The following is a 109,240-nucleotide window of genomic DNA, read 5'->3' as shown; positions in this document are numbered from 1 at the left end:
TCTCCTTTCGTGTAATAGGCCCCAGGAGGCCACTGCTTGGCTTAAGGACTTTGCATTAGCTAAATAAGTATCATGGTGACTGGTCAGTATCATGGTAAGTCTCATGTCAGTATCATGGACACTATCATGTAAGTATCATGGTCAGTATCATGGCCAGCATGACCACAGATTGAAGTCTAATCTGTACAAAAGTAGATTTCTTATGTTGTTTTAATTAAATAATTACAATCAATGAAACGTTTGTATTTACTCCCCTGTAAAATTCCAGGGGAGAAAATGGCACTTAAAATTGCAATTCCAAGCCCTCGTTATGCCCACATGAAGATGATGCTGGGCTCTCTGATTATTTTCTGAAACACTCAAATGTCCTCCAAAATACTCAATTAGTTCAGTACAAAACTGTGAAAAACCAGGATCATCATGGTTTAGAGACAGCGAGTTCAGACCTAACTTTTCCACAGTAAGGTCATTGTATTTGACCCCTTAGTACAGCCTGAATTATATTCAGCTCAGCTCACCAGCCTCTGCTAGGCAGATTTACAGACAGAAAGACTTATGTATACTTAAGACAGTATACAAACAGCCTCATTATCTCTGCCAGGCTGGGAAGGCCAGAGGTGGAGATGATGTTGTCACCCCTAGCCATTTGTGTGTGTGTGTGTGTGTGTGTGTGTGTGTGTGTGTGTGTGTGTGTGTGCGTGCGTGCGTGTACACAAAATATTGTGCACTCTGCCAGTAAGCCAAGGAATTAAAGCCAAATCGTCTCTGTCCGAAAACAGCATGCTGTGTAGTATGCAGTATGTTAGTATCATAGTATGTGGTTTCCGACACAACCCTGGTCTTCTTGCACAATATACAAAATGGCTCCTTGAATGGTTGTTACACCACCTTGTCCTTGACAATTCAGTTAGTTGATGCGACTGACATTATCCCCCAAATTAATTATTCAGAGCTTTTGTGGTCCATTTCTTTCAATGACTATTACATTGTTCTAATGTAATCATGCCCAACTAGTTCATAGTGTTTTTAATCAAGTTGAATTGTTTGGTTACACACTCACTGGTAAGCAGGTTTCTGAACTGGTCCACAGCCCTCCTCTGAGACACAGATGAGTAGGCAAAAATGGTACTGAGCATTAGTGAGGACCAATTATATGAAGATAGGTTGAAAGGGGACCGTTTTGAAAAAGGTGCCCCCCCACAGCTCCTGTCAGGGGTCCTGCAGTGACATGGCAGTGTCCAGTATCAAACCCAGCACATAGCGATTCACATGTGAGCACTCTAACCAACTGAGCTACCCAGCGACACAGCATGCTACTTATGGTTCAGACCGTACTGGATTTGGTAATGGATTTAGTGAGAAAGAAGGAATATAACCAAGCAAATGTAACTATCGTTTCAGGGAAACTTCTAAAGAGTTGTACTTTTGGTTAAAGGTTGGGGTAGGTGATAAACTGCTCACAAAATGTAAGGAAACTTGAATTTAGGCCATTATATCTTCCCTTTAATAATACCAATCAGTAAGGCGTTTTATATCATTTTAATGGTTGATTCTTCACCTTTACAACGAGGTACAGCTTCTAAACATCGGGAATTCATGGAATGAGCAACACAGGAAAATGTGTGGGTAGCGCCGAACAAAAATGTGCCAAAATGGCCTGTTAGACTTTTCTGGTGGAATTCACTCTCGTTTTGTCACTGTTCATTTGGTATTCACCTTTGTTGCTTGGAGCATTTAAGATTGCACTCTCCCACAGTACTAAGGACAAAATAAGGATAAGAAAAAGAAACATGTTGGCCATACACTTCACTCATTTTACACTCAGTTTCAGGGTCCTCAGTGTGGCAAGAGTGAATAACCGGTCTTCCTGGGGTGTTGTCTTTGGGGCGCCCACTTTTGGGTCGGTCTTTGACTTCACCAGTCTCACGGAACTTAGTCCTAAGTTTGGATATGGTACCAGGACTGACACCAAATGATGCTGCCACTCTGAATGCTGGAACACCAGCCTCAAGTTGCCCTATTGCACGGGCCCGATCCTGAAGGGACAAACGTGGCATCTTTCCACCAGTTTTGCTTTTTGGAGAATCCACAAACCCAACAACCTGCAGAAATCATGCTCGGGTGCTAATTTTAATTAGGCACACACCTGTGACTGGCACACACCTGAAGCCCATTGAATGTCATGAATGTCACGATATTGAATGTCAGCAGAAAAGTCTAACAGGCCATTTTGGCACGGCGCTACCCACACGTTTGCCTGTGTTGCTCATTCCATGAATGCCCGATGCTTACAAGCTGTACCTCGTTGTAAAGGTGACTAATCACCGATAAAAATGATATATAACATTTTACTAATTGGTATTAGTAAAGGGGAGATATAGTGGCCCAAATTCAAGTTTCCTTACATTTTGTGTATTTGTTGTTAAAATAAGTGTTAAAGGGATATTTCAGTTTCAAAAAAACGTTTGGTCATTTTATCGTCTACTCAGGCCTTTGTGAATCCCCCATACAGTTTTTAAGTTGCTCGATTCAGTATTTAGAAATTTGATATTCATTTTATCAGACACGCCACCTTCCTATACAAATCCATTGTAACTTCAAACTCCATTTTAACCATGTTAAATTCATCGAAAACACCCGTCCTTGGTTCTGGTGACTCACCCTGCCCTACTAATGCGTGAGGGGGCCGTGTTTTTCCGATTTTTTTTTTCATTTATTGTATTTTATTTTTTTATTGTATTTTATTTTTTTCATTTTCCAAAAGAAATATTAAAAATAAATGAAAAAAGTAATTGAAAAAACACGGCCCCCTCGCGTATTAGGGGGGCGGTATGAGTCACCAGAACCAAGGACGGGTGTTTTTGATGAATCTAACATGGTTAAAATGGAGTTTGAAGTTACAATGGGTTTGTATAGGAAGGGGGCGTTGATAAAATGAATATCAAATATCTAAATACTGAATCGAGCAACTTAAAAACTGTCTGGGGGGCTCACAAAGGCCTGAGTAGACAATAAAATGATCAAAAGTTTTTTTGAAAGTGAAATATCCCTTTAAATAGCTCTAGTACACATTGCTATAGCGTGTTTGTTCAGTAACAGGTTCAGCTCTTTGGTAAACTGAAAATGCCTTTTCACGTCGGGATACCAATTTCTTCCAATCAGGAGAGAGACCTCAGGATACAGATTTAACAAGTGAAATTAGCAGTTTAATTTAAACCCTGTACTTGGTTGACCGGAGTTCCTCAGGGCTCTATACTCGTGACTTTTCCGTTTTCGCTCTACTTTAAAGTATCTTCACCGAAAACCGATCTACAGTATAAGGTTGCAACGCGTTGCAAGCTTGTAGATCTGCTATTTTCTGCGAAAGTTTCACGCAGAATATGTACGTTGGGGTTAAGTGGTCAAACATGTCAGTGTTCATTTAACATTTAAGAGTGTAGCAATGTAACTAACCAAGGGTCCATTTGGCTACATTTATTCACTCAAGAGTCACAAAAGAAACACTTTTTTTGGCCATTGAATTAGACCAGACATGAGAAACAGTTCAACTTTTGTGAATTAAGTTTTCTGAAAACAACCACACAAAAGACACTGAGCTCCATTTGTAACAGCCCTCCGCTTTATTGAAATACATCGGAGTCAGGTTAATATAATGAGTTGTCCACATAAGCGTGGCAGCCAGTTCCATACATTATTTTTTGTTGACCTTACACCTTAAATATTTTTTTTGTGCAAAAAAGAATCTACATCCCCTGTAGTGGGTTATCCTCAGTGAAACGCCCAAACCGTTCAAAAATGAGCCAGTCCAAGTAAAACAACAAACCGAAAAACAAAAAATGATTACATCTATAACATGCAAAACTGTACAAATTATTACAAAGCAATCCTAAAAAAAAAAGGAAAAAAAAAAAGTGTAATATGATATGAAAGAGCAAAATAATATTGACGTAGTTTAGATAAGACCTCACTGAAATGCAAAGGCGTTTGATTTTTGTCGTTAATTTTTTTCTTTCCTTTTTTTCCCTACATTTTCTTTTAAATGGTTAACCATTGTGGCACCAGCCTGCAACTGGGGTCAAACCACCTCTCACCTTCACCCTGGTACTAGTTCATATTGGATTTCATAAAACACCCGTCTTTTATGCTGTCTCAAACCCTGGTCAACATCTACAACACTACAGCTAAATGTATGCTCTCTGCTTTCCTCCATCCCCTCTTCCCTCCCCTCTCCTCTCCAAAGCCTCATCACGCTCATTTTAAATCATCATTACGATGAATAAGTTCATTGGTTTTAGACATTTCCTGAGTTTGTTTCCTCTCTCGTAAAGGTGGGATTTCATTTTCCATTACAGTATAAAATACTTAGCCAAGCTAAATAACATGGCCAAGGTATTTCTCCTCATCCTCGCTTAATACACTCTACAGATGGAAGTCCAGCCAGCAGGTGTGGAAAAATGAGTTACAAGCTTAAAAAAATAAAACCATTCATAAAGAGGTGATTGTGTTAGGAATAAAACCAGCTTTGCAACTCTGAATGGAATATATCAATATATATATCTCAATATATATCAATATAAAACTATATATAAACACTTGGAATGGGGCATCTAGGGCAACGTAGGTTGCCATTCAGCAGGGGAATAACACTGCAGTGCAGCTTTTGGAAAGTTGTCATTATTTGGCATTTGGAATGAAACCCAAATTCCTTTCAAATCTGTTTCCCTTTCAAATGTCAGAAAACCTCTAACTAGAATGTACTGTCTTAAGCAGGGAACAAAAGGGCGGTTGGTACATTTTTCAATCTCCAACACAGACAGAAAGAGAAGGTCCCTTTGTTTCAGCAGCACTAATCAACAACATACATCAAAATGATCTGCCAAAATACAAATACTCTCGTAGTGGTCATGTCAATTACCAAGTGCAGCAGTGATTTTGACACATCTAATGTGGAGAAGGAGAGAGCAGGCTGCTGCTCTTTCTCGCAACAACTGGAAACTCAAATGTGACATGTTCAGAATTCACTTGCTCCTACAAATCTCAAAGCACTTTAAGAGCCCTAAGACCCCCGGTGTGGTACCTCAATGACGCCATTTTTTTCTTGACATGTTTGCCGACAGTGCTGACTGCCAAAAATAACGGATTCTCAAATTTAAAAACAATCCTTGGCAGTCGACACTGTCGACAGGCACGTCTTACAACTATAAAACAGCCTTTACTTGAAGTGCATCATCAGGCAGAGGCATATCATATAGTTACATTCCCACTAATTGACTATTATCACCTCAGAAAATTGCAGACATTGCCACATGTATTAGAGATCATGATAAATATGAAATCTTAAAGCCACAACGTACTATAGTGTAGTATACCATAATAACATCTTATACCGTAATGCCTTATGAGCCATACTTCAACACATCTGCTACCGATGCGTGTGTGAACCTGTGATGATACTGAAAAGATTAATGGCTTTTGACTGAGGCACCTTGAGGAACTGCCATATCAATGTTAATGCAGACTTTTCACTGCTGTTTAAGATACTCAAAACAGAAAGCCCACGATGTACAGATGCAATGATTAGCATTGAGGTTACTGGACAGTATTTCACACAGTGCTGCCTGCATCAGCACGAGGGAGAGAGAGAAAGAGAGAGGTCTATGACCATTACAGAAACCAAAGTGCTGATCTTTTTGTAGCTTCACCGTTTTCAGTTTTGTACATTTAGTGTCATGTAATTTGTTTTTATGTCCTAGTGCTGACTGAAGACCGGAGTGAATAACTCTTAAACTGTAGTGTCTTTTTTCATGTCACTCGTCCAAGACATTCTTTAAAATATGCTAAGGCCGTCAGAAAGAAATAAAGTATGAAGACCAATCAAGTTCTTTTTTATATTTTTGGTTATAAAACAAGTTTTCCCTCCAAAGTCTCGTCTACGTCGGAGGGACTGACCTAGGGGTTTCTGAGATCCGGAGAACCACAAGGGAATTCAGGACACACACACACTTGAGGGTTGATGGCGATATACAAAACTCCAACAGGACCCCCATCCTCGCCACCTGGAAGTCAGGGCCACGGACAGGAAGAGGGAGAGGGGAGGGGGCAAGGCATTCACCGCATAAACCACTACTTGTGAACATATGTGTGTGTGTGTGTGTATAACACGCGTCCGCGTGTGCTGAATATGTCAGCACGTACTGTACATGTGTAATTGGATCTGCGTGAAAACACTATTGCTTTGGATAAAAGCACGTTCACTCTACGGCATTGGGCAGTAGTGTTCACCCATATATGAGTTTTTTCACTCAAACACAAACCAAAGTGGGGGAGAAGGGGGGGAATGATAACACTCGACAATGCGTGTCATACATACAATAATAATAATAATAATAAAAAAAGACAAATCTAAAAGCAATCTGTAAAAAGGAAAACAGGAAAGTGGTTTAAAATGGCTTTTGTGTGAATACAACCCAAAAAAAAAAGATATCACTCTCATAACAAAAAGAAAAAATTTTAAAGGAACGAGGATTTGTTTTTCGTCTCTCATGTATTTTCTCTATAGTATTTTCCTTACCATATATTACTCTCTACTCTGAACTTATGTACATTATTGTGATGGAACTGGGGTGTCGTAGATAGGTTGGTCTGGTTGTACAGTGGTGATTTTTGTTCTTTTTTTCGTTTTATTTTTTGCAAAAATGAAAAGGTCTACGCTACATGGAGGAATGGTCCCAGAATGTTGGACGATGATGTCACTCACGCTGGCCCAATGAGGAGAGAGTAGCATAAAAGGAGCCGTGATGATATCATATTGAATGTTCCCTCAGCTTCTATGCGCATCTAAGTCGAAGATTCTCGAGCGACCAGAAGCCGGCAGGGTCAGCTAAAGTTATAAACAACCCTGCCCCTCGTGTTTGCTTATTATCGCTGCCTATAGCTTTTTGCTGATGGTAAACAAATTATAATGTCACTGCACTTATATCACTTTCATGAACAAAGAAAAAGGAAAATTAACATAATTGCTTTTCTTGTCTCCATTATTTTTTTCTTTTTTTTGTCACATATTCAATTTCCGCAGCTTCGACCGCCTCCGACTAACATCCAAAAAAGAAAGCGGCACACGGAAGTAAAGGAGTTGTGGGATAAAAATCCACTCTTTCACGCAGGGCCACAAAGCGCCTCCCCTTTCCTTGTCTGAGATTGATAAATAAATTAAAACATCGTCCCCTAAAACCCAAAGGGTCCTATGTACAAATACAAATCATTTTCGTTTAGTAATAATCCTCTTCTTTTTCGTTTTGTAGCATCTTGAGGTTTGGAGGGTCTCTTGAGTGTGTCGAATCATGGGAAATCATGGGGGGCTGCGATCAAAGTACTGTCAACAAAGCTCAGCGTTTTGCTTAACGTGGCTATTAACAAAATTGAGCCCATCGAGGTGGGCAGCCGTTCGTACTGTAATAATCATTCGTATACTATACGCCCCTTCCTAATAAACACTTTGAACGCGCGCACACACACACACACACTATGTAAATGGACACGCCCTCTCTCAAGCATACAAACACACCGCTCGCAAACACACGCTGCCACACAAACCATCTGTTGAACACAAGACAGCCTGCACCCCAAGATTTGCCTGTAATTCTCAGAGATGACTGTGCCTTTTCCCTATGTTGGTGTGGACCCGTCTGGGAGCTGAGGTGGGCCAAATAGGACAAAAAGTTGGTTGGGCAAAAAAAAGGTCAAACTGAGACAAAACAGCATTTCTGAAAGGGACCAGTGGACAGTATGGGTGCAGTTCTCTGGGCAGTGGGGGGGGGTTGGTTTTCTTTTTAGATACGATAGGCTGAACCCTAGGGGAACAGGGTTGGGGTTGGGGGAGGGGCTCAGGAGGGCAGAGTGGATGGGGATTGGAGTCCTGTGCTGTCAGTCTGTTAGTGAAGTGTGTGGCGGGGGCTCATGTGTCCCAGGTCATGCGGTCTGTGCTCTCCAGTGAGAGGGACTTGGTCTTGTGGGGGGAGGCCGGGCTAGGGGGGCTGCTGAAGGTGGAGCTGTTGGAGGCCGTGGAGTGGCGCGGAGAGTCCGAGTCCTGGAGGAGAGGAGAGAGGAGTAGAGGGAGAGGAGAGGGAGGGAGAATAAAAAAAGATAATTAGGTCAGTTAATATGCAATACTGATCCATAAGGTTCATTACTAAGTCTAGGAAACTAGAGTAGAATGTATTTGGCAAGGGCTATCACATGTAATCCAATAACACACAACAAGTACAATACACGTAAGCATGGTTACTTTCGAGATTAAATTATCTTGTTTGCACTAACAAACAACTCTCAGTTGGGCTCCCCTGGTCATTGCAAATCTCAAAGAGCTCTGTGCTATGCGCTGTGTGTGTGTGTGTGTGTGTGTGTGTGTGTGTGTGTGTGTGTGTGTGTGTGTGTGTGTGTGTGTGTGTGTGTGTGTGTGTGTGTGTGTGTGTGTGTGTGTGTGTTCCTCCTTTCAACCAGAGTCAACAATTGCTGCCATTCCGCATCATAGTGTTTGACTGGCAGCTTGTGTATTGCACTGACTGGCAGCTTGTGTATTGCACTGTGCCCCAACAGTTCTAGCACATTCTACATCATCAGTCCATTGAGCAGCTCGATTGACCAGAACTGATTTGAAGAAGGAAAAACAAACACATAGGCAGGGGTAGTAAAAATGAGATGGGGTGGGTTGGGGTGAGAGGTAAGGTTAATACGACAGCAAAACCAGGCTTAACCTCTCGTCTCACCCCTCCTTGTTCTATTTTCAAGACATCAGCTTCTGGCTAAACTGGCACAAAGCATTACTGGACAATCATGGGACTGCTATGTAAGCTATGCCAATTATGTAAAGTATGCCAATGTTGTATGCCTACATATGCCTATTTTTCCAGTTCAGTGATATTTATGTATGTATGCGTCTCTTTACAGTTCAGTGATGCTTCCTTCCGCTAGATCAGGGTTTGCGTAATTATCGCATCTTCATAGACTACATTACCCCAATTACATTTGGCTTCAGGGTCCAAATGGAATGAGAGGTACTCTTGTGTCTCGGGTACATTCATATAGCCAAATCAAATTAATTAGCCAATTTAATTTCTTTTTATAATTGTGACTTTGATGTTGGGTTCAAAATCCTCAACTCTGATTTGATTTTGTTATTTTAAGAGGTGGATTGTTGTTGTGACACATTCCTGGGGACACAATGATATAAATACCATTCTTTCGAGTAAACGCTTTAAAAAGAAGATTGACATTTTGAATTATATAGTTGGTTATTCTTTCACTTTTCAGGCACTTTTGACATTATGGGGGAAAAGGCTAACCTAAAATGGTTATTTAGTAATGTAATTCTACATTTTAAAGTGGAATTTTAATGGTCTCTCAAGCCAGACAACTATTCCACAATCTTTGAATGCTATATGAAGTCTGTAACTACTCTGTAACTTCTGAAAGCCAAGAAAAGAAAAGCGTTTGTAATTTCTGTTCTCGAAATATTAAAAACATATCTTAAAAATATATTTTTAAAATGTCCATTTCTGCTAAGTTACATTATGTGTCCACTAATTTTATTGACAGGACGAAATTACACGACTGCAAAGACAAAATGGAAGTGGGGTGGGAGGCGGACATCCACTGTAGCTTCTTAACATTTTCAGCGGGTCCGTTACAGACTGTATGACAAAAGCATTTGAAAATTGTGTGAGTCTGTCTCGACTCGAGAGACTAGTAGAATTTTAACTAACTGTTCCATTTCTAGTGGGATATGTCTTTACCACACCGTGACAAGTGCCTGTTGGTGATCATTCCACAATTTACCAAGAAGTACAATACAAAATGTCACAACGTCCCTTTAAAGATCAATCGAGAGATCTGGGTGACTGGACATGCATTTGAAGCAGGGTTAAAGGACAAGTCCGGACAAAAATAACATACAGTAGCCTTTTTTCCCTACTTATATTGATCCCAAGTGACTGACATGGGGTCTATTTTCAGAATTGCCCCTGTCGTCCAGTTTCCCCAGCAGCCCTCATAGAGTAGAGCCCATAAGCATATCGCTACTTATGCTATTTGTTGCGGTCAAAAGCGTTTTTTCTTTTTCATGAATCTGTTATTAGTTGTCATTACACACACATCCATGCCTTGGTTGTCCAACACGAGCCGCTGTAGTCTGCTAAACAGACCAAGGGTGTATATAGTGCGTAGCAAAAAATCCTAAAGGGGCGTCAACATGTGTCACTTGGTAGCGACCCCAGTAGCGAAGCCAGTCATTTGGGATCAATATAAGTAAGAAAAAAGGCTATAAGTTATTTTAATACGGACTAGTCCTTTAAATCTCAGTTCAATTGGGAGCAGAAACCATCTAAACCCAGACCATTGCATGCATGTTTCTTATGGACAAATGGCAGCACCTGTCTCTATTGACTCCTAATGTCATCTTATGGTCTCATTTCAATGGCTACAGTAAAACTAGTCTACGCAATGCACATGTGATGTAAGCTGGCTGATCTTACAACTTGAGGGCAAAACTACAGTAGCGGCTCACCTATCACAACACAGACAATAAAGTGCATACAAACTGAGCCGGAACAGGAAACGGGTATGCCACCTTCTGGAAACCCGGGACTACAGTTGCAGTATCCTAGCCTATTAGTTCCAATAGCAATTTTGATGGAATGTTTGCTTCTCAACTCGGAGTAGCACCTTGATTGAATATGTCCCCGCATTGATGACTGTGCGTAGATTGACCTAAGATAAACTGAATACCACCCACCTATATTGCCTTAAAAAGTCAACTGTAACATGCTGACTAAGTCTTTTCCCTCAGCATTGTCCAATCGAACACTGCAAAAATCCCCAGTGTTAATTGGAAAAGTGTAAAAATGGAACAAAATGTGTGGATCCATTTGGTTCCATTTGTACACTGTCAAGAGTTAAATTAAATGGGGTGTAAGTGATGTTTCTCAATCAATTCAATCAATGGAGAGAGGGGGAGACCCCTATAACTGAAGAACCACTCTATACTATACTGTAGCACAGATTGTTAACAGAATATAGAGCTTTCACTTTCTTTTTCTTTTCTTTTAATGAATAAATATATTTAGCTTTTTACAAAAACATATCACTTACATCCCCTTTAACATTGACGATTTGACTGTCTACCAATCCTTGAACATTCAACTGCATAAGGGAAATGCACAAGGATTCTCCCCAAACCATGTAACAGTGCCACAGCGCCATCTAGCGTACGCTTTCCAATGGATCCCATCTATAATGCAGGAGATATTATTTGGTGACATTTCATGGATAACAGCACAATCAACGTCACTTCACGCCAGGGAGAATCCTGTGTAGTTATTCTGCAGAACCAACTATTTCATTACCAATAGATCCATAGCCTTATGTCCTAGATGTGCTCAGAATTGTACAGTATTTTGTTTTCATGGTTCAGAAACATGAACAGGCCACCAGGGGGCAGTATGGAAGCAGACATGCTGGGTGACTTGGGCGGGCGGGGCAGTGGTACAAAGTACAAGTAGGTAGAATGGCTGAGTGGCAGCGTGGCACCATTCCAACAGCGGCAACACAAACCCAAGCCAATGAGGCGAGACGGGCTGGGTGACATAGACAGGCCATGTCTGGGCCACAGAGATGGAGCAGATCAATGGTCCAGGCTCCCATGAAGGATAGGCTGGTGACAAGTAGCCATTAGATGCTGCTCACAATGGCATAATTTGAAATGATGCAGGAAGTGAGGCGTGGGGGAGGGGTGGGGCGTGGCGCCGGTGTCAAAATTCGCAAACCGTGACCGTGTGGGTGCGTTTATCTGCGTGTGTGTGTGTGTTTTAAACATACATCATGCTGCTCTAGGAGTGTCTGCATGTGAATAATGTGTGCCATTGATATGCTGCATCTGTAACGCCTACTGTATGTGCGCGCATGTTCAAAGCGCACAGTCAGTGCTCCCACCACAGGCTGGTGAGGTGATTCAGTGCGGTTTGCGAGGTTGTTTTGACATTACCTTCATCTTACTAAGCAGGGTCCTTAATGCCCTTTTCAGATCGGGGGTCTTCTCCGATGGTGAAACCGCCTGCCACTGCAGAGGAGAAGTCAAGACTCAACGCCCAGCCCAGAGACAACATGCCGGGGTGGGAGAGGGCATGGCAGGGCGAGGTGGAGGAGGGCAGAGAGCTGGGTCGAGGGTGGAGGGGGGAGGGGGGGACGATAAATGGGGCAAAATGGGGCGCAATGGAGAAACCAGGGGCCAGGCATGGCGGGGCTAAGGGGATGCTGGGGGGAGCCACAAAAATGGAAGGCAATTCCAGAAGCCAGTTGAGGATGCGTGGGTGGACAGGGGTAGACGTTGCCTATAACCACCAACTCTACCCTTAAAGTCTACCTTTGATCCCAGGTGTTTTCCTTCTGCTATTAACTCATTCAGTGCCACATGACGTCTAAGACGTCATGGCCCTGAGCGCCCTGAGCGCCACATGACGTCTAAGACGTCATGAAAAAATAAATAAATAAATAAATAAAATCATTTATTTTTTTCCTTATTATTATTATTTTTTTTAATGTTCAGAACCCAAGATATGATGATTTGAAGATTTGCTGCTCCATTCACTTCTTGTGTAACTTTTTACTGAAAAAGGCTGTATCTCGGCTCCTGAGCACTTTTTTTTTACAATGAATTTTGGCTGTGGCACTCAGAACCAAACTTCCATAAATAAGAATGGCACTGAAAGAGTTAAATATACTCCACAACCTTAGATTATATACTGGAAACTTTTATAGGTGGCAATGTAGCTAGGTAGCAATATTACAAAGTTATAGAAATTTAACTAAGACACGGGGCAAACAAAGAACTACAAATATTATAAATTGTCCCGTATAAAGCGTAATTGATGAAGTCAATCTGGGCAGTGTTACTGTCACCACTGCCCAGTGGTAAGGTTTAACCTTTACATTGTATTCCTTCGCACAGAAAAACATTAAAAAGTAGGACGATTACATTGTCCAGTGCATGAAAAACCTTCTGTGATTAAAGGCAATTAGCTACCCATCTAAACTCCTTGGCTCTGCTTTCCAAAGGCTCGGAAACCAGAGCCACTAGTAGGGATGAAGGCAAAGACCTTAGCTGGCCGAGCTATGTAGCGCTGCTATTGAGAAGTGACATCACAGGGAGACTAACCAATCAGTGAGAGGGGTTGGGATGAGGTGAGAGGCCTGCACGCAGAGGTTAGGATGTACAGTATGTGGCAGATGGGACACAAGGCAACAATCTGATACGTCTGTCAATTTATCTGACAGGCTAATGCGCAAATTCTACATTGGTATGGCTAGGAAACCTGTTACTAAGCAGCAAAAGCATTTTAGGACATCAGCGACCTATCTAAAGTGCTTGTGGGGAAGATGAGGAACATTTAACAGAAATTCTTGCAGCTTAATGCAGCCGGACAGACCATCAACTCTGTATTCAAATCAAATAAAAGGCATCTACAAATCAAATAGAAAAGACAGCCATCAGATGCTATTAGCACTTCTACTGCAGTACAGTATTGTATAAAGTATCGTAAAGATCAATGGAACACATTGTGACATTATCACTTTCAGCGTTGCGTTAGAGTTTGGTTCACACTGCTACCCCATGCTATTGTGTGCACCCTATTTGTAGGTAGAATAACACTATTCAGCGCTACGGTACACACTTACTGCTGGAGTCAGCTATTCATAATGTGTAAATGCAATTTCGGTACAGGACAGTGATTCAGAAATAATCACTCACCTCTCTGTCGAACTGGGAGAGGGGGGCGGCGTCACAATCCATGCCCCCTCCGGAGGACAACGAGCTCTCAGAGGGAGAGGTCATTGTCTGGCGCTTGGACCCGTAGCTTCCCCCCGACAGCTCCCTACGCAACGCACTGCCGTTCTGGGAAGACGAACCTGGAGACACAGAGAGAGACCGAGACAGAGAGAGAGAGAGAGAAGATGGATGGGAACAGGAAGAAAGGGAAAACGGAAGGAGATATGGAGAGTGAGAATGGCAAAGTGTGTCTTTGAACGTGAGACTGTACTTTGTTCTTTGAGAACACATTCCTTGAGCTAATTTAACTGGCCTCTAACTCTCTCTAACTGGTTATCCAATGAGAAATGGGTTAAAGAAATCCTCTAAAATGAGGACCCCACGTATTTTCTTCGAGACACCACATGATTAAATTGAACGTATGGCACTGAAGCGACTTTAACTGAACTCTACTGAGAAAGGCTTTGTGGTTATAAAATACTTACGTATGCCCAGTCCACTACTGGCGCTCATGGACCGACCCGGTTCAGCCCGGTTCTTGGTGATGGAGGGGATGCTGACTGAACCGCTGAAGCCTGCACGGTTCTCCTGAAGACGTACGTTCTGGATTAGACACATACAGAGAAGGGCACACGTACACACAGTGCAGTGCAGGGAAGAGGAGTGAGGAGAGTGAAGAGTGAGAAATAGTGAGGGGAGAAAATCACGAGGATTCATCACCACACTCCAAGTGAAATATAAAGTAAGTGGGTACGTGCAGTGTAAACAGAAAAATAGGTATCATTAAGAATCATCAAAAAAGAAAACAATGCAATATTGGACTTTGAGAAAGATCTGTGAATGGATGGAGAAAAATAAATCGTACACAAGTCACATGTTTTGAGATTGGGTTAAATTAAAAAGATCGGGGTGGAAACTGAAGTAGCCATCTTGCTCAGTGGATTCCATTGTCTGCATGCACCAACTCACAGGACAAGCAGACAAACCTTTACATACACACACACTACAACTACATAGTTCTGGCGTGCATTTGTACATTTAAGCCCAGCTGTATAACATGGTCAGTTCTACGGGAATCGTTTATTGTCCATGTGTATATGTGTGCTTTGCACCACTCTCGCACAATGTACAGGGAGGGGGTTAAGTATGCTGTGCGTTCTTTAGTGTGTCTATTTGCATGCAAGTGTCTGTCTGAGTGAGTGAGTGAGTGAGTGAGTGAGTGAGTGAGTGAGTGAGTGAGTGAGTGAGTGAGTGAGTGAGTGAGTGTGTGTGTGTGTGTGTGTGTGTGTGTGTGTTTGTGTCTTCCAGGGAGTAGATTGTGTTGGTGAGTGTGTGTGGTGGTTGGCGTGAGCAATTCTCCTACCATAGGGAGGTCTTTGAGGATCTGGATGCCGTCACCTGGTCCCATGTGGGCCACGTGGTTAAAGTTGGTGGGGTTGGAAATCAGCTTGTTCCTCATTTCTGGGTCACGCAGCATCTCTCTGAAATTAGAGCACACATAGAATAACCAGTTCAGCCCTATTTCATACTTTGCGGTACGATGGTGTCGCGTGGCGATAATAGCCAATCTACAAGTTCATAACGTGTTGCATCGCAAACACGTTATAAGCTTGTAGATCAACTATTTTTGCAATTTAAGCACAACTACAATGACATGCCAGGTTGAAAGTGGAAAAGCAATCATGCAAAGACCTACATAGATGCTCATAGAATGTGTACAGCCACAATACACACACACAAACACTGGGCCGGGTGCACCAGTGCATAGCAGAGAGGGGGAGACTGAAGGAACGAATGAAGGAACATGATACAGGGCGGCAGCGGCTCAGGAGGTAGAGCGGCTGTCTTGGAATCTGAAGGTTCCAGACTCGCTCCTCCTGGCTACGTGCTAGAGCAAGACACTGAACCCCCAGCTTCTACCGATGAGCATGGTTGGTGCTTTGCATGGTTTCCTCCGCCATCGGTGTGTGAATGGGTGAATGTGAAATACTTTGTGAAGCACTTTGGAGAAAAGCGCTAATATAAAAATGCAGTCCATTTACGTGCCTGCAGATGGTGGTGGATTTTAACAACACAAATCTTGTATGGGGGTTCCTGGCACTTGACATGAAAAGTTTGAGAACCACTGCTGCAGTAGACTAGTTTGCCCACCTCCTCTGCTGGAGTCTCTCTTCCTCTGGAACCCTGAAGGAGAAGCGTCTCTTGTTGTTCATGCTGCGCACCATCTGCTTCCTGCTGTTGTCTGACGTCTCCGGGACAACCAACTCGTCGCCCTCTGGAAAGTTAGCATAGTCGTGACAGAAGTGTGCATATTTACACAACCTGATGTGAAATTGGTACATTCAACATGATGTTGATCTGTGATGCGGATTCTCTTAAATAAGTAGCGAATTACATTTTCCTGGAGTGATTTCTCTCAGGTCAGACACCCTGAGGAAGGCCAAATTGTACGGCCGAAACATTGCTGTATGTACCGACACATTTTGCTACAGTAACATCTTTTTTGGGGAGCCAAGCCGTTGAAAGGATTTTCATTTTTAAACTGTTACCTATCCTGTCCTGCACAACCACATTCTTCCCTGAACCAGTTATCTCATGTAATTACAGGTATGTAAATTCTTCAAAGTTAAAGTCACTGAAAACTATGCACCTTGTAGTTGCGAGTCTGGAGAGACTTTGAGAGAGAAATTTGTATGTGTATTAATCGTAGCATTTCTCCTTCTTAGAGAACGTGGGTGCAAGTTCTTACCAGCCATCTTGTTTCTAAAATAGATGAGTCGGACTGTCTCCAGCCCTAGCAGGTTCAGAGAGCCATCGATGTTCAGAGGCCGCACCTACCGGGGAGAGATGTCAAAAGTTAGCACAAAAAAATAATACATAGTTAATCTTAGGTCATGCACTGCATTTGCATTTGAGGAATTAACACTCTAAATCTGCATCTTATCCCTTTGTCTCAGTTTTTTTTTACTAGCAGAGTTAACTAGGTCATGAGCAGCTTATTGTGGCAGAGCAGTTAACTGAAAATCTGAGAGACAATTTGTATTCCTTTATGTCCACCAGGGGGAGCCAAAGATAGCCTGACAAAGTTTCAGTCTCAAACAGGCTTCAAAATACTGGATTTAATTGTCTTGATTATGATAAGGGATGAAAAAACTATTCAGCTACTGCACATTTTGCACCTCATCGCAACATGATCAGATTCTTTAACCTGAGTCCTATCGTTCAAGTTGTGAGGAGATGTGACATATGATAACAGCCAGCCTGCATAAAATCACTGCTTTTATGAAGGTGAAGAGATTTGGTGTAGAGAGAAAAAAGGTGGGAGGCTAGAATAGACCCCTGGCGGACTTCGATCAACTCATTATATACGGTTTAAGTGGTTAAACTCCTGTTTAGAATCTAAACTCAAAGCATACGATACCACATAATGAACTGCTTAGCCTTAGTATTGAACTATTCCTGTATTTGTGACAAAGCTTGGATGAGCCTGTTGCGAGACGGACCTTCTTCAGAGGAATGGTTTGGATCCACTCCATTGTGTTGACGTCAAACACATCCACCGCATTCTCACTGTACACTGACAGGTAGGGGGCGTTGTAGCCTGGAAAGAGAACAGTGCATGTCAGCAGATTGTCAGCTACAATGTGCTTTTGGTTTGTCTTTTTGCATATTCCAGTTTCTTTAAATATTACACACAGTTACACAACCAAAAACATCACTGACGTTTTGACCAAATGACCTTTCAAGTGACGTAAGTGCTACATTTCATGCGAATAATACGTTTTTTTTAAAAACCTTATAAAGTCAATGCAAGCTTCCACACCAGTTTCGCGGAGCGAAAAAAGCGTCTTTTAATTATTCGGAACGAGTCCGAATTTTGCGTATATTCGCCGGTGTGTAACCGCCTTAACACCAAAGACTTCAGATGACCAAGCTCCTCACACAGTCAAATCCTCATTATTAACCCATTTAGACCTGTTGTAAGTAACCTATATGTCTTTCTACATTTCAATCCGGAAAGCATCCGTGTCATTTCAGGTTTCCATTTGCTACAGAGGCTGAGAAATAATTTCTTTAGTGAACATGTAATGTTTCTGTAATGTTTTTCAGAAAACCTCAGGCCTCAGGTCTAAATGAGCATCCATTTGTAACTCAAGAGTGCACAAAATATAACCAACTTGTACACTCTGAGTTAAATTATTAACATTGAGGCTAGATCTGAGGCCGATTCTAAAAACGGCTTCTATGAAAAACTTTTTATTTAAAAAATATATATATATATCGTCTCTGTCAGATGGAAACCTCATATGTCCAAAAGTATCAAAAGTAGCAGATCTACAAGCTCAAAACTGCTACTTTTGTGTGACACTATAGTATGATCAAGTTCGGCGTTCATTTGCGAAAAAAAAAACACAAACATATATTGGAATATGGAGATAAGGGGTTTCTGCCTGACAACAGCAATACATAGCAACAACTAAAACGACACAGGCGCTCCCAGCTTGAAAGCTAGAACAACGTATAGGTGCAACAGGTCTAAATGGGTTAAGTAGCTTAGCCTTATAGCATAGAACAGGGGGTGAGAGAGGTTTGAACTCACAGGCAGCGATGGGCATGGCCGGCCACATGAGCTCCTGCTGCCGCGACCGACGGCCCTGGGAGTCCACGTAGACCCCGATGGCGCCGAAACACAGCAGCAGCTCCTTACTGGAGATCTCCACCGCACAGAGGGCGTCCAGGCCCTGCTGGGAGATGAAGGCCAGGGTGTGGTCCTCGTGATGGAGCAGGTGGACCGGGGACACGTCACCATGGACACTATGGAGTTTATCACAGCACAACACGAGTTAGAAATTGAAAACGTATTGTCAAAAGTCAATCGCTGCGAAATTCAGCGCCGCATAAGGAAGGTAGGATTCAAATACGTTCCAAGAAATAGTTGTATTCTTTAGACATTAGTTAAGACTAGTCTATAAAAGTCTAGTCTATCTATGGAAAGGAAAAATCTACCTGTAACGGGTGAAGCCAGCCTGGTAGCCCACGTAGAGACGCTCGCTGAGAAGACCCATCCACTGGACTTGCCCCGGGGCCTGGAGCTCTCGCAGCCGGCGGTGACGTTGCTTGCTCTTGTTCACCTGGAGCAGCAAGGGGCAAGGTGAGGGAATTTTAGAAAATGAGGATTAAATGTGTGAGACAGTTACACAAAGCTGGACATTGTAAATATACTAGCATGGCGACCATCAAGTTTAACCACCAACTAGCGTTCCTATTCTGGGTATGTCGTGATGGGAGAACATTCAGCAAAAATAGCAGATCTACAAGCTCACATTGTGAGCTTGTTGGTCGGCCATTTCCAACCAACCAACCTCACCTCATAGCATATAATCTGCCTCTTCATGGCCACACAGAGGCAGGTGAGCGAGCTGTTGCGGACCGGCCCGGACACAATGGACGTGCAGCCCTTGGTCTCCGCCAGCTTGAAGGAGTCCGTCTCACGGCCGTCCAGCGCCTGCGTGGGGAAGAGGCGCACGTGGCGGTTCCTGCCGGAGATGACCGCCAACAGCTGCTCCTGGAGGATCAGGTCTATCTGGTGCACCTTCTTATTGTCCCCCACCCGGATGATCTCTGTGGGTCAAAGAATGTAAAAAAGTGGTTAAAACCACTCAAACATATGAAAGAAAACATAGATGTAGGAAGCGAGGAAGAGTAGACGAAGTCGCCAAGCAGGTCTTACCATCTTTGGTGACATGGATGACATAGAGGCCTTCTTCGTTGCCCAGGGCGACACGCTCATGATCTGAAAGTAGAAGAGACGTTGAGGCGGCTCTGGTTCAGTGCCAGTCAGGAGACAGAAAAGGACATTCTGTACAGTAAAGTCCATCTAAATTAACAGGGTTTGGTATTTTAATAACATGATAGAAGGTGAACTGCTATATAACTACCCTGAAGGTGATTCTCTCTACACAATGTAATTACTCACTTTAACCGGGAATCATGAATTAAGAAATAATGACAAATGCAATAGGCTCAAGATTTAGCTGCCTTCTAAATGGATGCCCTATTCGGATAAAATAACGGGGAACAATGGATTTATGAGCTACTGACTGCCACGGGATACAGGGGAAGTACGTGAGGTACGAACAATAACCTACTTTGTTCTACTTTCTGTAGCTCAAGTGTAATAGAACCAAATTTCAACTTGGGAAAGCAATAACGTCTTTTCTTACTTATAGCAAAATAATATCACACCTCTCTTTGCATCTATTAATTTAAACTGGTAAATGTGTATGTGCACAGTAAAATCCACAGTGCTAAATGTTTACCATTTGTAAATCTGAGTGTACAAATTAATTAGCTTACATTTATAAGTTTGTACACTGTAATAAAAATCAAAGCTGCAATCTGCAATTCATAAGATTTATGTCCGAACCCTGGGTTTGAACCGGGGTCTCCAACTCAAACATCTAAAAATGTTGCCAAGTTAAGACGAATAGGGACAATAGGGTTCATGCGGTCAACGTACTCCACCACACAAGTTGGTTACAATAACGTCTTATTCACAAAGAAATGGTTGTCGGGTGGAAATGTCCAAAACGGTTACTTTTCAGGATTCAAATTCAAAAACATCAAAAGTAGCAGATCGGCAAGCTCAAGACGCGGCAGATCTGCTACTTGCTTTTGTGTGACACTGTACTATGATGGAGGGCATTAATTTACGAAAAAACACAAAATGGAGAGGTTTTTGTGTTTAACACATTGAGTGCCAAAAACGGTCCGGACCGTTTTTGAGAAGAAATATTAAGTTTTTTTTTTTTTTTTTTTTTATCCTTCACAGCACCAGGAGATATCATTTTTCGAAGATTTAGACACCAATCCACTTCCTGGTTAACTTATGACTTCAAAAGCCTGTATCTCGGCTCCTGTGTACATTTTTTTTTTATTATGTATTTTTGACTATTTTCAAAACTATGCAACTATGGAACGGATTACCTAATGTTTTTTCCCCCCCGATTGTACGAGACCCCTGTGTGTGTAATGAGGGGATCACCGTGATCACTGAAAATATTTTGTGACTACTTGAAAAAGGTTCAAAAATTGTAAAAAAATCCAGGCACTGTGAGTACCCTGTTTTAAAAAAACCCTGGCACTCAATGTGTTAACACTGAGGATTGTACTGTGCATGTCGTCTCTGTCTGGTGGAAACCTCATATGTCCAAAACTAGGATTCAAATAAAAAAATAACAAAAGTAGCAGCTTCACGCCGCGTTTCGAGCTCGTAGATCTGCTACTTTTTAGCGACGCTGAAGTATGATCAAGTAGGGCGTTAATTTTACGAAAAAAAAACACAAAAGGTTTCTGCCCCGACAGCAACAATGTTCTTGTTGCCCACCTATGATAGCAGCGGACTGTGTGGTTTTGATGAGGGGCAGTGTGTGGTCGTAGGCCTCCTTGGGGACGTAGACAAAGCGCTCCTTCAGTTTGTTCTTCTTCAGGATGCGGTGGAGCTCGTTGAGCAGCCCCACCCACTTGTTCCTCTCCTGGTCGCTGTCGGCCAGGATGAGGATGGAGGGTTTGTGGCTGCTGGAGGCGGACAGCTGAGACGCCGTCACCTGGGAAGAAAGGGGGGTAAAGGCGCATGTGAGACATGTGCTAAAAGTTGCATTGTAGTGTTCATTTAAAATCATCCTGTGGGCTACTGGTGGGCCGCGAGGGTATTGCAAGTGGGCCCCCAAATATTGCCAAACGCTACGATTTAAAAAATAATGTCAAAAAAATGACATGGTATATAAAAACATTAACACTGAGGATACACTGTGTAGATTTCACATCAACAAAATAAAAATCTCCCCCGATATATCTACAAAAAAATAATTTAAAAAAATGACATGGTATTTTTTCTTTAATACTGATAAATAGCAACTTAAATTATCCAAGCCGGAACTCGATTGATCATTAAAATCAACAGGCTCTGAAAATGCACGTGGTCCACCCATCTGACCAGACTATTGCAGCCGAAAGGCCGCCAACATTTTCAAGATTGGGCCCTGATCCAGAAAAGGTTGAGAACAACCGATTTAAAAGAGCAATAGGCAACATTCAGCCACGAGATGTCGCACTTCTACAACATCTCTGTTCTATAAGGTTCACTATTTGCCCGTCATGTCTGTAAGGCAGTAATAATGTGATTGCAAAGTGATGGATCTCTTACAAGAATGTACTGTATTTAGGGGAAGAAATACTATATAATATTATCCAACGAAAACACATGGATAATGGCGGCCGTCAGCTTACGGAGGTAAACAGTTAATCATTATTATTATTATTGTTTATATTATTATTTCACAATCATGATTATTTTAGGGGAAAGCAATATTTTGATTCCACACCTTTTTAAAGCCTCTGCGGGTGCATTCTTTTCCTTTTATTATAAGTTTACTGAGGATTTTACTGTGTGTAGAGAGAGCGAGGACATGAAACACCTCACAGGCTATGAACCAAATTTAAACTCAAGACATCTCAATTAGGTCTGTTCTTTCTTATGTGGTACACGTACCAACTGGCTGACCCACCACAATGCCCTCATAATGTTATTATTAGCTGCTCTTAATACTGCAGAAAGTGTGTCTCTGCAGTCTGCACCAATGCAACTTTAGACAAATCTTATTGAGAGATCGAGCTTACTCTGAATATACAGGGGACGTCCTTGCGATTAGCGTGGATAACATCAGACGCCAGAACTGAGCTGACTGAGAACTCCTCGTCCCTGGAGGATAGAACGGGACAGAGAGTTAGGTATGAACGACCTCGTCACGTATCAGGAACAATGTATGTTTTTTGGAGGAGGACATGACACATCAATCTGTTGGACCATGTGGCTTTTGCCTTTTCTATCTATGTGACTATGGCATTTCTAGTCCATAAGTGACAGTGGATTTGAACTGTAGTCCTCTTTACCTCATGTCTATTACTTGGCTGACCACTACGCTGGGTTGTGTGGCCTTGCCTTCTCCCAGTTCATAGAGGAACAGCTTGAAGTCACACACCACGGCCATCGCTCTCTGCCACCCTTTCTTCACCCCCGTTGGCTTCGGCACCTAGGATAGATACCAGAACATGTATCAAATAAGACAATTAGTCCCAATGCCTTTTAAAATATCAAAAACATGTGGGTTCTATGAGCCAAGGAAGCAATATTCGGTTTCTTGGATACTGCTTGGATTAAAGCTCTACAGACAACCAGTGTCCGTCTATATATCTCGTACCCTGACATGGCCCTCGTACGCAGTACCAATGCCTCTCTGAGGGTCAATACCCAGTGGCCCCTTTGTCTGGTCCTGGGGAACTGGACACACTGCTGGAGCCTTGTCCGCACACGTTACATGGCAGGAGAAGTTGCACACTGTAGAGGAAAGAAAGCAGTTCTATGAAACACTCACCTCTACTTACAATTTGTGAACATTTACTCTGTCGTTTGTTGACTAGGCTTCATGCCATTTAAGTCGCTCTGCGTGTCTGCTAAATGCCAATTTTTGTATGCAATTTAAAATGGTTTGATATACTGTATTTATGAATGCCATTAACACCAGAAAAATAACCCCTTTACAGTAAAAAGTTAAAACACATTAATCTGTAGGCCAGTATTTGCATTCTATCGTATCTCAGTAATGTTTGTACGATACAGAGATCCAGTTGTAGTTGTAGTTTGTGGTCTTTTAGGACATGCACATTGTCTTCTCACAAAAAAACTCAATACCTGTCTATTTCCGAACCCAACATTTCACTGCTTGGACCTGTATGAGTGAGTGTCAACTAAGCCCCTCTTGATTCCATTTCTTCTTTCACTACCTATTCCTCCTCCCGTTCTTTTCCTCACCTTCACAGGTGCAGCCCTGGCGAATGAGTCCCACCATCAGGGACGTGCACTGGTTACACTTAGTGGGAGTGTTGAATGACTTCACCACAAACTGGTGGGCTTTGGGCTGCAGTGGCAGAGGACAAGACATAAATACAGTGAAAAAAGTAATGTGAGGAGAACTTGCTAACATTCATGCCAAAATCTCCAACCCGAACTGTCACACATGAAACTGATTTAGGCATGGCAGACTGACAGACAGATGTCATACCTTAGGCGAGGAGCGTCCGATGCTGCCATAACCCCCTGAGCGCATGGTCGGCGTCTGGACTGTGCTACGAGGAGGGTGGTCTATCAGCTGCATGACAGAACCGCACAAAAACATTTGGTATTGAGTAACGCACGTCCATGACACACTGGCAAAGACTGAGTGCTTTCAACAATGTATTAGTTACAGATAACAATGGTTAAATTATAGGACACCCAGGGCAAAGCTTTCCCAAGAACAACAAGTTATGACAAGAGATTCTGCAAGAAAGGTCAGACAAGGGTTGAGGGGACAACATGCTGAATGTCCTCTTTCTACCTATTGTACTGTTAATCATACATTTATGCTTTGTTTAAAGTGTGGAGTCGACAATTGTCTGTTGAAAATACAACATTTTTGTCAAGTGATGTCGCACACTTTTTGCTGAAGACTAAATGAGGCGTTAGGCTGTCACTCAGCACTTGTCTGTTACTAGGTTTGCTGTACATCTGCAGTTACTTTGTGCTCCTCTGGATAAGATTTTTTAAATGCTTAGTTGTGTTTTAGTGGGGGGTCTTAGAAGTCTTACTGTTTGTTGGAACAGGCATTCTGATGGTTACATTCAGGATGGCAGATTAACCACTTAAGCCCTGTTTAAAAACTAGCCCAACTACAAGCTCATAATTTGTTGTGAGCTTGTAGAACTGTGCTTAACATCAGTGCCCAGCAAAATTCAGATAAGTCAAGCTATTATGCACAAGTTAACCAGTCACTTTATCTGGTGAAATTGACTAATTCCAATTTACCAGGTAGGATAGTGACAACTGTGTTAAGTTAACTTTGGGCTTTCATCATCATCTACAGATAAGTAAGTCAAGTTTCATGCCCTGGCTGAGGGCCTGGTCTGACCTCTATGGGTTCCATGTCGCTAGCCATGGAGGGCGAGCGCGAGCGAGACTTGAGGTGGGACTTAGAGTCCTCGTCCCGGGATGGAGTGTTGGAAGGTGTGAAGTTATCCACAGAGTCCACCTGAGGAGAGACAGGGAAGGGAGGAATGAGTGAGAGAAGGAGGGGGGAGGAAGAGAATGAGGGGAGAGGTATGATGGAGAGAGGAAGAAAGAGGAAATAAAAGGAGAAAGGATCAAAGGAAGAGATGAAGAGGAAGTTGGTGACAAGGAGTAGGCAAAGAGGACGAGGGTGAGAAGGGGAGATGATGAAGAAAGGATGGGGAGTGAGGAGAACGAAAGGGAAGAGCAGGAGAGGAGGGAGTGTTAGTTTCAAAAGGTTTGTATTGGACAGCTAAGAATAACACACCATGGGCCTCCATGAACCAGATCCATGCTTAAGGGAAGAAGCAGGCACCACAACACACAGAACAGGAGCTACATAGTTTATGGTATAAATAAAACAGAGGTTCCCAACTCTGGCCCTCAGGGAACGGCATTCAACTGTCCTTCTAATCAGGGACTAGTTAGATATGGTAAGATGGAAAACCAGTAGTACTAGTAGGCATCCCACGGACCGGAGTTAGGAACCACTGTTTTAGAATAATTTTAGAATATCTCAACCCACTTGAACCTAATACAGGAGAAGGGACCCCAACTTAAATGAATAGCACATATTACAAGCACAATAGGACACATCAAAGCCAAGTGGTCATGCTACACAGTAAGAGCCTGAGTGTTTGAAAGTTTTACACTTTCAGAGTTAAAATGAACACAAATCAAAAGCATATGTATAAGCCAAACACAAAGCCACTTTGGATAAAAACAAAATACACAGACATAAATGCAAGCATACACATTGGAGGGGAGGACAGGGTGGCACATTATTCCAGTTCTCCATGCAACAGCAAAGAGGCCTTAACAACACTCAATATCCAATAACCAGGAAAACCTTTTACCAAAGCACCCACCATGCAACCAACATCCTACACACACACTCCAGACATCCATGCACAAGGACAACAAAGCACAGCTAAAGGACATTCTAGGGGTCAGACAACAGCCATCACAGAGCGCAGATGGGGTGCTTGCTTACACGTCTGCCTTTGCTAGTCGGCCCAACGGATGGCGAGCGCTGCGGTGGCACGGGACAAAGAGGCAGAGGTTGGCAGAGACAAAGACACGAGTGAATGTCACGAAAGCAAACTGGACAAAGACAAATAAATTACGCACATAGAGGGGAAAAGATGAAAACCTTATGGGTCGTTATGAAAGCCTTGGTAAATGAAGACGAGGGCTGGACATTGGGTTGAGATAATGTGGACACAAAATGTGATTGTGTGTGCATGGCAGGGTGAGTGTGTCACAGGGGAAATTAACCACGTAACCACCTTTTTTACACTTTAATATTTTTGAAAAACTTGAATAATTCTGCCTATAGTGACGTGCCCAAAATGGGGATGCCAGGTTGAAAGTGGTTAATGAAAGTATGAATGTTTGAATAATTTACAGTGTGCATACTGTGTTTGTGCACGTGTGTGTATTTGAAGCCAACCCCTAGCACTAGAAAGCCAAGGCAGCCATTCAAATAGCCTACTAGCCTAAAAGAATGCAGACTGGCTAGCACCCACATATTAGAGGGCAACATCTGCTCACTCACGTGCACCAACACTCACTTGTTCGCACAGACACACTACATACAAACACACACACACTTGCACTGACATACACACCCGCCTCTGTATATTCACAAGCGCACTCACAAACAATCACTCTCTTTCCCTCTTGGCTCGTTATAGAATTCCTACTGCATACACATACAGCTACTATCTCACAGTCACAGACACACACACACAAATAAGCCTCGTCCTGGACAAAAAGAAACTTACAGCGTCTTCCCAAAACTCAATTAAAGAGGATGAGGATGACGAATAAGAGTCCTGACATACCAAAGAAGGGAAGCAAGAAAATAAAAACAAACATATTGGAAAGATGTGAACAAAAACAACTTAAGAAGCCACATAAGATAAAGAATTGCAGTTTTGAAAAGGATGGAAGAACTCAAGAAACAACAACATCAATCAAATTGACAGAAAGTTAGCAGAATTAAGTCATGGCAGCCATGATTTAATTGTTTTAATGAATGGAGGACCTGTATGCCACAATCCTGTTTTAATTGATGATTTTATCTTAAGCTTTATTATTTATTGCCTTGGATGTGGTTGCTGATGAGAGCGGCTGTGGTTCTTAATTTCCCTTCGGGGATTAATTAAAGTATTTCTATTCAAATCTATTAATAATAATCATAATAATCATTTAGTCCCCTATAGTTGACATTGGGGTATTTGTCACTATGCCTGAGGAGCAGTTAGGGGTTAAGGTCTTGCTCATGAACACTTCGACATGTAGACTGGGTGGTCTGGGGGGGGCAACCGGCAACCTTCCAATTCCCAGACGGCCTCTCTACCCACTCAGCTACTGCTGCCCTCTTGACCATCATCCTTTGAAAGCATATAACTGATTTGTTTGAAGCTGGATTTGATGGATGGCTGCTGACATTAAACAAGATTAATATGAAACCCGTGCCGAAAACCGTGTGAGGTCGAAGTGTTATGGGGTCACGGAGGGGCGACTTACGTCAAACTGGTCAAGGGCTGAGGTCGGGGCGTTGAGGAAAGCCAGGAAGGAATTCTGGGAATCCTGGTGCTTGACACCTACAGAGACATAAAGCGCAAACAGGCACAGAACAAAATTATAGGTGGATGGACGTGAATTGAGAAATAATTACCAAAGCCTTTTGTTCAGAAAATACATCACAGGACTGAGGCTAATGGGTAGAAAAAGATCACAATTTACATAAACATTGAAGGTTTGGGCCTGGAATGAAGATTATATTTGCCAAATCTTGGGCTCAGTGCAAAACAAAGTTTCTTAAAGTCCCAGTTACAATAAAAGCTCGATTCCAACAGCCGACTTCAGAAGTCCAAATGAGGTTTCATTCCATAAAAATTGTGCTTACAATCACAGCAGCCACAGAAAAGTGATACTCCACAGTGAGATGACTAAAACATTGAAAAATGTCTTTGAAGCTTTTTTTATCTAGTGTTTGTGGTTTTCTTATGCTATTTCAGACCACTGCGACCACTGCACGTGAAATTGATTTCTCAGTCAAGTGTGACTGTTTCTTTTTTGGGCGGTGAAACCGCCCCTATAAGTGAGATTTGGAAAAATGTACATTTTCCTGCGCTGTGATCTGGGCCCAGGAAATTTGTACAATTATCCTGCGCTGTGATTGGCCAATCACAATCTATTCAGGACTGTGATTGGCCAGTGTCACATGACACATGTGCATAGCCCTATATAAGCAACCATAACTTAAAAAAAACCAAATTATTGTTTTTTTTAAGTTATGGTTTTGTCCATCATAAAGTGTGTTTTACAAAAGATAAATGTATTTATCTTTTGTACATGATTGATCGACTCCATTCAGTATTGTGATTAGCTAGCAAGACACATGCTGACACTAAGTGGCTCTTTCAGATCAAAGCATATATATTGGTTGACTCCATTCAGTATTGTGGTTAGCTAGGAAGACACCGCCCACTTCACACAGGGTGTGATTTTTTTTTTACAAACCATGATACAACCATAGTCTGCAGTGGGGATGATCATAAAAGGCACAGTTTGTCCTGCATTACATCTACATCAGAGGCAGTAAATCATTATTTTAGACCGTTAAGAACTCTTAACAGGCTCTCAAACAACTAGTTGCTATATTCCTTGTGTCTTCTAATTACTTCTTCTTCTAATACACTTTATTGATCATTATTTATTGAATGAATACTGATCAAAAAAGTATTTCACCTAAATACAGAACACAAGTTGCTGTCATAGCTCTTGCAAACATGGCAAAACTGCTGCAGCAGAAGGTCACAATCGCAGTAAAATCCTGAGTGTTAAATCAGGGTTTCGGGTGGTTGTGTTCTCACCTCTACGTAGTCGCAGCTCCTCTGTCTCTTTCTTCAACCTGTCAATCTCCTGGAGGAGATCCTGGTTCTTAGTCTCAACTTCCTGCAGTTTACTGGGACACACACAAACACATACATTCAATGAAAATAATATTATCTAAGAAGTATATGAAGAAGACTTATCGTTTTTTGCCCAGTTGCCAATGCCCAAATTATTAAAAGAACACAATGGCATCCATAATTACAAGTTTATCAAAGCTTTTGTTCTCAAGAAAAACACCACAAGAGCATCACACAGATTTGTTTACGGCATGGCTCTGCAAGATGCTAGCCATCTTTGAGAGGGTCTGAGTGTGTTTCTGTCTGTGTGGCCGGAGCTAATCTCATCTTTCATTTTATAACGGAAGTCAATGGGGCTCTGATCGGGCAGAAACCAAATTACATTACTTTACTCTGCAATTAAAGTAACCGTATGGGTAGAACTCTGTGAAGACGACATGCAGCGTTCATAAAGTAAAGTAACTGTATATGTACCACTCTGTGGAGATGCTGTTGGCCTTCACTTTGTTGAGTTCATCCGTGATGCTCTGCTTGGCTCTGATCTCAGCGTCCAGGGCCGACTGCAGCTCCAGACGGGCAGACATGTCCAGCTTGGCGAAGCGACGCATCTTCCATGGCATGTCCTGGTGGTTGAGAGAGAAACAGAAAAGTAGATGTTACTGAATTAAATCAACAGTGATGTGAGGGTGGAAAGATAATACTCAGTGTCAGAGTGTACAAACGCATGGGTCCATTTGGTCCCATTTGTACTCTTTGGAGTTAAATACTCTAAGTATTTCACTGTGTAAAGAATCAGAGAAAATCAGGAGCATAATAGGCTCTCATGATTGCATAGAAAGAAATGAAACCCAGAGATGCATGTCTAACTCTGCATTTAGTCCAACTTCGATGCACAAACAAACACTCTGCTCTTCTACAGTATGTGTTGCAGGTTTCTCAGCAAATGCCTCGAATGCTAATAATGTGTGTGTGTGTGTGTGTGCGCGCGCGCGCGCGCGCGCGCGCGTGCGTGCGTGCGTGCGTGCGTGTGTGTGTGTGTAAATAGTACAAGAGAGTGTGTGCATGTCTCACCGATGTGGCCCGTGCTCCCAGACTGGTGTTTCTCAGTCCTTCCAGCTCCTCTGTCATTTTGGTGGCCAGAGCCTGCAGGTAACCTCTAGCATCCTTCTCATCACTCACCCTGCAACACACACCGATACGTTTGCATTAATGTAATTGTGAGGGCATTGCACTCACCTATACACACTTTTCTTTTTTTTCATGGTTAGATTTAGATACGGGGCACCCCGGTGCAGCCGATGGATTGAAATTTCTTGTACTGTACTTTATGTCAAGTATAACTGGGAGACCCGAAACTAACCTTAAATGAAACAGAATCTTAATCCTAAATATGAACAGACTCCTTTGTATGGTGTAAGACAACAGGACATTCTTCATATCTGTCCTCAGTTGGGGACACATGACAAAGAGCACACACACAGCCTCTACACACAGTGACGTAAACAATTGTCTCTAAAACTAATTGACATCACTACACATCCTGTGTGGACATTTCGATCCAAACAGACACCTCATCGCTACAACATCGCAAGTTGACGCGCGCGCGCGCGCACGCACGCACGCACACACACACACACACACACACACACACACACACACACACACACACACACACACACACACACAGAGCGTGTGAAGTTGTGAAGTTAATCTGGGCCCAACACTAATCCTAAACAATGAGGCAGAATTAACAGTGTGTGCGATGAAATCATAAACACAGTAAAATAACAGTAAGACAGTAAGGCCTCCAGTGCTACAAAACAACCACACACTCGATAGCAGTGCACCTGTGCACACAAAAATATCCTTTACAACATAATACAAAATTTCATGCAAATTAACTACAAATGTAACCACTTATAGAGACTCTAGCAAACCAGCCTGATTTCATTTCCTGGTTTAATCCTCTTCAGTAACACCCTATGTCCACCAGGGAGCATCGTGCACCACTGAATTGTCCTGAAACAGTAGATTCCGTAGTGTTTATGAATGCATGTTTGGAATGCATGTGTGTATCTGTCTGTGCATAATCTATGAGAGCATATCAGTGTGTGTCAATTTAACCGGCTGTGGGTATCATTGCATTTGCATCTAAGTGCATCTGTGTGGGTGTGTATTGTGTGTCTGTGTGTCTGGTATGCACGCTATGCGAAGACTGTAGTCTCGTCCGAAGAAGGAAAGCTGAACAGCTGGTGAGGTGTCAGATGTAATAGGAAGAGATCTTGGAGAAGTGTGTGTGTGAGTGGGTGTGGGTGTGTGAGAGTGTGTGTGTGTGTGTGTGTGTGTGTGTGTGTGTGTGTGTGTGTGTGTGTGTGTGTGTGTGTGTGTGTGTGTGTGTGTGTGTGTGTTGGGGGGGGCAAGAAGTTCTCTGATCTACAGAGGTATGTGAAAATTGCTGCCGTTTTACTCCATAATGGAATCCAATACATCGCTAGACCGCGTGTGCATGCATGCATGCAGTGTAATGTAGCACGTGTGTGCTTTGAGAGTTTGAGTTTGAGAAAGTGTGTCTGTCGGTCATAGGATACATGACATAAGTATGTGTGTAAGTATTCATTGGAATGTACCCTTTATTTTCCAGTGCATCATATGCGCACAGAGAATTTATTATCTATGTATGTACTCTGTGTGTGTGTGTGTGTGTGTGTGTGTGTGTGTGTGTGTGTGTGTGTGTGTGTGTGTGTGTGTGTGTGTGTGTGTGTGTGTGTGTGTGTGTGTGTGTCTCTCACCATTGAATGATCTCAGTGATCTGAGCCTCCCAGTGCGCCACGCTCTCCTTCTTGTCAGCTAGCTCCCTCATCTCGTCCTCCAGCTGTCGGTTACTGCTGCTCAACTTCTCAAACATGCTGGTCAGCTGAGAAAACAACAAAGACATAGATTCAAACACATAGAGACACACAAAAAGTCTTGTATCAGTTGGGAGTTTGAGGTAATGTTGAAGATATAACAGTGCTTTTTTTAATCGTTTTCTACTTGTCACATAGCCAACTGAACCTGAGCCTATATGCCATGATACAGACATGGTATGAAAAGAAATCCTGCAGACTCTGACGAAAATAACAGAATAATAAATAATACCAAATAATAAATAACTACAATTCATTATGGTAAAAAGACAATCTGAATTACTTCAGGTGAGCTTGATTTATCCCTGCAGACATTTTAACGGCCTTGCTGGTGGAAACCGGGCTTTAGAAGATTAAATAAATCACGGCGCTTCTCTCCCCCCGCCCCCTTTTTTCTTCCCTAAATATCCAGCTATTGTTTTGGTCATTTTTCCACTCACTCACGTTACTTAATGGATCCCATTTCAGATTTATCTCTACACCTGCTGTTCTGGGGGCTATGTGGCGTGCAGTGAAATTTGTGACATCATGGGGTCAAATCTGACTTATGAACTTTGTCATCAGTGCATGAGTCTTAACCTCTCTCTAATCCTTCCTTTCACTTCACGCTACACCATCTAATAAAGCCCAGATACCCAGAAATGTCCTTGCGTAGGCGCGGTGCAGCAGTTGAAGGCCCTGTGATGTGGAACCCCACATCTCGTCTCTGGCAAGCCTAGGTTCAAATCCCATCGAGAGCCTTTTACTTTCGGTATTGTGGCTACTCTTTAAATCTTTAACAGTGTATCAAATGGGAAAGTCAAGCTCAAGGGGGTTGGCCTACACATTCTCCCTCTCATAAACTGACACGAGACATGTAATTACATTTGAATCTAGTTTCAATATTGCTTTGTTTCTCCTGCAGCCTCATAAGTGGGAACATCACATGCCAAGATGAGATAAGCCACGGCTAACGTATTCCAGTAGTATTCTGCCTATGATTGGTTTATGGGTTTATGATAGACAGACGTAATGCATCCCGGGTATTTTGGATTTTAAAAACATCAGTGTTGGGTATGCAATAGCGGAATAATAACTCTTCAATAACAATCATGTGCCATCATTCCACTGGAACTCCTACCCACATGTGTTCTACATTTGACCAGGACATTGCCTTTTCAACTTTCATACACAGACCATAAAAATAACAAACACCCTGGCTTTTTATTCCACATGTCAGAATGCCTCCTCTCCTTTCCCGAGACATTATTTGACTTGGGAGCTTCTTGCTTCCAACTTCCAAGTACCCATTCCCAACTTTCCAAAGTCAATAGAGTGCAATCCAGAGGGCCATTCCATGGGAGTGCGTGGGAGGCTATGGAGTGTTTTTTACCAGAGGATATTGAACAGTGATTACTTTGGCTTCACCAGGAGAGAGGGAGGGGGGCAGAGGAAGGAATGTGCTGAAATAATTACCTGGGGTTACTTAGGGTATCGCAGTCTTTTGTGAGCAATGGCTCGTTTATACTTTGTTGCACAAAGTGTCGCTCTATCATGTCATAAATGCAAATTTGACTCGCCGACGAAGGCTTATGGCCGAAACTTATCGAAGTTTGCTTTTAAATGTCTACTATCACAATTCCATTAAAATAATGGCCTTTTAATCTTTCTTAACCACAAACTCTGGCATCCCTATTTTAGGCAAATGTACTAAATTACTTTAAAATTCATAGAAGACTTCCGTACTTATAGAACGGCTATTTTAGCTATTTGTCATACAACAAAGTATATGGGGCTTCAGTGGTTAGTGACTTGGAGTTTTTTGTTATTCTGATGTCTATTTGTATCCTTATCCAAATATCTCAAACGTACACCTTTTTTAGTCCAAGAAGTGCTCCTCCCCAGACTTTGTTTTTGTCCATAGGGTTGTGCGATGAAGAACAAATTAGTTTGAGCATGTGTAACAGCCATCTCACTCACCTTATCCAGTTCACTGGATAGCTTCTTATTTTCTTCAGTCAGAAGTACTCTCTCCCTCTCGTACTTCTGCTTGTACTCCGTCTCAAACTCTTCACGCTCGCTTTGGCTGGAAGGAAGAGAACACACACACACACACACACGTTTGTATTACTATACTTTTTATGACATTTTATGACAAGCCGTTTTAACCCTAACGGCAAAAATAGAAGATCTACAAACGTACAACGCAATCGGTTGTCATGGACTTGCGATAACATTCTACATTCATTCTTTAAGCCTCAACCCTACCCTTAACCTTAGCATTCCAAGCTGAATGCATCCCCCAGCCTGACGAATAGCAAAAGATAGCAGATCCACAAACTCGTCCCGATCTGTTATGAACTAGATCTGCAATTTTCGCTCAAAGTTCACCTATTATGACCAGAATAGGGTTGCTAGGGTTCATGTGGTAAAGGAAGGGAAAACATCATCCATCATCCAAGCTTTCGGGGGGCCCTGAGCTTGACCATATTTCAAAGCCGAACTAAGGTGTTTGGGACAACAACCACATTATTCAGCCCAAACATATTAAAGCAGTCAGAACGTGATACCCTGCCTGTTGTGTGGATAATAAAAATGAATTAAGATGACCAGCAAGGGGTGATCCTGTCAACGCTATCAGGCAGGGAAGCTAGGCTTGAGGGCACAATAACAAGAGCTCTGAGGGCTTTCTGCCTCAAAAACAACTATATTAGAAGTTGATCAGGCCCGTGTCCGTGAGAAGTTCCCAGGGGTTCCACACCACAACAAAACTAAAGAAGACTTTACTTTTATTTCTGACCGTTTCATTTCCTAGTCACACAGTGGGATGTACCTACGGTATAGTGTTTGTGTTGAGAGAGCGGCGGCTGTTTTTTTAATCATTTGTTTTACTCTAGTCTCCCGTGTTTTCATTGCCGTACTGACAGTATAATGTACCATTCTGGAACACAGTATTATTCACTGAATGGAGGAATTAGTATTAGATGGAGATGTGCACTCTGCAGACAAGATTTTTATGTTGTGGACAAAGGCCAAGCCACCTAGAACAGGGTTTTCTGTATGTGTTTTTATGTCTGTCCCCTTTAAAGTAGACTAATCACAGCTCATGGCGCAATGTGCATGACATCACCAAATAGAACCACCTTCAGTCGTGAAGTGAAAGTGAAACTCCTCAAGAGTGTTAAAGAAGGGGGGGGGGGGCATTTAAAAAAAAATAAGCAAGAATTTTGGAAATAGTGTGGAAGTTGAAAGTGGGAAAGCATTTAGAAGATAAGATAGTACCACTAGCAGAACTACAAATTGAATTATGGTTAATGTAACTCTCTATTCCATTATGGACCATGATGAACTATTCAATAGGGGATTACCATCTGCTGTATTACTGCTTTCTACACAGGGGGTTGAGCTATTTTTAAAGTGGTCATAATTACCTCACACATTCATCGCTGCAAAGGAAAATTAAGAAAACGACAGACATTATCACGGTGGTTGGGATGCCTTGTGACATTTTGTTTCCTTTAAATGGTATATAAATACGATTAAAATGTTGCTAGGGGTGGGGGAGTCTGTGTGACGCAGGAGTAAAGTTCTGGGGTTCCAATCCTCTAGTGCTATCTGGCTTGGTCGGGTGTTCTAGAAAAGGAATTAAATAAAAATGACTAAAATAAATACATCCTGTACCTCTCGCGGCGTGTCTTTTCCAGCTTGTCTTTGAGCATCAGGATCTCTTTCTGCAGGGCGAGGTGTTGGCCCTCCGCATCACGCAGCTCTTTGCGTAGGCCCTTCAGCTCGGTAGCGTGCTGTGCCTCCCGGCGGTCCAGCTCCTCCTTGTACAGCAGAGCCTTCTTCTCCAGGTCCCCCCGCAGACGGCCCACCTCCTGGTCTGCAGTGGACGGGGTGGCAGAGCCCATGGGCTTCGACTGGGGGATGGAGGGGGGGTGCAAGGGAGAGGGTTTAGAGAGGGGAGGCAGTGAGAGATGGGTGGGAAAGAGTGGATTAGGAAGGAAGGTATTGCAACTTGTGTGCGTGCGTGTGCGCGAGTGTGTGTGTGTGTGTGCGTGTGTGTGTTTGTTTTACCTTGAATCCTTCCAGCTCCTCTTCTAGTTGTCGGCTGTACTGCTCATTGCGCTCCCTCAGTTTCCTCTCTTTCTGTGCCTCCAATGATTGTTCCTCTGCCTGGGCCTCCATCTGACGGCGTGCACACGATTAGAGAAAGATCCTCTATATATGCTTCTTTTCAATCACACGCTCAACAACGTTTCATTTCCCATAATAGGCAATTGAGACGATACCAATACAGATTCACCAATTGAAATACAGCACAAATCTATATTCTGCATGGATGTCTCGTATAAATATTAATGGAATTTCATGAATATTCACGGAATTTCATGAATATTCACAGGCAGACAATATTAACAAGGGCTCCACCAGACACAAACCACCACATACCGCAACACAGACACAGATAGGGAGTGTGCTACAGTAGCAACTACGGGAGACTACTCTACCTCCTTCTTGGCCCTCTCGGCCTTTCGCACCTCCAGGCGGAGAGCCTCCACCTTCTGAGTCTGACTCTCCATCTCCTCCTCCTTATCGCGCAGCTGGCGACCCAGGCGCTGCTTGGCCGACCTGGACGACAACACATTCAGATTAACACTTTGATTTATCCAATAGTCAAATGCATTGCTGCTCTTGCCAAAAACACAGTTGGGAGGTGTAAGTAAAAACAAAACTGAGTGAAAAAAAGAAACTGTAATGACGTCCCTAAAAAATACGATATAGAAATATAAATGGCATGAATGAAATAAACCCCAGGGCTTTCTGAAGAAGACAAATGGCAGTGAAGTAAAAAAAAATGTATTTGTCAAATTATTTATGCATGTATTGCATCAATTGCAATCAATCAATTAACCAACCAAACAACCAATTGTTCATCACACTGTCAGACATATCAATCAGTTAATCACCTATCAATAAGCCAAACAATGCAAAAAAAAGGGCTACAAAAAAGGGCTAAAAGCCCTGCAACGTCATTCAGAATTGAGTGTTCCGAGTCGGCAGGACAGTGAGACGGAGGTACATGGCTGGTGTTTGTCAGTGTCATTAGAGACGACGGTACATGGCTGGTGTTTGTCAGCGTCACTACAGACGGAGGTACCTGAGGTCTGTGTTTCTCTCGTTGAGCTCAGAGAACTCCTGCATGGCCAGTTTCCTCTGGCTGTGAGCCTCCTTCAGTTCCTTGGACTGAGACTTCAGCTTCTCACTGGCGTCCAAAATATCCTGGTGAAGACATTGCATTCCACCGTTAAGACGAGGACTCGGAGTGTGCGGTAGTGCAACTAACTGTATCTGTATTTGTTAACCACTATCAATCCGGCATGTCCTAATATGGGCATGTCATTATAGGCGAAAATGTTCACACATTTTCACAAATAGCCGAGCATGTAGATTGGCTATTTTCACTATTCATCATGCAGCCAAGTATAAATTAGGGCTTTGTATTTGGATAGAAATCAGTGTAGGCTAATCAGTCCAATGGCACTGAGCTGTTGGATTGACAAAAACAAACATTTTCTTTGGTTCTGATTTCGGAAGCAGTTCTTATTGGTTTTAATGTTACAGAGTATTCAGCTCTGGGCACACCTCCGACGAGGACATACGGTCCTCACATAGATGGATGTACAAGAACAAACATGCAGTACACACCCAGAGAGCCCCAGTGTTACCTTATGCAGGTCGTCCCTCTCCTGCGAGAGGCTTTTCATCTGTTTCTCCATAGTCCTGATGTGTTTGGACGAGTCCTCCAGGTCCCGGCGTGCCGACGACACATCCTCCAACTGCTTCTCTAACTGGCCCGAGTCTGACACACAAACACACACATGTATAAACACAAAGTCTGTAACAAGTTCCCACTTCATGTCTTTGACAATGATCACATTAATCAGGACATTTCTAAGTTGCAATGAAACTTGACCCCTTTCCGCCTGGCGTCCCTATTTTGGGCATGTCAGGCAAATATTTTCAAAGATCTTCAAAATTCTTTGAATAGGGCAAAAGTGGTTAAAACCAGCTAGCTTTTGACCCATTTAAATGTGCTGTTTGTTTCCACATGTTTTCTCCTGGTCCATCTTGGATTAGTTAAAATTGCATCATTCATATTAAAAGGATTCCAAGTTAAAAGCATTCCGTTCAAATCCCACAAATGGTGGCTTCATGCCACTGGCTCTTCACATACACAACAAATACTGACCGGTAGGACATCTCTGGGGTTGTAAATTTACATGTCTGGCTATCAGTGTTAACTGACATACTGTATATGAACTTTGTAAGCCTAGAATTTTAGATTTACAGGGGTCTCCTACACGCCATGATTCGTGGTTTCATGGTCCTTGGGCCAATGACACCCACTCACACAATCTCAGTGGCGCCTATCTGAAGCAAACATTTATTAAAATAAGAAGAGACAGCGTTTTTGCGATATGCAAGGTTTTCATCATACTGTAGCAATTCCAAGCAATTTTGTGCACATAACCATCTAATAATGTATTGCACATATTCGGACAGATTTCCTGCTTCACAAGTCGTATGATCAGCTATTTGGCCTTACATTATGTGTACTTATCAGGGTGAAGTGAGGTCTATTTTATATTACTTATCACTTGGACTATTTTGTGGTATTTAGTATATAGTAAAAAACGGAATCCACTGAGTCGTTTGGCTTAACCACTTAACAAAGGTAGACCTTTATTAATCCCACTGGGGAAATTCTATTTTCGACTTTACCCAGCTGATGGCTGCTCAGGTAGTATGTTAAAGGTTAAGTACTATATCTTGCTCAGAGACACTTGGACACATATAAGGGGGCTGACCGGGGCGCAAACTGGTGATGTTCCAGGTGGCCTCTCTACCCACTAAGCTACGGCCACGTGGCCGAGAAAGCCCTACATGTCCATAGGCGTACAACAAGCGGTTGTTTTGACAAACTTCACCTCGCCAGGTTCAAAGTGATTGGACCAAGAATCCATCATCCTGGCCTGGGCACGCACTACCGAGCAGAGCTGTGTAAGAGCAGAAAGATTAAGTACTGACCAGCTATCTGTTTCTTTAGGATGTCGATTTCACTCATCAAACTCCTGATCTCCACCTCCTTGTTGATGCCGAGAGGAGCCTCGCCCGACGCCGACGGGTGCTGTAGTGCCTGCACCGCCTGGGTTGACTCTGTAATGTACGGTTAGATTCGTCACATGTGTGTAGTTTTAACCCATACTTCAGAGATTAGTGTTCATAGTAAAGACACCATATAGACAAGTTTTTCAGCCCTGTTCTAGGGCGGTGCCATTGCTCCTGTTTTTGTGAGTTTTGCACATAACTTCGGGGGCATTGTCAGGTCGGTGACAGGAAACGACACACAGCTGAGGTCAAACAGCATCAGCTGTCAATCTATGTTTGATACACAACAATACGGAGCCATCCTCTGTATTTAAAATGAGTTACAGTATCGTAAAAAATGGAAAAAATAACCACAGACAAACCTTATCCTGAACTGTGATTTCTTTGTTCTGTTGTACTAAAGCTGCAATCCATAACATGTTTAAGTGAATAAATGTTATATTTACCAATCTATATGGTAGAGTATGTTAATACAATATAACACAACTGTGGTCGTTAGAGGTGGTCTCCCTACTCTTCCATTGAGAAATGTATATCTGTGGTCGGGTAGGACCACAGATATAACACTGACACTAGATATTGTATGGAGCTCAAAGCGCAGTGTCTCCGCTTCCCAAAAGGGCTTTTCATCTTTAGCTTAGCAGTAGAAACTTTGGCACTCGGGCGGGAGACGGTCTGTTTGGTACACAGCAAAATCCTCAGTGTTCATTCATCAATTTGGTACTCAAATAGACCCTTTACAGGTCCATTTGTTAACATTTGTACCTTGTCAGAGTTAAATTAATACTTTTTACAGTGTATGAATACATTTCTAGAAATAGATGTGCTACTAGACAGTATGCAGTATGATACTGTGCCAGTATGGTCACATGCACAGTACCAGTGGGTCTTAACCTCACCTTGTAGTTTGCGGCTGAGCTCTGTTTTCTCCTGCTCCAGGCGGCGGATGCGTCTCTCGTAGGCCTCGGTGGCCAGGCTGTCCTCCAGGCCGCGTTGGACACCCGAGTCTACGTCCTCCCGTGGCCCCTGACCCTGCTCTGCACATAGCTCCCGCAGGCAGCCCCGGTCCGACAGGGTGCTGAGGAAAGGAGGACATGGTTATCCACTTTCAACCTGGCTGCTGGGGCATCATTTGGTGTCCCAGGCGAATGGCATTTGCCAGCCCTGGACTTTCCATTTTTTTACGCTTTTTGCACATTAATCTGGTTTTAGATCGGTGCTACAATGGGCGATGATAAGGAGTCCATCTCAATCCATGCCCATCCATCTACATGTGATACACATATGTTATAGTCACGTGTTATTGTCTGCAAGAGCAGTACTTTAAGCTCGCAATGATGTTGGGGGGGGGTCTGTGGGGCAGTCTGCAGGAGGCGGTCGGTCTGTGGGGGGTATTAGCATTTCCCAAGCTTATGTGAAGTTTTCCTGGCTTGTTTTTGTTCATAAGAAGTAGTAGGGAAGCAGCTGTTTAGCAATCTACTACCAGTTGGCTTCGTGGCTACGAAGACACTTGCCACTTGGTAGCATGTGAATCAGTCCGTGGTAGCACACGTAACCACATGGCTACAGACCCCCCGGGTCGTGACTTGTGTCTCATGTTATGTTATAATGCAACCTCATTATTCCCGTTGCCTTTCTCTGTTGCGGCAGGGAGGGAAAGGGAGAAAAAGAGAATTGAAAGAGAGAAGGGGATGGATCAGAAAAAGAAGAGAGAGAAACTGATGGACAGAGATGGTAAGGTTGACAAGAGGAAATGTTGTGTAATGGAACTAGATGGCTAAAGAGGAGAAGAAGGGAGGAGGGGAGAGAGAGCAGAAAGAGAGACAGGAAAGACCATTATCACTCAGCCTTGAAGAGATAAGAGACGTAATTGGGACTGTATGTGACTTTCTCACGGGCAGAGCGTTTGGGGGGGGACAAAGCATCAAATCGTGAACATCACCTTATTAGGGGAGCATACAGAATACTCCTACACTTCACAAGCACAGAGTGCAAAGAGCAGATCCGCCTGGGGGGGGGGGGGGTCGATGGTGTCATTTTGGGGGAGCTCTCGTTTTGGTTCACTCAATGTCCTGTCTGTCTGTGTTTGTTTCCAACAAATGCATGACTTTTTAATCACTTCCACCCGATGGCCCTATTTTAGGCATGTCATTATTGGTGACAATTGTCAAAAATGTTGAAATATTTTCCAACATTTTCAAAAATGCCATTTTTCAAAATAGACGATCTACACGCTCAGAACGCGTTGCAGGAGAGAACCTGGATACACACTGGAAACTTTTTGAAAAGAGAAACAACAATAACGCGTCTTCATTCCATTGTCCACAATAGCAAAACATGGGTGTATGTGAAGGACGCGTTGTGAGTGCACGGTAACGTCGTGCGGGGGCAGTTGGTGTGATGCCACTTACCATTTACTGGTGTAGGTGAAACCACAAAAGGGTAGGTGATGGCCAGAGAAGGCTGTGTGGGACGGAGGGGGCATCGTTTCCTGAAAGACAATGAGGAGACAAGCACAGAATGAGAGACAACACACTGGAGAGAGAGAGAGAGAGAGAGAGAGAGAGAGAGAGAGAGAGAGAGAGAGAGAGAGAGAGGAGGGGGTGGAGTGAGGAGATTGTGAGTGTTAGAACCAAACAAAAGTGAGTGTAACATATAGAGATGCAAGAGAGAGAACAGGAGAGGAATGAATGACAGATGGCTCCATAAAGACTGGCATGACTAAATAAGGAAGCAGATCAAGGAAGAGAGAGAGAGAAACAGGGAGAGAGAGAGAGAGAGACTGTGGAGGGGAGAGCCTGTACTATTGTGAAGATTGTATTTTATGACGCTGACATTTTCTGTTTGATTCAGACGTCAAACAACTGACAAGAAAACGGTTAAATGGAGGATGGGGGGGAATTGGATGATGGATTATTAATACACACAGTAAAATCCTCAGTGTTAATTTATCCATCCATTCATTTGGTTCCATTTTGTGCACTCTCTGGACACTGAGGATGTTACTGTGTATGGATGAGATAAGTCGGATTCAGGCTCCCGGCATTTTAATTCAAGCTCGCTGCATTTTGAGCAGAGGACAACACCACCACTACCAGTGTTAATTTCGTCGATTACAACTATGACCAAAAATGTTCGTCGACTACCTTTTTTCACAGACAAAAACTAAATAAAAACTAAGCTATGATGACTAAAACTGAGACTAAATATAGTGACAATTTCGTCAACAAATGAAAACTAGACTAAAATGTTAGGGAGGGACTAGTGGAGAAGAGATCCAGTAGAACTAAAAGAACTAAAATGTTATGTTTGGCTATGCTCGGGTGTTGCGCTCTGAAATTAGCAGATCTACAAGCTGGGATGCGTTGTGAGCATAGAGTTAAAAATAATAGAGAGGGCACCCGAATTCTCCTCCCATCCACTTGCATTGAGTTGCTCACCCAGCGCATGGGCCTGTTTGAACCCTTCTTCCGGGTTGGAAATTTGGTGGGCGAGGCCTATTTGGGGCTCCAAACGCGTCACTTCTGTGACGCGTTTTGCGTCACAGTGACGCGTTTTGCGTCACAGAAGCGCGCAGCCCCGTGCGCAAGCTCGTGCGCATGCTCGTGAGTCGAGCCCATTGGTCGAAACCGTTTCCTCGTTCATGTGTTGAAGCCCCAGGCCTGCACGCGCCTGCACTACCATGAATGGCCACCATGTTCAATTGGCTTCACTGGGTTCTGGGGGCTTGGTTGTGAGCTTGTAGATCGGCTATTTTCAGCATGCAACCAAGTGTAGAATCAGCCATTACGACGACATCAAGGCCCGCCAAAATAAGTTTTGTCGACAAAATCAACTGTAGATTTAGTCGACTAAAATGTTATGATATTAACTCATTGACTGCCATTGACGTGTTTTTTTTGTTTTTGTTTTTTAAACGTCAGAACCCAAGATATCATTTGAAGTTTTGCTGCTCCATTCACTTATTGTTTAACTTATTACTGAAAAAGGCTCGGCTCCTGAGCACCTTTTTTTTTACTATGTATTTTTCAATGTTATTTTCAAAAGGCAGACAATTAATGTCAACAAGGTCCAATGACCTCGTTGACATTTGTGAAACCACACAGTGCAACCCTCAGTGATTAGCACCCATCAGGGGATCGATTATACTGGAGATAAATATTCTGTGACTACTTGAAAAAGGTATAAGAAAATTGAAAAAATGCTTCGCAATTATTTTTTTATTTCATTGGCACTGAATGAGTTAAAACTATATATATTAAAACTAGACAAAAGGACTAAAATATGACTAAAACTAAATGAAATTTTATTCAAAAGACTATGACTAAACTAAATCAAAATTTGCTGTAAAAATTCACACTGAACACCACTTACAGAGTTCTTGAGGCAGTCGTCATCCACGTCAAAGTTGGACGTGTCTGTCGGACTGCTGACCTCTGGGATGTAGGGGGCCTCGCAGTTACGGATGTTGTCCCAGTCAATACCTGAACAGAAGGGAACAGGGGCAGGGGGTTAGTTAATGTTAATGAATATCAACGTGCCCTCACAATATCAATGCCAAATAAGAGCATATGTGATATCTATGGATATAGGCTATGTTATGCTATAATATCTATTGAATAAAGTTATTTGTATTTGCCAATTCCTCCATGTGTATAGTTCCTGTCACTGTCAACAGTAGGGGTTTACTGTTGGTCTTAGGCTGGTGTAGAGTTTCTCCAATGGGGGTATGCGTACCCCTAGGAGTACGCAGAGGTACTTACTGTACCCCCTGTACAGTATGTGAGAGAAAGTGGAAATGTTTACATTTTATTTTACTGTTATGTTTGATGATGAAACGGTGAGAAAGGTGTATGAACCTGTTGATGTGTGAACTGTTAAACCAAATAGAAATAAAAGAAAGACTTGACTGGCACAATTGTTATTGAATAGAAAGTCATACTTATTTTGCCATTTTATTTCAAACATACGACTCAAAACTGGACTTACTGAAATATTACAGTTTGAAATAAATATTCTCAGGAGGCACTAATTGCAACTCTTCATTTCTTCTTATTTCTACTGTTATATTTTTACAATAGTGCGTTATTTTTCATTCATAGCATCATATGCTATGTATGGTCTTCTCTTGGCCCCGTGGAGGAATCAAATGCAAGTCTCTACGGCAGTGAATTGTGAATGGCATGAAGTTACATGTCTGCAATAGCGATTATGCAGAGTGATACTAGTCACTAAATTTATCATATTTTTACAATTACGTTGATGGAAACAAATGTTAAAATACCGTGGCACGGCAGTATCCTTTTAAGATAAAATTGTAAGTCCAGGCATCCCTTTAAACACCCCTTTGTTTACAGTATGTAATCAAACTATGCTGTGACATTCACAGTGACAGCTTTTGTCTTCAGTTAATATGAATTGAGATCTTTGCATACCAGTGAAGAATGGATGCGCCTTGAAGTCCTCAATGCCATTCTGGCCCAATCGGTGCTCTCGGCTGCAGATGAGCCGCCGAACTAGATCCTTTGCATCGTCCGAAACGTCTGTCAACTGCTGAGGGAACTGGAATCGCTCCTGTGTGTATGTGGAGAGAGTATAAGGAAATATAAGGTTATCACATAACCGCAAAATAAAGCAAAATAAAAGCTCATGACTGAAACATTCACAAAAAACAGTCAGGCCAGGAAACAGTCAGGCCAGGTCCTAATCTGTGATTTGTGAAACAGCATGAAAGGAGCCCCCACACACACACATTAGTACACTGTATACTGAAAGATTATTACAATATGTAATTATTATGTTTAGGTATTATCGTTCTAAACCTATGTTCTTGCTGTTCTACATACTGCCAACCAGTTGAAGAAAGAACAGACTGAGTGTTACTCTGCAGGGCTGTTGGCACTTATTGCATTGTCACCATATTGTTGTAACAGGAATCCTCGATTCCTTTATCAGGATTCCCAGTAGCTAAAGACTTAGCGGCGACTGCTAGTCTTCCAATCTAGTCCTACATCAGGAATAATTCCAGATTAGGGAGTTTGTTGGTATGTACTGTGTGCCTGTCCCATCAAAAGTACACCAATCACAAACAGCTCATGTGCATGACGTCAAGAAAGAAAATCATCTCCAGCCATGACTGAACACTGCATGAACAGTCTGCAAAACCAGAAAATGACTGTTGAAGTGAAATTCATGAAGTGTAAAAGTTGGAAGAACTTTTCTGCTTATAGGTGAAGTATTTTTTTTTAAAGCGCTATTTCCATTTGGCCAAAAGAAACGTAGTCTGTCACCACAATAGCCGACATGCCCACACGCAGCCAGGAACATTTGTCATGATTCATGGTATATCGCTCATATTTCCCCATTAATATTATACTGACATGGCATTGAGCAAGGAGGGAGAGAGAGAGAGAAAGGCAAACTGAGTACATGCTTCCCCAGAGACAAACAGACAGAATTAAGAAAACAGGAGATTCTTCCAAACCAAACACCTGTGGGATGTCGAAAACACGGACACACACACACACACAATATGTATTATACTGAATGTATATCATCGCTGTTGGCGTGAAACCTTGTATATGTTTAAAATCGCAGAAATAGCAGATCAACAAGCAAACAACGCATCGCAATGAAGTAGACCTGATGAAGATGTACCAGTGACATCGAAACATTGTCATTCCTTGTACTTGCACCTTCAATAAAAGGCTCTAAATCGTCTGAGTTGCTCCAGTGCCTTCGTTCTTTTAAGATGGGTCGTTAGCTTGCAGATGGCTTATTTTTGCTACTTTGGTGTGTCATACGATGAAATATAAAATAGGGCATTAATTTGTGAAAAACATTAAAAAGATGAAATATGGAGATACAAGGTTTCTGGCCGGCAGCGTGTACGATGTCGATGTTCTTTGGGTAATTGTGACAAATCCTTGTTTATTAAAAAGAAAAGCAACAAATGCCTCTTCAGGTGTAAAAACCCACCTTGTGGTTCATGATCTTGCCGTAGGTTTCCACCAGGGACTCTGCGTAGAAGGGCGTCTCTCCGTAGAGCATCTCGTACATGCACACGCCCAGGGACCACCAGTCACACTCTGGGCCATACTTTCCCTTCCCGTCCTCCATGGCCTGTAGGATCTCTGGGGAGATGTAGTCTGGAGTCCCCACCGCCACGGAGGACTGGACCTAAAGAGAGGAAGAGGGAGGGAGGAGGAGGAGAAGAGAGGGATTCATGAGAAATATAATCAGCAGCTGATCTCCCTTATCAGACAGGCTGCTGTTTAAGAGTCTGTGTTTGCTGGATTGTTTAATGGTATCCACGCAGGAAAAGAGGCTGTGTTTGTATTTGGAATATTTATAGTTCACAAACCGAACACAATTTTCTTATTATCATCTCCATAATTGATCACATTCACAGTGGAAGCAGCTTTCAGAGAAAACTGGTGGGAGAATTTGATCTCAGCCGTCACAGATAGGCCTACTCGCTTCATGCCATCATGAGGAAGTGGCAGCAACACTGGCAAAGCATTAAAGAAGTACACCTTAAACATAACATGGTGTCGTTTTAATACAATCATGTGATTATTTACACATTAGAAGGTACAAACAACAGATTTTTCAGTATCTATTTCATCCTGCGTTTCAGTTCTTCATTAATTCGACACCTGAGGGAAAAGATTTTCCGGACGGTGTTCTCTGAACATTCAACCACAGGCAGAACCTAGCCGTTAAACCAAACATCCCTGATGAGGGACCCCCCCCCAGGGCTTAAGAAGGGGGTCGGTGTGGTTTTGGGGTATGTTTGTTTTGGACATGGGGAAGTGCCCGCAGTGTTATGGAACTTACCGTTCCATCCTCCATGAGTTTGAGGCAGGAGCCAAAGTCAGCCAGGCGGATATGGCCGTTCATATCCATTAGAATGTTGTCAGGCTTGATGTCCCTGAGAGGACGGAGAGGGAAAGAGAGGAGAGGAAGGGAGGAAGACAAGCAGGGAGGTAAGACATGAGGGAAAGAGAGAGGTAGCGAAAGGAGGGTGAGAGAAAGAAAGACAAATTGAGTACATGATCCAAAAAGACAAAAGAATGAAGAAAACAACAGATTCTTCCAAACCAAACTCCTGTGGAACGGCAAAGTACACACACATGAGGGGCGCGCGCGCTCTCCCACACACACACACACACACACACACACACACACCCCCCCACACACACACGTAGCTTATTATCATAAAAATTTAATTAAATCACCTAAGGGATATTGTGTGTTTGTGTATAATAATTCTGATATATCTGGGATTAAATAGACTGTAATTTCCCCTGTAAATTTATCACCAGCATGACATCTCAAAATTAACTCAGGGAAAGGATAAACATAAGGAAGACTTTAAGGTTTGTGGTTATGGAATATGTTCTTTGGCTTTAGCACAAATATGAGAGTTTGTGTGTAGGTAGGGGTGTGTGTGTGTGTGTGTGTGTGTGTGTGTGTGTGTGTGTGTGTGTGTGTGTGTGTGTGTGTGTTGAATATTTTTGGACACTTTATGGATGTTTAGTTGTGTGTGCATGCACGTGCCTGTGTGTGTGTGTGCGTGCGTGGGGGGGGGGTGCGCAATACTCCTAAAGGCATTATCTCTTGCTTTTATCTCTACACAGTCAAATCCAGAGCGTTAATTTGGCTCTTAGTAAAAATGGGCACTTTCTAGTCCAAAATACACCATGGATTTTGCTGTGGTAAGTTAACGCCCACCCCCATTAACCACTTAAGCCCTATTTTACACTTTCAATTAAAAAAAAAAAATAAGTAAAAACGTGCAAAAACTGCTGACCTAATCTCATCTGCTATATTTGCTATTATAGAAAATCTGCCCAAAATGTGACCACAATACAGATGCCAGGTTGAAAGCGGTAACGTGGTGTGTTTGTTTAGGCCAGGCTCCTATTGCTTCTAGTTAAAGACGGACACACACTTACACATTTCTTTCCAGGAAACATTATGAAACACAAAAACAGTCACCCATAGAGATCCCCTGTGTCCCATACAGAGTCCATTATTCTTATTTCTACCACAAATTGTGTGCGTTTGTGTTTGTGCGCGCGTGCACGTCCACACACACATCCAGTCAGGAAGATTCAGCACCGGGACTAGAGAAGAGCATACATACAGTATCTATTCCAACATTATTATTATTATTAAATTGTTTTTATTGATTTTTCAACACCAACAATACACACATACATACATCACAGGACGAAACATAATCATACATTAACAATACCTTACGTAAACAGACAGTAATACAAAAATTCAAAAATAGTATCTATTCCAACATAGTAACGCTCTCACACTCTATCTTTCTATCTATCTTCCATCTTCTATATATTATTAATATAATCCCCTTGTGGGTCGACTTCCTGTTTATCCGTTCCTGTCTGCTCGCCTTCTTCTACCATACCAGTAGTGCATTTGCCTCCACTGCACAAATGCACAAATAACACTGCATGCCATGGGGAATCTACTACACTACATTTCACGTTTGCAAATTTCATATTTTCCGTACACTTCGTATTTTATGAAACTGCATGATTGCTCGGAGTTCGGGCTATGGGATCTATCGTCGCCATGGTTACAGCGCCGCAAGCGCTATGGGATGATCAAACTGCGCATGCGTGGAATCCGCGGACCCACTAAGAAATTGCACTTGCACAGACAATGCTTACTTTCATTACTTCAGCGTGGACATAAAGGCATGCGATCTGCCTTTTCAGCTCATGCTGCTAACAGCGTTTGCGTGTTGTTTACTCAGTGATACAACGAAGGACAGCGCTATGGACCCCCGTCTGTCTGTGTGTGTGTGTGTGTGTGTGTGTGTGTTCGCTGGCGGTCCGCGATGCCGATATGTGTGTGTGTGATCGTGTGTGTTTGTGGGTTATTTCATTGTGCGTGTGTGTGTGTGTGTGTCTCTTGCTCTGTGTGTGTGTGTGTGTGTGTGTGTGTGTGTGTGTGTGTGTGTGTGTGTGTGTGTGTGTGTGTGTGTGTGTGTGTGTGTGTGTGTGTGTGTGTGTGTGTGTGTGTGTGTGTGTGTGTGCGCGTGTGTGTGTGTGTATACATATAGCTCCAACTAAATCCATGTCATGTAATAGAGGCCTTGAATATTTCCATAAAGCACCAAATAAAGACAGTTCCCACAAATGACACCATGATCAGACAGATGATAATGAACACTCTCCTCTTCATGCTGTTTTCCCTCTCCCTCCCCATCTATCCTGGCATGGGCTGTTTCAGAACCCTGAGAACGGCGAGGCTGCAGAACATCACCACTAGCATGCAAAATAGGCATTTACCCAAATGAACATTATATACCATATCTCATCATAACCCACCAGCATAGTGAAAACCCAATGATGACCAACCAGGCCAATGCAGAGCAAGCCACCTTGTTCCTGACGGGTTTGTATTTGAGGAATAATAGTACATAGCCTATATTGTAGGCTACTAGATGTGAGGGCCTAGGCTACTAGTAAAATACAAAAAAGAATTACCGGTACCATTTAAAAAAAGAGCAAATCTCTAGTAATTACACTATTTACCCAAAGCAACAAATCCTGGCCAGGGGTCACACAGGGGTCACAGTCTCCCACCACCAGCAGGTCTAAATATAGACCCTGGTCCAGTTTGATGACTTCCCCTGAAGGCAGCTCATGTCAAAGCCCTTCTGTCTGAGCCAGTCTTATCAATGCAAGGACAAGTCTGACCATGTAGAGTGTGGCAAAGACACACATCTTTGGAGTGGTTGTCACACATAATAAAACACACTGAGTAAACAATACAAATGCAAAATGTCACAAGTCAAAAACACTTGAAGTGGTTTCTTCAAGTAATGTAACCAAGACACAGGTAAAACATAGGTGATGTAAATTATTTGGCCAGATTTAAACTTAGTTGTGCTCCAAAAATAGCTGATCTATAAGCTCACAACGTGTTGCATCATGACGTGTTGTGAGCTGTATGTGACACCAGCATGAAACAAATATTTAAGTCCATGCCATGGAAGTACACAAAAGTATTGATCTCAATTCATACTCGTGAATTGAGATCAATAACCCTCTCCAGAGTCTCCACTATTTCCAATCTAAGCATAACGGCTTCTAAAAGACAGCTCTTTTAACAGCATAAAATGACTCCATTTATTGTGTGCATGTGAGTATGGCGGTCTAATTGACAGCATCTTTCAGTACATTACTCACAAACAGTGAAGATATCAAAATCTCGTACCATCTGTGCTCCTGACAATGATTCCACTAATTAACAGTACTTGGCCGATGTCCATTGGGAACGATTCCCCTACGGTTATGCAATACCCGTTGTATATGTCTGTCTGTGTCCCTTTTATGCCTATACTGTGTATGGAGATTTCTGTATCTGTCTGACGTGCCAACTGCTGATTCAACCATGTATGGGGATTTGCGGATTTACCTATTTTTTTGGGGGGGGGGAGATCCACAAAGTCGGTTGGTCGAACGGAAGGATAGTTACGCACGCACACTCGCCGCGCGCAGAATTTATAATGCTTCATTTATAAATATAATATAAATGCCATTATTTACTCTGGTGAAATGAGTGACATTTTCATACAGAGATTAAAAACAGGACTTAATGGCGAAGCTCACTGAGCCATAACAGCTTCTAGTGCTACCGGATTATACTCAATATACTTCTATCAGTATGGTAGGGAAACTAATGCACTAGCCAACCAGAATTTTTAAATTAGATGGGCCCCCTTGTAGATCTCAGAATTCATGAGGCCAGTCTATGACATAAGTCATCGATGATATATCTATGACGTATGACTCCATAGTTTCAGCCAGAAGTGAGCCGCAGTGACTTACATTATGAAATTAAAGTTAAATATTTCAAAAAATATAAAACATATGTGACCAGAAGAAATCATGGAAGTACTTCTTCATCCAACTGGCAGTGTGCACAAGAGATTTGGCAACGATCGGTCCAGTGGTTTGCAGTGGTGTAAAGTAACTAAATACTACATATACTCAAGTATTGTACTTATGTACAGTTTTAAGGTATTTTTTGGGCGGTGCAACCGCCCCTATATGTGAGGTTTGGACATCGACATTCGCTGCACTGTGATTGGCCACCATTGTACACCCCTAACCCCTACACATTCAATGCTAGCTGTAATATGATTGGCTGACTTTATTGGCTCTATTGACTCTATTCAGGACTGTGATTGGCTAGTGAAACACATGACACATGTGCATAACCCTATAAATAGGACCATGCACTTAAAAAAACCACATTTATGTATTTTTTTAAGTGAATCACCCATTGTGGACCAACCATTGTTTATTGTTAATAAATAGCACCACCCACTTCAGAAATATGACTTTTCTTTAAGTGAACTTCCATCACTGTGATGACCACTGTGACCACACCGCCCACTTCACACTGGGTGTGATTTTGTATTTACTTTACTGGAGCATTTCCAATTTTCAGTACTGTTACTTCTACCCCACTACATCTCAGAGGAAAATATTGCACTTTTACTCTACTACAATTATATGAAAACTTTAGTTACTTTGTAGATTTGGATAATTATTACAAAACACACTAACCACTTCAGCCCTATACTGCAATCAAATACATGTAGAATAAAATAGCAGCCACAGCCTGAATTTACCACCACCTCAGGGCTTGTGGCTGGTGCATGGTAGGCCACGGCCTACACAATTCTATTCAGATCGCAGATGGTTCCAGGAAACGCACAATGGTTCAGTTCCAGACCACTTTATGTGTCAACTTTTTACATTTGTATTTTATCTTTTAGATACTAGCCTTTGCCTCCAGCCAAGAGTGTTTCATACTATGTTTTTACAGACAGTCTTGACTGACATCAGATATCACCAGCTTTAACCCATTAAAACCGGGAAAGTATCTGTCATTTTAGATTTTAGCTATATATTTATAGCAACATAAGTTTTTCTGAAAAGTCTTAGGATTTAGAACAGTGGTTTAGAACAGTAATTCTCAAAAATAGAAGATTCAAGATATACAAGCTCACAGCGAGCTTGTACATCTGCTATTTTTGAACATTTTTGAGAAATCTTGAAAGAGAAACAAATCTTCTCTTCTGAGGGTCCCTGGCACAACACATTTTCAGATGGGGGTCCACGACCAAATATATATTTCAATGTGGGGGTCCTTGGCACGAAAAAGTTTGAGAACTACTGATTTAGAAGGAATTTGTAGAATCTGCATCAGGTCTTAATGGGTTAATGTCTGCCTTCTTTCAACTAGAGCTTTCTACGGAAGTAGACAGTGAAACGAGCTGAAAACAAGCCCAAAAGAAGCGACTAACACATGAGCACTATGAGAACCTATATACTGTATACATCGGCTATTACAAGCTCACAACGCGTCGCAATGAGCTTGCAGATCTGCCATTTTCTAAATATCTTGAAATAAAATGTGGAATATTTGGAAGATTTTTTAAACTTAAAAAATAAAAAACATATCTGGTACGGGGCTCCCCTGGCACAAAACATTTTCAGATGGGACTTAGGGACAAATACATATTAATTTGGGGTCCATGACATGAAAATATTTGAGCAACCACCAATATTTACAAGCAACTTTACAGAAAACAAAGCCCAAAGTCGCTTATAACAAGCAGACATGGCAACACTGCCTGCAGCTTGGAGGCGGGCTAGCTCATCAGCCTGCTCTGGTGAAGCTGCCCATTAAATCGCAGCTCTATAAAGCAAGACATTAACCACTTACAGTAAGCCCTATATACTTCATTGTATGAATGAATATGAAGAATAGCCTATCTACAAGCTCGCAACACGTTGCATTGCTTGTAGATCTGCTATTTTTGATATTTTGTTAATTAATATGAAAATAATTGAAAAATGACTTGGAAATTGGGAATCGGAAATTTAGCCCAAAATAGTGGCTACAGCAATGTGGGCATGAGTGACTTCTAAGGACATACTCATACAGTCCTGCACTGATGTTAGTGGAGGGACTTTAATGACCTACTGTACTGTTACAGTAGTAGGGACGTGGCAGAAGTTTCATACACATGTATGTGTGCTTGCGCCACACACACACAAACACACACACACAAAACTACTGTTTATAGAGTTATAGTCAGCCACAGCACGTAAACTTGGAGACACAGAAGATCAAAGGTTAGATTAAAGAAAAGTTGTTTCATAACTCAAGACACTCCCCACATCCTTCCTCCTACTATAAAATTAAAAGTGTCTGTCTGTCTCTCTGTCTGTACTCCACTGAAATATTTTATTGTGTATACATTTTGTCTGTGTGCTGTGATTGTGATTTGACCAGGGGGTGGGGGGTATCTGGTGAGGTGACAGGCATGGATGAACCTGAAATCTGTCTCATTTAAGAGGAAGCGCTTGTCGTGTGTGTGTGTGTGTGTGTGTGTGTGTGTGTGTGTGTGTGTGTGTGTGTTCATGTACATGTCTATTGCCATTGCCAGAAGGTCTTAATCTGGTCCAAAGTCTGCTTGTCTGCGTGAGAAAAGGGGGTATTCCTCCTGATAAACCATTTAGAGCTCAGCGAACCGTCTAAGCTAGTGACAAGCAGAGTTTAAACAAACATTTCCCTCCCTGTCTCTTTCCAGCCACCACCACCCAATGCACCTCTCTCTTCTCCCTCTCTGGGACATCACAGACTGAAAGTTTCTCCCTCCCCACCATTCCATGCCATCTCATTTTATAATTCCTAAACATCATCTTCCTTTCTGCTGATATACTATCCATTGTTTCTCTCACAGCACTCTGTGTTATGACGTGTCCGTGACCAGTCAGGGCAGCCAGGTTAACGCCTCCAGCTAAAACACGCTTTGACGCTTGCAGTGCAAAAGCCGTCACACAATTATCGCTCCACACACGCCGGCAAACCATGAGGGATGCTAATGCTAAGATAAAGCTACGGTGGGCTAGTTAGCATGGCTAATTGAGCTACTGTTGACACAGTGGGGCTTCCTGCAGTCTTAAGGAGCAGCGCAGGGCCGAGAATAGAGGGGGGTAATCTCCTCTAAGACCATGGCGTCCATCTGTGAGGGCCATCTGGACACTAACGCAGACCAACACACACACACAATGGCCTTTGATGACACTTGAAAATAGATGGACAAGACAACTGTGCATGGCAGTCCAGAATATAAAATGTGTTTGTGAGGTGTTTGACGTAGGATCCAGACAAAATGTGATATGTGATATTCAGTGGTTGAGACATTGGGACCTTGAGGTGGAAATAATAAAATTAAATAAAAAGCTAGCTTGCTTACTTATAGCGTCCATTAACACAACATACATATAGACACAATCTCACGTACGCAAGCACGTGCGTGCACACACACAAAACAAACACCTCCTTTATAACATGCATTATAACCACTTTGATTAAGCAACTCAGTTGTTGATTTGCAAACAACGTAATCTAAGCTCTTTGTTAAATGACACATTTTATGCAGTGTGTGTGTGTGTGTGTGTGTGTGTGTGTGTGTGTGTGTGTGTGTGTGTGTGTGTGTGTGTGTGTGTGTGTGTGTGTGTGCGTGTGCTTAGTCTCTCATAGATCAGTGGGCCATGGAGACACACATGGGCCTGATCAATAATAGAATACACATGTGGCTCCAATCAATAGGAAAATACACACACCATCTGACGGATGGACGGACAGACGGATACACAAACAGCTATAGTGAGAGCCAGGTGGAACAGATGTCATCTGTCATACACTCCTCTCCGTCTCTGCCCATTAGATCTGCCCATTCGTCGCTCAGTCACACATGCAATTTCTCCCTCTAACATAAAGCTCTTGTTCAGATACCCACCAAGATAGAAATATACCCACTTCTATCACTCTCTTTGAAACATAACACTCAGTCACTGACGCGTGCATGCACACACGCACACATACACACTCTTCTAAGGGCAGACAGATGTGGTGCTGGTTAGCACAGTGCTAGCACAGAGCTTAGCCATGCTGAGTCAGACTATTGAAACGTCTGTCAGGCCCCTATGGGAGGCCACGCAGATCACTGACCACTTAACGCACACACATATACATAGAATTGCAAGTGCACGTGCACGCGCGCACACACACACACACACACACACACACACACACTCTTTTGTCTTTCCCTCTGGCCCTCTCTTTTAAACAAACACTCACACTCTCTCTCTTGGGACAGGGTGAGGGGGAGTTTGACTTTTCCATTCTTTTATTTGCAATCATTTCAGCTCTATCAGTGTCAACTGGACTGAAAAATAGTATTTTTTTTAAACAGCCTGACATGCTGGTGAGGTCAACGGTGCCACAAAAACACAAAACAAACAGGAAAAGGATAAAAAAGGATCCCAACAGCGGAAAATATGGGATAAAAATAGGCTGGCTGTATGAATACAGATTAAAGTAAACAGGGATATGCTGCTGTGTCATTTTTTAAGGTTTGGCATCCTGATAGCCAAGTGGTTAGGGTGCATACTGCAATGGGTGCAAAATGCCCTGATCAGTGAGTCGACGGTACGATTCCCAACCGGCTGACCCATTTGCTCTATGCCATTCCTCTACTTTCTCTCCACATTTCCGTTCTCTATTAAAAAAAGGCTTAAAATACCTCCCAAAAACAACCAAAAAGGTCATAAAGGTTTTGGCAGACCGTCAATCTCTTAGGAGCCTCACTAGCATCTTTGAAGTTGACCATTTCACTGGTTATTACCCAGTGTGTAGTATTCAGTTTTTCATCGTTTAAGATTTTCCTAATGGTTTCTGTATAGTTTTCCATCTACCGGCACAAAACCTGACCTATTGCAGGGCACTGAACAATTTGGGCAAAAAGTATTAAAGCAGATTATTTAGCCAGATATTGGGATTATAGACCTTAATCAGGATTAGTCTCGATTTAGAGAGAATAATTATTTTCATTGTACTTTTCTTGTATCTTGCATTAAAATTTTTACCACTTCTAATGACATATTAGGCCTTCTGTGAAATGTTTCTCAATATTCTGTGATTCTTACTAGAAACTGATAAAAAAAATGCAACAAGTGACTGTGATATCTTTTATCTCTTTGTAATTTGTAGAATATTGTGTTATTGCCTTATATTATTTGTGGTGATGACTAATGGGGACCTGTAATAAATGTACAACACCCAATGTCTGTGAATCAGCCTCCTATTCATACACGTGTAGTTGGTATGTTTTTAACCACTTCATACGTACTTGACCGGTGTCCTCCAGGGGTCTGTGCTAGGCCCCCTCCTATTTTCCTCTACACCAAATATCTTTACAGATAATAGCCAATCTACAAGCTCACAGCTGCTATTTTCGCTGAATGTCCCCCCCGCTGTTGGAGAAAGGCTCATGAAAATCTATTTTTACTCTCATCACACATTGAACAGGCAAACACAGACAGGCCGCTCCATTCATTCATTCTGCCCATTATACAGATGAATGAAGACAGTGGCTTCTGTCCATCCCAGACAAAGAGACAGAGATAGGTCTGTGCATCCTGGATCCTGAACCTACCTTGTGATCCAAAAAGTCATAATAATGAATTAAAATAATTCCGTATTTTTTTTATAAATATAATAATATAAAAGAATACAACATTATCAAAAATAAATACATTTAAAGTTGTAGCTCTAAAATAAAAAGTTACAGCTCTAATCTCAATGAGAGCCTAATATTGGCAGCACAGCCCACAGCCCATTTTTACTCTTAGATACTGTAGGTATATAAAGTACTTTCAGTGACTCAACAACCAAGCTGTCTTTGATGTTTTCTTCTGTGCAATTTATCTGGACTGGGACGCGAAGGGACGGCCGCAGGGTGATTAAAATGGGCTCCTCAAATTAATAGCAAGCAAGTAGCATCCACAGCCATGGAAAATATGTCTCCCAGGAGAATGAGCCTGTAAAGGCCGCCACTCTGCCGCATCGCCACAGTAGTTCCATTTGTATTTCCTAAAAAGCGGCAGGGTTGTTGTGTTTAGCGTGATTGAAAGTGATGTGTGAATACAGGCTAGCTGGCTGGGTTTCTCTTTAACAGCCCTGCAAATTAGAGGGTTAATGCATTGTCTTTTTTCACTCACACACAGACTGGAAACACACCCAACACACACAAATGCTTATTCACACACATACATACACACATATCTCCATCATCATACAGATACATGCAAACATGCACAGACCCACACACACACACACACACACACACACACACACTAAGCGACCAGAAGAGAACAGCCAGCAGGACACACCCTCCTCAGGGGACCTGACTGGCTGTCTCCACCCTCCGCAAACCAAGCGTGCCAATCTCTCACGTGTGTGTGTGTGTGTGTGTGTGTGTGTGTGTGGGGGTGTGTGTGTGTGTGTGTGTGTGTGTGTGCGCGCATGAGAGAGAGAGAGAGAGAGAGAGAGAGAGAGAGAGAGAGAGAGCGAGAGAGAGAGAGAGAGAGAGTAAGAGGGGGTTGGGGGAGTGGAAAAGAAGGGGGGGTGACAGCACCCCACCTCCACCCACACCCCTCCCAAGGAACCCCGTCATTACCCGTCCCAAAACATCCCAGAGGGGCCTCAAGAGAGAAGCGACACTGTCCCTTCCCTCCCTTCATCCCTCTTTCCCTCCCTCTTCATCCATCCACTCCTCCGCTTCCACCGCCAACCCCCACCCTCAGACATCACCATGCAATTAGTGGCTCCCTGCCTCCTTCACTAACTCTCTCTCTTTCTTCATAAATATCTGTATATATCTGTCTGTCTGTCTGTCCCTCTCTCTCTGTTTATAAATATCTCTCTCTCTCTCTCTCTGTCTCTCTCTCCGTCTGTCTGAATCTCTGGTGGGAAGGAAGATCAATCCAGCTGCAGACACACCCAAAACCTAACTCAAGTCTTAACCACTCGAGCCCTATGCACTTTACCTCGTCGTCGTACAACCAATAGCGGAAATAGCGACGAGACGCGCTGTGAGCTTGTAGATTGGCTATTTTTGTTGCGCAACGTATAAAATAAGCATTATCCAGTCAGTCCCGCTTTCCATTCTGTGCCTCAGTCTCTATCCTTCCAATCATCTCACCCCCCTCTTTGCTCTTCTCCCTCCATCTCACCGTCAACTAACCCCCCCCCCCGCCCCAAAAAATGCTGCTACCACCACAAACCCTTGCCAACAGCGATGCTATCATTATGTTAATGAACCGACGGGACCACTTCCTGTCTGTTGAAAATCCACTTCCTGTGTGTCAGTTAGAATCGACGGCGGCGCCCATCCCCCCCCCCCCACCGGCGCCAGCTGTCCCATGAGCCCCTGAGGGCATCTCTTATTGGTTGAAAACTATCTTCTTCCTGTATGTATATATGTTGGCGGAGACGGCAGCTATGAGGTCCCTTTGGGGCTTTGAAGCTTCGGCTTTTAGGTGGCTCGTTTGTTTGCCGTTCATAAAAATGAGCGAGAGTGAGTGTGGCGTGTGTTAATTGGGAGCAGGCTTGGGTAGCTTCACAGGAGGACTTTGTTTGTACGCAGAAAGGGGAGGTGGGGTGCTGACCAAGTAGACAGAAACTACGCAGAAATGTGTCCATAAAAGATATAGTATAAAATGTAGGGATGGGGATCGAAACACGTTTCTATTAAGGACACGGTTCAGAACTTCTTAAAATCTGAAAAACAATACTGACTGCTCTAATCTCATCGATATTGGTATCGAGATTAGTGGGTCTTAACATGATGTCATGTCTTTCTTGAGACACTAACATTTGAATAATAAATTAGGAAATAAAAATAAAGAAGTTCCAGTAAGAATTTATTGTCGACGAATGGCGAACTAGGAATGTCTGCATCTATCTGTCCACGGGTCTGTGGACAACGTACCAAATCTCTGTGTCAGTGGGGGTGTAGGCATCGGCTTCACTGATTGGCCAATCCAACCCATCGACTTCACAGATTGGCCAAGCTTTGCATCATGTTTATGCTGCTGCACCAACAGAAGTGGTAGTCTGAACAAAGCGGGTCCATCTGTCTGCCTCTATTCATTCCCTGTGTCTCCCTCTATTCATGCCCTTGTACAGTACGTTGTCAACACTACGTCAGCAGTTTTTGACGATAAGGGATTCCCATATCTCCATATTTGGTCGATTAGTGGTAGAGTAGAGGTTACCGCACTGGGTACTCTGACAACGGGTACTCTGACAACGGGTACTCTGACAACGTACAGCAGGTAAACGGGTGGTGCATGCATCCCCAACTTGCATCGATCCAGAGTAGGCCAGTGCCCATTCATAAATCACCCATTGATTGTAATACCCAACGTTATTAGTACTGTGGAAACGGGTACCGCACTGGATACTGTAATGGGTACAGCGAATACTCTAACAGGTACAACGTGTACTGCATAACCGGGCGGGCCATGCATTCCCAACGTGCGTGGTCCACGAATAGGCCTGACACCGGTCTAGGAAAATGTTATATTTCATTTAACAGTGGAAAAAAAGGAGGTACCAAGTTGGCCCACCTGATCCATCTAGCGGCCGGCTTGCAAGATTAGCTCCGGACAAACACACACACACACACACACACACAGACCGTCTTATAGACGGCTAGTCTCCAACAGAGCCACGATGTACAAATTAACGATCCCCATGCCTAATCAAGAGTAGCATTCACACACCACATACACATTCCTCACCTATGGACGTAGTGCAGCTGGTGAACAGAGTCGATGGCCAGCACCATCTCGGCCAGGTAGAACCTGGCCATCTCCTCCGGCAGACGGTCCTCAAACTTACTGAGCAGCGTCAAGAGGTCACCACCTACGTAGTAGTCCATCACCAGGTACTGGTGAGAGAGGAGCGACCAAACGGGACACGTTAAAAAACAATCTTCATTCTCTACTAGTACAGCACAGTTCATTGTAAAAGAATAATAATAGCAACAGATAATTTAGAACACACACCAAAATCCTGAGTGTTGATTTAAATGGATCCGTAAGGGTGAGCTGAATGAACACTTTCACTGTGTAGTAGTTGCAGTAATTAACAGTAGTAGTATTATGTCATCCGTTTCTTATTTGAGAGAGTGCAACAAAAAAATGGCAGATGATCCATTACAGGCTTTGAAAAAAGCAGATCTACAAGCTCACAACGTGTCGCGATGCAAGCTCGGCTATTTTCGACAAGACAGTCGTACCACTGACTATAAATGAGATACAGCATCACATTCCACAGAAACATCAAACAATCATCTAATTGTAGACAATGTCATAATTTTGACTCAACATGCCATTTTCTGATCCCTCGCCCTTTTTCCATTGCTTCTCTCCCTATTTTCTCACAGTATCATTAACATTGAGGGCATTCTGGCTACAAATGCCTAAATGACTACGGTTTGTCTTATTCACTTTTAGGGGTTCCCTAAAAATAGCCGGCTGGACAGGCCGTAGTGTGTATTTCTGAAGCCCTGGGGAGTGTCCAGCGAAGAGCATTTGTTGTGAGAATGTAGGGAATGGAATGACGGGCAGCCCTGGCATTTGAACCCAAGGTCAGGGAGCGCATACTGGCTCAGCAGTCAGTCAGAGATGGACAGCCACATCAGCCAATGAAAACTGCGGTAGGACGGCAGCGTGGCTATCAGCCAATCAGCAGCCTGGGAAGTCATTCCTTGGTGGACTGGTCAATGGCTGTTTGGCATTATTAATGGGCATGTTAAGTGATTATGTTTTTGTTAAAAGAAAATTCCTTTTCTTTTTCATTTTTTTTCTCCTCGATATTCTGATAGTAATGGTTGCTATAGAGTTTTTGTTTAGTAACAGGGTCTCTCCGTCTCACCAGCTCTACAAAGGTCATTTATCAGCTTCAAATATAGTATTTGTTTATCCTGTATGAGTTCTCTCTCCTGATTGGATGAAATTTGTATCGCGACCTGAAAATGTATTTCAGTTTTATAAAGAGCTGGAGTGAGATTGGTGAGATCCTTGCTACTGAACAAACACTCTATAGCAATGATTGATATTGGAACATAGAGCTATTTAACACTTAATTAAAAATAAATATATATCATTTACACACCTTTCTGTTCTGTTGCCCACTTTCGTGCAACGTTACTTTTCAGTGTACCTTGTGTTAAGGAATGAAGGTGGCATTCAGACACTTTTCCATTCTAAATATAGTAGTTTAATATGCTGGCATAACCACTATATCTTTACAATCTTAATATTAAGCAGAAAAGCAGACCAACCTCAGGGCAGTTATTTCCAGAACATTAAGTGTAAAGGCTGGGGGGGTCATTTGACCATTAAGTCAGGGTGCACAGACAATGACACATATGTACACGTGCTCACACAAGCCCAGCCAAGTGTGACTGGTGGGTTTGTGAACCAGACACTTTGGCAGGTAACCAATTGTGTTCTACAAACATGGCTGGATAATGAAATGGAAAAAGTGGCTGGTGAAATATGAGTCACTGATGGCTGATGGACATATGGAGCAGTTTGATGCTTTGACCATCATGCTCACATGTAGGGCTGGAACCATCTTCTCAACGATTATTCTATCAATTACCTTTTTGATTAGTCAAATAATCGAGAAGCTTGTTCTCTGTATTTGGATATCAATGAAATAACTCTAATTGAACGCTGTCACGCAAATATAGCGGGAAAGAATCCCTGTTTCACTCCTATTCACGTGCAAATGGAAGTCTCTCTCGTATTTCTCAACTTATTTCTAAATTCTCTTGACCATGTTGTTGACCATGTTGGTGACCATGTTGGTAACCAGAATAATCGGCTATTTGTGGACCCACAAAAGGTTGATACAGTACATGGCAGTCCGCATGGATGAAATCAATATGAAATCTCACGACTGAAAAATGTTGTCAGGCCAAGTCCTAATCTGTTATTTGTGAAACACACAAGCGCTGTGTTTCATAAACAATTAGCACAATATGATGTTTCATTCATACCCGTTGAAGAAAGGCTTTAACCTCCACGATCATTAGGGTTTTCTGGAAGACTGAACCCTAACCCTAAACCTGTATTCTATTGCTAGCTTGACCACTTCAAATACTCTTTAATCGTCACTGACTGACATGAGTCAGACGGAGAACTTTAATCTACGAGTCCATCCATCTTACCAGGTTGTTGTCGTCCTGGAAGGCATAGTGGAGGGTGGTTATCCACTGGCTGTCACCGTTCACCAGCACGTCCCTTTCCTCCCGAAAACACGCCGTCTGAGGAGGGACAGAACAAATGTCATGCTTTACAACATTTACCGATGACAACATGGAGGACCAGGGAAAGTCATAGACAGTGTAGAGGCAATGTGACACTTTGATTTGAAATCCCTTAATCCCATATTTCAAACGCGACTGTGTCGCGCAAACGATGCCAATCCAGAGGTTCACAACGCAACACGCTGAGAACTTGCAGATCAGCTGTTTTGAAACTTTTGCCCAAAATAGGGATGCCAGGTTTAAAAGTGGTTAAACACAATATTCAGCCAAAAATACAGAAATATAGCAGATGATATCAGCTATAATGCTCCACTTTGATCAAATGGATTTATAGTGAAATATGCATCCAGGTTACATAGTACAAGTCTAAAGGCTCCCACCCACTGACAAGAGTAAATCAAACATTAGACCCTCCTGGGATAAACGGACATTCCGTTAATAAAAACAAGCATGATAATATCTGCAAATACAGTAAACCTCCACAAAGGGGCACATGGTTAGTTTAGCTTTTTTTAGCTTTGCTTTTTGTTCTGTCATTTCCCATGTCCATGTCCCCCCCCCCACACACACACACACACACACACACACACAGTGTATGGGTAGTTCTGCCCAATGAGATATGAGGCATGAAGATGGAAGACCCATGGGACCAATAGGAATGTCTTACCGACTGTCACGGAGAGGTCAATGAGAAAAACATGCATTCGAGGCCAACAATGACATCTGTCACACACTCCATGTGACCCAGGAGTTGAGTTAAGGGGGCATGCATGAGGCCGACATTTCCCTCGACGGCACAAATCACATAAGAGCTTGTCAACCTTTTAAACCGTACATTTAAATGAAAAGAGACCGCTTTCTTAATCACATCAACCCTGGCGTCCCAATTTTGGGTATGTCATTATAGGCAAAGATTTGAACGGAAATGGCAGATTTACACATTGCAACTTTTTGTGAGCTTGTAGATCGGCTATTTTAGAACAGCCGAAATATAAAATGGGGTTCGAGTGGTTGAGACAGAAATGTAGGCTAAGGTCCAACCCCAGTGCCAGTATATATATACAGTAGCAGTATGTTTGGAGAATCTCACCTCTGCTCTCTTCAACATCTCCCATTTGTTGAGAATCTTCATGGCGAACACCTTGTCTGCATTCTTCACCTTCACCACTGCAACCTGGAGAGAGATACACAGAGAGAGACAAGAGTTTAAACCATGGAAAACGCACACTTAGATACACGTGCAATTATAATCCTGAGAGAGTGAGAATATCATAATATATCATAAAATAAGCCTCTACTTATTTATTTCATCCATCTGTAGATTCTTGATCACACACACACACACAAAATATTATTTATAGGGAGAGAGAAGGGGGGGAGGAGAGAGAGAGGCGGATACAGAATCACACACAGATGAATAGATAAATAGATTAATGATCCCACAAGGGAAATTCAGTTGGCATTGCAGAACGGTACCGCAATATGAAACACATAACAGATACAGATACACACACATATGTACACATAAACGGTGAGTAGTACACACGTTGATGTGATTGGTAGAGAGAAAGAAGAGGAGGAGAGCAGAGAGGATGGAAGATGAAAGGGAGTGATAGTAAAGGAAAGGGGTAAAGGAGCACAGGAGGAGGAGAGGAGGCGGACGTGAGGAAGGGGAAAGGAGGGACAGGAAGTGACCTTGGACACCGAGGTGTCGACCCTGAAGGCTGACAGACACGCACCACCTGGATCCTCTTACACACACACACACACACACATGCATTATACGCACACATGCACGACACGCACAGTCGCACACACACACACACACACACACAGCTGGGCATTTGTGTCATGCTACTATTCCTTCTTGGTGTCCTGACTCGCATACAGTACAAACACATGATGGAACATTCCCATATGGAACCCGTTTAGGAACCAGAGAGAACCTTTTGTTGGGGTGAGAGCATGAGATGTGCTGTGGTCTTTCTAAAACAACGTGGGAGGCCTGAAGCATATTTATACTGTACACAGTACTGTATGTGGGGTTGCGTCGAGGCTGTTTTGGCTTTTTTTTTTAAACCTAATGCCCGATGGGATTTAGCTAACTGTTCTTCATGCTATTTGTTTATCTACCTCTGTTGGCCAATGCGCAAACATAACACCGACAATAGAGCGAGTTTATTGGACAAGAACACATCAGATTTGTCTCTTCTTTATAGCACAAATCGAAGTGACTGCAAAGAACCCCTTTTACAGCTCAGAAGAACAGTCACTGGTGCCTTTCACCGATCACCTTTGTCCAATGAACTGCTGAGAAAGGATCATGCAAAGATGACCTACTATGCCATAACCCACCATCAAGGAAGTTAGGGTTATGAACTTATGACTAAGAAGAGAGGAGCGCACTCACTCACTCACACTCACACACACACACACACACACAACCCAGTTAATTACACACACACACACACACACAAGTATGCAGACACACATGGAAATATGTAAACACTGTCTCTCTATCTCTCTCTGTCAAGTAGTGAAAACAAGCGAGTGGTCCATACAAGAGGGGAGCCTGCAGTCTATTAAATGAGCCAGGGAATGCAGCTAATGCAATACAATGATAACATTCCTCCACTGTTTGGATTTCCCCCAGCGATCACTCTAAGGAGGAGGAGAGGAACAGGGGCAGAGAGAGAGAGGACAAGAGGTGGAGCACACTGTTCTTGGCAACAACTTTGTGTTTTTGTCCTTCTCTCCATCTCCTCTTTCTGCACTCCATTCTTCCTCTACTCTTCCTCATTTCCGACCTCGTTTGCTGGTTTTCATGACCAGTCTAAAGGTTAATTTAGACCCTATATTGACAAGGGTTTGCAAATGACCAGATAATATGAATAAACAAGGCGACCTAGAGTTGTGCATAGTTAAGATGTTTCAGTGCCCTCTGGAGGACAAATGTGCGGGCCGAGTGACATACAGTACAGGCACACAGAAACGGGCAAACAGCCGGTGGCTAGGATTAGCCAGGGTTTTTGGAGTCGGCTAATTCATGATGCTCAATTTTCCCACGCCAAATTCCGCATAGTTTTTGGGGATTCTTCTATAATTATCATTTGTCACAATTTGTCAACTGAGTATTTCCAATGTAAATAATAAATAGGTCAGGGAGCTAACATTTGGAGGGTGGGTTTTGGAGTTATTTTGTCATTCGGGCACAGGGGCTAATAGTTTCCCAAGGGATCTATACTTACGTTGGTCTCCTCCTTTTGTCCCTCCTCGCCGAAAATAGCCAGTCAACAAGCTCACAATGCATCACGAAGGGTTGTGAGGTTGTAGATCGGCAATTTTCGCAGGCTGTTTTCAGTGAATGTTCGCCTATTATGACATGCCAAGAACAGAGACTCTAGGGTTCATTTGGTTAGACGAGGCAAATTAACTAATTTCTTCATTGCTAAAATGGCTTGCTGAATAGGAAAGACTTGACTGAGCAGAGCACACGTTGGCAACCGACCAAAGTGGCCAGCAGACATGACAGATTTGTCAAACATGGGCAATGTAATAATCTGTGTCTGTCAAGCCCTGTTTTCCGCCGTTTTGGAAAAGCAGTGAGAATTTACCTTTAATTTAGGATCAAGATGAGTTAACCACTTAAAGGAGAAATCCGGACATTTTAAGTGTTATCTTTGATGTGTCGTTACTCACCTACCGACGTAAAAAGTGGCGTTGTTTTTTTTCCAGAGATTTCCCTGTCGTCATTTTTTCAACCCCCTCCGTTGGCATAATGGGAGCGCGTGGCTTAGGGAAATTCGTCTATTATAACCGATGCAAAGTTATTTTTTTCTCTACTACTACTCATTGTGGAGTCTCATGATAGTCAAACATGCGCTGAAAGTTCCTGAGAGGCTACCGCTAATGCCGAACGAGCTAACACTAGTTGCTTGATTCTCTCCCAGAACCTGGCAACTTGGTGTTGCCAGGTAGAGAAACAAGCAACCAGTGTTAAATCGTTCGGCATTAGCGGTAGCCTCTCAGGAACTTTCAGCGCATTTTACGCCACCTTTTACGTCGGTAGGTGAGTAACGACACATCAAAGATAACACTTAAAATGTCCGGATTTCTCCTTTAAACCGTATACTTTACTGACCAGGGTCCCACCAGGGGTCAATACTTGGTCCCCTTCTTTTATCCCTCTACAAAACACTAAGTATTACTAAATCTCTTTGCTGAAAATAGACAATCTCCAAGCTCACAACGCAACAAGCTCAGAATAGGGATTGTTAGGGTTCATGTAGTTACTGCAAAGCAGCTACTACTGATGTGCCCATAATGCAGCAGCCATGTACTGCTCCATACTGGAGCAGGAGAGGAAACCAATTAACACATTCATCAGGAGATCTCTGCTGCATCACGAACCAACGCCATTTTTCTCCCTGCTGCTGACAATGGCAAGGTTGAAACCTAAACATGCTGCACTCTCTCTCTCTCTGTGTCTCTCTCTCTCTCTCTGTGTCTCTCTCTCTCTCTCTGGTCTCTCTGAAAGTCTTTTCCTTACTCAGCATCTCCAGTCTTTTAATTTTGTTCCATCTCTCCTTCTCTTGCCCCGTCTATACATTTGCCCATCTCTCATGTTAGGGCTTGGCGATATGACTTCAAATCAATGTCACGATTATTTCAGACTTGTGCCTCGATTAAGAATCATAAAAAAAAGTATAGTGAGAACACCAGATCTACAAGCTTGTCACGATATGCCGCGTTGTGAGCTTGTAGATCAGCTATGTTCACTATTTTTGTACGCCACTATTGTTCAACGAAGTTATGTGGTTAATCAAACTAATCGATTTAGTTGATTATTTGTTGCTATAAGAAAACAATGATTAAAAAAACCTTGCTCAATTATTCGGTTATAAGTCAGTTATTGGCTCTAAATATAGGTTTTCTGTTAATTGCCCAGCCCTAGTACATGTGCAGTCTTGTCAAAGCCTCACAAAGGGGACTGCATGCAGTCATACAGCTGGGTCTCTAATCTTCACAGGACCTTCCCAAAGAAAGTATCTATTCTCCGTTTTCGTTGATCCGATACAAGGTCAACTGGCCGCCACTGCTATAACCCCACTAATAAAACAGCAACACTTCATGACTCTGGAATGTTGGCATGAGTGAAAGAAACTGATCGCAACGCTAAGACAGTTGCCTACTGTAGATCTATCATCATTCAATTAGAATACTAGCATCCTACTAATGGCATACATTGCACTAGTCAAGTCGTCCCTATCATGTGAATGAATAATGGACCCATGTGACGATCACGTTGCCTCTCAAGCTGCCCAAAACTAACTGTATTAGTTACGTATGAAACGCATAATGGCAGAGCTGGCTCACTCAAAGGGCACAGGGACATTGCCATGATGGCATAGTACTATATGTTGGGTCATACCACACACAATCCATTCAGAGACAGAGGCATATACCAGTGGAACCCTGCAGTGTGTGTTACACAGTAAAGTTACAAATAAAAAAAATACCACTGAGTATTTTACGGTGTACAAAACAGGTAGACAATTTGCAGTCAAAGAGGGATCGTAGTCAAACATTTTGAACTTGCAACTCTGCTACAGAACACTACAGATCTCCCTCTATTTATTATTCTCAGTCAGTCTCTCTATAACTTCATCTCACACACTCACTTTTTTTCTGCCTTCTGTCCCTTTGTGTCTCTCTCCCTTGCCGTGATTCCTTTTTACAGGGCACAGCTCTGGGACTGGGAGTGGAGATTTAAGGGCAGATAACCTTCAGCAACCACAGGCCTGCGCCCGATTTTATCGGAACTCTTTCCACAAATGACGACATTACATATTTTGGGCTTTGTGAAACCCTGTCAACCATTCCCCGCTGGCACCTCTGGGACATGCTACAGGGGCACCTTGGTGCGGTTCACCCAGACTGTGTGAAACTGAAGCCCAGTAAAAGCTTTGCTGAGGCCAGAGCGGGGCCTGGAACATTGGGCAGGGTTCCAATCCTCCTGTGTGTTTGTGCATGTATGCGTGTTTCATAAGAATCATCAACAACGTATGTCTGCGTGAAAGTGTGTGCTCTTTCAGGTATGCGTTGAGCCATTAAGACCTGGAACGCATCTGTGTCACTTTAGATTTCTTTGGCTATTCAAACATAGCAGATCTACAAGCTCATAGCGCGGCACCGAGTGCCGCGCTATGAGCTTGTAGATCTGCTATTTTTGAAAAAAAAAAAAAAATTAAATCTTTGGTTTTTTTCAAAGAACTGTTAGGATTTAGAAAACATTTTTAAGAATCGCCTCAGGTCTTAATGGGTGAAAAAGTGGGCTCTCTCTCTGTGTGTGTGTGTGTGTGTGTGTGTGTGTGTGTGTGTGTGTGTGTGTGTGTGTGTGTGTGTGTGTGTGTGTGTGTGTGTGTGTGTGTGTGTGTGTGTGTGCGTGTGTGCGTTATACAGACTCCGAAAATGCTACAAATCCATGGCAGTCTCGCACCATAATGTAATACACACCGACTACAGTATGAGGCTTTTATTCTTCCATGTCCGGCAAAAGACTTGTGGATCCAAAGGGTGTACTTATAAGGATTGGATGGAAAAAACAGGTCTATTCCCCGCTGACGTTCATACATTTCAACATTTCATAATCCCAGTAGGAAATCAACTTGCTACAATGGCCTCTTTCACTATTTCACCAGGCTAATTGATGGTTATTTTAGCTGGTTGATTGATTGACCTGGAATAGAAAGGAACTTCAAAGTGATGTTTGGGTACTTGCCAAAATGGCTAGTGGAATAGAAACCATAGCCAAAACCCGTCCAGCATTTAGCCAGTGGCTGGCGTCAACTTCTCCTCCCGTTTCCAAAGCATGTTGCATAGCGTCACTGTCGGGCAGAAACCTTGTATCTCTTTCTCTATATATCATCTTTTCAAGTTCTTTCGTCAATTAATGCCCTATTTTATACTTCATTCATTGTATGACAGTATTGTGTCGTGTATGACAGTGTTGTGCAAAAATGTGTTGCGATGCAAAGCATTGTGAGCTTGCCTTGTAGATATACTATTTGTTCCATTTTCAATTATTTTTTTATGTTCACCTATAATGACAAGACATGCCCAACTAGAGACATTAGGTTCAAAGTGGTTAAGTCTGTTTGTGTTTTTTTTATATTAATATTTAACCAATGAAAGTATTAACAAGAGCCTAAGTGAATAATAATAACTACCGGTACTTTGGGTCCATTGGAACACAGGTTCCGTTTTCAATTTCCGGAAAAGCAACCGTTTTGGACATACAAGGTTTCCCGCACGACAGCGACGATAGGTTAGTTAAGCGCAGGGCTGTGCGATAGCGAAACCCATTCGTGGACAATGTCAACAACTGTCAGCTAATATGAGAATCTAGAAATGAAATTGGAGTGGAAGGGGTAAAAACTGAAGACACAAGGGTGCTTCCTGGACACCGGTGTTATGTAAGAGTACACCGCTCTGAGGTAAGAGACTTGGCTGAGCACCATGCTACTTGTCCCTCCAACATTCCCCAGCACTGACATCACTCCCTGAAACCCAGTGACAACAGTATTTCAACCTCCCCGTGGGGCAGTCAGTGAAGGGGTAAAAAAGAAAAGAAAAAACTAAGTACGGAGACGAGTTTCAGTTGCACTAATTCATTTCTCTTCCTGGGGTAATAAGAGTGTGAAAGGGGGGGACTTATTAAGTTTAACTCAGTCAGACATACAAGTAGGATCATGCTCGGCGTGGTGCTCAAGCCTCGAGACTAATACTAGTTGCTGCTGGAATGCAAGCAGAGGGGACCACCAGAACCAAGGGGTTCAACTTGGGGTCTGCAACCCACTTGTGGTCCCCCAAGCCATTGCATGGGGTCTCATAAAAAGAAAAAGAAAACAGTTTTCCGTTTATTGTCCACTTGAGCCCTATTGTACTTTGTTCAAAAATAGCGAAAATAGTCCATCTATAAGCTCACAACATGTGACGTGTTGTGAGCTTTGAAAATGTTTAAAAAACTGAACATATTTTTTAAATATTTTACTTTATTTATTTTTGAAAACCTGCACAAAATTAGGGATGCTAGGTTTAAATGTGGTTAAGGTCATTTAAGAAAAGCAAACCAACAAGAGTAACAGGTTCCTACTACATGCTGTGAAGACGTACATTTTAGAAATAATGCTGCTAATAATAATTTGAAAGGGACATCATATTCCTACTTTCACTTGATGTTGCCGTAATAGTGTGTTATTAAAGAGTAATGAACCACTGAAGTGAAAGGGGTTGTCATAATATAAAATGATCACTTCTTATTTGTGGGTCCACATGAACCCTAGCGTCCCGATTATGGACATATCATAATGTGAACATTCTGTGAAAATAGGCAAACATTTGGCGAAAATAGCAGATCTTCTAACTCACAACATATCCTGTTGCGACGCGCAAAGAGATTTAAAAGGAGTGGGCCAAGGATATATAGTACGTCTGGGGACCCCGGTCAATAAAGTATATAGGGTTTAAGTGGTTAAAATGGACCACAGCACTAAGGGCTGCTATGGTACAGTGGTTGTCTACCGATGAGCAGGCTGGTGCATTGCATGGTTGCCTCTGCCGTCAGTGTGAAAGGGTGAAAGGCTGAAAGCATATAAATGCAGACTAGAGATCAGACCGGCCTAAATGTTTGCTCAATTGCTCCATGAGTATTAAAGGAGGAGACAGAAATGAAACTGCATTTTCATGACAGGGTTATTAACCTGTCTTATATCATATATCTCAAGGAAAGACAATTCAAATCACATCAAAACAATTAAATTGCTTGTAATGCAACTTCTAGAAAATTCTCTGCAATGTCGCCTATGAGGCGTGTTTAGTGAGTTTGCGAGGAGAAGGCAGAAGGGAGGGACTGTGGCCTCTTGGCATGAGCTATGTGGCGTATTGTTCTGGGGTCATGTTACAAAGTTTCTGTGGTAAGGTTAGTAAGAAAATAAAACCCAGGAAGTAGATTACCTCTCCAAAGGCTCCTCGTCCAATCACCTTGAGGATCTCGAAGTCCTCCTTGTGCAGGCGCATCTGCTTCACCTTGGTGGTGAAAGGTTTGGCTGCAGAGAGAGAAGAGGACACACAGTCAGGATTTTACTTCAATCCACCACTAGGGACTTCACAACCACAGCAAGGTTGATACTCATAAAATCAAATCATATTTTTCACCGAATGCCTCATTAAGTGGAAATATTTGGGGGATGAATATTGGTGATATCATGTACACAAGAGGCATTCGTTGTTAATTTCCTTCAAGTTCATAGAATGTAAGCAACTTTACAGCAATGCAGCGTCTAAGAGCCAAGAAGAATCAAGAGGTGTTTGTCACTCAGTCATATAAGTACAAGCAGTGAAATGTTGGTATGACATGGTCCACAAGACTGTCCAACAGCAGCAATGTACAAGATTAGAGTCAGACCAATATATTGGTTTGGCCGATATATTAGCAATTATTTGACTTTTTTGACGGTATGGGCAATTATAGAAAACCGATGTGTTCTGATCACTTTCAAACTGGTGTCTGAAAATGTTCAAAGATTGCTGATCTACAAGCTCATAAAGCAGCGCATTGCAATGTGTTGTGAGGTTTTAGGACCAAAAATTATACTAGACCAGGAAATAATAATAGTAATAGCATTTAAAACATTTCAGCTGGGATGGATGAGGAGGAACTGCTAGGTGGCCAAGTCAGGATCAAGTATTTCAGTAATAGATTTACTGTCATATTACTCTCAAGTTTTCCATAAAACGTAGTGTATGAGCCCTTTTTGAACAGAGAACAGCCTTAAAACCTATATATAATTTTTGCAAGCGGGTTTATCATGTGAGCCATCACCATGCAGGTTTTAACCTGCATTCTAATTACATAAATTTAGTCTTGCTCAGGGATGCAGGCTGACGGAAACTAAAACATGGATATAATATCACAGTGCGATAACCCACCAACAACCCCACCGTTCTCAGTTCCAACCCATGCTGATAAAAACAGTAGTGTGTCGGTATAAAAACAGACTTTTATCAGGTCTGGGTGGTCATGTTAGTCACAGGCATTCTCTTACAAAAGCTAAGCCGAGATGAGAGATTGAATCTCTGTGATCAATGAATTCAGCATTTCCCTCATTTGTTGAGCAGCCTTCAGTCACTTCCTGGTTTACATGATATGAGCACGCCTAACCTGAATTGACCACAGGTTCACCAAGGTCAGCCAATTGGCTACGCTGATTCTGCATTGATAAAGGGTGGAGATGTTTAAAGGGATAGTTCTGTTTTTCATATATCTAGTATCAACTGAAATGTAGTTATCTAGCTGGTGGATACTGGCAAGCTAACCCCTTTCGTTTCCATTGCTACAAAATGTTAACAAACATCCAGTGGACATTTCTTAGTAACCGTAGTGCCAATTTAAAAACGGTTTAACTATCCCTTCAAAGTAGAATCCACAGGAAGTTATCTATCACAGTAATAATTAATTAATGGGCAAAGTCTTGGCACCTATGCTGATCACTCCAGCAGTGTTTTCATTGCCTTTTTATATTGGCCTTTACCTAAGTGTATATTATTATACATTTAAATTATTTAGACATACACACTTGCATAGCAACTGATTAACAAAAGAAGCCATTTACAGTGACTTTCCAAACATCTGTTTTCTCCATGCCTACTGCATAGTGTGTGTGTGTGTGTGTGTGTGTGTGTGTGTGTGTGTGTGTGTGTGTGTGTGTGTGTGTGTGTGTGTGTGTGTGTGTGTGTGTGTGTGTGTGTGTGTGAAACTGACCACCAGCCAATAGCTGGCAGTCGGGGCCTTTCTGCAATCCCTCATCGGCCAATCATCACTCTAAAACTGTCTGGTTGCCATGACTTCACAAAACCTCTGCAGTTCAGGAAAAAGACATTCTCCTGCTGTGAAAAAAGGGAAAGGCCTGCAGATATAAAACAAACAGGCCACTGAGAGCAACCCAACCCCCACCCCCCTGACACACATCTCCTCCCCCCTTTTCTCACATTTTGTCTGTCCTGTTCTCCCTCTCTTCCTTCCATTCTGTCGCTCCCTCTCTCTCTCTCTTCGGGAAGCCTTGCTCACTCTCACCCTCCCCTTCTCCTCCTGTTCTGTTCTCTCCCACCGCAAGTGACAACAGGCCTAACCATGCCAAGGTCATGCACTGGAGGAGCACAAATGGAGACCACAGTGTGTGCCCTGCCCTCCCTGGCATAATACTACTCTCACACACACACACACACACACACACACACACACACACACACACACACCCTCAGTGATCCCAGAGCGTAGGCTGGATGGTGGCAACACCTGTCACGGGAAAGTGAAGCTTGCTGACTTAATTTTACATCTTGTAATCCTGGAACAATGAGCCTTTTACACACTGGCGTGTTTTTGGCATCAGGTGCGTAGGAGAGCCGTTTGATAATGTAATATTAAAGGAAGTTCATGAGGTCATGAGGCTAATTATTGTAACCTATTGTACAATGTACATGTCACAAACAAAAAAAGTTCCAGTGCAAGCAAGAGACAGCGTGCAGTGAGGTTTTCCACCCACTCCTCTGTAATCCCAAGGACACCAGCAGCTTAATAAAGGCTTTAGGAGAGAAAACCATCAGCTTAAGAGCCTGGAAGTACAGTAACCAGTAGCATGTTGGCCAGCTCCGAAAATAGCCGATCTACAAGCTCACACCGCGTTGTGATGTGGCGCGTTGTGAGCTTGTAGATCGGCTATTATTGCCGTGCAACAAATCAGGCTTTAGTCTCTCACAGCTGTCTCCATCTGTTTGAGAAAGACCACACTGTAAAATTCTGTGTGTTAATTTAAGTATGTTTAAAAATAGGTCCACGTATTGGTTACATTTTTACAGTTCTATTTAAATTAACACTGATGATTTTGCTGTGAACTCACACAAAGGTTCAATTCAGGAGATTCTCAAGAGACACATTCAAGCACGTTTCATCACCTTAAAAAAAAAAAAGGTACAAGGTGCACCGAACACCCCGGTTTAAATTAAGTACCAATTCCAATTCAGATGCCATGCATTTTAATATAAATGTATATGACTACTCTTCGGCTTTAGTGAGTGACTTTGAGCCAACACACGATTCTTTTTGAAATATGGCTTGTTCCTTGCAGAAGTTTGACAGGGATGGGGCCATTTTCCTGTCACAGAGGGACTAAATTGGGGAGTTGACAAGCGACATAGATTCAACCCTATGAGATTGGGATTAGTCCAGTAACTTGTTGTGGTACCCAGGAGTGTAGCCTTTTATCTGCAGGTTCCACTATTTTATTTGAGCTATAACAAAACTGGTGTATTCAAATCAGATTTTGGCACATTTATTACAGCAGTGTCAGTATATGAATGCACTGTAAGCTAGCCAAAGAACAGAACCAGTAACGACTAATGACTCTGAGAAAGATCACTTCCAAATGTTTGTCCTGTCAAGGCAAATGTATGGTTGGTACATGAGTGCATAGTATATCATTTAATGGGATTATTTTTTGTTGTTTAGCTCTATACTCTTGTCTTGACTCTTGGCTTTTAAAACACAACACAGATTTACTGCCATATTCCGGCTTTGTAGGCCAGAATATCATTAATAACCATTTATTGATTTGCTACTGGCTAGTTAAATCTCACAGGAACTCTTGACATCTCTGTCATAAAAGCATTGCAAATATGATCAAACTTTTGTTATTTTTTATGTATTATAGAATCTACACCGAAGAGGACAGCCAAGGCTAGCAAAGTTGGCCATTAGCCAGAGACTAATTCATTTATACATGACAATAGCAGATCTAAAAGCTCATGTTGAGATGCGACGCTGCATTGTGAGCTTGTAGATCTGCTATTATCAGGCTTACAAGTCATCACACTCTGATATCAATAAGAGTATCGAGTTATCAGTACTCCAACTTCTAATTTGCCTTCTCTCTTATCAGTCCAGGGCAAGCCATTCACCCTAATGGATGACAATAACTGATACGATACAGGCATCGACAAAGACAATTCGAGCCAAGATCTTGGCCATGGCTGGAGAGTTTCCTATTCTGCTGTCAGTCGGACTCAGTCCAAAGTTAAGTATTCAATATACTCGGCGACATCAGGCACAAAGGCTGGTGCTGTTGGGAAGACAATAGCGGCTGAAAACCGGACAGTTCATCACCTCTTCCCCCTCAGTTGAATTGATCTGGTAAGGCGTAAGGGACTGGGAGCTCAGAATCACTGGCAATATTGTGTTATTGAATACACTGGGTCCCCGTGGTGATTGCAAATGTCTGGTACACCGCTTGGCAAAGCACGGATACTCAATTCTCATTGTGATCATCATGTGTGCATGTCTGTGTATTTTGTCAGACAGATACGCCCATATATGGGACTGACGACTTCAAACTCGGCGTGCGTATCGCAGATAACCTGAGTGAGTCATGCGACAAGTGGGAAGTCGGTCGGATCAGCAGATCTCCATATAAATATTGATGAATCCGCAAATCCCCAAATATGGAGTACCCCTAAGTCATCAATATGGCATCATAGTACTGATGTCATAGACTGGCCTGGACTACATATTTGAGCATGCCTGACACAGAACTCCATGTATAGGCATAAAAGGGACACAGACAGACGGGGACAACAGGTATTGCATAACTGGGTGGGGAATGCATGTCCAACTTGACCACAGGAGAAAAGTGCCTAATATGCATTATGTTCTCGCTATAAGTAACATATTGATGTATTGCATCTACAAATGTCAATATGTACACTTTGTAATATATAAATATTGTATGTCTTTTAATAGTTGCACAATGCTCAAGTGAGCTTCTGTGGGCACACCTGGCTTGTTAAAAAATAATCCGCTCTTTCATTATAACAATGCTAATAGTAGTTGCTACTGTGTATTACATATTCATATCCATACAAGTATATACTTACTGTATGTATGAAGTACAAAACACAAAGTATGTATGGCTACATAAATATGCATGTACATCGTGTTATTTTTAAGTGGTCATTAAGTATTCATTGTACGCAATGTTTTCTGAATGTACGTTTTCTGTGTTGACACTACACAAACTAAAGCTAATTCCTTGTCAATTCACTGCCACATGTACAATATTGATTTAACCCAGAGAATAGATTTGACTGTGTATGAGTGTAAAGTAGCTGTTATCACGTCACTGTTCTAAGGCAGTGGTTCTCAACCTGTGGGTCGGGACCCCCAGGTCACTTCATGACAGTTAAGTGACAATTTAAGGACTTTTAAGACCTTTTTAATACCTAAAAAAAAAATGAAAAGAAAAAAGACCATTACTGCATCAAAACTAATCAACAAAATATACTATAAAAACAGATCAAACATTGGCCAAATTGCCAATCTACAAGCTCACAACAACGCGCGTTGTAAGCTTGTAGATCTGCTATTTTCACAATATTTATCTGTGGAAGAGAGTCAAACTAAATGTAATGCCAACAATTCCAAGTTCTTGTCAGTGTGGGGGGGGGTTCCCAGTTCAAATATGATTATTTTGGGTGGTCGCGGCCTGAAAAAGGTTGAGAACCGCTGTTCTCAGGGATGAAGGGGACCTGAGAGAGAGCAGAGAGACCCCTCTGCTCTGTTGATTAGTAGCTCTGTACCGAGTCAGGAGCTCAACTAAACCCACCAGATGCAAACGGTCTTTCATCTCCAAACCTTGGAAGCCATGGGCCCTGTCCACAACAAAGCACACACGCAGAAACACAGGGACGAATGCGTACAGAACAGACGCACAGTAGCACACGCACAAGGGTACGCTTACGATACGCTGACACACAGTCCAATCTCCCTTCATCTGCAGCAGGGGAGTCGGCAACCTTTTCGGGTACACCATCACCATCACATTTTCCAAGGCTGCCGTGATCACCCAGTGCCATATAGTGAAAACCACCATTTATTTTATGTCTTTTTATTGTTTAGAAGAATAATACAAGCATAGAATAAGTAAGAATAGTCATTTTAATACTTCAACCTAGTGGCCCTAGTTTGGGCATGTCATCATCATTATAGGCAAAAACTGTCCAACATGTTCCAAAATCTTCCAAATGTTTAAAAAAAAATAAGAGGAAATAGTGCGATCTACAAGCTAAGTATGGCATAAGTGTTTAATAATTAAAACGAACAAAGAATGACAACAATGAATAACAAAGGTAAGCTACCTTGTGATTTATCTAGGGACAAAGGTTTTAAGCACATCAACCAATAATGGTTAATACGTTGTTTTTGATTAACTCAATTGATCACCTCAATAGCCCAATCTGATCACCTGGTAGATCAAAAAGAACTGACCACCCCTGATCTACAGTCTTTCTGACACACATGCATGTGTGTGTGTGTGTGTGTGTGTGTGTGTGTGTGTGTGTGTGTTTTGGAAATAGGCCTACAAGACGCATATTTCAATTCACTGCTGGGTCAATATATAAAAACACTGTTACTCAAACAAAAGCTGTCTCCACTTGCATGTCTTACAGACTTGCAGCCAGTGAACAATGCCTGCGTGCGTTCTTATGGCCGAGTTAGATTGATTGCAACACCGCGGGCCTTCATTACAACTCTCTGACAAAGAGCTATCGACAATCAAAATATACAAGCCGGCCCAAACATAGCAACGGTCGCTATGTCGAGGCGTGGCGCGAGCCTGTGGCAATGCTTTTGGAAGGTGGAAATGGGAGCTTTTGGAAGTGACTGGGGCTCTTTGTGTTGTTGAGAGGGTTTTGCAAGAGCACTGAAACAGACTTGATGCGTACCGCTGGAGAGCCAAAGATTGGAACAAGATGACATGTCAGTCACTTATAGCAAAACGCACTGGTGTGCTTTGTTGAGTAGACACACACACACACACGCACATAATTTCCATGTGCAAAATATACACACACAGTAAAATCCTCAGAGTTAATTTAACTCTCAGAATGCATGCGCACACGCACACACAGTACACAGCTCTAGGATGCAGTGAAACTGGAAAAACACGAGTGAAGCCAGCTAATCCACACACAGCCAGACTGGTTTGGCCCAAAACAGTGGAGTGGTTATCAGAGCCATCTCCCTCCATACCGAGCAGAGAACTCTCAGCCATTTTTGTGTGAAACTTGGTAACAACGGGAAAGTGGGTTCACTTAGCAAGTAGACCCGCAAATGACACGCTCAATGCTCATGACCAAGCCTCACCCTGGGCCATTTCCATGATGTGCTTTTCTCAGCCATATCGGGCTCTTTGGCTACATGTGAAGAACACGTACACACATGTACGATAGTATAGCACAGAAAAGCATGGGGTGCGTTGTATGTGTGTTGTTACATGACTGAAATATGGTGTGTGTATGTGTGTGTTTGTGCTAGCATGCCTGTGTGTGTGCAAGTTAGTTATGTCTGAGTAGTGTGTACCGCACGTCTGATGAAGACATATGGTTTGTATGTGTATGTAAGTGTATGTGCGTGCCAGTGTGTGTGTAGACTATGCGTGAGTAATAGCTGCTGTGTATGTATGATGGAACCCATGGTACCCCATTCCTAAGCGCCCACATGTGCCAAATGTATATTTGCTTTCCTCTCGCTACTTGAAACAAGTACAGCAGCACTGGAATCGAAGAGGGAGGGAGGGAGGGAGGGTGAGAACAAAATAGGAGGAAAATAAATGAAGAGTAGGTAGCAACAAGGAAGAGAGTAATCGACTAGGAGAAGGGAGAAAGCCAGAGCTATGAAGGAGAGGAAGACTGAAGAAAAGTGGTAGAATGGTGATGGTGGGGCAGAGGCTTACAGAGAGACAGAGAGAGAGAGAGAGGAAAAGAGAAGCTAAGCCAGGGATGTCAATGACTTCCTCAGCGTAGACGAGACGACAGGAGATTGACACAGAAAATAATATATGAACCTCTTAGGTGGTGAGGTGAGTGAAACGAGGACAGAGACTGAGAGACAGAATGAGAGACAGAGAGATAGAGTGTGGGAGGGAGAGGAGAGCCTCTCATTCCCAGGCCCTCCAGTCAGCAGTGAGACTTACAGTAAGTGTCCAACCCTTACATCCGTACTGCACTCCAACCCCAACCCAGTTCCAGCTCCAGAGTGGGACGGACGACATCTGGAAGCTATAACGGGGATTATTTACAACCACAGTGAGGTAACGACACAAAAATGCCGCCTTCAGGAGAGAGACAGAGAGGGAGAGAGAGGGAGAGAGAGAGAAAAAGAGAGAAAGAGAGAGAAAGAAGCAGAGAGACAGACATCAGTGCTTCCCAGTTAACAGTTGGGGTGTAGAGAGACCTTGGAATGGCCTTCCGCTCCCCCTGACCATGGCGGGATTGCTGAAGGAGGTGGACTTATCACACCTCGTATGCGGGCCAGGGAGTTCTCCCGGCTAAGGAGGGAAGACCCTGCGTCGTAAAATGAAGGCAATCCAATCCATACGTGTGGCCATAGCTTCTGAAGCTGCAAGAGTCATATAGGGCCAATCATGACTAAAGGGACTATGGGTGACTTTATTCCCTAACGTCATCACATGGTCAATGAATACTTGTCGTTCACATGTACAAAGCCTCCAGGAATTTGGATTTCTGGATAACATGGGCTCGTTTTTTTTTCCTTTTCGGAGCTCAGAATCCAACCCGCAAAATTTGCAATGGCTTGTAATTTCCGTACGAGGTCACGTGGTTTGTGAGTACGAGGCTGTGTTTTTCCCCTGTGCTTTTTTTTAAGGATGAATACCTCACCAAAAAGCAACTTGGCTTTGCCTGACTTCATAGGAAATATGCTGCTAGAATTACTGTTACATGAGCCTTGTTCTTCCAATTTAAAATGACTGATGTCAGTGTCAGTCATATAATGCCACTGTGTCAGCAGGAATTTCACTGCCAAGTCAAGCCAGGCTCAGCAACTAGGACTGCGACTATCGACTAACTTTCTTGGCGATTATTCTATCGATTACTTTTTGCAATTAATCAAAGAATCAAGACGTTCTTTTATATATATCAACATCAATTAACCACTTAAGCCTTATTTTATACTTTGTTGGTACAACTATGCTATAAAAAATACCAAAATAGCCGATCTACAAGCTCACATGGCCAAGCTAGATCTGCTATTTTTGCTATTTTTTAAGGCAATTTTCTTTTAATTATCAATTAAAACAATTAGTTCAATTAACTCTTGCACCCCTATCAGCAACTACAGCCTGATAGATCCCAGCAATCTATCGATCTAGGATCATTCTGTCAGTCAAAATCAGCAACACCTCTTTGTTCAGAAACGTCTCAAGACAGACTGTACCAGGAAGCAGACAGGGTGGAAAATGCTACAGAAACAGAAAGGAAGGGGAAAAAATCACAAAACTGTTGTACTGCTCAGTACCAAAATTATATTATCTTCTTTTTGGGAAATGTGTTAAGTGAACCAAACTAAGTTTAAAATGTTTTAAAAGGTCAACTTCTGTAGGTAAAATACATTGGTCTCTCCTGAACAAAAGCTGCCTTATTTCAAAGGCAGGTGTGTGTGTTCCTGGTTAAACAAAGTACACATAAATACAACTGAGTGAAGGCTGAATAAATAGCACACCAAGGTTATCAAAGGGAAATCAAGGCTGGACGGTTGTAATAACCCACTCCCTAAAAGGAAAGTGACTAAGCACCACACAGAAAAAATCCCCAGAGTTATTTTAACTCTGACAGTGTATAAATGGACCATTACAGATCCATTTTTACACTCCGAGTTAAATTAACACAGAGGATTTTACTGTGAGGGGCACTTCAAAAACAAAACAAAAAAAGCTACTTGCAGTTTTAACTGCAAGTAGCTTAAAACATCCACTAAATTACCCAAATTACAGATGGAAATTGAACCAGGGCCCCTTCATGTCACAGCCAGGGGTTCTCCCAGCAGATGTGTAAGGGAGGCGATCTCGCCAGAGAACCAGCCGGCCCCAAAAAAATACACACACACACACACACACACACACACACACACACACACACACACACACACACACACACACACACACACACACACACACACACACACACACACACACACACACACACACACACACACACACACGTAGGATGTATGTCAGGGAGATGTTATTAAATCATTGATAAGAACTGAAAATCTGTATTGTGGGGGTTGGGAATCGCTTAGAGAATGTAAACATGCGTTGGAGCATTAAATTGGGTTTAATGCTACAGTGCACACCAGCAATACCAGAATTCCCAAAGAGAAGCTCTCCGTCTGCATCACTACCCCACATCCATCCGCTCGCAACCCCACATCCACCCTGTCGACCTCAAGTTGTCCCCACATGTATGTCTCCTTTATCTCTTTCTTCACAATTCCCACTGCCGTCATCTCTCCATTTCCATCACCACCCCCGTCCCTTTTCAACTCGCAAACCACCCTTTCTATCTTTTTTCTTCCATCTCTATCTGTCTCACTCCCTCTCTTACTCATACTCTCACTCATCGTTCTTTAGTGTTCTCTCCCCTGTCACACTAATAAGAGGGCAGACATGGTCGGAGAGGCCTAAAAGCTGAACAATGTGTGTCGGGCTGTGGTAAGCACATAAACAGGATGTGCCCAAAATATTAACTAACCAAAAGGCAGCATGGACTTAACACAAAACAAAACTAGGTCAAACCCCAGTATATGGCTGGACCTTGTCTGGGAAATGTGTTAATGAGGTGGTCAACATTGTAGCCGCTGCTAAACAGTAGGAGTGTACAAAAACAAAAAAAGCATCCTATTCATTCAATATTGGCATATCATTATTAATGAAATATATTTCCACATCCTGTTCCTTTCATCTCTCTCTCCCGCTTTTTTATTTTTAACTAAACTAAGTTTTATGAACTGTCAGAACTGGGCTTTGAAAGAAATCCAGCTGCCTCATCACCAGGCTGCCGTCTTGCTAGCTCCTCCTCTTTGATGCAAGAGTTTCCCTGTGTAATAGCTGGGAAAAGTCAACTGTCTCAGCCAGCCCGCTGCCTGCTTTGTGCTGACTCGGTGAAGCCGACTACAGAATTTTTCAGTGATGTAGTAAAGTAGGTTAATTTGTGAAATCAAAGTCCTATGTTTCAAACAGGATGGGCAATTTTATCTTATAGCCACCCACAATAATATGAATCGATTTGAAGAAACATAATGGCTGACGCACAGACAAGTCAATCATGACTTTTCCCCCAAAATAATAACTATGGGTGAAAGGAATCAGTTTCTATTGCTTTAGCTGTGCTTTTCTGAATAACGTCTTCGGATTTGGGTACATCCGTGCTAAACAGTAAACAGTCACAGCACTTGAGGACTGCTGCTGGGAAAAACATGGAACTAAATAAGCCCGGCGAGACAACGTGAGAAAAGGTGTTCTAAGCAGAGGAGCCCAGACTTGGCCCGGGTTCTGCTTTCTGTACAGGAAGCATTCTCGTTCACATCAAAGGATCCTTCAGACGGGCATATCGGCAGACTCAACCCACATGGCAAACAAGTTGATTTACACAACCCTGTGTCAACACAACCTTTTTAACATATCAACTGCAGATAAATACTAAGCAGTATCAAAGCAGCCTGGCTGTGGCGTGTGAAACTGGGCTTACACATGGAAGTACAGCCGGGCCGGGCCGATATTATGTTTGTGGTACTGACCGTTCTGAAATAACATTGGTCAAAAATTATAATATATGTGTAATATATCTTCTGATTTATTTGGGGTTTTTTTACAGCTAGAATATCGCTTTTGGTTGGAAACCTTGTATGTCCAAAACCGTTACTTTTCAGGAAAGGGAAAACATAACCTGTGTTCCAATTTCCAAAGGATCCAATTTGTTACTTTTGTATGACACTGTCATTTGACAAAGTATACAATAGGGCATTCATTTATTAAAAACAAACGTTGAAATATGGAGATAAAAATGTTCTGCCCGACACGACAGTGACGAACGGTATAGAATGTGCCTTTGCCTAGTGCATGGATTCTGCAAATATGTGATGATATTGATCTTTTCCTGTATGGACTTTGTTCAGGATAGATAGCAGAAGATTTTAAAGGGTTACAACTTACACGGGTCAATATAATACCCCCAGCCATCAGATATATTGGCCTGGTTCAAATGCGTGTCTTTCACTGAATGACAGATGCACGGAGAGCTGGAATGTGCCTCTGCTAGTGTCAGAAGTGGCCTGATACCAATCATACCGTAACACCGATGGCCTGTCACAACAAAAGTGAGATGACAGCAGCATCATGCAGCCAGCACAGTAGAGATAATGCCTTTCTACATGGATGAATGTGAAGTGAAGTGAATTGAATATGAATTATGAGCGGGGGGATTTCACACACTTTCCCCGAGGAATTCAGCCATCTGAACCACTTGAACCCTAGTGTCCCTATGCTGGGGTGAACATTTAGCGACACTAGCTGAGCTCAAAAGGCATCGCGTTGCGACGGGTTGTGAGCTTACTCAAGTCAATAAGGCAAGATAAAAATGTGTGGACCAAGTATTGAGCCCTAGGGGACCTTGGTCAACTAAGTATATAGGGTTTAAGTTGTTAAAATGTTTTATTGAGACATGGCCATGTTTTGGGGACTTTGTTCGGCTGTAACAATCTCAACAATGAGACCATCTAGAGTAGATCGACAGTAGCCTAAACTGTGCGTAAAAGATGTACCAATTCAAGCGCTTTAGCCTAGATTTAGACTTGAACCATGACAAATTAAATAAACAAGTTAATAAATCATGATTGACGTACAATAATGTAGTAACTGAATGAGGAATTGATTTAAATCACAATGTACATCACGGCTGGCTTGCAACAGGATGGGAGGTGACCACCAGTGAAACAGACAGACAGCTGTGCAAACCTGCTGTTCTTTACAGCCAGTAGACACCTTTGCTCCTTGTTCCCAGGAACAAATGACTTTACAAGCACAGCCTCCGGCAGCCATCAAAGACACAGGCTGCCATGTCAGGCTGAAAGCAGGGGATGGTGCAGCTATAAGACAGCATGTGGACAGGGAACTGTTACACAACCAGGTAATATATATTTATATAGTTAAAAGCTATAATATCTTTATTTTTGTTTAGTTTTATTAGACAGCAGAGTGGAGATAAAGGAGGGGACAGAGCACATGCGACACACAATAGGTCACGCACCCATGACATTGTGTATATATGATATGCATGGTAACGAAGAAAACACAGGGTTGTCCCATAACTGCTTAAGCTCTACTCAAAAATCTACAAGGTCACAATGTGTCATTACGTGATGCATTGTGAGTTTTTTTCGACAATATGTGAAAATGTTCACCTATACATGCCCAAAATAGTAGCGACAGTTTGAAAGTGGGTAAGAATGCTTCAGCGGATATGTGGTTTTGACAAATGTTAAAGCAACAACATTTATACTGAAATACTATGAAATTCTATTCTTGTATAACTGAAAGATTATGAAACTCTGTTCAATTTACAAATCATGGCTGGAAGCAGTTTAAGACCTGATATCACGCCAACATGTCAAGAGTTCTGTTGCAGACCCATGAAACATGCCACTGCTCAAGTTTCACACTGACCTCACTCATCCTGGGTTTGCTCATGTTGTCTGACAATTAGAGTCTCTATTAGGGGTGGGACGATATATCGATATATCGATATATCGCGATACTTTCTCCCGCGATAAATAATCGATATCCTCCCGAAAAATATCGACCTTTAAAAAAAAAAGTTTGTGATACGTTGTTTTTCCTACTCTGTATTTGTGTAATGATGATTTTGAACTGTTTGGTGCTATTTTATGTGTTTATGAATTGAATACAAGGACTATCGTGATATATCGTTGGTGAATTTTCATGCAATATATCGTGATATCGCAATATATCGATATTTTCAGATATCGTGATATATCGTTGGTGAAATTTCATGCAATATATCGTGATATCGCAATATATCGGCATTTTCAGATATCGTGATATATATTGTTATCGTGGGCCTAATATCGTGATACATATCGTATCGTGAGGTACCCATATCGTCCCACCCCTAGTCTCTATATTAATTTTCAGTGCACACCACGTCCCTCCAACCAGCAGAACACACAGCACTGCCACTGCAAATGCTGAGACGTTTTATTCCCTCTGGGGTCACTCGTGCTGGAAATTAACCAACTCGTTTGGGTGAATGAGTCTCGAGAACAGGATGGAACCAATAGGGACACGAACAGATGAGAGCAATTGAGGACTGGTATGAATGGAAATTATTTTTATTTTTTTTTGGGTCTTTTTATGCCTTTATTATAGATAGGAAGGACAGTAGGCTGACAGGAAATGGGGAGAGAGAGATGGGGAGTGACACGCAGCAAAGGCCATCGGGATCGGGACTCGAACATGCGACGTGCTGCATTGTAGCCTAGGTGCCCAGGCCGCTACGCCAGCGATTTGGGCCAGACACTTAATCCTGACTAGGGGTGCAGCAGTTAATCGAACTAATCGATTGATTCGATGATGAAAGAATTATGGATTTTAATAAAAATTAAAAAAACGTAATTTCATAAAATACAGAAAATAAGCTCACAGCGCGAAGATCTGCTATTTCTGCGCAACACCATTGTAAGATCAAATATTAAATAGGACTTTAGGTGGTTAATCAGACTAACTGATTTAGTCGATTATTTAAAAAAAACAATGACATTGTTTTGCATTACAAAAACTACCCCACAAAAAGTCCTTCTCGATTAAATCGAAAAATAATCAATATAATAATTGCTAAGAAGCCAATCGATAGTTGTAGTCCTAATTCTGAACAACTCAGTCAAAGCAGAGGAGCGGACTTGTTCTGATTATTGGAAATCACCTTGACATTGACACGCAGTCACGCACAGACACACTGGGGAGAAAACAAACAAAAGGGTGGCATTTGCTTTACAGATGACCCAGGTGTTTTCTCTCCATTCAGCGTTAAGATGTGTCCGGCTGGAGGCTCCCTGTAGCAATATGTGTCATGGTAGCGGTAACTCAAGCTCAACTCAACCCTTTCATTCTCTGGGAAACAACCCAGCAAGGTGTGCCCAGGCTGGGGCGAACAGGAAAGACCTGGGGCTGGTGAGGGGGACCATGGAGAGGGGACAATGACAGGCAGAAGAAGAAAAAAAACCCGGCATTACAGCTCTCTTCGTGTTCAACACAATTCAAATTAAGTTTTGCTTTATAAGAGTAGTATTCAGCCATTAATATAGTGTGCACAGACCCAAGGGCAATACTTTATACTGCATGGTTCGTTTTAACCTAATTAGGTACCGGATGGGTGGGGCTAGCCACCTAGCAACAGGCAATGAGTGATATTGATATTAAGTTTGGTCAATCACTGGTTGGGATAGAGGGACGCTTTTAAAAGTAGAGATGCATTGAAATTGCAGTGTTCATGTGTTCAAATGACCATATCACAAGAGTCTGTCCACTCCATTCTTTATCTTTACAGATCAAAACGTGGTCCAGCAAACTATTGCTGTACAGAATATCAGGCCTGCAAATAAAGTATGCATGTCAGAGGAAATATAGCATTAAGTTGTACAGCTAAAAAATTATGACAAAAGGCAGTGTTGTTCACATCACAGTACACATAGCTATCACAATAGCTTTGTACAGCCATACTTAAGTCAATCAAAATGTTCTGTGACTGACAACTCCTGACACACATTTAGGGGTTAAGCTCAAACATAGTTAAATCAAACATAAAACTATTTGCAATTACTAACCCTTACATCAAGGTTTGATCCATAGCAATCAAAGAGGAGATATCAGACACACCAATTTCTTAATCTGTGGGTCTGTGCCCAAAATTGGTTCCGAAGTGATTCTGATATGACTTTAATAGAATATTGCAACGTAACTCAACGCAAAATGAACTTTGAATCCCAGTAAGACCAGTGAGAACTATGTTCCGTCATTTATCACCGACAGGAAACCAGAATGAGGCTGGAGAGGAAATTGCATCAGTTGCTTTTTCTAGCGTCAGCGGGCACTGGGAGCAGACTGTTCACTGTAGCAGCAGGTGGCTTATCAAAGCACACAGGAGCCATTAAACTCTTTACTTTGGCCTATGACTTATAAATGGAGAGCAATTTTTGTGTGTGCATGCGGCCACGCACGCATGCACATGTGTGTGTAGTATGTGCTTATGAGATCAGGACAAAACAAAAAGCAGGAAATAGTATACTGAGCAAAAAAGACAAGAAAACAGGAAATCTCTCCATCAATAATTTAAGGGAGTGTTGTGTCCTGAAAATCTGAAGGAGGAAAAAAAAGGAAGTCAAATTCCCGACCAATACTTTGCCAGTCCTCAGTTTTCTGTCCAGTTTTCCATTGCAGGTGGCTGCGCTGCTGTTCCAGAGCGACATAACAGTATGTGTAAGGCCATGTAGGCTGCACATCATTGGCAGCCTAGCGTCGCCTAAATCTGAACCAACCACAAAATTACCACTTTCTGCTCCCAAAATAAATGGATGGGACTGAAATGCGAGGCTATATCAACTCAACACAACTTTATTGTCAGTCACTCGCATCACATGTTTACAGGTGTAGAGACTAGAGAAGTGGGTGCAATTCTTTGTCACACCATCTCCATTATAAGAAAGGTGGAAAGATATATATTATATACAGGTATATACACACACACCTTCCACTGCTGCCCTACACAAGACACTTTCTAGGCCGCAACCAGTCCCCGCGGCTGGAGAAGGCTAGCCTGGCTACTAATTATAACCTTGAGAAGAAAGGTGTCAGTGCTGGGACTTGTAACCAAAAGCATCCTGAAAATATGCATCTGGCTATGGCTTGGGCGTGTTGAGACCTGCCTCCGTGCTCCGAGCAGGAAGAAGACACATGTGACCGCTGAAAAATGAATTACGCTTCGTAGGGAACAGGGGAGGGGGTTATTGCAAAATTGCACGGTGAGACTAGGAAACAGGACACAGAAAGAGGCAGGGCCGAAACTTTCTCTGTGAGGTGATAGTAGTTGGCTGTTTTTGTTTTGTTTCTAGCGACTAAAATAGCAGAACAGCCATCAGAATAAAATAAGAAAACACAGTGAGGTAGATACTTTCTTTAGATGACTAAGCCTTATATACTTTATTGTATGACGAATAACGAAAATAGCCGATCTACAAGCTTGCGATGCGACCTATTGTGAGTCCTAGGACCCACGGATGATCATTCAAGTGGATACTAGAGAAATTAAAATGCGTCCCGCAAAAAAAATGTGTCTCTGATCTGAAAGGGTTATAATTCTGGCTATATTTGTGTATGTTTAACTGATCTGAAAGTTTTACAAAAACCCAAATTCAAAAACATAATATGGAGATGTAAGCTGTGCACAGGTTGAGGCAGGGGGGAGGGCTTCACAGGTAGATGTAGGAGCAGAAGATACAGTATAACAGAAGTAGAAGCAGAGGTAGAGGTAGAGACAGGCAATGTAATCATGGTAGGCTGAACACAGGCTGAGGCAGGGGTCGATCTGAACGAAGTAGACTTGGGAGTAGAAAATATACTTGTTATTGTCGGTTGACTAGCAGCATTGATTGAGTGATTGCTTGAATACTTTATCAACATGTTTGTTAGTCTACTTCGACAGGTAGACATGGGCGGGCCGGGAGGCAAACCGGTGACCCTCTGATTACCACACAGCCTCTCTATCCACTAAGCCACGGCCACCCTAAAAAGAGGGCAGCACAACTCCTCAGCTCAAATGTTACTGTGGTTGACAAAACTTGACACATGGCAAGGAGTGCGATACCCAAGGAAGGTAGGAATTGGGGGAGATACACTGATGCACATAAAGTAGAAAGTAGAGGTCGAGAAGGCAACAGTAAGACGTCAATAATAGCAATGTTAAAGAAATGTTATGGTAACTCTGGTCTCATGCATCCTCCCCCAAAATAAAATAAAGGCTGGGGAAACTCTCTAGCTGGCAAAGGGAACCACATCAGCACAGCTGCCAAATAGTGTCAGTAGCAGATAAGGGTTACAAGCACAGTGACCTAAGCGATAAGCTGATTGAGTTAGTGTTGAGGGCTGCGATGGGACGGGCCCTTGTTTTGACTGTGAGACAAGACGTCTAGGTGATCGCCGACACCGATTCCCTGTTATCTCACTTCCAGTAACGTGCAGACAAATACCCCTTTTAAAAATGGGGGGGGAGGGGGGGGGGGTACTGTGGCTTATCATGCCACCTCAAGCCAAAGAGATTTATTTAGGTGTGGTAAAGGGTTTAATTAATGTGACTTTGGCTCGCTAACTCTTGCAGTTAGTTATAATGGACTTAAGCTGTAGTTTAATGTGAAACTACGCATGTTTACACAATTTAAAATCACACCTTAAAAATGTAACCTCTATAATACACAGGCTTAATTTGGGGTTAACCACTAGCTATGTTTGGGTTTTTTTTATGTGGGAGGCAATGCAACCTTAACAACTTGAACCCTTGCGTCCCTCTTCTGGGCATGTCATAATGATGAACATTCCGTGAAAATAGTAGATCTACAAGCGCACAACGTGTCAGATCGGCTATGTCCGGCAAAATGATTTGGTGTCGAGTTTCAACTGCATTTCCTTAACGGCACACATTTTATCGTTACTGGTAAACATATTTGCTCAAATAAGGTACTTAAGGAAACAGATGGATATTCAGCAAAGCAATTAAGGTTGGGCATCCTGACCAGGAGCTAAAACCATTTGAAACATATGGAAGATAATTATCTCAAAATGTCAGTAAATTCAATTTATTATGGGGGGAAACAGTGTAAAAAGCTAATTATCGAGGTGCCTGGTGGCTCAGCCAGTTAGTGTACAGACCATTATCCACAGACCATTATCGTCCTCGTTAGTGCAAGGACCAATAGGTTCAAATCCAACCCCCAACTTGTCTCGAATGTCTGTCTGCCCTTCGTTTCCTGTCTCTCTACACTTAACTAACTGAAATAAAGCATTAAAATACCAACGGTAAATCTATATATTTTTCAGGCATATTATTTCCAACCCCACCTTGAGATTATAACTTTATAATTAAGAGTGGATGTTGGCATATAAATGGTGTGTGTGTGTGTGTGTGTGTGTGTGTGTGTGTGTGTGTGTGTGTGTGTGTGTGTGTGTGTGTGTGTGTGTGTGTGTGTGTGTGTGTGTGTGTGTGTGTGTGTGTGCGTGCGTGTCCTTAATGAGGTAAGAAAACCAATTATTCAAGACAATGCTGTGAGTTGTGGGTAATAGGAGGCAGTGAGTGTGTGTATTAAGTCTGCATACAATGACTAATGTGAATAAACACTGAGACAGATACACATTATGTTCTTAATACATTCTAGAAACAAAAGGGGATTCTGGTTCCGTTGAGGTACAATGTGACAGTGACTGGAAAAGTACAAATACCAGTTTGATACATAATTCATTATCCTCATTTGTTGGTACTTTTCTCTGTTGAATAGAAGCAAAACAATTTTTTCATGCTTCAGAAAGAAAATAAATTATCTGAAGAATCACAGCAAACAGACAACATTTGCCAAACAAAATCACCACGGCACAAATAGGGTTGTTTTGGCCTATAATGACATGCCCAAAATAAGGATGCCAGGTTGAAATTGGTTAACCACTTAAACTCTAAATTTGCTGACCCCCAGGGGTCTGTAGTTGGCCGGCTCGTTTTTTTCCCCTTTATACCAAATTGCTTAGGTGAAAATAGCCGATCAACAAGCTCTACAACGCATTGACGTGTTGTGAGCCTGTAGATATTTTTGACTGAACGTTTGCCTATTATGACAATGCCCAGAATAGGGACATTAGGGTTCATGTGGTTATGGAATACAAACAAAGACATACTGTGGCCAGCTATGGGAGCTGCTGCGTTGCTAATGCGTCATGATGGTAAGTGAGGGGAGGAAGCACAGAGTGAGGTATGACTCTGACTCCGAGTCTGAATATAGACTTTTAACACCAGAGACGTCTCCATCGCCAGACAGTTGAGATGACAATCGGAGCGACCACAGGATTTCCCCCAACACCGAGTCCTCTCAGGGGAGAGCGGTTGAGGAGAGGGAGGGAGGGGAACTGAAGCAAGGACTGAATCTTCCTGCGCGAGAGTGTTTGTGTGTGTGGTGGCGGGGCACAGGACGACCACAATGCCACGGTCCGTACAGAGTGTGCATGGTTAAGAAATTAGAATAATCACATTCATACTTGAGCGCTATATACGCTGAAGCCTGATTTATACTTCGTCAAATGGCGGTGTCGCGTCGAAAATAGGCGATCTACAAGCTCACAATGCGTTGCATCCACGACGTGTAATGAACTTATAGATTGGCTATTTTAATCTTACGACAGAGCATAAATTAGGCGTCAAATGATCAATCTCAGTATTCTCAGTCATAAGCACACCACCCTCCCACACACACCACTTCCTCTACCACATGGCACCCACAACAACCCGTTCAATAACTAAACCGCAAAACCACTACCTCATTTTCACCAGCGAGTCTGAAATGAATGCAGCGACTCTTCCAGAGTGCTGAGAACATGCTTCACAGATGAACATATTTAAACAGATTAGTGGGGCAGCAGACAGCAGCTAAACAGGAGCTTCATTTTTGTTGCTGTGAATGCAGCCAGACAACATGGTGATTCAGGCAGGCCAGGCCAGCGGATGGACCAGCAGATCAGTTGCATGTGAGGCCCTGCCAGTGTGAGTTGAATGCCTGTCATTTAGCTGGGAAGGTGGATGGAGAGGTGCTGACTGACCGCATGCCCTATCTGATCTGATTAGAGTCATGCAGGACCACTGTAAAACGGAAGGGAGGGCGCCAGCGGAGCACAGAAAATGTCACTTGTAGGCAACGTGAACTGGATGCGCGCAGCAGGGATGGACACACAAATGTCAGCAACACATACACCCACAGCAGTATAGGTAGGTACGTAGGCCTAAAAATAGACAAGATCACCGTCAAAATCACCAGCGCACCATAAGTCAAGGACAGAGATCCATAAGTGTCATCTCTACATGCATGAGGCAGTGCTGCATCACAGCACATGCAGTACAGCAGAATGGACAAACTAGAGTGCCACTATAGCCACCGGAACTGTGTGCATACAATTGCATTAACAATTTAAGCCCTGTGTATTTCAACGTATGACAAATAGTGAAAATAGCCGATCTACGAGGTTGCAAGTTCAACGCATTGCATCGCGAAACCAAAACTTTGCTCAGAGCACCGCATGATCCTTACCTGATCGTAAACACAACAAACTCATAGTACTTTTAAAATCATACCCAGACTTAGCATATCTAAACCTAATGCACATAAAAGTGATTTTTAACCTATACCTTAACATAACCATCTTTAACATAATAACGCAAAGGCAAGAATTAAATGAGAAATGGATCGGCAATCATCATAACAACCATTGTTATTAGCATTACACCACAAGGCCCAAGGAATATGACCGACCACATACGTATATTTAACCATGTGTAAGCTATGCCCAATCACATGGCTTAGTGTAGCACAGTGCTCTGAGAGCAGTTTTGGATTAATGCAACTGACCAAAGTGTGCTTTGGACTATTTGGCAGAGGGAAGCATTGTTGTATAGAGTTTCATAGCATACACCTACATGGGAGCTGGGTTGTGTGTTATGTAAGTGTGTGTGTGTGTCTGTCTGTAGCAATGTACTGTACTCTGTGTGTGTGCGCGTGCGAGCGCTGCATGTATGCGGCAAAGACGCGATAGAAATGCAACTGAGCTCTGCACTGTCAGAGGACAATTTGATTTCCTGACTCTCTCATACAATACAGATGATGCATACGTATGTACACACACAACTCACACTTACATACAGTAAGGACAGAGATCCATGAGATTAAATCATCATAAAATCCTCAGTGTAAATTTAACTCCAAGAGAGTAATAATGGATCCTTTGGTTCCCTTTTTTTTCCTAACACACATCAGCCATTCTCTATCACTAGGCAGAGTTGGCATCCAGGAGTCTGTGAGAGGGGGGGAGGGGCTGGGTAGCTGGGGAAAAATGAGACAGAATGAGAGAACAAACAGAAGAGACAAAGATAGAGAGAAAGAAAGAGATTTCAAGTCCAGATTAATAAGTAAAGACAGTCAGACACCATTACAGAATCCATAAGTACAATGATAGTCAGAAATGCTGAGAAAGAGTCAGATATGAGAGAGAGGGAGAGAGAGGGGGAGAGGGAGAGAGAGAGAAAGATAGAGTGACAGTGAACCGGGGAGTTGGGGGGGAAAGGGGATGGGTGGCATTCGGCAGACAAAAGGCCAGGCCTGGCCTCAACTAAACAGCTGCTGTTGCTCCCTAACATTGCACCTCGGCTCCAAATTCCACAGGCAGAGTAGCTATGAGGGGCTGGGGGACCTGAGTCAGCGCTTTCTCATTCTCTCTCACACACAGAGACACACACGCTGAGTCCTGTGCTAAATGCAGCCATCATGGGGATGCTCAGGCTATGGCACGCGCAGAGGGACAAAAAGCACCAGCCAGAGATTGTGGCAAGGTGGTAGAAGCGGGATGGGTTTTCGAGTGGAAGAGACTACTCATGACAGCCTTTTAGGGACATGCATGAGCAAAGAAGAGACAATGCCGCAGTTAATCTGAAAGCATGCGTGTCTGTTTGTCCAGAAGCACGTGTGTCTGTTTGTCCAGCGCTTATCTCGCAAACCGCTGGACTGATCAGCACCACATTTATTGTGCACACTGCCAGACTTTCTATTTACATTCAAAGTCTCAGAGGGGCTCGAATCCGGATGAAACCTTGCCCAAATTTGTGTCATAGATACGTCGTATACGACTGACATCACAGGCTGGCCACATGTTTATATGCCAAGATCCACATGATTACATTATTTTTATTATGCAATTTGTTGGTCTATCTTTGTTGCTGCTGTACCCACTTCTGGTCCATAATTTAGATAAAAGTCTTATCTCATCCATGTTTTACAGTTGAAGTGTCAAAGTGTAACCCTCTGAGAGTTTAATAGAGTTAAATCTTGCCGTCTGACTTTACAGAGTCACATTATGCCAAGGTTTTATAGCCTTGCAAGTGTATTTCATGTTCAAGCGATAACACATGGGCAACGTTCTGAGACAAAACAGATGGACATGATACTCTGGCCTGCAACTCTTGGCCAGTCATATATTCTTTTGATAATACTTGTAATCCCTATAAGACAACAAGGCAAAGCCGCATTGATCTCCACTGGCTCAGAACAGCAACCATGTACCTTGAAGGGAATTGACCGGGGTCCCTCTGGGGACTATACTTAAAGTTTTCCCCCTAATTTTCCCCCTCTACACCGAATCGCTGCAGAAAATAGCCGCTCTACAATAGCTTGCAGATCTGCCATTTTCACCAAATGTTCACCTGTTTTCGCTGAATGTTTGCCTATTATGACATGCCCGGAATAGGGATGCTAGGTTCATCTGGTTAAAGGGGTATTTTCTATTTTTCACTTTAAAACACTTCTGGGGTCTTTTTTTATTATTTGTTAATTATTGTTTTATTTCTTTCATAAAAAAGCATAATAAAAAGTTAAAACAATTCAATGTATTGAAAAAACTCGGCCCCCCCATGCATTAGAAGTACAAAATTGGTCACAAGAACCAGGGACGTGTGTTTTCAATTAGTCTAACATGATTCAAATGGACTTACAATGGTTTTATATACAGTAGGAGGGGGGTGTTTCTGATCAAATGGATATCAATTATCAAATATTGAAATATTGAATCAAATATTGAATCAACTTAAAAACTGTCTGGGCCAGGGTACTACACACAAAAGCGAGTAGACGTTAAAATGACCCGAGAAGTGCTTTAAAGTGAAATACCCCTTTAACATAACTTTGTTCATGCATGCTGAGAGAAGAGAGTAGTACAAAGGTGATTTGGCTTTTCCCCATTCTGTTACAGCTGGGCTTCCATGACAAACTCCTTGGCTATTTGTTTTGTGCATCACAGGGAGGGAAGCATCCTGTAATCGACAGAGCGGGGACTGGAGAGAAGACAGGAGGAGGCATAAGAGAAGGGAACATCAGATTCACATGCTGCAGTTTCCCCCATCCATGTTATTTATGAAGCTCTACTGGCAAGGCTCCTAGAGGGCTCGTTTTTAAGAGCTGCTAATAGTTTTCATCCGGGAGGTCGGAGACATGGGAGGGCCAGGCAGGAGACACACGCCCAAGCTGATAGATTTATCGAAGTGCTAGGCTGCACTTTTGAGAAGATGTGACCTCTCTTCCTGTCCTTCTAACCTGTCTTTAAACCCTCTGCCCTCAGCCATGGCTGTCAAAGAAGCAATACATGAGTGTCAAGTTGTGTATTGTTTACACATTTTTGGCATCTTTAGCCATGTTAAGACATCAAAAAAGGACTGAACAGGCCCTGAGCAGGAACCAGACACCTTCAAAATGTCAGGAATGTGAGGAAAGAACTGAAGTTCTCTGTTTTTGGACATTGGGAGTGAAATAATTATTTGTACAGTGTACAGCCTGTACATTCTATTTAGAAAACCATGTATGAATGTTAGACAGAAACATGACTCTATTGCATAATCAAATCAAATGTGCTTCCATTCAGCAAAGAAGGGTATCAAAACCTCTGAAGGCCTTCAGTTCTGTCTTGTTTATGGGGATTGGTGCTGAGGAAATGAATGGCGTCTGGCCTGGTTCTATTTAAAAGAGCATATCGCATGCATGAATGTTAAGACAGAAATGGCTGGCTCTGTTGTGAAACAAAATGTGCTTTCATAAAACGAAGAGCATAAACAAATCCACAGCTTTAAGTGCCATCCGCCTGTGTACTTTAATTTAGAGTTTTCACAAAATGCTAAATTCCTACATGCAAAGAACATCCTTTTCATCCCTCGCAGATCTCGAGAACCCGTAGAGCGGTGTGCCGAGTGGCAAGATGGTCAGATTGGCGGTTGTCCGGAACGATCCATCTGTCTTTGTCTCATTTTTGCCATATATGGCGATCTCTGTATCTGTCCGTCTTTCTGTTTGGGTCACTTTTATGTCCATATACGGAGATCCCTGGCCTGATGTCATCAATATGAAGTCATAATTCTGATATCATAGACTGTCCTCCAAGACCTATAATGATGGGTACAGCACTAGGCACGATGACAACGGTTTCAATGGTTACACTGACAACGGGTACAATGAGTATCGCATTCCCAACGGGCATTGTTCCCAACGGGCATCGTTCCCAACGGGCATCGGCCTAGTATTACAATTGCACACAAGTAAAGTACAGCAGCAAAGTGCAGCAATTGCTACTCTGATAACACTACATTGTAAACAACAAAACCGTGTTGAAATCACAGAAAAACAACCACTCATTGTTTACAATAAATGGGCAAGGGGGTCTCTGCCTCACAATGCAACAATCTCCAACATGTACTCGAGCACTGTCCATCCATATAAAGTCTTTGTCTACAGCGTTGACTACTGCCGAAACACAGGATTAAAGTGGTCTTTAATGGACCAAACGGCACACGCTGACAGCCTTTGAAACACTGATGTGTAGCCAGAGCCATGGGTCTACTATACTTTTAGCCTACGTTGAGTGCGCAGGGTCACGCCAGCCTCTCGTCTATCTAAACGAGTCAAAATACCGTAAAGCAGCAGCGTGTTTCCCACAATTCAAATCACGTGATTATTTCTGTGTTTGAATGTACCTTAAAATCAAAGCATGGGGGAGTTTAACTGACTTTTTGACAGATGGACAACTAAATATAAACTATTGTAGTGTTTAAGTGACATTGACCCATTATTTAACCTGCAAGCCATTAAGTGCACCACTTTCTAAGCAATATTAATATGAGGGAGGGGGCACTAGGGAGGTGAGGGGGGAGGGGAAGACAAACTTAGTAAACACACGTCAGAGTCACAGCCATGAAAGCAATGGTACAAAAATTGGTGAAAGAAAGAACGAACGACAGAACGAAAAATAAATACATACACTTATTTGAAAAACTGCCAGCACTCATTCAGTATTTGGCCAAGTGTTTCCTTATTTTTGGTTTTGGCCAAGAATTTTCTTATGTGTGCATCACTAGGTAGTAGTCCCATTCTAGTTCAATTAAGATCCTAAAGGGCCGTTCACAACAATCACTATAACTATAAAGATATAGTTTTAAAAGAATCGTTCTAACTCAAGTGGATGGCAGAGTCCACAGCCACACCACCACAACTATAACAAAGACAATGGTGAACTATATAGCTATAGTTAGCTTGGTGTGTGAACAGCCCTTAATTAACACAGGGAGACTTGATTGTGGTCCCTGTCCTATCCGCAAGATAAAACTAATAGTCTACACTGAGGCGTTTGTTTTGCAACACGGGATGTTCATTCATTCACTTGTCCTTTGCAGTAAAGTTGTGTTATTTTGTGATCAGAAGCCCCGTGTATCAATGTGGAATCCAATCGCTCAAGTAAACAGCCCCAGATGCCAAAAGAGAGTGAGAGATTCATAAATGGACACCGGGCACGAACAAGGGGTACATGTCCTGTATGATGTGGCAGTTGTTGTTTATGTGTTGGTGGTTGTTTTGTTTGACATCGTAGCTCACAGATAAATAATAGCTCCACAAACAAAGCTGGTGGAGCTGTGTGTTGACTGACGGACTGATTGATTGATTGGCATCTTTATTTGACAAAATGCATATGCATAAACATTTATTTGTACATATCTGTCAAAAGGATAAAAGCACATTAAAGCTTCAGAGCTTATTTTCATTGTGGTCCTCCTTTGTCCTTTGATATGTTTGTCCATCTTATAGTTTAGTTTCTGCTTGGCACATTGACACGCACAAACTGGAAAGTGGAAACATTTTCACAATCATAGAATGGGAGTCGTGAATGATATGTTGTTAAGGGTATGTTGTTGTTTATGAGTGTCGTTACTGTAAGTCATTGACGTTGTATAATGTGTATTCACTTTTTTAAGCTTGACGGTTGCATTCCAGAATGTCGGCTAACGGTTTGGTGAAAGGACACAGGGAAGACGGTCTCCGTTATGCATTTTTCTGTTGGGAGTTTTGTTGACACTTCACATCCTGCAGTTTGGATGCTCTCCCTTTTGCTCAAAACAAAACCCCAGTTCAGTGAGCGAGGGGAAAAGACTAAAGTATGTGAGCGAGCGCTGTTGCCAGTTGGCACCGGATCCGTTTCAGCTGAAATACGGAGAGAGAAGTAGAAAGGGGGGGTACGGTCTTGTGTAGCTTGAATACATTCACCGATTCACAACATAAAAAATTTATCATTTGGAAAACAAAGTTGCTCTGTCTGAGGCGCGTGCGTGTGTGAGTGTGAGTGTGAGTGTGAGTGTGTGTGTGTGTGTTCATGTCATTGGTCTAGACTTTGCTGGCAGAGGATAGACTTGTTAATTGCTCCTCTGGGCTCAAGAGTCATTTCAGAGCGAGCTGTGTAACATTCCTCTTTCTGTATGTATAGAATCAGCCTCAGCCACACACACGCATGCATATCCACACAGCGCATATAGAGTGCATGTCATGCATCTCATCTTCATGTTAAATGCTTACTGCAGTAGCAGCACTCAAAGTCTTTATCTTGTGCTTATGAGAATTGAGAAACCAAAGCTATCCTATACCAGTAGCCTGATAGTATCAATATATACAAGTATGAGTTCTAGTAATGATGATTGAATTACCCATGGTACTGATGCAAGAATCAAGATGATTCCTGCCCACCAGTAAACATTTTGTCAACATGCATTTGGCTATCACTGCTCATGTATATGGTCTAATGGTCTTAGGTTTCATGACCATGTCAGTGAAAGAAAAATTGAATATCTCAAATCATTAATATCTAATGGACATAATAATAAGCAACAGTCAGCTTTATCAATAATCCTTTAACATGCACTGTAAAAAACAGCTCATCTGCTGGAGCAAGTACAGTGGAGAGATGTCACTCAGACTGAGAGGAGAAGGGAGCAGAAAGGTGGATGCCATTTGCAGTCAGATCCCTAGGGTCACAAGAAGCTTGCTAAGTTGCTAATAACCTGAGCTCTGCCCTCTGGGGGAGACGCCCCCGGCCCTGGCTTTTTCTGATGACACATCACAATTATCAGCCTTTCCTTTGCACATTAAACTGGTAGACAAGACTGCTAGACTCAGTGTTCCTCTTCTGCGGTCGTGTCAACATATGTGAAAGAATTGTGAGTGTGACCTACCCTGGTAATATCATGGAAAAAAGGGCTTTTGAATGGTCCAAGTGTTGGGCCATTTCCCTGAAAGGTGGTTTCATGAATGGGTTCCAACAGTCTTATCTTTGCTTTTATGCGGGCGCTTTGAAAACACCCACCAACCCTGCTAGTCAAGTTAACCAGTTTTTTTTAAATCCTGAATCAAACAGTGAAGATTACATAACTATGCTCCTGTAGTTCCTGCTCCAATGTAAATTACGTCACTTAAGTATGGCAGCTAATGCCTGTTGCAAAAAGATCAATGCAGGGATACATGAAATTTACTACTTTAAGACTTGCAGTTATCATTTGTTGATTTCCAGGTAACATCTTTCACACAGTTTTATTTTCTTCTATAAAAAGGTCCATAATGTTTTGTTTCTCATAGCCATCTATGTGATCTAGGGCTGGCAAATAAGTAATCAAACCTAACAATAACTTTGGGGGGAAAAAGTATATCCAATTAGGCGTGTCTAGCGGCCAATGTTTTGTCAATTCAAGCAAAGCAGTGTGTGCTGATGGTCTGCGAGGACACGTCAACCTCTCATCCATCCATCCAATGGTCACAAAACAGCCACATGTTCCCTATGATTTAAACCGATATTATTCTTATCGTGTCCGGTGTGAATGCACATTTAAAAAGACTGGACAACAGGGCCCCCACAAGTCTTAAACACTTCACGATGATGGTGAAATCACTGACAAATCCTTTGTATCTTTATTCTAGCCTTTTGCCAACCAGCCTTGAGCATTAATATATCCATGCTCGAGCATGCCATATCTACAATCTGTATTTTTGATGAAGTTAAGCCGATTTATAAGACTGTAATTCACATGGAATTTCTGATCACAGCTGACAGCCCTACAGTCATCCACACACCAACTGTGGCCTCAGTAAAAAACTTCCACCCATCTGATTTTAACTTTTTAATTCAATAAGTTGCTTGTACATGCATCATGTACCTCATGTGGAGAACCTCCCTGCTAGTCAGCTACCTGTTGTAGAATGGATGATCTATAGTTCTATATGCTTCTCCCTTTGGCAGGTTTGAGGCCACTGCTGGGTAATTTAGAGAGTAAATGAAATGTGGAAGATCAGAGAAACGAGACCAATAAAACATAAGTGGATGCTGGTGGGTTGGGTACGAGCTGGGACACTGTGCTGTCTGCAGTGGAGCAGCAGGAGAGAACGGGAGGTGCCTGGGCCCCTCTGCTATGTGTGGCTGTTTGTCAGCCAGCTCTCTCAGGACAATGGAAAAAGCTGTGTGTGTGTGTGTGTGTGTGTGTGTGTGTGTGTGTGTGTGTGTGTGTGTGTGTGTGTGTGTGTGTGTGTGTGTGTGTGTGTGTGTGTGTGTGTGTGTGTGTGTGTGTGTGTGTGTGTGTGTGTGTGTGTGTGTGTGTGTGTGTGTGAAAAAGAGAAATATAGTGTGAGAGTTACAGAGAGGGGGGACAGAGTGTTTTTCTGAGTTTATGTGTCTGTGTGTGAGACAGAGGGTTAGAGAGTGAGATGGAATGAGAGTGGAGCCTGGGGAAAGGCCTGCGTGATCCCACATAATAAACGATTAAGCAAGCGTATGAGCAAGAGGGAGAAAATGTATCAACAACCAAGACAACGATATGCCTGATTTGTACTTAGTTCCGCATTGTGTCGCGCAACGAAAAAGGCCAATCTACAGGCTCACAACGTGCCGCAGCATGACACATTGTGAGCTTGTAAATCTCAGCAATGTATGGCGTGCGACACCAGCACGTAATGAAGTATAAATCAGGCTCCCTCCCTGGTGGTAACACCAACAGGCCATCTCGGTTGTACAGGACTGACCCAGCGAGTAACACGACAACACAATACAATACAGCTAGCCCACTTCCTGGTATGACATCATGTACCCCCATTAGGCCCCGAGTGGCTTGGTGAGTCCCTGTGGTTCCTTCCTGTTCTCCCTGCCCAGCGGAACCTCCACACAGGAAATGGCAGAGCAACCAGATTGGTAAGAAGGATGTCCTGACAAGAGCCCGACCCGTACAGGATTTCAGGGCCTGACATCAACGCTGATGTTAGGGATGTGACAAAATGGCACAATGATATACCCAAAAATGTATACTACTGACACATTCTCAGTCAAAGCATGTAATTTCATTGCACGACTCAAATGTCAAGTTTTAAACAACACCAAGAAGAAACTTTCATGACCAATGGCTCTGGTGGCTGAGTTCAATCCATTTGAGCAACAAATTACTTCCTTTATCAGTTAAACACAACATGTAATGCTTTTGTTTCCTTGTGGATTTATTACCACAATCAACAACACCAACATTATCCAATAATAATAATGACCCCAGGGATCTGATAACAGCTCTCTGACATTTGTTAGAAATAGTTTTACCCTGTGTTTTACTGCCAGGCCCATCTGCACCTGGCCTGGGCAATTTGCTGCTCAAACTTCAAGCCACGGCTGCTCATCAGAAGCTCATCAGACATGGTTAATGTTGCTATAGTTACAAATGATTGCTGCAGCGTGATTAGCAATCTTTTAGGTGAAATTACTACCACCAGATGTGAGTTACTTCCAAAGCCATATGCACTAGGTTGGTGAACTGAGTTTTTTTTAGAGGGAGCCTGACCGGAGTTGGGGGGTTTCTTGGTGGGGTCTGGGTGGAAAGGCCTCTTACAGTAACAGCATTTAGACTATGTGACTCTTAAACTCTCCTTTGATAGCAACACAAATTGAATTATTTTTTGGAGGGATGGCAGTAACTCTCACCTACCAAAATGTGACAATGATGGATGTAAGACATGTGTAGCATGGAATAAACTGGGCAATGGGGAACACCAACAGATAGCCGGTCAACTAAAACCATAATAAATGATGATATGTGGCTATGGCCGTTATACCTATTGTATGCATAATGTGTAGACTATATATACAATATTGTGTATGAAGCGCCACATTCTTGCATGTGCATTGCATACATACAATCTGTGTGTGTGTGTGTGTGTGTGTGTGTGTGTGTGTGTGTGTGTGTGTGTGTGTGTGTGTGTGTGTGTGTGTGTGTGTGTGTGTGTGTGTGTGTGTAAATAGTGCATGAGGCATGCAGCCAATAAAAGCCTTGCAGGGTGGAGCACACATCAACTGCAGCTGAACAGCTGGCCACTGCAGGCTAAAATTCTGACTAGGCTGAGAAAGAACCTGTCTGGCTCACTGTTGTATGCCGATTATGGGCTGGCATGGCAGTCCATTCTCAGTCAACCAACCCCACCTCCAATTCCCAAAGCAGGGAAATCAGGCAAAAAAAGAAGAAAAAGAAAACAGGAAATAGTGGAAGAAAGGCAGGAAAACAGAAACCCTCCACTAGAAATGACTGGGAGTGTTGTGTCCAAAAACATCAAATACTGGACCAACAAAGAAAAACACATCCTGCCACTCAGACTGAATAAAATGTAGCATGAAACCATATTTGTTCCACTGTGAACTGATGAGGACTGATTGTATTAGTGCTCAGAACAGAAACAAGCGTTTACTTGCCAGGTTCAATTCACAGTGGGTTCAATTCTTGATGGTTGATGAATTAGCCTAGTACCAGATGCATACAATAACACTACGTAATGACAGATACGGTAGGCTGTACTTTCAAAGAACTGAATGTGATCACTATGCACCAATGATGGAGCTATTAGAATCCTAAGTTCACCATTTATTCATCTCCAGACTTGCTCAATGAAAACACAAGCCATTCTTGTACTTAATCACATCTTATTTTTGGGTGATACTGATGAGGTGGTCTCCCCTTGATGTTTCTCCCTCTGAAGTCTCCATTCTTCTCATAACAATCTGCTAAGCCTGAATGGCCAGCATTATCAGGTCATTATGAAATAAGAGAATACATGAGAAGGCCCCTTTTAGTGGGTATGGTGCAGTAAGCGCTATAGTATATGTGTGGAATCAGAATACAGTGTGCCATACACTGTTCATTTCCCCTATGGCTGCAGGTCATGGTAGGGTCTCCATTTCAACTGAAATGAGGTCACCAAACAAGAAGAAAAGTAAACCCAATACAAATGTTTGTCTTCTTCTGCGACCATAGCGCACTCTGAGAAGGAACAACAGGTCTATCTTCCACACATAGGCTATATCTCTTTGTCAAAAAAGGTATGTACCGTATAGGCCTTGTGACAAAGATACAATACTGTAGCGTTTTCTTTCTGAACATGTGTGGTGGAGGGGACATGGCCTCTGTGAGCAACTGACAAAAGAGATCACTCAGACTAGCAGGGAGGGATCTTATATTTCATGAGGCACACATCTAGAATGTTCCCCCTGTATGTGGGATTAGGCTGTGTTTCGAGCGTGTAATAACGCTGACTTTCTGATCCGATCTGCTCTATAAGGGAGTATTCAGTAAGAAACACTTTGGGCTTTGATGTTATAATAGGGCCGCAGTGACATCATTTCACATTTTAGACAAACATTTAGATGGGTAACACTTGTGATTGCCACACATGGTGCATGGTCTCGTTGGACCTGCATTATCACAACAACACCTAGAAATCATTATCAGTACAAAGTTTCATTTCACTTGAATGGCATACCAGGCCAGCCTTAAAGATAGAAATCTATTCCACACTCACAGCATTATCTGCATCTGCTGTTTTGCCTCTCAATGCCCCAAGCACAAATGTTTGTGTTTGACTACCATGCATGGTCCTGAAACACATAGCTGGGACACTACATCATCAGCGTGTGAACTTTTGCAACACCGCCCTGTGACATTTTTTGTCCATTCTAAATTCATCACCTCAGTCAGGTTAACATAACCATTTACAACATTCAAGTTCAACCCAAATCCTGTTTCCACTCGAAAACTGTAGGATTGTTTTTGTTTTTTTTTGTGTGTGGGGTACACTCAACAGTGGTGCAGCAAGCATGTGACAAAGGTTGGGGACTTCAACACCAGCAAGAATCCTAAGCCTTGTGAGAGCCTCAGTGCACAGTCAAATCCCAGTGTTAACTCTGAATTTAAAACCAAATGGATGTGTCCATTTGGTTCCTTTTGTACACTCTTCAGGGTTAAATTAACACTAAGGATTTTACTGTGTTGGTTCAGTAAGAGAGTGTCCTGTGTCAACACAGGAAAATGTCAAGAGTGAAGTCATTACTTGGCACACACAGCACAAGGCACTGAAGGCACCTCTCCTAAAGGACAGGACACAGACAGCACTTTGAAGCAAGCTAAACTGGTAACTTTGCCTGCAGGAGCAGAACAGGGGATTGGCAATGCCATGTTGGACAAAGGCTAATATATAATGAAAACACAGATGGCTCTATATATATATATATATATATATAGTGTGTGTTGATCACAGCTTCTGTCACCCTGACTGTTTTGTCCTCTGGTCACAGGGGCAGCTCCATGCATTATACAACAGCAACTTTCACAATTTTATCAGCCAACTAGACTTGGGGGTATATAATATAGGATGTTGCAGGCAGTGGTTGGTTGCCTAAGTGGTTGCATGCAATAATTTACCGTTCCCACTCCTAGTCAGATTTTACCAGGATTTAACTTGTGACTGGTGTCATCAATTTGTATGACTGCTGGTGGCACTGACATTGCCCATGCCCAATCTGTACAGTGCTAAAGGCTGTTTGGGCCTATGTAACACTTTCTGAGAAGTTAAAGGTTGTCTGCATCAATTTAATCCCATATGAACATCCACATCTCTGCTTGTAGTGGAGGTAATAATGAGGCACTTCAATTCATTACCTGAACTGCTGCCCATGTGTCATGGGGATTTAAAAAAAAGACAGGCAGGCCAGGCAGGCATGCTCCGGCAACAAGCTAGGCCTCTCAACTAGATAAAAAGGTGAGTTGTTCACATTCCACGTTCATGCACAAACCAAACCCCCGGTGTCACTCACTCCCTCCCTCTCCCTGTACACTCACACATAATACAAACACACACGATTCCACACATGATTGAGTCGTTTGTGTGTGGTCCTCTTGTGTATGAGTTTTAGCTTTGCTTTCTCTAGAGGAGTGGGGCAAGTTGCAAAACTGAAACCTTTACCAACCAAACCATTCATTTTAGAATGTCCTACTACACAGCCAAAAAGCAACATCACACCATTGTTTTGTTACTTTGTTACAACAAAGTCGACTTGTTTAACACCAGAGGCTGCGTGGAAAGTTAACCCAAAAAAGCACTCACACGCCCATGAAAGAAGAAAAAAAACATAATAGCATGCTAACTGGCTGTGAAAATTGTACTGAACTATAGTGGCCTTGCACACAGGGAGGGGATAGCCTGAGAGAGCCCAACTACTACTATAAAAGGAATGTGATGGGGAAGGGAGGGCCACTGCACCAACATTAGCCTATCATCTTACCAAAGAAAAGGGGCTGAATTAAGAAGAAAAAGGGGAAGAAAGGAAAATCTTACCCCATTCCAAAAACTCGAGGATATTTTTCTCTCTTCTTAGCGGGGAGTTGTTGCACTCGTCGTAAATGCAGACAAGAATATCCAGTAGGGTTTCCACACTGAGGCATTGGCCGTTGGATTGAGCTGGCCCGTCCAGGACCAGCTTTTCCAATTTCTTCAAACGCACTTCTCCCGACATGATTCCGACTGAGGTTTGGTGGGGGAACTGGTTAGAAAACGAGCGATCCTCGTCCTCGATACCCCTCCTCGGCCTAGCAACGCAGCAGGCCGATCAGTTCTCTCACCTTGAGTGTTAAGAGGAGGGGGAAAACTTTGCTTTGAGGGCAAGCACAAGCTAATTCCAGGTTGAAGCAGATCTTTTCATGACCTCCCTCTCGCACATTTATCAATACAGTATCCAGGGGGTGGGAATGACGTACGATATCTCCTCATTTTATCGGATCTATCCCCCTATAAGACACAGAAAAATAACCCACAGTTACAGACACTGCCCCCGGCCGGCTGCAGAACAGATCCGACTGAAAGAAAGCCCTGGTCGCCGGATTTTCCTTTCGGGACTCTTGTTTTCTTCTCCTCCTCCCCCCGAAAAAGGGATATTCTCAAAATAGAAAGATAACAGCCGCGTCAATGCAGTAGGCCAACAGCAGCTCCCACGAGTTGATGATATTTGTGATATTTCCCCATTCCTGCAGCAACAACAAAAACGCATCAACACCTCGTAGCACAGGCAGATCTGCAATGCTACAAAGCCCCACCGCCCCTCCTCTGCTGCTATAGAGGCTTACTTAGCACACACTGCTAGCTTTAGCTAGTTAGCTAGCCAGCGAGCTAACGTTACTTTTCTTTCATAGCTGCCAACACACTCCCCTTTATGTGCATTTCGAGTTCAATATATATACATAAAACATATATAACTAAAGCCTATTCCGACCGTTTCGCGATATGAAAGCGGACTAATGTTGTCCATATACGGAGGGGAAAACCTTCCTTTCCCTTATTTTCAACAACTCAGTGTTGACACAGATATAATGTCCTTTAAATCCCACAAGTCTGGTTTCTTCACAGTGGACAGTCAGCGGTGGTTCGACTGAGGGTCCAAGTCCCTGTAGAACGTCAAGAAATACAGCTCCTCCTTAAACAAGACGGGCTCGTTGCACGTCAGGAATAAAAGCTGTCTAGTCTCCTTCTCAGTAAAGAAGGACATTCCCCCTCTTTCCTTTCCTTTCCTTTGCCTCCCCCGCCGGTCGCTTCTCTTCTTGCCTCCTCTTGCCTGTCTGACTCGGTGTGTGTCTGTGTGGAGCAGTGTTGCCATATTTTGTGAGGCAAGTAAGCAACCGGTCTAGGAAAACAACCCAAAAGAAGCAACTAGGCCACATGAGCACATAAAAACAACAGCGTTGGCTGTTTGAAAATAGCCGATCTACAAGCTATTAGATTGCTTGTAGATCTACTATTTTCAAAACCTTGAAATAAAATGTGGAATATTTTTGAAACATTCAAAGTTCAAACACAAATGCTCCCTGGCACAAAACATTTATGAAAATATTTGAGAACCACTGGTTTATTTATTTATTTTTATGGAAACAAGCCTAAATAAGTTAATACACTTTAAAAACAAGCCCAAAAAACCGCAACCCGCAACTACCAATATTTATGCGCATCCTTACAGAAAAAGAAGCCCGAAGTCGCTTATAATAGGCAGACTTGGCAACAATGACAGCAAAGCCTGTTGGCTGCCAAAGAGCCTCACAGTGAAGAGGGCAAAACAGGCATCATCACCCGCAACCAACGCCGTTGTAAATGTAACTGACTAAATTCCAGTCAACGGCAATGGATCATGGGAGAGATGTGTCGAGTGGTAGACTGGAGAAGCTCCGGGGATAAATGATTCAAAGAATGCTTGTAAAATTGGACACATATTCTACATTGGAAACAGATTTATATTTGATAGTTGATATTTTGACCACTTTCAACCTGGCATCCCACGGTTTTTCTATATTATTTCCTGTGTCAAATGTTGACGCTTTACTTGTGTTTTCGCTATTCGTCATACGACGAAGCATAATATAGGGCTTAAAGTGGGTAAAATTAAGTTTTTTTTGCTAGTTTTAGGGACCCATACGCATGCGCACGAGCTGTTCTGCACGTCATTATCCGCCATCTTTGCCACCGGTCGCTCTGACTCGCACATCGTTTGATTTGATTCGTAGCGACTGACCCATCTCCTCTTGTTGTAGTGTCTCTACTAGCCGTGTTGCCAGGTTTTGCGATAAAATTAGGTCTATGAAAACAAGCCCAAAAGAAGCAGGCCACAGGAACATGTTTGCTATTTTCAAATAAAAATCTTGGAAAATAATGTTTTTGAAACATTTCAAATACACAAATGGGGGTCCCTGGGACAAAATAAGTTAAGTAGGCTACATGAAAAGGTTTCAGAACCACTGGTTTAAACAACATTAGGAAACAAGCCCAAATAAGCAACTACACTTTAGAAACAAGCCCAAAAAACGCAACTACCAACATTTACAAGCAACGAAAACGAAGCCCAAGGTAGCTTATAATAAGGGGACATGGCAACCCTGGTCTCTACTAGCCGCGGCGGCAGGCAAAATCCCGATCATCCTGATGGCGCCGATGGCGCCCGTCACACACTGCCGTCACAGCATCTGCTGTGCGGAGGGCAGTGGGGGTGAGGAGGGGGCTCGAGGGGGGGGGGGGGGGGTCGAGGGGTGCATGAGGGCATTCAATGTTATGAATGGCAAATGGGGCCTGTCACTTTGGTGGTGCCTGGTATGGTGCAGAAATGAAGTGGCACATTTTAGACACCCCCCACACCGTTGTTTTGTTTTGTCTAGTAGTCTTGTCTAGTCCTAGCCTATGCAGATTTTTTATTATACAAAAAGTAGTCAAACTAAAATGTAAGTGTTTCAAAGGAACGTTTGGCTAATTAAGTTGGAAAATCGTATGCATATGAGGCTGAGCATGTACGTTTAGGCTACAGTTATACTTTATTCATATGAGTTTGGTTTTATGGAAGAAAAAAAAACTATTTTGTCCAGGGTAAATGGCATATGGCAGAATGTTCCACATCATTGGGCCTTCAAAGTGGGGTTCAGGGATCCTTAGAGAGATAGATCTGCAGGGGAAATTCAGTTGCCAAAGGCAGCAGAAAGAAAACACAGGGTATAGACACAGAAAATAGGGGATACAGCTCATCCAATAGATGCTAATAGCAGCTATAAATATACTAAATAAAATGTGTTAAAAATAAC

General features: G+C 42.6%; 1 protein-coding gene across 3 annotated transcripts; it reads right to left on the bottom strand.

The window, feature by feature from the left end:
• Window positions 1–3,597: 3,597 nt before the first annotated feature.
• Window positions 3,598–107,211, bottom strand: LOC308103641 (serine/threonine-protein kinase MRCK alpha-like). 3 transcript variants are annotated; one of them, XM_080453729.1, is made up of 42 exons: window positions 105,969–107,211; window positions 71,222–71,313; window positions 63,297–63,380; window positions 62,108–62,203; window positions 59,667–59,815; window positions 46,786–46,879; window positions 45,925–46,125; window positions 44,382–44,520; window positions 43,321–43,430; window positions 41,358–41,437; window positions 39,846–40,024; window positions 38,866–38,994; window positions 37,503–37,636; window positions 36,935–37,056; window positions 36,285–36,405; window positions 35,851–35,961; window positions 35,455–35,693; window positions 33,754–33,859; window positions 31,678–31,802; window positions 29,960–30,068; window positions 29,363–29,511; window positions 28,850–28,941; window positions 27,498–27,574; window positions 25,957–25,995; window positions 24,826–24,945; window positions 23,941–24,027; window positions 23,691–23,796; window positions 23,080–23,216; window positions 22,772–22,911; window positions 22,499–22,580; window positions 21,207–21,426; window positions 19,551–19,613; window positions 19,188–19,441; window positions 18,827–18,951; window positions 18,420–18,634; window positions 17,323–17,420; window positions 16,569–16,653; window positions 15,971–16,094; window positions 15,183–15,300; window positions 14,305–14,422; window positions 13,802–13,959; window positions 3,598–8,086 (listed from the first exon to the last, which is right to left on the bottom strand). In XM_080453729.1, exons 1-42 carry the CDS (start codon window positions 106,144–106,146, stop codon window positions 7,955–7,957), a joined length of 5,337 nt encoding a protein of 1,778 aa, XP_080309855.1. In that variant the 5' UTR covers window positions 106,147–107,211; the 3' UTR covers window positions 3,598–7,954. The 3 variants fall into 3 exon arrangements, with proteins under 3 accessions (XP_080309855.1, XP_080309856.1, XP_080309857.1); XM_080453730.1 differs by having other exon boundaries at window positions 14,305–14,407; XM_080453731.1 differs by lacking the exon at window positions 25,957–25,995 and having other exon boundaries at window positions 105,969–107,210.
• Between the last annotated feature and the right edge of the window lie 2,029 nt (window positions 107,212–109,240).

The sequence above is a fragment of the Gymnoscopelus braueri genome (assembly GCF_963280865.1).
Source record: "Gymnoscopelus braueri genome assembly, chromosome: 16".
Classification (NCBI taxonomy): Eukaryota; Metazoa; Chordata; class Actinopteri; order Myctophiformes; family Myctophidae; genus Gymnoscopelus; species Gymnoscopelus braueri.
Note: the sequence above shows the minus strand (reverse complement) of the source record. Positions and strands in the feature narration are given on the sequence as shown.

What these genes read in the sequence shown, in the direction of transcription:
- LOC308103641 (XM_080453729.1), bottom strand. Translation starts at nt 106,146, where the DNA reads ATGTCGGGAGAAGTGCGTTTGAAGAAATTGGAAAAGCTGGTCCTGGAC. An exon ending in GCTCAGCCGCAAACTACAAG is followed by an intron (nt 38,995 to 39,845) that starts GTGAGGTTAAGA and finishes CGTACATTACAG; the next exon opens with AGTCAACCCAGGCGGTGCAG. An exon ending in CGACTAGCAAAGGCAGACGT is followed by an intron (nt 24,946 to 25,956) that starts GTAAGCAAGCAC and finishes GTCTCTCCTCAG; the next exon opens with GTGGACTCTGTGGATAACTT.